Raw genomic sequence first — 131,033 nt, forward strand, 5'->3', positions numbered from 1 at the left:
CATTAAAACTGGTGAGGTTTCATACTTTTTATCTGCAATAACAAATGAGCAGGATTTCAATTTTTCCTCCAATTTGGAAGTAAGTAAATTTGTGATGGGATAGTGAAACACAGAAAATTGCTTTCTCATGACCTGCAGCACTAAAAAAGGGTGAAAGCATGGTGGTGTGCACCTGTAGTCCCACCTACTCGGGAGGCTGAGGCAGAAGAATCGCTTGAACCTGGGAGGCAGAGGTTGCAGTGAGCCAAGATCATGCTACTGCACTCCAGCCTGGGCAACAGAACAAGACTCTGTCTCAAAAAAAAAAAATCCGATCATGGTGGCTCACACCTGTAATCCCAGCACTTTGAGAGGCTGAGGCGGGCAGATCACCTGAGGTCAGGAGTTTGAGACCAGCCTGGCCAATATGGTAAAACCCTGTCTCTACTGAAAATACAAAAATTAGCCAGGCGTGGTGGCATACGCCTGTAGTCCTAGCTACTCAGGAGGCCGAGGCAGGAAAATTGCTTGAACCTGGGAGGCGGAAGTTTCAGTGGGCAGAGATCACGCCAGTGCACTCCAGCCTGGGCAACAGAGCGAGAGCCTGTCTCCAAAAAAAAAAAAGGTGACATTAGGAAAAGAATAAAAAATTCTGTTGGAAACCAAAAACCAATTTAAAAAAAAGTTCTGGGCTTCCTAATACAAGCTTAATTTGAACACGAGAGGAGAATTTATAGAAAAACCAGTAGTGAAGACCAAGAATCTGATCCATTAATAAAAGCCAGCATCTGATGTTGAAAGTCCCATGGCTAAGGTATTGCACTTGGTTGCTAGAGGGCCTTGGGATGGAGGCACTGCCTCAGCACATGACAGTATAACTGTGCAGAGTCAGTTATTCTCTCACTGCTATGGTTTACTGGTCTATAAATAGCATATGATGTCACTTAAAAAAATTAGATATAATTCATCTCTTTCATTTCTCTTATTCTTCCTTTTTAAGGCCAGATTTTTGCTACTGTTTAAGGCAAAAATGTCTTAATACAACCATTTACACAGCTACTAAATGAGAGTGTTTTAGCATTATCCTTTCTACAAACACAACCCCTCTTCATGATCCAATTTCAATCCAGAGCCTGAAAGAATGGTACTTCTAAACTTTTTGACCTATGTGAGTCTATTATGACAACAAAAACAGTGTAATTTGTTTCATTAGCTTCCATGGTGCAAGATTCCATCAACAGCAATTTTCACGACTTCTGAGTAAGCTGTGTGGTTTTTTTTCCAATGTAACATGCAGAAATAAACTATGGTAAGACATTCATGTGTGTATACTTCGTATTTATTTCAGAAAACACTGGAATTAGATTATTTTTTAAAGCATGTAACTTTGAAGTAGTATTGAGCTAAAGGAAACATATTTTCTTCTACTATTCATTTTCAGCAAAGAGTTAAGAGATTGACCTATGAGATTACCCATGAATTTCATGTTCTCTGTATATATGCAACCACATGTGTAAATGTGTATGTGTCAAAGAGATAACTTACTTATAGACATTATTTAGGGCCAAATACAAACCAAAATGTAACATTCTGTGGAGGAATATGAAGACAAATATTCTTTGGACATCATAAGGATGCTTCTTTCAAGATGGGGAACGAATCCAGACAGAGATTTACGTCACGCTAACAATGGCCAAGACACTCCCTTAAATACATTAAAACAAACAAAGTTTTCATGTCTTTAGATATATTAATAAAGTAACTTTCCAAACAGTATCTTGCAGGACTGTTTGACAGTTTCCAAATACCTGAAATAGGACTTTAAAAATATTTGGTAAGTACTATTTGTGGCCTGCTAACCCAGAATCAGGAGTGGACTCCTGATAATGGCTTTGACACTTAATAGTAACATCCCATTGATTGCGAATATCCCAAGTAACCCAATCATTAGAAATGTCCAGTATGCTTCATTGAGACAAAAGTACAATAGCTGAATAGCTTCACACTCAAAGAGGTTAAAACTATTCCCAGAAATGTTTCCCTAATACAAAAGAAAAAAAAACTTGCAGGCTTTTGAAGACTTAGCAGATTGTATTCAGTTCAGAATGGTTAAAGTAAATCCTCTAAACAATGTAAATCAATAAACTTTTTACAAAAAAAAAAAAAAAAGCAAATTGTGTCCACTCTCTCTGGTAATCTCAAGAACTCCATCCCCTGATCCCTCTGATTCAAGTCATTCATCTTCTCTTTTCTACATTTATGCATATCCCACCTTTCTAGTAAATCACATTTCCAAGACATTTCCATACATTTCCCAGAGTCTTTCAGATCAGGTTTTAAAATATGCTATGATACTAAAAAGGAGGAAGAAATTTCTCAGCTATGCAACACAAAAGCATCAGATTGGAAGTCACCTGCAAAGGAAATGATTAACACCAACCTATAATGTGGTCTTCCCTTCTCGATGATGCTGGCCAAATCAGAACTCTGGCAAATAGTAGCTGCTGAAATTTGCGGAATAGGAGATAAATGAGGGTCTTATACGAGTTGCTATATACTGCTTACTGAGCTAGTAATGTTTTTAGCAGGATGCATATGATCTATTTAGCCTGATTATTATATAAATAAACCTAGAATATACAGACTGCAGTCTGTATATTATAATATAAACAATAAAATTTAAGCCAGGCGTGGTGATGGTCACCTGTAGTCCCAGCTACTCTGGAGGCTGAGGTGGGAGGATCCTTTTTCAGCCCTGGAGTTTGAGGCTGCAGTGAGCTATAATCACGCCACTGGAATATGAAATCAACATCTCTGGAGGGTGAAATAAATTCATGAACTTAGATTTTAATTACTTGTTTTCCTTAGAGATTTATGTAAAGAAATTTCCTGGAGAGTTGCAGGGGAAATTTTGGATGACACATGGAGAACGCATACATCTTAAGGGCTCTGGCATTCAAAGTTCCTCCACTGCAATGTCTTTCTCTCCAAGTCATCTGGAGTCGTAGTTCTTCCAGAGCACCTTCTTAAGTGCTCCTTTCACATCCTTGTTCCTCAGTGTATATATGAGGGGGTTGATCATGGGTGTAATGATGGTGTAGAAGAGAGAGATGAACTTGCCCTGATCCTGAGAGTAGTTGTTGCCGGGCTGGAGGTAAGCATAGATAGCTGTGCCGTAGAACAGGGAAACCACTGTGAGGTGGGAGCCACATGTCCCAAACACTTTTCTCTGCCCTGTTGCTGACTTTATCCTCACGACTGCCCTGACAATCTGACTATAGGAGAATATGATTAATGCAACAGGTACAAGAAGAATAATGACACTGACAAAGAAGAGTTCAGATTCATTCATAGTAGTGTCAACACAGGCAAGCTTGAGCAATGGAGGAACCTCACAAAGAAAGTGTTCTAATTTATTTCTTCCACAAAGTGTTAAAAGCAAGATGAGCACCGTCTGCAATAGGGAGTTGGCAAAACCAATGACCCATGAAGTAGAAGCCATCAGCACATACAGACAAGGGTGCATGACTACTGTGTAGTGGAGGGGCCTGCAAACAGCTGCATAGCGGTCAAATGCCATCACTCCTAAGAGAACGCATTCTGTAGATCCCAAGCCTAGAGAGATGTACAGCTGAACTACACAACCACCATAGGAGATTGATTTGTCTGCTCCCCTGAGATTAACCAGGAGCTGTGGAACAATGCCGGTTGTGTAACACAGATCCAAAAAGCTTAGGTTGGAGAAGAAAAAATACATAGGATTGTGAAGATGTGGGTCCAAGTGAGATAATACAATGATGGTTTTGTTCCCCAGCAAAGTGAAGATATAGAAGATCAAAAAACCACAAAGAGGACTAGCTCCAGCTGAGGCCTGTCAGAGAAACCCAGTAGGATAAATCCAGTGAAAGAACTTCCATTTTTCTGATCCATTCTTTGTTAGCACATGTTTTCTGTCAAACCCAAGCATTTAGCAAATTTTAAAAGGTATCTTGTAAAACAAAAGAAAAGGTGAACTCTATCATTTGTACAAGACATGGCCATGGGATTTTATATGCAACTACTTTAATAAATGAGGTACTCATTGAGACCAACATATACCAATTTTGTTTACATTATTACAAAAAGTAACATAATTGCTATTTAACACAGGAAAATTAAATAAGGGACCTTGTGTGTGTACCAGTCATAGGCATAAAATGTCTGTTTCAGATTGAATTTAATACTATTTAAAGTATTACAAGAATATATGTGCATTTTAGAGAAAATGGAGATGAGGGAAAAATGGAGAGAGATCAGAAAGAATGAGAGGCGGAGACAGAGGAGAGAGGTTATTTTATATATATATAGTTATATATATAATTATATATGCTATATATAACTATATATATTAGTTACATATGACTAATATATGTTATGTCTAATATATCTAATATATATTATATATTAGTCATATATAACATATATAATATATATTATATATAAGTCATATATGACTTATATATAACATATATATTATATATTAGTCATATATGATATATGTAATATATAATATAGTAGATATAATATCTCTAATATATTAGATATAACATACATTAGTTATATATTATATATTAGTCATATATAACTTATATATAATATATATTATATATATATCAAAGTTATCAAAGAGATAACTTACTTATAGACATTATTTAGGGCCAAATACAAACCAAAATGTAACATTCTGTGGAGGAATATGAAGACAAATATTGTTACGTCACGCTAACAATGGCCAAGACACTCCCTTAAATACATTAAAACAAACAAAGTTTTCATGTCTTTAGATATATTAATAAAGTAACTTTCCAAACAGTATCTTGCAGGACTGTTTGACAGTTTCCAAATACCTGAAATAGGACTTTAAAAATATTTGGTAAGTACTATTTGTGGCCTGCTAACCCAGAATCAGGAGTGGACTCCTGATAATGGCTTTGACACTTAATAGTAACATCCCATTGATTGCGAATATCCCAAGTAACCCAATCATTAGAAATGTCCAGTATGCTTCACTGAGACAAAAGTACAATAGCTGAATATTGACTAATATATATGACTAATAAATATTGACTAATATATGACTAATATATAATATACATTATATATAAGTTATATATGACTAATATATAATATATATTATATATAAGTTATATATGACTAATATATAATATATAACTAATGTATGTTATATCTAATATATTAGATATATTATATCTACTATATTATATATTAGATATATTATTATACCTACTATATAATATATTATATCTAATATATTATATATTATATATTATATCTAATATATTATATATATAATATCGAATATATTATATATTATATATAATATCGAATATATTATATATTATATATATTATATCCAATATATTATATATTATATATATTATATCTAATATATTATATATTATATTAGATGTAACATATATTAGTCATATATAACTAATATATATTAATATAATATATATAATAGATAACATATATTAATATTAGTTATACATAACTAATATATACATAATAATTATAGTTATATATAATTATATTATCTATAGTTATATATAACTCTACACAACTGAAATTACATATACTTCACATGCTATAGAATATAATAAAAATATTCTCTAGAATGAATTCGCATATAGACATAGGACCTAGAATGTGCTTATACAAAGGATCAAATTGAATTCAAAATATCACCAGTAGAGCTACATATACACATTTTGGTAGAATTTCCTCTCTACCTAATATATTCATGAACAGTATCCTGATTTTTCTGTATTATAGCAAAATAATGAAATGCTCAATCAGACAGAGTCTGAAATTCATTGAATTTGCTATTCAATTACAGTGCTTATCTCTTGCCCCCAACATGCCAAAATTATCATACCAATTTAACAAGAATTCCAAAAATGTATTGCCTATGCACAGTCACCTGAAATTACTACTCTAATATCCAGCGGGCAACACTTTCCTTTTACCTCTATGGATTTCACTTTCACATATTACCAACAACCAGAATGACAGGAATTCCTAAAGGAGGTAGAATCATTCACTATCAACATTCTAATCAGGATGAGCATCTTAAAAAGTTATCAACTAAATACATAAATACATAGAGTTTAGGACAGGTGAATTGTCAAAGCAATGGCAGGTCAAAGACATATAAAACGAAAAGTAAGAAAATGTATTAAGAATAGTATATTGGGTTTATAAGAATCTAAAAACATCTGCCTACATTAGGTTAATTTTATATTTGCACCCTTCTGTGAGCTATCTTGAAGAATTTGTTATACTATACCAAACACATTGCCAGCTTCAAGGTCAGTTGATTATCATTTCCATACAGCTCCTTAGTAGCGTATGAGCATGTCCCACACCGATCTAAGCAGCATCAAAGATGAGGAATTCAGTTTCATTACATCAAATGGTTAGAAATACAATAAAACCTTAATTCTTCTAAGACTTTCTTTATATGAAACAGGTTTGTATGTAGAGCCATTAGAGTATGAAAGAAATTGATACAAAATAGGCATAAAATAAATGTTAATAAATCTGAATAAGAGAAAAGAAAATGTCAAATGGAAGAAGAGTTGGTGGTAGGGAGGCCACTGGGAAAAGTTCTCTATCACTGACATAAATGTCTTCCTCATTCCACAATTTATATGCAAAGAAAACAACAACAAAAAAAATCAGGTGTCTTAAAATGTACAAGTACACGTAATAGAAATTTAATACATCATATACAGGAAGCATTAGTTAAACTGATCTCACTGCACTCTCAATCCCAAAGCAACAATGTGTACAAGTACTTATTTGGCAAAATCCAACAATATTTAATTTTTTTAAACTTTCATATTTGAAGTTTGAAAAATGTAAAAAGTATCCAAAAGTTGAAGGCTAAACTGATATGCTACTTACAATTAATAATATTATCTGGTATTGCTGAGTGTTTTGTATGTTCTAAATCATTTACATGCATAATTTCAACTAATTTTTCTTATTACCATCTCTTTTTACATATAAGGATATGGATTGAAGCACTGAAGTAGCTCATCCAACATTACTAGACCCCTAAATGTTTGAAAACAAATCCAGATCCCTTTGATATCAAAGTCCATGCTTTTAATCACCACACTACTTTATCTTCAATCAAAAGTATATATTAAAATTCAGAGGAAGCGATCACACATAACATAGAGGAGTAACATTTCACCATATTTCACAATCCCCTTAATTTCTTATTAGGTTGTGATCAGTGATAGCCACAAAAAAACTATGCACAAAATTCTAATAAAAGAATTTGTTATAAAAACAATAGAAACTATATAGAAGTCCGCCCAATGAAAGGTTACATTGCCCTGATTACACCTGGTGAGGAGAGTGAATAAAAACAAACAATGCACACATACAGAAATATAATCCACTCATCTAAAATCAACTGCTGGCAAATTTTCAAAATGTATCTAATAAAAGGTGTTCATCAAAGTGAAGAAGGGCAAAAATAAAATGCTAACTAATCCAAGGAAAAACATCAAGATAATCATCACTATAATAAAATAATGGCCAGGCGCAGTGGCTCACACCTGTAATCCCAGCACTTTGGGAGGCTGAGTTGGGTGGATCACGAGGTCAGGAGATCGAGACCATCCTGGCTAACACAGTGAAACCCCATCTCTACTAAAAATACAAAAAATTAGCCGGGCGTGGTGGCGGGTGCCTGTAGTCCCAGCTACTCAGGAGGCTGAGGCAGGAGAATGGCATGAACCTGGGAGGCGGAGCTTGCAGTGAGCTGAGATCAGACCACTGCACTCCAGCCTGGGCAACAGAGTGAGACTCCGTCTCAAAACAAAATAAAATAAAATAAAAAGTAATAATAAATTTTAATGTTATAATATCAATAAGCACCAGGAAGACATATGATAAAAGATCACAACCTGGTGAGATGATGTCATACAAACCATTTGCTGTTTTACAGGATAATATACATTAATAAAAGAATGCTGAATGCTACTGATCTGACAAGTGTAAAAATTGATATGATTTTTACACTTGCAAAATTATACCAGGCAAAGAAGACACTCACTAGAACAGAACAAAAAATGTGATTCTTTCTGTATGTTACAATTGTTTCCAATGCCACTCCAGAGACTATGCTAGTGGGTAATAGGATACTAATGTCATATTCCATCTTCCAACTTTTAAAAAGTTTCCTCCTTACAAATAGGAAAATTGTTTTCCTTATTAGCACTGGATATGGGAAAGATGTAGCTGCAAGGAGTCTTTCATTGATTCCCAAGTGTATCCTGCTGATTTAAGTCAAAATGTTTCCTCCCTGCTTTCCTACTTGGCATCCAGCCCTCCAAAAGCAGTTTGCACCACAACAAAAGGAAATAATCCTCCAAGAAAAGAAATATATTTTTTAGCTAAGGTTAAATGAGACTTTCTTTTTTTTTTTTTTTTTTTTTTTTGATACGGGTTCTCACTCTGTTGCCCAGGCTGAGTGCAGTGGTGTGATCATAGCTCAGCACAGCCTCGACCTCCTAGGCTCAAGCGATCCCTCCACCTCAGTCTGCCTAGTAGCTGGGACCACAGGTGCGTACCACCACACCTGGCTAATTTTTGCATTTTTTTGTAGAGACAGGGTTTCACCATGTTGCCTAAGCTGGTCTCAAACTCCTAGGCTCAAAGTCCTCAGCCTCCCAAAGTGCTAGAATTACAGGTGTAAGCCACCAAGCCCAGCCTCATTTTATTTTATTTCTACTACACTGAAGGAATTGTGGAATTTGACAAGAAATCATCATCTAAGTTTAGATAAGGGCCAATTGACTTAATGCAGTAAGAATAATAGATTAGACAAACCATATGAATAATACAACGGGAAATTACAGACACATTCATCCTAGGTACAGAAACAAAGAATGGTGTTTTTAGTAACCATCACCTTATGACATGATAGGGAAGTCCTGTGATAAAAAAAAATTACACATAAATGATTATGTGAGATACAAAAAAAAAAAAATTGAAAATGCCACAAAGTGAAGATAATATATATGTAGAAAAAAAGTTTAAAATAGGTAAAATAAAAATAATTAAATTATATAAAACAAACCAACATGGCCTTCTATGTAAAAATTACCATAAAAAAGAATATAATGGGAAATGACATATCACAAGAATATAAATTTTACAATAATAATTAAAGAATAGGCATAAAATTAGAGAGGTTAAATGCTTAGGACTGACATGTCAGATAGTGAGATAGTAGTTTACAATGCACAATAACTATACAATACTGACATACAACTCTACACGTTAACGGAAGATAAATATTTCATTTTAACTAATATTCAGTATGCAAATTATGCATTTTAAAGGCAAAAGATCTCAAGATAATGTCTATATTTAAGATATTTTAAGTTATATAATATTCACTGATATATTCGACACACAAACTGCCTTGTCCAGTTCCTGAATAAATCCTGAAAAAGTGCTAGCAAAATTTTAGCCTCAGTACTGACTGAATCACTATTGCTTTAACAATGCTTCTGCCTCATAGGTCTGAGCTGATCTCAGATATGTTAGGACTGGCCTCTGATGGCAATGGAGTATGCATAAATGAAGGGAAAATGAATTTATTACTGTATTGGAAATGACAAGTTTAAGGAGAACATAGAAAATGAATATTAAGTAATTATAATGTTACATAATTATGTAAGAGAGACAAACAGAAAGAATGTAAGCATACAGTCTAATACTTTTACATATACACATACTATTATTCTATTACTGAAAGGCATATTTTATTACAGCTAAATATGATAGAATTTTAAGTTATTTTCCATATGTGCATACTGAGGTATAATGAATGTACTGCAATAAAATGAAATATCTAGGAATGAAGCCAATAGGCTTCTAAAATCAACAATTAAATTTAGGTCTTATATTTGGTGAATTTCTGTACTCTGTTACTTTTGTCAATCAACATATATGCTAACTGATTTAACTTTCCCTTTCAAGAACCACTGAATGTGAAAATAAGCTAACTCACCAATTCTTAAAGCAACCCATAGATGAGGTTCCATTTTACTCACCTTCACCAACTTTATCTATGGGTCCTAAGCTATTTCCCAGGACCTGTGGATCCTAAGCTCATTTCCAAGTTGTTCTCTTTAATACAGTGCTGAAGATTGGAACATAGATACCTAGAATAAGGAAGAAGGTTGTGTGCCATGAGTACAATAGATTGATGATGCCAGCATTGATTTACTCAGAAGTATGTCTTGAGCAAGAAGATGCTTTCTCATGATGACTTCACACATCTTCACCTGGTATTAGAGATCTGCATTCTGCCCACAGGAGGTAGGGAGATGAAGGAAGGCAATTTTGAGCTCTCATTATTATTTCCTGAATACAAGGACGTGGTTATGTGACAAAGAGATCCTTACGAGCAACAGGGAGAGGGTGGCATGAAGCTGCCCAGTGGCTGGGTTGGCACAGAGAGAAACAAGGCTGAAGTCTCTAGGGAACGTATGTCCTATGCTGTTAATTAGCTGATGTCACTGAGTTGTCCAGGGATGACAATCCTCAGGGAAAATGAAAATAGGGGAGAATGCCAGAGAATATCTAATCTGTCTTTTATATTATTTCATGTGTTTGACAGCGGACAGATAACTCCCTAGATCTCCCCAGCGATCTTAGCTGTTGTCGTTGAATGGCTTAGGTATTTTACAAAAAAAAAAAAAGCAAGATAAGATATTTTTTAAATAACAAGATTTTTTCCTCACAATTGCAAAAAATATATATATATTTAAAATAAGAATTAATTCAGTTACCTAGTATTCAGTATAAATATAGAAATGCATTTTTCACTTAATTTCATTCATAACCAATTTATAAGGAATCACAGAGTAATAATTTAGGCACATTCAAATCTTTAAGATCACTATAATTGAGGAAACCACCACATTTACTACTAAACTTCTAATGTGGCTACGAAGAAAAAAATCACAAATCCTCTATAACATTTTTCAGGTTATATCCAAATTCTTGATTTTAAAATGAAACTTACATGATTTGTTTGAATTGAACTAGGATAGCCTTTGCATTTAAGTTTCAGTTTCAAGTGATTCTGAGTTTATCAGGATAGTTTTAAATAATTCCTAAAGAAAAAGTAGAATGAAGTTGATGGGTATTTTGTCTGTTGAAGTCAAGTTTGAGGATCTATTAATCTTTTTTCTTTTCTTTCTTTTTTTTTTTTTTTGAGATGGAGTCTCGCTCTGCCGCCCAGGCTGGAGAGCAGTGGCGCGATCTTGGCTCACTGCAACCTCTGCTTCCCGATTTCAAGCAATCCTCTGCCTCAGCCTCCCGAGTAGCTGGGATTACAGGTGCCCATCATCATGCCTGGCTTTTTTTTTTTTTTTTTTTTTTTAAAGTAGAGACAGGGTTTCACCGTCTTGTCCAGGCTGGTCTTGAGCTCCTGACCTCGTGATCCACCCGCCTTGGCCTCCCAAAGTGCTGGGATTACAGGCGTGAGCCACCGTGCCCAGCCAATCTATTTTCAAAACAATTTATCTTTGTTCCACTAAACAGGCAAAAGGCAGACATAAATAACAATGTCTGACTTTGGAAAGGTTTGGCCTTAAATGTCAAGTGCAACTTCAATTTAAAAACTCCCTTTTTCCAGACTGAAACACATTTTGTTAAGAGCAATAGATGATTACTAACTAGCAACATAAGCTAGCTCAAAGAAAGACACTTAGGTTTGAAGCATCTTAGTTTTTATTAGTTAGTTGTACAAGCATAGAGAGCTTCTGTGATTAACTTTCATTCCACAGCCAGCTGCTTTCCAGATATTCATAAATTCCAGGTTTCTTTATAATAGCCTAGAGAGATAAATTATCTCCTGCTAAAAATAGTCTTAGATTAGAACTTTCTCAGTTATCTCCCTACTAATTAAATCCCATCATAATATTTAGAAGAAGGTCTTGTAAAGGCCAGTACTGCTTAGGGTGTCCAGAGGAGGGAGGGGATTTGACCGCTGTTAACTCTTTCCTTCACAATTCACCCTTGCTGCTGGAAGTATTTATTGGCACAATCATACTGGATAACAGTTTGGCATTATCTAGTAATGCTGACTAGCAATTACATTCCAAAGTTAAATATTCCCTAAAGTGATACTTGGTCATATGCCCCAGGAGACATGTACAAGAATGCTCATAGCAGCATTGTTTGTATTAGTGAAAAACTGGAAGCAATCCAAATGCCCATCAGTAGTAAAATGGGTAAATTGTGGCATATTCATATAACAGAGTACTATACAACAGTATTAGTAAACTACAGCTACACAAATTGAAACAGATGTCCTTCACACAAAAATGCTCAGCAAAAGGCGCAAGTCTCTTGATATAAGTTCAAAAATCGGTAAAACAATGTTTTTATAAATGCAAACATAGGTGAAAAATTTATATTCAAAAGCAAAAAGAAGGGCCAGGCTCACACCTGTAATCCCAACACTTTGAGAGGCAGAGGTGGACAGATCACTTCAGCTCAAGAGCTCCAGACCAGCCTGGGCAACATGGCAAAACCTTGTCTCTACAAAAGATACAAAGATTATCTGAGCCTGGTGGTACATACCTATAGTCCCAGCTGCACAGGAGGCTGAGGTGGGAGGATCACTTGAGCCTGGAAGGTGAAGGTTGCAGTGAGCCCGAGACCGCACCAATGCGCTCCAGCCTGGGGATTGAGCCAAACTTTGTCAAAAAGAAAGAAGGAAGGGGAGGGGAGGGGAGGGGAAGGGACTAAAGGGGAGGGGAGAAGGAAGGAAGCAGAGTTTTCACAGACTGGAGGTGGACACTCCTTGCCCTTGTGAGGGTCTTGAAAACTCCTTCCAAAACTATTTTGTCTCTGGAAATTTGCTGAAACCTAAAAATGATTACATATAGTCTCATGGAGTAACGACTGTGAACTCTAAAAGCCTAAAACATGTGAAAAGATCCCATAGACCACATGCTACATTTCTATCATCCCCGCCTAACACACAGGTTCAAATACTCATATGCACAAAACAAGTACTTAAGAAAGCTCCCGGGCCGGGCGCAGTGGCTCACGCCTGTAATCCCAATACTTTGGGAGGCCGAGGCGGGCTGATCACGAGGTCAGGAGATCAAGACCATCCTGGCTAACACAGGTGAAACCCCGTCTCTACTAAAAATACAAAAAAAATTAGCCGGGCGTGGTGGTGAGCGCCTGTAGTCCCAGCTACTCGGGAGGCTGAGGCAGGAGAATGGCGTGAACCTGGGAGGCGGAGCTTGTAGTGAGCCGAGACCACGCCACTGCACTCCAGACTGGGCGACAGAGCAACGTCTCAAAAAAAAAAAAAAAAAAGGGAAAGAAAGAAAGCTCCCAAAATTTGATTTACTATATGTTATTTGACCAATGAATGGCTGTGTTTAGGTTGCTGAATATACGAGAAACCTTAAAACAGTTAATTTTTTTTTTTTTCTGTTACCCAGGCTGGAATGCAGTGGTGCTATCTCAGCTCACTGCAATGGCCACCTCCTGGGCTCAAGCAATTCTCCCTCCTCAGCCTCCTGAGTAGCTGGGATTACAGGTGAACGCCACCACACATGGCTAATTTTTGTATTTTTGTAGAGACGGGGCTTCACCATGTTGGCCAGGCTGGTCTTGAACTCCTGACCTCAGGTGATCCATCTGCCTCAGCCTCCCAAAGGGCTGGGATTACAGGCGTGAGCCACCACACCCAGCCAGTTAGCTCATTTCTATTTTAACATATTAAAATTTTTACTGTTGGTCATTTTGAGACCAATGCTATAATTCTTATATAATTAAGTTATGATAATTAATGACATCTAAAATTAAAAATTGTAAACATGAAACTGACAATCACAATGAGAAACTCTTTAAATGGACAGCAAGCTGACTAAAACATTAAGAAAAGTTGATTGCCACATTTTGCTGATCATTAGTCTCTACCTAGTAAGTGAGAGTGGGGGCTTATTCAAAGGAATTGTAAAAGATATGCCATAGTTCTAAGGAAAGAGCTTAACATTGGAGTCTGCATATCTAGGTTCATATCTTGGCCCCATTGTTTAGAAGCTATGCCACTACAATAAATAATTTAACCTCCCTATTTCAGAGTATGCGAGTATGCACAATTGTAAAATAAGAATAATATTGTCCTTCAGTGTTGTGGTAAGATGAAGAATGTGGAAATGCACTATGAATTGTAAAGCATTATGTAAATGCAAAGAACTACGAGCATTTCTGGCTAAAGTCACACCTTTTCTTCATTTTCCTAGGTCACCGTCAATCATGGCATGCTATTAGCCACTCCCTCCTTCAAGGTGTCAGCAGGGCTATGCTTTCTGAAGGCTCTAGGGGAGAATCTGTTCTACACCTTTCTTTTAGCTTTTGGTGCTGCCAGAAATCTTTAGTATTCCTTGGCTTGTAGACACATTATTCTAATGTCTGCCTCTGTTGTCATATAGTGTTCTCCCTGTGTATCTGTGTCTGTCTCTGTTTTCTTGTCTGATCCTTTATAAAAAGTTGGGCTGGCCGGTGCAGTGGGTTACAACTGTAATCCCAGCACTTTGGGAGGCCAAGGTGGGCAGATGGCTTGAGCTCAGGAGTTAAAGACCAGCCTGGGCATTATGGTGAAAAGCCATCTCTACTAAAAATACAAAAATTAGCCAGGCATGGCGGTGCGTGCCTGTAGTCCCAGCTACTTGGGAGGCTGAGGTGGGAGGATCCCTTGAGCCCAGGAGGTTGAGGCTGCAGTGAGCTGAGATTATGCCACTGCACTCCAGCCTAGGTGACAGAGTGAGACCCTGTCTCAAAAAAAAAAAAAGTTGGGCTATAACTTCTTTGATCTTTCCCAATATAGCTCTTAAGCAACCACCCTACATGAATCCTCCTCCTCCAGTAAAGCATACTCTGTGCTTAGACTTTTTCTTTTTCTTGAAAAGCTCTCCCTACTCATCTCCATCTAGGCAAAGATTCACATTCTGCAATGTTCAGCTCAAGTTCTATTATTTGGAAGCTTACCAAACCAATCAATTTGTTCTCATGTTTCTCTGAGCTCAAACACAATAGCCTACCGCATTAATTTGGCAATTAATCATGCATCATCTTTTTTAGTTTCTTGTATTCTCATTTACAACTTATTTAACTTATTTGCTCTTTGTTTTTACTTGTCAATTCCATTGTAAATCTTCTTAGAGTGAGGTATATAGTGATTTATTTATATTTCCTGTAGCATTTAGCAGACACAGGTTCTTAAAAGTATTTATTTAATACTACGTGGTTTAACAATCTCTTTCAACAGGCATAACTGGATATAAAATTAGAAGCTATCTTTATTCTCAATTCTCATTCTACACAAAAAGGAAACCCTTGTCATCTGACATTCTTCACCTCCAACAATATAATACCAGCTTACAATCTTCTGTAGATTTAAATTAAACATCTCTTCTTGCATTATTGTGCTCATGGATCCTAAAAACTCAAATCTCTGACCACCCCCACAATTCCAAGCTCTCCCTTCCTGCCTGCTGTCTCAGCTCATCAAATTCTCTCTCATTCCACCAATGGACCAACCACCTTCTCCCTGTTCTCTGGAAGTAGTTCTCAAAACCAGCTCTGCAGTTCCCTTGTCAGGATGGTCAGCAATTGCTCCAACGTCAGAAGCTCAAAGCTCTGCTCCTGGTGTGCATATCAGACCATGGCCACCTACAAGAAAGCTTCCAGAGACCCTAGAAGAGGACTCATCAAATTGCCTAAAGCACCAGCACAAGATCTCTTGCCCAGAAAAGCTCCACTTCAAATTATATTAATATTCCCAGGTGTTCTCTTCCTTTATCTTTACTATTGGAAGTCTCTCTTATTTGAAAGAAAAGTGGAATCCAGGGTTTCTGTGCTCGTTGATTTTAATGCCATTTATAAAATGGCTCCTAGAATATGGAATCTAGATTTCTGGGAGATTCCTTCATGCACTATTGTTGAGGGACATTCCTAAGGCAAGAAATATCATTGTTAATATTGAAAAATCACAAAAATTCCTACTGAATTTAAAATAAAATTAAGGTAATTTACTGTAAATGAAATGTGGCTATAAAAATCAAAGAAGAGGTGAGATGACGGGGAAAATGAAGTTAGGGAAAAAAACAATCAACTCTCCCCCCGAAAAAAGAGCACTTGTTACCCAACTACAATTTTAAAAAAATGACTCTAGTTATCCAACTGTCAAAAAAGTAAAAAACACAGACTGACAGAATGAACTGGAGTCCTGAACAGACATAAGCCCAGCAAGGGTTTCAAAGAACAAGAAAGGAAAAAAGTACATAATTAATATTTGATTTTTTTTTTTTTTTTTAGACAGAGTCTCGCTCTGTCACCTAGGCTGGAGTGAAGTGGCACGATCTCGGCTCACTTCAACCTCCATCTCCTGGGTTGAAGTGATTATCTTGCCTCAGCCTCCTGAGTAGCTGGGACACAGCCATGCGCCACCACGCCAGGCTAACTTTTTGTATTTTTAGTAGAGACGGGGTTTGACCATGTTGTCCAGGCTGGTCTTGAACTCCTGAGCTCAGGCAATCCACCCGCCTTGGCCTCCCAAAGTGCTGGGATTACAGGTGTGAGCTACTGCACCCAGCCTAATATTTGATAATTAAATGAGAATCTAAGAGGGTCAAAACAATATTCTGGCAATAAGTGGTAGTTTCTAATAAACAGCAAGCACAACACAGCCTTACCAGAGTACAAATGTACAGAGAAAGAATGTGATGTATTAACTAGACCTGATTCCAGAACCTTGTTGACTTGATAAACCATGACCATTAAAAAAATGACAGAGCAGTGCCAGACTCAGGGAATACCTGCGTTAAGCAAGTGGAAGGAGATGGAAGGAAGTCGTTTTAATTGAAAGCATTTTGAAGATAGTGAATGAAGGTCTTTGGGGAAGATACTAATTTATCTAGTATTTGTGGTGCCAGGTTTCTCTACCCCCCAAAATAAACCTGAATAATTAATGGCAGCAGATTAAACTCAAGAAGCTCTGGATTTTACTGGGAGAAGGAAAGAGAGGTAAGACATCTTTGCCTTTATCTTTCCATAGCTTACTACAGTGCTGGCACATCATATATATTTCAATACATACAGGTATTCGATACACATTTCTTTAAGTAGTTAATTTATTACACAATAAAAGATCAAAAATTGATAGCTGGTTATCACAGCTAAAGAAGAAAGGTAATTTGAATACTATGAAGAAATGGAGATTTTCATCAGGGACAAAATAAATGTTTGTATATTATATGGTTTGGCTCTGTGTCCCTGCCCAACCCTCATCTCGAATTGTAATTCCCATGAGGGAGGGACCTGGTGGGAGATGGCCTTGCTAACACTTGGTTGCAAATATTAGATTATTCAATAAGAGAGCCTTTTAATTCATGTTAGGGATCATCTCCAAAAGTGCAAAATATGTGCTTTGAAAAAGTACAGCTAAAAATCTAGGAAATTGTATATAAAACAAACATAAGAATACTCTAAAAGATGGAGAAAAGAAGGCAGACTGGCTAGAGATATCAGGACCCAAGGAACAACATTGTGGTGATTTCCTTTTCTTTTTGTCTTTTACATGACTGGACTGAGTGCTGAAGAAGCCAGGATCCAGGAAATGTCAATGGCCACAGACCAAAGAAAGCACCAAGAAAGAAAGCACCAAGGATTCTCTTGACCAAGACTTTCTCTAGCCAAAGGACCAGGAAAGGAGTAGCCTAGAAAAACAGTCAACTTTTAGACAATCCTTCCTAGAACCTTCAGACCATTTAAATCCTTGAATCTCCCTGAGGAATTGTTTGCTAGGTACATTATGCTTACAGTCACAATTGGGGAAGCCACAAGGGAATGAAGTAATTTTTACTGGAGTTGAGGGAGCTTATCAAGATTGAGTTCCCAGGAGCTGCAAAGAAGCTATAAATTTTAATGTGAGGGAGTCCTTTGATCACTCTAGCTCTCACTGCACCAGATATACCCTGCCCAAGAATCATTCCATCCCTCACCCTTGTGCCTCCCAGGGGGAAGGGCAACATTCTCCCCTTTTTGTATTTTCCATTCCCTCTGAGTGAGACTTGGAAACTAACATGCCTGCCTGAGAGCACTGATATGAGCGTCTGGTAAGTACAATGGGAAGTGAGCAGGCTTGGAGAAACAAGGAGAAAGCATGTCTTAAACAAGTTTAGGCTTCACTCAAGGTCAACAGGCATTGCCTAAAATATAGTAGGTACCTAATAACTACTCATGGGATGAATGAATGAATTGATTAATAGCAGCCAACTCTGTGAAATGTGAAATCCTAGATGCTGTGGTAGCTTAGTGAAGAGTGGGCTAGATTTCAAATCAAGAAGGCTGAATTCAGATTCTGGCTTTACTAAAACTCTGTTTTAGCAAACTAATGAAGATATGTGATATATATATTAGAGTTGTGAGGATTAACAAACTGAAAATATTTATTTAGTGTGGCATAGAGTACTTGATAGTGGTAACTCTTGTCTTTACATTTTTTATATCTTTGTAAAAAATATACAGTCATAGAAATTATTCAGCTGATTTCGCGTACTTTAAATTGTTGTATCATGTTTCCAACAGGGAAAATATTTGCTTTATGGAAAACTGAGAAAGAGGGGTAATGTCTTCACTCTCATCACTACTGCCACTACCTTCCTGCACTAATGAGATCAATAAATACTCATGATCCTGCACCAAAAGTATTTCTATGTGTCTATACTCCTTTTTAATGTGCCCTATAAATTACTGAAAAGCCTTTTAATTTTTCCAGGATATTTGTTCTCCAGAGTAGCCTTTTATACATTCTCAATGTTTGATAAGTTCTGCAACCTAATCATACAAAGAGTTAGGATAAGAGATAATAATAGGCCTGGGTGAAAAAAGATAAAACCTGTAGTTGAAAAAGCTGAGTAAATGAAGCCTGAAATGCCAATGAGTATGAACTTGGCCCAAGGTCATGAACAAAAAGGAAGATACTTGTGTCTTCAGAACTGAGATTAGAAAGAATCCAATTTGGTAGAGAAGAAAGTCAAAGGTGCAAAGGTGGGAGGAAAAATAAATAAGTGAAAATCTCTTTAGATGGTCAAAGATATTAAGCAATGAGTCATAGTTGAAGCAGCATTCTGTGACTCTTTTCCCTTTTTCTATAAATCTACTTATTCTTCCCTCTCTGCAGGCAGGTTTCCTCTTTTATTCAGCCTATAGAGCACAAAGTGACCATAGCTCAAATCTTTAAATTTCATGCCTCCACTGTTCAAGAGATAACCCCATTTTACTTGGCTATTCCCCATCTCCCTCAAAGTCCCCTGAGTGAAAGGGCAGAGACTTTTATGAAAGTAGGGAGAAGATGACAGGAGCTGTTTTCTGTTGGAAATCTGTCTTTTAAGCAGAAGTGAAGGATCCACACACTAAAAGTGGTTACTGTCAAGGTAGAGAGGAATTCCACAACCTATATGCAAAATGGAAAAAGGTATTGGCACTTTGGGCTCCAGAGAACAAAGGGCTGCCTGTCAAAAGCAGCTCTGAGAGGATCAATGCCCTGACCTTAGCATCTCTTTCATTAAAATAGGCACTGGCAGAGCAGTAGTAATGAGCAGTCTAGATCAGAGGATCTCCATTCACCAGGGAGAGGGCAGAAAGTTCATTTGAAAACTTTCTGGGGACTCTAAATAGAAATTATGGAAAATGATAAAAACAGAGATTTCTGTGGTACCCAACATGAGATATAAAGGTACAGGAGGACACAGTGAGATAAAAACCTTCCAGAAAGAACTTTTAATATTTTAATTCCTTTGCTTCCTGCAAAACTCAGTTTGTCCTCCTCTTCATCTATGTCCCCTTGATATTCCATAGTGAAAACCCTGTCTCCTGCCATCTCCATAGTTGTTAAAGAACATTGATTAAACTAATGCTATGTGGCTGGAGTTGTGCCAAGTGGTATGATACAACTATAACTCGTGTTTCCTGAAACTAGTCAGCCTGAAGACCAGGTATAAACAGGAGGCTGTTATTTTATCTACCATGATACGTACTGCAGCCTATGAAAAACTGCTTTAATTATTTCTGGGAGTTCCCAGGAAATTCCCACATGAGCTCCACATTCACCAGAGTCTAAAATGCCAAAGCCTTCTTCCATTTTGCATAGAAGTGTATAGAATGCCTCTCTTTCATTCTTTTATTTTCACGCTTTATTATTCAATGGAAAAGTCATCCAACGGAGTCCTTCAGTTCTCACCACCAGACTCTCCAACCCTTTGGCTTAGACACATAACAGTGGGGCTGGATAGAGAACCAGTCATAGAGTTGCATGTAGTGGTGTCTCACATCCCTTGGCATGCAGCTCATTCCATCCAAAAAATCAGTCTGACTTCATAGGCAACTATAAATCATTGTTCATAAAACTGGGTTTTCCTACATAACTATGAATAAGATTCAATACATGTGCTTTCCAAAACACTACAAGAAAGAATCATGAAAAAAAGCCAAAACAACTATATACTATATGGCCTAGGATAAAAATTATTATAAAATGTACATTGAGAGTACATATTTCAGAAGACATTTTCTGAGTCTTTAATAAGTATATTCATTCATTCATTCAACAAACACATACCGAGTACTGCAACCTTGGCCTCCTGGGTTCAAGTGATTCTCCTGCCTCAGCCTCCCAAGTAGATGGGATTACAGGCACGTGCCACCACGCACAGCTAGTTTTTGTATTTTTAGTAGAGATGGGGTTTTGCCACTTTGGCCAGGCTGGTCTGGAACTCCTGGCCTCATGCGATTCTCCTGCCTCAGCCTCCCAAAGTGGTGGGATTCCAGGCATGAGCCACCTGCCCCTGGCTGTATGCCAGACATTCTACACATGTAGTAATTTTTTTAAAAGACAAATTTTCTGTTCTTATGAACTTTACATTTTACTGATTACAAGTTAAAAATTAAAAAAGATATTTGTGGGGGAAGACAAGAAAATTTCAGATAATGATTAGTGATATGAAGACAAAAACAGGGCAATCTTATAAAGAAAGTCTTGAGGGAAGCTTTAGATAGGGTGGTCAGAGAATTCCAAAATGAGAAAAAACATGTAGACATAAAATTTCAGTGTGTCAGAAAATTCTAAGGGTTACAAATTAATCATAGCAAGAGATGGCTAGAGAGGTAAGAAAGAGATCATGGGGCCAAGCACGGTGGCTCACGCTGTAATCCCAACACTTTGGGAGGCCAAGGCAGGTGGATCACCTGAGGTCAGGAGTTCGAGACCAGCCTGGCCAACATGGAGAAACCCTGTCTCTATTAAAAATATAAAAATTAGCCAGGCATGGTGGCATGCACCTGTAGCGGGAGGAATCATGAAAAACCTTGTATGCCATGATAAGGGATTTGGAATTTGGTTTGAAGGCAATTAAAAACTATTAGAATGTTTTAAGAAATAAAGTGGAGAAGTTTTTTTGTAGAAGGATAATTCTGGATTGTAAGGGAAAACTCTGTGGGAAGGAAAACCCATTAGAAATTCATTGCAATTTGTGGGGCACATGGCTCATGCCTGTAATCCCACCACTTTGGGAGGCTGAGGCAGGAGAATCACATGAGGCCAGGAGTTCCAGACCAGCCTGGCCAAAGTGGCAAAACCCCATCTCTACTAAAAATACAAAAATTAGCTGTGCGTGGTGGCACGTGTCTGTAATCCCATCTACTTGGGAGGCTGAGGCAGGAGAATTGCTTGAACCCAGGAGGCCAAGGTTGCAGTAAGCAGAGATCGCACCACTGCACTCCAGCTTGGGTGACAGAACAAGACTGTGTCTCAAAAAAAGAAAAAGAAAAAAAGAAAGAAATTCATTGCAATTATCTAGATAAGAGATGGTGGTGAGAGTCTGACTTGATCACTCAGCCCACAAGTGATGAGGTCTGGTTTCAATGTAGGCTAACTTCAGAGTTCACATTCTCCACCATTTTTTCTCCCTCTTACAGGGTCCTCCGTTCTTCTGAAACTATCCCCTTTGTGTACACGAATGTCTTCTTAATTATTTTCCATGATAATATTTTTCCTCTACAACCTGATTCCAAGATTCTCAGGTCAAGAACTCTGTCTTCTGTTACTTTGTGTTTTCTGCAACTCCCAGAAATGCAAGACTCAAAGTAATAATATACTTTATATACATGAACCCCTTCTTTGTAGTTATAGTTAAAATATTACAAAAATAGTAAGAGAATCTTTTAAATCTGCCTCCCTGTTTCACATAACTTTTTCTCTGTGTTCTTTAGTTTTATCTACATATATTATGTAACTTCGGATGTTACATAACTTTTTAACTTATTTGTAAATATTTTCCTATATTGTTCACAGTTCATGTAAACTACTTTTGGAGGCTTAACTTTTTATACTTGTCAAGAAAATTAACATATTTTTCTTTTGAATCTTGAATAAATAATATCATTTGTTTTCATTTTATTATTCCTAAATGGTAGGTGTCTGCCTGGTTTTCAAGCAGGGGGGTTCATATAGTGTTGGAAAAATATTTGGAAAAATTCTTCATTTAAATCTCATTTTATGACATAAAGTCATTTAGTATGTCACTCATTGATGCATTTCAACACACAGCAGTCAGTCATATACAAGGCAGAACACGCAAGAGTTGGTGACAACATCACAAGTAGGAAAAGAATTTCTGCTTTCTGAGGGGAGATATATACAGATCGCATGGACATCTTGGATAAGGTGACGTTCCAGTAAGAGAGGATATATGTAAAGACAACTGATGAGGTAGGACATACCTAAGGTTCAGTGAGGTTTGAGAGAGAGCATCAGAGAGAAGGTAGGATGGCCTAAAGAAAGAACATTTAGTAAGTGGTACTAGACTAGGTGAATATATAAAAAATAACAAGGGACATTTTTTTTACTGGCAAAAATATTTCATTCTCTGGGTCTTCATGCAGATATATTCAAGCAATGGAAGGGAAAAATCAAACCAATATCTCTGAATTTCTCCTCCTGGGCTTCTCAAGTTGGCAACAACAGCAGGTGCTACTCTTTGCACTTTTCCTGTGTCTCTATTTAACAGGGCTGTTTGGAAACTTACTCATCTTGCTGGCCATTGGCTCGGATCACTGCCTTCACACACCCATGTATTTCTTCCTTGCCAATCTGTCCTTGGTAGACCTCTGCCTTCCCTCAGCCACAGTCCCCAAGATGCTACTGAACATCCAAACCCAAACCCAAACCATCTCCTATCCCGGCTGCCTGGCTCAGATGTATTTCTGTATGATGTTTGCCAATATGGACAATTTTCTTCTCACAGTGATGGCATATGACCGTTACGTGGCCATCTGTCACCCTTTACATTACTCCACCATTATGGCCCTGCGCCTCTGTGCCTCTCTGGTAGCTGCACCTTGGGTCATTGCCATTTTGAACCCTCTCTTGCACACTCTTATGATGGCCCATCTGCACTTCTGCTCTGATAATGTTATCCACCATTTCTTCTGTGATATCAACTCTCTCCTCCCTCTGTCCTGTTCCGACACCAGTCTTAATCAGTTGAGTGTTCTGGCTACGGTGGGGCTGATCTTTGTGGTACCTTCAGTGTGTATCCTGGTATCCTATATCCTCATTGTTTCTGCTGTGATGAAAGTCCCTTCTGCCCAAGGAAAACTCAAGGCTTTCTCTACCTGTGGATCTCACCTTGCCTTGGTCATTCTTTTCTATGGAGCAATCACAGGGGTCTATATGAGCCCCTTATCCAATCACTCTACTGAAAAAGACTCAGCCGCATCAGTCATTTTTATGGTTGTAGCACCTGTGTTGAATCCATTCATTTACAGTTTAAGAAACAATGAACTGAAGGGGACTTTAAAAAAGACCCTAAGCCGACCGGGCGCGGTGGCTCACGCCTGTAATCCCAGCACTTTGGGAGGCCGAGGCGGGTGGATCATGAGGTCAGGAGATCGAGACCATCCTGGCTAACAAGGTGAAACCCCGTCTCTACTAAAAATACAAAAAATTAGCCGGGCGCGGTGGCGGGCGCCTGTAGTCCCAGCTACTCGGGAGGCTGAGGCAGGAGAATGGCGTGAACCCGGGAAGCGGAGCTTGCAGTGAGCCGAGATTGCGCCACTGCAGTCCGCAGTCCGGCCTGGGCGACAGAGTGAGACTCCGTCTCAAAAAAAAAAAAACAAAAAAAAAAACCCTAAGCCAAAGAAAAATCTTCTCCCACTGATTTATACAGGCTGCAGGGAGTTCAACAGGAGTCATATTTTAATATCATTTTCATTCTCATCATAATTGCAAAGCTGTTATTAAATATCTAATTAGACTTATTACTAACCTAAGTTTACTACAAACTCTAGGAGTAACATAATCTTATTATTAATTTGAGCTCCCTAAGATATTATTGATGTGGGCAACTATTTATATATAAAGTCCCTAAAAATCACAATAAAAATATGAAATAAACATTTGAATGTATCACTAAGACATCACATGCAGCTCAGATAAATATGTGAATATACCACACGGAGCACAAAATGGAGCATTTTCCCAGGACTGCTCTCCTCCCAGAGTGGACTTGAGTAGGTAGCCATGTTGTCGTGCATAAAAAACACTGTAGAATAAAATTACTATGTAATGAAAGATTCGAATCATAGCTGCAATGTGAAGTCAAAGAGAGAGGATATTGGTGAGGGCTTACAAGGTCAAATACAGCTTCAGGAAAAAGATGACAGTTAATCTGGGTCCTGAACATGGGTACGTTTTACATACGAATGATAACAATATTCAAAACACACAAGGAAGGTTTGTGGGTAAGAGGTAGCATGGTATGTTAGTATGAATAAACAATTGAAAAAATCAACCTGAATGTAGTAGAGTCTACATTAGAGACTGATGAGAGTGAGGGATAGAGTTATTTCTCATTCTGATGTTTTGCACCTATGCACATTTTATGATTATATTGTATATATTTCCTACAATTTGTCTGTATTCCCACGTGTAAAAAGTGAAATTTATGTCTACATCTATATCTATACAAATCTTCATGCTAGTCTTCCAAGAATTGTCTGGCGTACTATTAATGTCATTTTAATGCTTAAAATTCTGTATTTGTCATTTACTCTGGACTATGCATAAAGTTATCTATATGTAGACTATATCTGTAATGAAAGCTTATGCCTTTGTGGCTTTTGATTTGGAGCTCGTATCTGATTTAACTGGCTGTTTTGTGTGTCTACAATGTCTCCCAGAGCCCTGAAAAAGTGCATTTTTTCATATGCTGTATATCCCAATTTTAAGTCATACAATCCAAAATATCTCTTCAAACTTGGTAAAAAATATTTTCAACCATTTTATATGATATAATAATTTACAGGGAGAAGCAGAGATTTAAAAGATAGAGATAGAGTTGGGTAGTTGAAAAATTGCTGGAAGGGTTGGAGAACTAGACTGAGAGGCCCACAGCCAAAACAACATATAGAACCATCTCAGGGGCTGACCAACAAAGTTATTGTCACTGAACACTGGGTCTCACAGCTTGTGCCACTGACACTGCCTGCCCTGGATGTTGGATGCCTATGCTAGCTTGATGCCACTGCTGATACACAAATTGGACATTTTTGCCACTGCCACCACTACTAGAGAGATTTTCCACTGCTTCTAGTTCTTTGTACCACCTATCCTTGATTCAAATTGCAGGAAGGCTGTATTTGATTAGTCAAACAGAACACATGCCCTTGCCCTAAGTACAAGGAAGACCAAGAAAGAGAATATCTCCAATTTTCACCTCTACTGAACACCATGCTGTGCCTCCCAGATCCCCTTTCAGGACTGAAGAATGCATTTCTCCAGTTGCTGGGAGTGTTGTTGCTAGTAGCCTTTTCAGACAGTCCTCACTCTCAGCCCCTCTCCAGAAACTGCCCTCAGCTGGAAAGAACCACTTGGCCCAAGGTCATGACCCCACCATAGGATAAGCTTCAACCAGATACTGGTCTCTTGACCATAAAGCCTGGGCAGGGAACATTGAGATGGGAACTGGGGTGGAAAGTGCCACCAAACTGGATTGGTATCCTTATTCCCCTGAAGCAGGAGGCCACTATCTCTCTGGACCTGACCCTCACTTTCCTTTTCAATGAAGGGTCTGGGGAGGCACAATGGCAGTGGGCAGGCAGTGCCCCCATACCAATGGGAACCAAAGTGACACCAGTATGGTGTCATCCACCCCTATCACTGTAGAGTCTACGACTCCTCCCACACTGGGCAGAGGGTCTGGTACAGCTCTCCTGGAAGATTCCCAAGGAAACCAAAATTATTGTAGCAAGGCAGAGTTAATACCAGCTTTATTATGCCAGAGAGTGGGAGACGCCCTATGTGTTTCTAATAAGTTTTTGTCATTTCACTGTTAGCTTGAGTTGCCTTCTCCTTTTGCTGTTATATCATTCCCACTGGCACCTGGAAATCCTTCCAAAATGTTTTCCTGGCCTGGGGCCATCACACAGCCCATCTGCATGGCCAACCTAACTGCTGAGTGTTTGGTCTTATGCCCTTGAATAGCCATGTAGGAACTCCATGGTGGACTGAGCCACTACTGGGTAAAGACTGGATCTCTGTACAAACTTGGATGACCGGACAATGCATATAAATAGGTACCCTAGATTCCTCTAACACCACACATGCAAATGTGAGTGATTGAGATAGGACATTGAACAACTACAGACAAAATTTAAGTTTTTCCCTAAACATGTCCCATAGGAGGCAACCATCAAAGTGAAAACTGCCCTGAAGAGCACCAGGTTCTGGCAATGGAGATCATACTGGCAAATGTGGGATGGCTTTCTTTAGCTCATCCTTACAGCAAGGATGCTCTCGAGTTGCATAGATCTGTTGGGAACAACATAATCACTCTAAAGACATTCAGGTAATACCTAAGGTATTCTCCTAGTACCTAGATTTCCTCCCAATTGCCCAATGCCAACACACCATTATCCTTAAGGTCACAGATTGATTTGTCACAAACAGTCTTGTAGGCCAGGAATATACTGAATTGCCCCAGATGGCACCCAGTGGCTCTCTGCTACTAACCTCCAGCCCTGGCTTCCCCTGGGGTGGCTTGGATGACTCCAGAATCTCTGGCACCATTCCTGTATCCCTCAATGAGTCCATCTGGAGAGGTCAGTGGAGTAGACCTGTTTTTTCTTGGTGGGATTACTTATTGACTATATTTGTGCCTCCAGGAGGTTCTTCTGATACTGTGTAGAAGCTGGAAGCCCTTCAGAGATTTGTCTCCACAGCTTTGAACAACACCAAACATGGTATGGAGGCCTTGAACATTGAAACAGCTGCAGTGAAAAAAGTGGTCTACAAAACCAAATGGCCCTAGAGATGCTGACATCTGTGCAAGGGGGAACCTGTGCCCTTTACAAAAGTGAACATTGTGTGTATATTCTAGACAAAGAAGCTGAAGTTAATCAATCCGTCCTTCACTCACGAAAGCAATTACAGCTTACTGACCACATAGGGTATGCCTGGTGGTCTACACAAAGTCATGTTTTCCAGGATGGGGTCCTTGGTGGAAAGCTCTGCTAGGAAGCCTTTTGGAAAATGTGATTTTAGATTTTGTCAGGTGCACTTGTATTTACTGTTAGTGTAGGTTTTGTTTGCAGTGTTTCATAAAGCCAGGGGAAAGAAATTGCCGATGATCCCACCCTTTCTGACCAGCTCAGGGAACATATAGGAAGAGATGGGCATGTGAGATTGTAAGAGCCAGTCAGGAAAATGGATTGCAGGATCTCTGACTGGAAATCACAGAGCCTTGACTATTCTGTGACTGAAAATCAGAGTGCCTTGACCTCTCTGTGACCTAGCCAGCTGCAGATTTTTTCCCAGCATGCTTGAACCCAAACTTGGGTCTTGAACATTCCCAGGCACTGATAAAGGTATCTAAGTTGTCACTGAAAACAGTGAAAGAAACTAGCTCTGGCCCTGAGCCAAATTCTTTAAACCCTTATATAAACTCCATACCCTGACCCCCTCACTGCAGACATATCTAGGTAGAATGTCCCTTTTCTCTCACCACCCATGGGGAGGATTCCTGCAACACTATGTAAGTTCCCTTAATAAATGCTTTGGACAGATCACCTTGGCACATAGTGCTCCTTTCTTTGGAATCCCAACCAGCCCCAACTAGGACGGTTTTGGGCACTCCCTTGTGTGAACTCCCCTGCCACCACTTTTGGGGGACAAAACAGTACATATCTAATAGAATCATCTTGTTAAAAAGCAAGGGAACAACAAATACAAAATTTGTGATAGTGTTTCCTCGGATGAGAGGTAGTATAGAGAGGGACTAGAAAAAGAGTAGTATTAAATCTAAGTTGTTGTCAATCTACAGTTCTTATAGACTAGGTAATGGATTAAAAAATGTTCACACTTTAAGGCCATGCATGGACCAATGACAGCCAGTGGTTTTAATTAATACCATTTTGAATATCTGAGTTCCACTGGGGTAAGGGGATGAATCAAACAAGGCCTCAGAAGAAAAGTTGTCTGGGAATGCAGGAAGGTTTTGCAGAGGAGATGAAGTTTCAGTTGCAACCCTGCTGCGTGGGCTTCAATTTCACCACCTGAGATTTAAATAGAGGCAGGAGTCACTCAGGCTAGAATGCAGTGGTGCAATCACAGCTCACTATTGCAGCCACCACCTCCTGGGCTCAGGCGATCCTCCCACCTCAGCCTCCCGAGTAGCTGGGAGTACAAGTGCATTCCACAACCCCCGACTAATTTTTTTTTTTTTTAATTTTTGTAGAGACGAGGTCCCAACTATGTTGCCCAGGCTGGTCTCGAACTCCTGAGTTCAATTAATCCTCCTGCCTTTGCCTCCCAAAGCGGGGAATTAGAAAAGTGAGCCAACACGCCCGGCCCACTAGTGTTAAAAAATAAAAACAAAAGCAATAATCTGACAGATAGAGCCAGGGAGGGCTATGAAGAGACACTTCTCAGGCTTGTATGCCTCATAAGAAAACTATCACATATGACTGCAAAACCCATCTTACACCAAAAATACCTCTGCAAGGACATCCGCCCAGCAACTGTTTGTCTAACCTCAGACTGGTGTCATCCTCGTTACCGATCTTTGTAGTCAAGAATAATGATTTCAAAACAATTAAATAATCCTCCCCATTCTTCCTTTAAAAACCTTTGTCTTCCTTTACCTCCCTGAATAGAAACATAGTTTACTCTGGCACGTCTATTCTTATTGCAATTTCCTATTCCCGAATAAACTTTTTTTTTTTTTTTTGAGATGGATCCTTGCTCTGTCGCCCAGGCTGGAGTGCAGTGGCGTGATCTCAGCTCACTGCAACCTTCACCTCCTGGGTTCAAGCGATTCTTCTGTCTTAGCCTCCCAAGTAGCTGGGACTACAGGCGCCCACCACCACACCCAGCTAATTTTTATATTTTTAGTACAGACGGGGTTTCACCATGTTGGCCAGGCTGGCCTTGAACTCCTTGTTAAATACAGTGAGTTCTAAATTTCTCTTCAAAGAATCAGTATGTCAGTATGTTCAATTCTTTGTTCTCCATTTTAAACTTTAACTTCCTCATTTTCCTCGTCTCCTTGCCTCTAGTTTCAGTAAACAACCTTTTCCACCAGTTCTAATCAGTAGTTCACATCTGTTCCCCTGGTGACCTGCTCCGTCCTGAGTCACCCCTGGTCACCTGCTCTGACCTGAGTCACCTTTAGTCACCTGTTCCGTAACCGTCCTTCCCACTGAAACTGCTCACCCTACCACTCCGGCTCATACCCCTGCTCTCTTTAAAATAGCCAATCGGAATTAACTTAGACTGTGCGGTCCAACCCTAGCCAGTAGGGGAACGACACAGCACTAGGGACTACCTGCGTCAGGGATAAGAACCCCTTCCCCTCCCTTGTTCAGGTGTGCTCTCGCCATTGCTCCATCCGTGAGACGCACCCTTCTATAGAAGTAAATTGCTTTGCTGAGAAAATGTGTGCTCGAGTGTGTATCTTTTTCTTCTTCTTCTTTTTCTGAGACTGAGTCTCACTCTGTCACCCAAGCTGGAGTGCAGTGGCGCGGTCTCGGCTCACTGCAAGCTCCGCCTCCCGGGTTCAAGCGATTCTCCTGCCTCAGCCTCCCGAGCACCTGGAACTACAGGCGCGTGCCACCACGCCCGGCAATTTTTTTTTTTTTTTTTTTTTTTGTATTTTTAGTAGACACAGGGTGTCACCGCGTAAACCAGGATAGTCTCGATCTCCTGACCTCGTGATCCGCCCGTCTCGGCCTCCCAAAGTGCTGGGACTGCAGGCGTGAGCCACCGCGCCCGGCCAACGTCATTTTCTTTTCAGGAGTCCCTTCTGTTATTTAGCAAGACACACTACTACAATGGAGAAAAAAGATGCCCCCTCCTTCAAGCCCTGAGATCTTCAGGACTTTGGCGAAAAGTCTGCGCCCGAAGAGACCCAGGAAGGATTCTTGGAATTGTAGTCCAAAGGCATCCCGCCTTCTGCGCAGACTCACAAGTCCCTGTGGACGGAATTCTTGAAGTGTAGCGCCGCTCAGTCCTTCCACCGGAAGTGTCCGATCGGAATCAGCCCTGTCCGAGAGGTGAGTCCGGGTTTGGGGATCCAGATGTCCAGCCCCGTGTCCCCCTCCAAACATCCAGTCCCTCTCATATTGCCTTTGAAATTAGCAGCCTCTGGGTGACCAGACCTTGGCCCTCAGAGGAATCCCGGAGAAAGGTAGAACCAGCTTCGGCGTTGGGAACGCAGGCGCGCTTACGCATTTAGTGAGGGTTTGGCGGTCTCCATAGTTACCGCCGCCGCGCGTGACGTCATAGTGGAGCGCTGAGGGCTTGGTGGCGTGGGGTGGGGGCTGTCCTACTGATCCTGAATTTGGGGTCACTGGTAAGAGGAGTTGCCCATTCCAGCCAGGTGGAACGGGGAGGGGTGCCACATGTCTCAGATCTGCCATTGTCTGCGAAAAGAAACTGCTGCGAGGACCATCCCCAATCCCCTGCTTCCCTTGGGAAGAGTAACCGCCGTTTTGTAGGACACTTGGGGACAACCCCGCTTGTCCTGAAATTTATTGACACGGTAAATAGTATTTCCTGTGTGCCGAGGATGCAGTTAAACCAACACTGACCCCCTGCCCTTGAGAAACACAAGGTACTATGGGAGCCTTTACCAGCATGCCCCTTGAAGTCTCTGTTCTGCTTTGTGGTCTCTACCGGATTTCCCCTGACTGTCTCCCTCTCCACCAACAAAACTCTCACCCGTCTTCCCCTCCCGCAACATGCCCACCAAGACATGTTCATCCATCAGGAGCCCTGCTCTTTAACCTCCAACTTTCTCATCATAATTAATTACTCGTTCCTCTCTGTTCTCCTAGCGTTTCTTCACACATCTGCTTACCCATTTTTGTAAGTCCTCCTAACACAATATTATAAGGCACTAGATGCTCAATCAATATTTATTAGTTTAAAGCTACCAGCTTTAGGGGGACTCGGTTTTAAATAGATGAGAAGTGATAAAACACCTGGAGATAGTACTGTCAGCTGAGATAACATGTCATAGAACCAGCTGCTCAGCATAATTGAAATTTCATTCGGATTATATGGGCCTACTTTACACCCATCTTACTATGGTAAATGAGATCATGCTCATTAAGCATTAGGACACTACTTGGTTAGCGCATCTAGGAAACATAACCAGAAATATCAAAGAAATGGCCCAGTAAAATATAAGGGATTGAGACTCTCTGGTTAATATACCATGGAACTAACCCCCCTTTTTTTTCTTTATCATTGATAAATTTTGTTCTTACTTATACTCAAATTGTTTGTTTTCCAAGGTTCAGTCTGAACCTAGTGATATTTATTTCATACTCTTGGAGAATTAATACTGTTACATATCTTCAACTACCCTTTTCATGAATCTTGTCTGCCAAGACAAGCTCGGTCATGGAGACCCTAACCCAGTGGCGCTAGAGGAATTAAAGACACACACAGAAATATAGAGTGTGGAGTGGGAAATGAGGGGTCTCACAGCCTTCAGAGCTGAGAGCCTTGAACAGAGATTTACCCACTTATTTATTGACAGCAAGCCAGTGATAAGATTTACTGAAAGTATTCCTTACGGGAAATAAAGGGATGGGCCGAAATAAAGGGATGGGCTCTGGCTAGTTATCTGCAGCATGAACATGTCCTTAAGGCACAGATCGCTCATGCTATTGTTTTCTGCCCTGGGTGGGCCAGGTGTTCCTTGCCCTCATTCCAGTAAACTGACAACCTTCCAGCGTGGGCGTCAAGGCCATCATGAGCATGTCACAGTGCTGCAGAGATTTTGTTCATGGCCAGTTTTGGGGCCAGTTTATGGCCAGATTTGGGGGCCTGTTCCCAACACTTGTCAAAATCTGTCTTCCCATTCCAAATTCTTTTCCATTATTGAAATATCATTGTTTCTGTTGGAAATATTTTTCCAAGTAGATGTCTTATTATCATCTTAAATACAGATCATCCAAAACAGAAGTCATCTGAAACTTTCCTAATTTTTCCTTTCAATCATAAATATGAAGCCTTAAGAACAATTAATAATGCATGATCCTTAACCTCATGGAACATCAATCAGTTGATAAAAAAACAGCCAAACAACTAAAAATAATACAAGGACTTATATATTCATATGTGTATGTGTTAGGAATTGTAAGAACTCAGACTAGAGTTGAGCAATTTCTTAACAGAGGCAGTAGAATTCTTAGTCACTCCAGCCATCACACCCTGCAAGTTGATCTCACCATCAGTCTGCTGCTCATTCCTACTTCCTCTACTCTGTTCCTTTCCTTTCTGAATCTTTCTCATCCTTTATTGTCCAATTTAAGCCCCATGTTAAATACAGTGAGTTCTAAATTTCTCTTCAAAGAATCAGTATGTCAGTATGTTCAGTTCTTTGTTCTCCACTTTAAAGTTTAACCTCATCTCCTTGCCCCTAGTTTCAGTAAACAACCTTTTCCACCAGTTCCAATCAGTAGTTCACATCTATTCCCCTGGTCACCTGCTCTGTCCTGAGTCACCCCTGGTCATCTGCTCTGACCTGCATCACCTTTAATCGCCTGTTCTGTAACCGTCCTTCCCACTGAAACTGCTCACCCCGCCACTGTGGTTCATACCCCTGCTTTCTTTAAAACAGCCAGTTGGAATTAGCTTAGACTATGCAGTCCAACCCTAGCCAATAGGGGAACGACATAGCAGTAGGGACTACCTGCGTCAGAGATAAGAACCCCTTCCTCTCCCTTGATCAGGTATGCTCTCACCATTGCTCCATCTGCGAGACACACCTTTCTATAGAAGCAAAATTGCCTTGATGAGAAAATTCATGTTCGAGTGCTATTTCTTTTGCTGCACCGAAAATTTATTTCTAATACCCACCACCTCTAGGAAATACCTTCTACCATTCACAGTCTCTTCCCACCTCAGGACCGTTAGAACATTCAGTATCTCCACCATAAACTCATTTTATACTTCAACATTCAACATTTAACAAACATGTACAATGTATATGTCATGTGAAACGTTTTCTCATTTAAATCTTTTGTATCCATGTTTTATAATTTCTTCCCAACTAGTTCTTCCCACTGAATTTATTTCTTTCTCTCCCGCATCCTTGTCAAATCTTTTCTATTCTTCAAACTCAAAGACTTTTTGTTTAATCCATTAAGCTGTATATTAGAATACAGATTTTCCAGGCATATACTATACTGACCAAGTTACCATCTCTAGGAGCAGGCCCCTAGTCTGCATCTCCAGAGGTAGGGCCCAAGAACCTGTTTCTACCAAAGATCCCATATGATGATTAGGCAGCAAGCCCAGTGTCATATTCAGACTTTCTTGTAAACCATTGCTGTACAACTTCTAGCCCAATGCTTTGCTTGTGATAAGATTCTTAATAAAATGTGTGTTATTGCATCAGTCAGTAGTCAACTTAGTGAAATGTTTAGTAAAAGAACCTCAGGCCGGGCACGGTGGCTCACACCTGTAATCCCAGCAATTTGGGAGGCTGAGATGGGCAGTGGGCAGATCACAAGGTCAGGAGTTTGAGACCAGCTTGGCCAACATGGTGAAACCACATCTCTACTAAAAATACAAAAAATTAGCCAGGTGTGGCGGTGTGCATCTGAAATCCTAGCTACTCAGGAGGCTGAGGAAGGAGAATCACTTGAACCTGGGAGGCGGAGGTTGCAGTGAGCCGAGATCGCGCCATTGCACTCCAGCCTGGGTGATAGAGTAAGACTCCCTCTCAAAAAACAAAAAAAAGAACCTCATACTTGCATGAATACAGTGGCCTCTATCTTTTCATATTGCCACCCACCCTAGAAATGAAGAACATATTCATCTCCACAGTGTTTAGCAGGTCATTCTGCTCAGAAGAATTGACTCCTCTTCAGTGACTCCCCAGTGCCTAAAAGATAAACTCCAAATTCATGAACTTCACAGTTGATGTTTTCTACAATAACATCTCCAAGCTTTGCCTCTATAATTTTCTTATACAAACCTACTAAACGTTTTGCTTTCCCTCTTCTGTATTCCTACTCTTACCCAATTGTTCAGACTGTTTCTCTGTTCGTAATTTCCTATTTCTTTCCCTCCCACATCCTAGTCAAATCTTTTCTATTCTTCAGAATTTCATGTTTGCATTAAGCTTCCCTTGACCATTGCAACCATCTGTATTTTTCTCATCTCCTATTTTATGAAGCACTTCTATCATTTTTCTTTTTTATCCTTATTTTCTCTGTGACTTTTAAAATTTAATAACATGTACATTGTTAATATTTAGCATTACATTTAAGTTTATTGTTTCTAATTTATCTTATTTTTAAATTTAAAAATTAAGCTATCTTGAAGTAGAAATCATTAACAGTTGTATTCTAGAAACCAAGTATGTCAGTGCTTTTGCATATAGTAAATGCCCAGTAAATTTTTGTGTAATGGAGAATGACGATTTTTATTATGTGGTCTTTCATCTTCTTAGACAGTAATAGTAACTTTTGATCCCTCAGGAGGACTCTTGAAACTAAAGAAGACCCTTTCCAAAGCAGTTCTGATAATATATTCTATCCACAGATGGCTACAGAACCAAAGAAAGCTGCAGCCCAGAACTCTCCAGAGGATGAAGGACTTCTGATAGTGAAGATAGAAGAGGAAGAATTTATCCATGGGCAGGACACTTGCTTACAGAGAAGTGAACTCCTTAAGCAGGAGCTCTGCAGGCAGCTTTTTAGGCAGTTCTGCTACCAGGATTCTCCTGGACCTCGCGAGGCACTGAGCCGCCTCCGGGAGCTCTGCTGTCAGTGGCTGAAGCCAGAGATCCATACCAAGGAACAGATTCTGGAACTGCTGGTGCTAGAGCAGTTCCTGACCATCCTGCCAGGAGATTTGCAGGCCTGGGTACATGAACATTACCCAGAGAGTGGAGAGGAGGCAGTGACCATACTAGAAGATTTGGAGAGAGGCACTGATGAAGCAGTACTCCAGGTGCACAGGGGATGGGAGATCTAAGACCTCCATAATGGATAAAGTTCCACGGTGGGAGGAGAGGCCCGAGATTGCATATCTAGCTTGCAGGAGCTGTTGGTTCAGTGTGCATTTATGTCTCCTTTCCTGTCTGTTTGATTCCACACTACATTTTACAATTAAATCAGACTCGATTCTTCCTTCCCCAGTTTTGCATTTCTATGGGAGTTTCTCTTTGTTGTTAGAAGACGTTTAACACAGGGATTCTTTTATAAGCCCAAATGTACTTTATTTTTCTCAGGTTCAAGCCCATGAACATGGACAAGAAATATTCCAGAAAAAAGTGTCACCTCCTGGACCAGCACTTAATGTCAAGTTACAGCCAGTGGAGACCAAGGCCCATTTTGATTCATCAGAACCCCAGCTCCTATGGGACTGTGGTGAGGGGCAGAATGCCATATAGTGCACATCACTAAAGAAACAGGGGAATGAATCTCCCTCCACAAACTAGTCTTGGTAACTGTAGATGGTCCTTTCCTTTATTACCCAATGAAAAGAGAGAACTTGTGGCCAGGTGCGGTGGCTCACTCCTGTAATCCCAGCACTTTGGGAGGCCAAGGCAGGTGGATCACGAGGTCAGGAGATCAAGACCATCCTGGCTAACATGGTGAAACCCCATCTCTACTAAAAATACAAAAAATTAGCCGTAGCACCTGTAGTCCCAGCTACTCGGAAGGCTGAGGCAGGAGAATGGCGTGAACCTGGGAGGCGGAGCTTGCAGTGAGCTGAGACTGCGCCACTGCACTCCAGCCTGGGCGACAGAGCAAGACTCCATCTCATAAAGGAAAAAAAAAAGAGAGAGAGAACTTGTTTTCCTGTGAGTCTTTGGCCAATGGTAGGGGAAAAGATAATTTTGTTCCTTATCCAGAATATTTCCAAAACACAGAACATTTTTATGATATGACCAAATTAAAGGAAATAAAAGTGAATGAGTTGAGAAAATATCATGAAAAGAGAAAAGAAGGAAAAGAAAAAGAAATACATGGACAGAAGCAAAATATGTTCATAGAGAAGTACATATAATGATCAAGAGAAACAGATACATGATGATATACTGAGAAATAGTATATAATTCACAAGTAACATAGACCGTGATCCATATTTTTCCTGTTATGCTCTTGGTCTTATAAAGCTCTTTTACACTTTTATAGAAAGTTAGCTATAGTTCTAGAGACTACTTCCACAGAATACTCATCTCTGTTCTAAAACTCATCTATTTAAAAGATTCATAGATGCAGTATCACTTAAGGTGTGAATTGTCCCTATAGTAAACCCAAGAATAACTTACCGTTAATTTTTTGGTTTGTTTGTTTTGTTTTGTTTTGTTTTTCCTGACACAGAGTCTTGCTCTGTCACCTAGGCTGGAGTGCAGTGGCGTGATCTCAGCTCACTGCAACCTCCACCTCCTGGGTTCAAGCAATTATCCTGCCTCAGCCTCCCGAGTAGCTGAGATTACATGTGCCTGCCACCATGCCCGGCTAATTTTTGTATTTTTAGTAGAGACGGGGTTTCACCATGTTGGCCAGGCTGGTCTCAAACTCCTGACTTCGTGATCCGCCCGCCTTGGCCTCCCAGAGTGCTGGGATTACAGACATGAGCCACGGAGCCTGGCCACAATTAATTTTTAATAAATTTCTACATATTCTGCCTTCAGTTTTGTTCTGGAAACATCTCCATCTGTCGTATATAAAATTGTAAATTTCCCTCACCCCATGAACAGCACTCCCTAACCCTCTTTCCTGCCCTAGCGTATTGTAGACAAAGGACAGCTTATAATAAAGAAGGGCGGTTCAATTCCAGCACAGTATAGAGTGGGATTTGTGAAGACTGGATCATAAATGGATCTTGGAAACCAGGCTTGGGAATTTAGACTTGAACAAAAAAAGAGAGAGAGAGATTCAAGGTTTTTGAGTAGGGTATGAAAGGATGGCAGTGTTTAATGACCATTAGTCTAGTAAGGATCTTTAGGATAACTAGGAAGAAGAAAAGTGCAGAGTCAAAACAGCAAGGAGGCAGTTAAAGTCTAGATAGGAAATGGTAAGGTTCGAGACTATGGCGATGGTAGCAGAAATATAAAGGAAGGGATTTATACAAGGGACACTTAGTGGACAGTGATGACAGAATTTAGAAGACTGATTAACCATGGAATATGAGGAAGAAATAGACAATAGGTGGATGGAAGTTTTCTCACACATACTTCACAGTCACTTATAGCTTTACTTTTCTCTCTTGTGTTCTCATCTGCTTTCTTTGAGGTAGTGCCTCCATTTTCCCTCTAGAAATGTATCATAGACCCAAGGTTCCCAAGATCTGCTGCAGTCAACATTGTAGAGTTCCTTCTCCGTACTCTATCTCCCCCTATCTCTTGAGTTCTTGCTGATGACAATCCTCCCAATCTTTTCTAATATATATGCTTCACGTCTGATTCCTCTCTCTGCCAACCACTGCAGGCATTACTTGCTCTTACCAATGTTTCTTTCATTCCTATCATCCTCTTTCATTCTATCATTCCTCTCATGTGAAAGGTCATATATTAAAGTGGGCATATCAATATGTAACTATCTTGAGCATGCTATAAAATTTTCTTTTCGTGCAGCAAACAGGTAATATTTCCCTTTCTTTTTTATTTTAGATAATGAGAGTGAAAACAGTAGATCCATGCCAAAGCTGGAAATTTTTGAAAAAATTGAATCACAGAGAATTATATCTGGAAGAATCTCAGGATACATATCAGAAGCATCTGGTGAGTCTCAAGACATCTGTAAGTCTGCAGGCAGGGTAAAGAGACAATGGGAAAAAGAATCAGGGGAGTCTCAGAGACTCTCGTCTGCCCAGGATGAAGGTTTTGGTAAAATCCTCACCCACAAAAATACAGTCAGAGGTGAAATAATAAGCCACGATGGATGTGAGAGGAGATTAAATCTGAACTCAAATGAATTCACACACCAGAAATCTTGTAAACATGGTACCTGTGACCAGAGCTTCAAATGGAACTCAGATTTTATTAACCATCAAATAATTTATGCTGGAGAAAAAAATCACCAATATGGAAAATCTTTCAAGAGCCCAAAACTTGCTAAACATGCAGCAGTTTTCAGTGGAGATAAAACTCATCAGTGTAATGAATGTGGGAAAGCTTTCAGGCACAGCTCAAAACTTGCTAGGCATCAGAGAATCCACACTGGAGAGAGATGCTATGAATGTAATGAATGTGGGAAAAGCTTTGCAGAGAGCTCAGATCTTACTAGACATCGGCGAATTCACACTGGGGAAAGACCCTTTGGTTGCAAAGAATGTGGGAGAGCATTCAACCTGAACTCACATCTTATCAGGCATCAGAGAATTCACACCAGAGAGAAACCCTACGAGTGTAGTGAATGTGGGAAAACCTTCCGAGTGAGCTCACATCTTATTCGACACTTTAGAATTCACACTGGAGAAAAACCCTATGAATGCAGTGAGTGTGGAAGAGCCTTCAGTCAGAGCTCAAACCTTAGTCAACACCAGAGAATTCACATGAGGGAAAACCTATTAATGTAAGGAACTTAAATTTGTAAGTAAATGCTGAGGAAATGGCACAATATGAAAAATATTAAATAAAAAATAAATATTGGGCAAGATGGAAGACTGAAAGACCAGTTTCTGGTGTTCAATCTGTGTGTATGTGCTTTCTGTGAGACTGGGGATGTACCCCTTCTTTCATTGACTACTAAAGTCAAACCAAAAGAGCTACATTTAGGGGGGCTAATAGGGTAGTCTATGGCAGTGCAATGTAGAGAAATAGAGACTGTCTGGGGAAATAATCATGATTACAGTGTGGGAAGAAAAGGAAGATTTAGGTAAAGAGACTGATAATCAGTCCTAGTTTATTTTCCTAGTTAGTTTAGCACAAGAAGAGGTCAGCTAAACCCAGGAGTGAAATAGGTTGCACAGTGCACTGCAGAACAGTGTTTTCAGAGCATCCCTTTAAAAACTGAAGACCACAAAACTAAGATGCTCATGTTAAGTTAGAGAGTAATGTCAAATGAGGACATATGTAATGGTGGCATTCCTATATGAGGCCAAAATCTGTGTCCAGAGGTCATACCAGGAAGTAAAAAACCAGAAGAACACCCCAGGGAAGAGGCCAGAATCCAGACATTTAAGTAAGACAGTAAGAGAATAGAATTGAATTAAGGAAAAATTGGGTTAGGAGTGAGAAAAGGTGTTCAAATTGAACTAAACCTCAGAAGTTGGAGGATAGACACAGGATAACCAGGCTTTTACTGGTTTTTGGCACCTTTCTGGGGTAAGTTGATAGGGACTATAAGGAGTTCTCCTAACAGAAACTGACAGTAACAGAAACTGACAGGATTCTCCGGCCCGTGGCAATTGTGGAAGATTACTGAGGAAGTTAGTACTGGAAATAATGGTCCTGAAATGTTATTTCGTTGTTGCTGGCTGCTCTCTACAAAAAAGACTGAGAAGAGAGTATAGAGCGATAGTATATGAAAGAGGGTAGGGAGGAATGATTTAAGTCTTAAACATTCCACAGTATGTAAGGCTTTTACATTATAAAATGTAAACAGGACCTTGATGTTAGATGTATGATAATCTAATGTGAAATGTACAAAATCTCCCACTAAGAGGCTTTATAAGAAATAGCTTAGCATTTATTTTCAATGACTTTAAAAATGTCCTGACGGGATCTAAGTAACACAATATTTGGATTGTTTTTTAAGGTAATGTTGAGCCCACAGTTTTTTACAGGTAGTGTGCTAGTATGTCCTATCTCATTTTGTAACTATTATTTTTCACATTTTATAGATGAGAAAATTGAGCTGTAGTGAAGTTAACTATCTTGCTAAAGATCACATAGTAAGTGGTAGAACCAGGATTTTAACGCACATTTTATTCCAGGGCCCTAGTTCTTAATGCTTAAACTTGATTATGTCACTGAAAATATTCCTATGGGATATAACATCAGAAAAGATAGCGCTTGTACACCACAACTCTAAAGTTGGTGGCGGGGGAAACGGGGAGACCTAGCACCCTTCTAGAAGATTAATCCACCAACATTTCAAAATCTTGTAAGGAGCTGCGACCCGCTAGGACGGGAGCCTACTGCGCCCTCAAACCCCGCGGCGGCTCCCTCCCCGGAGGGGGCGCGTGAGGCCACCACCCAGAGCCTCTTCCTAGAGGAGCCGGAAGCATCGGGAGCCGCGGTACCCGCCCATCTTCCGGCCAGGATGTGTGGTCCTGGTGAGCGATTGTCCTGTGGCGTCCGGGACCGAGTTTGTGGCCCAGGGTTATGTGTGCACTTCACACCTCTGACTTTTTTCAGGGTTCCTATTGATGGTTAGGAGCAGGATTTCGGGGATGAAGGCGGCAGCAGCAAGAGGAGGCTGCGACTGCGGACCCCAGATTCGTCCCCCTCCACCACACACAACGCCAAGACGGGCCCCAGGAGGGCGTGAAGAGAAGACTTCCTTTCCTCTCCTCTCGCCTCCTGGCGCTGGCCGTATGAAGGTGTCTCCCAGAAGCATTAGCAGAGGAGCCCTGTGGGAGAAATGAGGTGTATAGTCACACTTAAATCTGTTTATGCTGTCATTGAACCTCTAAACACAATTGGATCATTTTCTAATGATCAGAAGTGTTATCTGTAGATGTATTTGTAGTGAGACACATTAGCATGCTTGCTTTGGTGTCTTAATTTTATAATATTTGTAGTCAAGCGTCACATTGTTTCTATTGTTAAACTTAAAAAAAGTTTACTCGCAAATGAGAAATGAAGATTATAACCTAGAATGCACAGAATGGCAAGCTACTAACGCATTCAACGAGGGAAGGGTAAAGGCAAGTTTTTATTAACAAAAAGAGAGGTTCACATAAGCTGCTTAGAGACCGTGTTCATTGGTTTCAGAGGCTCAAAGCTGGAGTTGTCAGTTCATTGGTGGAGATGCCATAATTATGCAAGTGTTCTTTCCAGAACATCGTGTCTGAATTACAGCAGTGCTATAAAGAATGTCTACTGATAAACCTTGTCAAAGCAGGAGATGCATGGAGGAAATGAAATGGTTTCTTATGCGGTGTTTAGAAAGTCCTTGGAAACAGTTCTTATCTCAAACATGTAAGCATGAACCTCCTCTCCTTCATGCCATCCCCGCCGTATTTTATCTGGGTCTGACAAAAGTGATTTCATCCTCGTATCTGAAATTTTCAAATCATATTATAAATTGTATGTCTGTCTTACCTAGTTTGTGCTTTCTGTCGCACATGATAAAATTCACCCGAATTGTTCATTTTCCTTTTGAATTGGTGGTTTGAATCAATGAATTTCAAGATAACTAGACGTCTTTAATCTTAAAAAAAAAAGTTCTTAGCAACCTTTTCATTTCTGCGAGTTAGTAATGATTTATTTTGCCTTAGGAGTGACCCAAAAGAAACTTGCTCAAGGACAGCCTCCTTAAAGCAGACTTCCATATACCCCAACCTGCAAAAGAAGACTTTACGTGAAATGTTACAGCCCATAACAGCTGCAGCCTTGACTATTAAATCTCAAAGGGAATAAAAAAGTCGCCTGACAGTTAAAGCAGAGGACTACACTTGGGGCCAAGAATATGGGCTACTTCATATGGAAGAACTCCAGCAACCGGGAGGTAGCTCATCAGAACGTTAGGCATTTCTGCTACCAGGAGACACCTGGACCCTGTAAGGCTGTGAGCTGATTCTGGGAACTTTGCCATCAGTGGCTGAGGCCAGAGACCCACACCAAAGAACAGATCCTGGAATTGCTGGTGCTGGAGCAGTTCTTGACTATCCTGCCAGAGGAGCTCCAAGCCCGGATGTTAGAGCATCAGCCGGAGAACAGAGAGGAAATGGTGATCATATCGGAGGATTTGGAAAGAGAGCTTGATGAAACAGAATATCGGGTGTGATTAAAAGGCACATGAACACCCTAGCCAGAGAAAGAAGCAGCCATACATCCAGGGAAGCAAGGTTGCAGAGCTCAATCTCCACTCCCTCCCGCTTGATATGTAAGTCTCTATGTTTCGTACTCTCATCCTTTCTGGTTAGCTCCTTACTTCTTAAGGGTGGAAGAAGACTGTGTCAGCATTCTTTCTCTATTCTATGCCCTGAGATGTGTTCTCTAAGATGTCTTTTAAAGATAGTAACTGTGGTTCCATCATTGAGTCTTTCACAAGCCCAGCCATATCTAATTGTTCCCAAGTTGCAGCCAGTGCATATGGAATGGGACTGCACTCAGAATATCATCATCAAGCAGCACAGGAGCCACCAACTATTCCTTTCCAGCCAATGAAAAGACAGCTTAAATGGGAATATCCAGAATTCCAGGCCATTCATGAGCAAGGTGAGCATCACAGTCCATCTCGAGAGAAAGGGAGTGGTTGAAAGCTCTGCCAGCTACCCAGGCTGAACAGCATCAGGAGCATCTCAGACATAATCCACCATGCTGAATCAGATGGAAGGTCCATCTCCTGAAGTACTACATTCCAGCTTATGTGGCACCAACAAGACCTGATGCAGAATGGCGTAATGCTGTCCTCCCTCATATCAGCCTCAGCAGGAAGTTGTACACCAGCTTCCGTAATTTCCTTTAAAAAGCTATTCTAGGCCACTGTCATTAAAAAAATACCTTTACTTTTTTGTAATATTTTCATAATATATAATTTCATAGCCCAACCTCTACTACACACTTAGTGCTTTCTCTGTAAAGTAGAATTTACTTTTTTGTCTTAAAATTACCTTTTCTGAATCCCCTGGATCACCTAAATCCATTTTGTACCCTCTTTTCTGTTCCCTTTTAATAGAAGCTACATCATTGACCTGATGTTTTAGACTCATCTAAACATTTTTATTCTTTAGTCCCTGTTGTCTTTAATTCAAACATTACACATAATTCTAAAATATCCCTTAGGTCAGTCATCTTCAGTATTACTTCCTCATTGGACCCATTACTTCCAGCTTCAGTATGCTTGAATTTGTCCTGACTCTCAATAGAAACAAATTATTTTTCTCTTACCTGTCACTTTCCGCATGCTATCTTCAGACCTTCCACTCACTTTCATCCTCCTCTACTTTTAACACTCATTTTTACTCCCATTGCTCAACACAACTCTCTTCTTGATTGTTCCTTTATTCTGTCTCTTCCTTTGCTCAGTGGTATGGACTGAATGTTTGTGGTCCCACCAACAACCCCTAAACAATTTATACATTGAAGCCCTAACCTCCCATGAGTTGGTATTATAGATGGGGCCTTTGAGAGGTAATTAGTTCTTGAGGGCAGGGCCCTGTATGATAGGATTAATGCCCTTTTAAAAGCAGTCACCAGAGAGCTTGATATTTCTCCTATGTGCCCGTGAAGGTAAGGTCTTGTGAGCACAACAGCAAAAAGGTGATCATCTGAAAGCCAGAAGGAGAGCCCTCACCAGAAACCAACCATGTTAGTACCCTGATCTCAACCTCCAGAACTGTGAGAAAATAAATTTCTCTTATTTAAACCACCAGTATAGTATTTTGTTATGGCAGCCCAACTTAACACCACTTCATGTCCCAATTCTGTGGCAATAATGTGCATGAGAGGTCTCCTTCCATTTACCAGCTATCTTATTCCTTGCCTACAAGGAATATATTCTTACAGATATCACAAACAGGGAAGACAGTTATCTGCATGGGACATAGCTTGCTTGCTTAAAGAAAAGGACAGAAGTTTAGTACTAGTGAAGAACCATTTACATTTTCTAAGGGCCATTTTTTCACAGAAAACCATTGTGGGCTCCCAAAAGTACAAGTAACCCAATTTAGTATTTTATTCAAAGTGAAACATACACTTAGGAATAGAATTCATGAAAAATTTTACAAATATAAGATGCATACTCCATTCACAGTGGCTATATCCTAGAAAATCCCTAAGTATTACTCTGTACTATATTTTTTTCCTTAATTTGGGGAAACTTTAGTTACTGAGATTATACCCTTGAGATACGGAGATCTTTATGATTCAAGACGCAGACTTAACTAGCCTAGTTTTCCTTTTCTTTATTCTGGCTCCGCATCTTCCAAATGAGTCTAGTTGGAAACTCTTACCCCTTAGTTTCCTCCCAGTCAGCACCAGTTTAGGGGAGTTAAGGAATTATTTTTCATTTCCAGCTCTGGCTCTAAATAATGTGTCTCCAGCAGTGAAATGTAGGCCAAGATAGCTCTCTGATATGTAGCTCCTATAAAGGAACCCACTTCTCAGAAGCATTGGAAAAGGCAAATTATGAAGGTTCATAATACAATATAATAAAAATTCTTTAGTCATCCACTATTACAGATACTAAGCCAAATTTTAAATTCATACTGTATAACAAATTTGAATTTAGAAATAATTCCTCTTTATTCTTTTCATTTCAACCCAAGGTTACTTACTGATATAGTTCAGATATGTGTCTCCACTCAAATCTCATGTTGAATTGTAATCCCCAATATTGGAGATAGGGCCTGGTGGGAGGTGACTGGATCATGGAAGTGGATCCTTCATGAATGGTTTAGCACCACCTTCTTGGTACTGTTCTCCTGATACTGAATTCTTGTGTGATCTCGTTGTTTACAAGTGTGTGGCATCTCTCCCTTCTCTCTCTTGCTCTTGCTCCTGCCATGTAAGAATCCTGCTCTCCCTCTGCCTTCTGCCATAATTGTAAGTTTTCTGAGGCCTCCTCAGAAGCCAAGCAGATACCAGCATCATGCTTCCTGTACAGCCTACAGAACCATGAGCCAAGTAAACCTCTTTTCTTTATAAATTACCCAGTCTCAAGTATTTCTTTATAGAAATGTGAGAATGAACTAATACACTAACTCTCAAACATAACTTTTTATGTATCCACATCATTTCCTAAAATTTTGTAGAAATCTTAAAATATTATATTTTAATCCCATCTTTCCCATCTGAAAGCACTGACATTCCACATTTTTTCAAGAAAAAATATTTGGTTAGAAACACCGTCAAGTTTGTCTTCTGAGTGTGTACATTTTATAAAGAAAATAAAAAACCTTTTATAATATAAACCCTGGGAAAAGATTTTGGTCCATAGCCTAGAAACACATTTGTAATATGTTGCTTAAGTGAAATTCATGACATTTTAGCATGTATTTTATTCTTGTTTACTTCTTTACTGATATGTCATACACTCTTTTTGTTCTAACATTTTGATTTGGCAGAGCCAATACCCACCTATACTACAACTTTCTTATGCCAGCACAAGAATGCTATATTCAAAATGCTTTCCATGTATTACCTTCTTTTATCCTCAGATATCCTTGGCAGATAGTAGGGCAGATATTACCCTCATCTTATTGAAGAATATTCTGGGTATAAGGAAGTCAAATAACTTGTCAACAGTTACAAGGTTATGAGGTAAAGAAGCAATAATCTCCAAAGCTACAGCTATTCATACAAAGACAATACATAAACCCTTACATTATAAGTGTCTAGTGCACTGCAAAGAAGACTTATGAGTGTTTAGCTAGAAGACTGAAGGAATTCAGGAAATGCCACTCCAAAATATGCCAATTTGGTATATGGGTTAATTCTAGCCAAAGGCACTTGAAAAACAACAAATGTAAGGAGAAGCTTTCTCTGAACTCCCCCTATCTGCCTAAAGACAGATCCTCTAAAAGGAGCTCAGTTGTCATCAATCCCCTCCCTGGGAATTTCATCAACCGGGGAAGATTAACTCTATCACAGGAGAAGAGGCTAGAAGTTGACACCACACCTAGACAAACTTCTTCAAAAACTATTATCTCTTCTTCTGAGGACCCAATAATCTTTCCCAAAAATTATTTCTCCCCTAAATTGCCTATATCTCACCTCCTCTCCCCTGTGAAGTAGAGATGTAAACTCCTGAATCTCACTGGTTGTTTAGGTGTATGCTTTCTTTTCTGTACTGCCCTCATGCACATAATAAAATTGTATATCTTTTCTCATGTTAATCTGCCTGTTGTCAGCTTCTGTCATAGACTCAGTTATCAAATCCTCAGAGGGTAGAGGGAAAGTCTTTTCACCTTACAAGATATTTTGAAGGATCACCTCCATATGAGGACCATCAAGTCAGGAAGAATGTGCCATGTAAGAAGGAAATGACCTTGGAGCTTTCTTTGTGCTCCTTCTGATAGCATCCTTTCCCAAAATGCATTATCCATTGAGAAAGGCCTGAATTCTTAGCAAAATTGGCCCCTATATTTATTCCATTATTAGGGTTTCTTATCTACATGGAAGTTTGATGCCTTATCAGAGCTGAGCTCACCTGAAAACTTCTCTTACATTCATTGCATTCATAGTTTCTCGACTGTGTGAAGTCTCTGGTACTGAATAAGCCCGGCACTTTCATTTAAAGCTTTCCCACATTAAGCTTTCCCACATTCTTTACATTTATAGGACCTCACTTCGACGTAGATTTTCAGGATGAGAGTGTTGAGTAATTACACTTACTAGAATGATAAAGTTTCTCCCAAGAATGAGTTATCTGATACCCAGTTAAGTTGGAAACACTAAATAAAGATTTTCCCATTCACTATAATTATAAGATTTTCCCACTCACTATAATTATAAGTTCCAGGCAAAATTATCCCCACAATTACCACTCGTATGTTTAAAGGCTTCTCTGCAATTGTCCTCCTTGTCAGGTTCCCCATTGAGTCTGCTAGATCTGCACGCCTGGCCTCAAAGATGTGTGACCTATGCAGTCACACAGGCCACAGGGCCCAGTATTCACAAGGGTACTATGTTTAGAGGGCCCTGAGCACAGTTTAGTGCTATGTTGTCACAGTCTTGAAACTCTTAATTTTACCTTTGAACTTGTGTTTTGTAAGTGAGGTAAGCAGAAAAATAGAGCATGCACATGAGCAGAGGCTCTCCATGCAATACGTGTTATCTGTGGTTTCTTGCTGCTCCATTCATGTATGACATTTGTGATCCTCCATGAGCATGGAATTCTGGTGGGTCAACAATGCATCGCAGTTCAGCGAGACTGAAAATGAGTACGAGGAAAGTATTTGAGTAAGCTGGGACACTGACACCCTGGAGAGATCATGCTTTCTGCTGGAACCAGAACTTGCTTTTAAGTCAGAAATCTGTCAATGGCAGGGTCTGAAAAACTGGAGTAGGCCGGGTGTGGTGGCTCACGCCTGTAATCCCAGCATTTTGGGAGGCCGACGGGGCAGATCACGAGGTCAGGAGATCGAGACCATCCTGGCTAACACGGTGAAACCCCATCTCTACTAAAAATACAAACAAATTAGCGGGGTGTGGTGGCGGGCGCCTGTAGTCCCAGCTACGCAGGAGGCTGAGGCAGGAGAATGGTGTGAACCCAGGAGGCGGAGCTTGCAGTGAGCTGAGATCGCGCCACTGCACTCCAGCCTGGGCAACAGAGGGAGACTCCATCTCAAAAAAACAAAAAACATAAAAATAAAATAATAATTTTTTAAAAAGCTATAAAAGTCTTTGTCTCTATTTTTATGTATTCCTGTATACCTATCTGTTTGTATATTATCTACATGGTACCAACTTGACTTATAAATAACTGAGCACTCATAAATTAATAAGCCCAAATTTTTTCAGGTTCATGGGACTTTAGTAACCTTCAGTAAATAAAACTAGTTTTAACGTTGTTGGTAAATTTTCTTTTGTGCTGGTATCTCTAGGAAAAACATTGTTGGTAAAGTAAAAATGTCTTCAGAATTATCAGTATTAAATATAATTCAGACGTTTTGCTTGGGTCTGCTGGTCAGACAGGTTTAGGCTTATCTCTACTAGATGTTTTAAGTCATAAAACTGTTCATTCTGTGATATTCTTCAATACTTGCTCAATTTGTCTGTGAGCATCTGTCTTAGAGCCATTAAATTCTGGGATCTAGACAGGTGGCCATGATAAGGCCTGGGAATATATGTATGATGACAGCACTTGGGCCAATAGCTGCAGGGAAGTGCCAAACAAATATATTCTCCCTGGCCCAGCTGTATCTCCTGGACATGCTAGGAAGGGTTAGTTTCACCAGACAGTATCTTCACAAATCTATCTTTTGTCTTGGACTCTGCATCTGGTACATAACAATGAAAATTGCTTAAATTGCTTACTCGGGATCAGCACAATGGCTTACACCTGTAATCCCGGCACTTTGGGAGGCCAAGACAATAGGATCACTTGCTGGCCTGAGCCCCTACGGGGAGGGGTGGCTGAAGTCTCCACAGACCAGAAGATGTAGACTTTCCTCCTGCTAGTTCTGAAGAATCCAGGCAGACCAAACAAGTGGGCTTCCCCACAGAGAAGCTCACCCCCTCCACCAAGAGACAGTCAAAGTGCTTCGTTTAATGGGTCCTGTTCCCTGTGCCACCCAACTGGGTAAGACCCTGCAAGAGGGGTAGTCAGACACCCTATACAGGAGTGTTCCTATTGGTATCAGTTCGGTGCTCCTTGAGGTCAGAGATCCCAGAGGAAGGAGCAGACACCTATCTTGTGCTCTCCAGCCTCCTTGAGTAACATCTCACCCTCTGTGGGCTGCACCCACTGTCTAACCAGACCCAATGAGATGAACCAGGTACCTCAGTTGGAAAGGCAGAAATCACTCACCTTCTCTGTTGGTCTCACTGTGAGCTGCAGTGAACCAGGCGAATAGGGCCTGAAGTGAACCCCCAGCAAACTGCAGCAGCCCTACAGAACAGGGACCTGACCATTGCAAGAAAAACAAATAGAAAGCAACAACAACAGCATCAACAACAAAAAGAAAACTCCCCACAAAATCCCATCCAAGGGTCAGCAGCCTCAAAGGTCGATACTAGACAAATTCATGAGGATGAGAAAGAATCAATGAAAAAATGCTGAAAACCCAAAAGGCCAGAGTGCCTCTTCTCTTCCAAATGATTGCAGTGCCTCTCCAGTAAGGGCACAGAACTGGACAGAGGATGAGATGGACAAATTGACAGAAGTTGGCTTCAGAAGGTGGCTAATAACAAACTCTGCTGAGCTAAAGGAGCATGTTCTAACCCAATGCAAAGAAGGTAAGAACATGATAAAAATATACAGGTGCTGCTAACTGGAATAACCAATTTAGACGGAAACATAAATGACCTGACGGAGCTCACAGCATGAGAAGTTTGTGAAGCATACGCAAGTATCAATAGCCAAATCAACAAGCAGAAGAAAGGATATCAAAGTTTGAAGACTCTCTTGCTGAAATAAGGCATGCAGACAAGATTAGAGAAAAATAATGAAAAGGAATGAACAAAACCTCCGAGAAATATGGGACTATGTAAAAAGATCAAACCTACGATTGATTGGAGTATCTGAAAATGATAGGAAGATTGGAACCAAGTTGGAAAACACACTTCAGGATATCATCCAGGAGAACTTCCCCAACCTAGCAAGACAGGCCAACATTCAAATTCAGGAAATACAGAGGACACCACTAAGATACCTGACGAGAAGATCAACCCCAAGACACAAAATCATCAGATTCTCCAAGGTAGAAATAAAGGAAAAAAATGTTAAGGGCAGCCAGAGAGAAAGGCCAGGTCATCTACAAAGGGAAGCTCATCACACTAACAGCAGACCTCATTCAGGAGAAAGTTGTTCAATTTCCATGAGTTGTGTGGTTTTGAGTGGGTTTCTTAATCCTGAGTTCTAATTTGATTGCACTGTGGTCTGAGAGACTGTTATTATTTCAGTTCTTTTGCATTTGCTAAAGAGTGTTTTTCTTCCAATTATGTGGTCGATTTTAGAATAAGTGCCATGTGGCACTAAGAAGAATGTATATTCTGTCAATTTGGGGTAGAGAGTTCTGTAGATGTCTCTTAGGTCCACTTGATCCAGAGCTGAGTTCAAGTCCCAAACATCCCTAATTAACATCGATGCAAAAGTCCTCAATAAAATACTGGCAAGCCAGATCCAACAGCACATCAAAAAGGTTATCCACTCTGATCAAGTTGGCTTCATCTCTAGGATGCAAGGCTGGTTCAACATATGTAAATCAATAAACATAATCCTTCACATAAACAGAACCAATGACAAAAAGCACATGATCATCTCAATAGATGCAGAAAAGTCCTTTGATAAAATTCATCTCTTCATGTTAAAAACTCTCAATAAACTAGGTATTGATGGAATATATCGCAAATAATAAGAGCTATTTATGACAAACTCACAGCCAATATCATACTAAATGGTCAAAATCTGGAAGCATTCACTTTGAAAACTGGCACAAAACAAAGATGCCCTCTCCCACCACTCCTATTCAACATAGTATTGGAAGTTCTGACCAGAGCAATCAGGCAAGAGAAAGAAATAAATGGTATTCAAATAAAAAGAGAGGAAGTCAAATTGCCTCTGTTTGCAGATTGACATGATTGTATATTTAGAAAACCCCATCATCTCAGCCCCAAAACTCCTTAAGCAGATAAGCAACTTCAGCAAAGTCTCAAGACACAAAATCAATGTGCAAAAATCACAAGCATTCCTATACACCAATAATAGACAGAGAGCCAAATCATGAATGAATTCCCATTCACAATTGCTAAAAGTAGAATAAAATACCTAGGAAAACAGCTGACAAGGGATGTGAAGGACCTCTTCAAGGAGAACTATAAACCACTGCTCAAGAAAATAAGAGAGGACACAAAGAAATGAAAAAAAAAATTTCCTCCTCATAGATAGAAAGAATCAATATGTGAAAATGGCCATACTGCCCAAAGTGATTTATAGATTCAATGATATTCCCATCAAACTACCACTGACATTCTTCACAGAATTAGAAAAAACTACTTTAAATTTAATATGGAAACACAAAAGAGCCCATATAACCAAGAAAATCCTAAGCAAAAAGAACAAAGCTGGAGGTATCATGCCTACCTGACTTCAAACTATATACTACAAGGCTACAGTAACCAAAACAACATGGTACTGGTACCAAAACAGACATATAGACCAATGGAACAACACAGAGACCTCAGAAACAACACCACACATCTACAGCCATCTGATCTTTGACAAACCTGACAAAAACAAGCAATGGGGAAAGGATTCCCTATTCAATAAATGGTGCTGGGAAAACTGGCTAGCCATATGCAGAAAACTGAAACTGGGCCCCTTCCTTACACCTTGTACAAAAATTAACTCAAGATGGATTAAAGACTTAAGTGTAAAACCCAAAACCATAAAAACACTAGAAGAAAACCTAGGCAATACCATTCAGGACATAGGCATGAGCAAAGACTTCATGATGAAAACTCCAAAAGCAATTGCAACGAAAGCCAAAATTGACAAATGGGATCTAATTAAACTAAAGAGCTTCTGCACAGCAAAAGAAACTATCATCAGCGTGAACAGGCAACGTACAGAATGGGAGAAAATGTCTGCAATCTACCCATCTGACAGAGGTCTAATATCCAGAATCTACAAGGAAGTTAAACAAATGTACAAGGAAAAAACAACCCCATCAAAAAGTGGGCGAAGGATATGAACAGACACTTCTCAAAAGAAGACATTTATGTGGCCAACAAACATAAGACAAAAAGGTTCAACATCACTAATCATTAGAGAAATGCAAATCAAAACCACAATGAGATAGCATTTCATGCCAGTCAAAATGGCGATTATTAAAAAGTCAAGAAACAACAGATGCTGGCGAGGCTGTAGAGAAATAGGAACGCTTTTTACACGTGGGAAGGTAAATTAGTTCAACTGCTGTGGAAGACAGTGTGGTGATTCTTCAAATATCCAGAACCAGAAATACTTATTGACCCAGCAATCCCATTACTGGGTATATACCCAAAGGAATATAAATCATTCTACTATAAGGACACATGCACACATCTGTCTATTGCAACACTATTTACAATAGCAAAGACATGGAACCAACCCAAATGCTCATCAATGATAGACTGGATAAAGAAAATGTGGCACATAGATACAGTGGAATACTATGCAGCCATGAAAAGAAATGAGATCATGTCCTTTATGCAGGGACATGGATGAAGCTGGAAGCCATCATCTTCAGCAAACTAACACAGGAACAGAAAAACAAATACTGCATGTTCTCACTCAGAAGTGGGAGTTGAACAATGAGAACACATGGACACAGAGGAGAGCATTACACATGGGGGCTTGTCAGGGGATGGGGGCAAGGGGAGGGATAGCATTTGGACAAATAGCTAATGCATGCGGGCCTAAAACCTAGATGACGAGTTGATAGGTGCCGCAAACCACCGTGACACACACACATCTTTGTAACAAACCTACATGTTCTGCACTTGTATCCCGGAATTTAAAGTAAAATTTTTTAAAAAATGGTTGCTTTAAAGTGAAAGGATTAAAAAGAATAATAAACTGAGTGGATGCAGGAATTTGGGGAAAGAGAATAGGAAAAATTGTAAAAGGTTATACAAAGTTTGTGGAAATCTTATCTTGCATGGTCAAAGCTGATGAGAATAGATGGATCTGTTTATAAGGTATTATTAAAATTAGGTTTAATATTAACAATGCACTGATACAAAGTAGAATTTTATTTTCTTGCTTGAACAATATAGTATTAATAAGAGATATAAGACTAGTGTTCATCTTTTGAATAAACTGTTAAAAATTTAAAAAGGAGAGAGAGAGACAGATTCTTGTTTGAAAAACTGAATCTCCTCTCTTTCAAAGAGTAAAGGTTTACGCTTTTTGAAATATTTCAATTATCACTTTGGCTAAATAAATGATTATTATGACCTGTGATCTTAGTTTTGATATCAAAGGTTTTAAGACTTTGATATTTGACATAATTCCCAAAATCAAATTTCAAATTCTAAAATTAAGTATTTTCTATAAGGAATGCCTGATAGTCCAAGAGAGACATATTAGGCTTATTTGGTTAAAATCACACAGGAAACACTGTCAAATAAGAAATGGCATTTAACTTTTGTTGATTAGAAGATGTGGGAAAAGGCAAAAAAAAAAAAAACCCAAAACTTTCAGTCACATTTGTATAAATGTGTTATTAACATGTGTTCCGAAATTGTATATTCCTAAATTCTGATGTGTCTTGGTATATGTTATCAGTCATAATTATGATTATGGCAAATTTTGTAGGCTACAGAAATAACCAGATTTTCTTGTTAATTGTGTGTTTAACCATGGCTACTCTAAGCCTTTTGCCATCCACAGACAATTATTGTCTTACTTTACTTCTCAAAAAGTGATTTACAATTCGCTACAGTCTAAAATTTTATTTTCCTTAAAGGAAATTCATGGAAAGGACACTGCCAAGTACTCTTGAATGCAGGTTTCTGATAACTTTGGAAATCACACCACTGGACTAGCTAAAAACTTCCAGAACTCTTAAAAAAAAAAAAACTGATGGATTCATGAAGATTACTAACCCAACATCAAGCAGAACAAGAATTAATAACATGGGCCTAACCTAATAGAGGACTGCATTTATCTTTTATGACTTTTTGTTTGAAACAATTCTGATTCTTTCTACATTTGTTTTCCAGAGTCAAGAAAAAATTCATTTTTATTTTGAGCCATTTATGGTTACAGTGATTGGGAAAAGTGTACTTTTGTGAGAAAACTGAAACTCCAGGTCGGTGGACAGAAATGAAGTCTGGGGAGGTTCCCGCCTGCCGACCTGAGCGGGGAGGACTGACGGACTCAACGCTGCGAAGCTGGAACTCAAACCCTTTCTTTCGGATGAGACAAGTTGTGAAACAAAACCCCATGCCCAAGTGACCCCATTTGGAGACTCCGCGGCGCGCACTGGGGACCCCACACGCTGCACACCTCTCTGAAGCCGCTGGAAGCTGGGGCGCAAGGCCGGAAGGGGTTCGCAGACGCACTTCCGCCAGCGGCCAGGCAGGGCGCAGAGGAGCTAGTTAGAGCTGGGCTGGAGCTGCCACCCAGCCCAGGTAGTAAGACTGGCAGGAAGAGAGCAGGACGCCGCCGCCCGAGTCCCCCAGCTCAGCCAGGTGCGGGCGGGAGGAGCCCCGTCCTTGCTTAGCCCCGCGCTGGAAGCGCCGTCCGAGACACTGCACGGGGCAGACTGGTGGGTGTCCCGGCCCTGGCACCGCGGGGTTGCCCTAGCCAACCGGAGCCCAGCTCCCCCACGCGGGCCGGACGTTTCCCCAGACGTTGCGAAGTCCGACTCTGGTTCACAGATGCCGACCTGGTCGGTCTATGCGGACCACCCTTTTCTCCAACGTGACCGCCGACTATTGGAAGTTTTTTGTGATCTGTCAGGCCCTGATGGCTTAAGGAACATAGCCAGATCTTCCCGAGTCCGAGGCTCGTTATGGTTGTCCACTGATGATCTGCCATTTCGTTTATGTTACAGAATAAACAGGGAAAGTGTTTGTAGTCTGGTTGGTTAACACTGTATTTTGCCTTATTCTTTCAAAGATCTAAACTAGTGGAAGGCAACCTGTAGAACCCGCTTCCATGTCCTTTATCTTGAATGATTCCTGAAACAGCCTTTCTCCAAACCTGCTCCAGAAGTCCCTGAATTAATCCTTAGAGCCCAGGAAGTGAAGATGTCTTTCAAAGATGCCGATTGGGTAACAGAAGCTAAGCACAGAGAAGGCAGTAGAGGGCCTTATTGCGTGGTCCTAAGTTGTGTGCCAAAAAACAGAGAAGTGTCCCTGAGCACCAGGTGTGGTCTCCCCTGCCAGCCCCTCGATGACCAGGTCATAAAGATAACTGCAATCCTTTACTGAGGTCTTACTAAGTGCTAGGCACTGAGTCTAATGCTTTCCAGGCACTGCATCTAATGCTTTTTGTAATTTTTCTTAAAAAAAAAACCCTATATTATCAGGTCTGTGGTTTAATCACATTGTACCAATACTATTTTTTGGCCTTGCAATTGTGCTATGGTTATGTAAGATTTTAATATAATAGGAAGCTGGGTGAAGGATATAGGGACTGTTCTATACCTTTTTGGAAATTTTCTGTAAGTTTAAAATTAGTTCAAAATAAAAAGTTACAAACAAAATTAGAAGCTTGTTTTTAACGGCAGAAAAGGAATAAAAATTTAGAGATTAAGCCACTACACATAAGAGAATGTGACAACATTCGAGCCCAGGGCTTTTGGAATCCTCAGCCCATGCCCTTCACCACTGCCCACCATGTTAATCCTGGGTAACAGATAGGCCCTGCCTAAATCAGTTACGCACACAGCCCCCTACCTATGTTAACATAATTTTACTATTCAACTGTCTTTGCTAATGTGATACTACTATTCCACTGTCTTTATCAACATGACTTTACTATTCCAGGACATTATTGCTGTAGGAGATAAAAATTGCAAATAATTATTTTTGTTTCAAGAACTTCCCCCTCAAAAAATCTATTTAAATGAACATCAAATTCTTCAACTTTCAATAATTAGTATCCAGACTTTTTGAAACCCTCACCTCAAAACCTTCATCTTAATGAATGTGTCCATCAATCTTAAATTATTGTATCACCATCCTTGCCCAGTCCTAATTCTGCTTTGAAAGATCAGCATCACACCATCACTGGCCATCAGAGAAATGCAAATCAAAACCACAATGAGATACCATCTCACACCAGTTAGAATGGCAATCATTAAAAAGTCAGGAAACAACAGGTGCTGGAGAGGATGTGGAGAAATAGGAACACTTTTACACTGTTGGTGGGACTGTAAACTAGTTCAACCATTGTGGAAGTCAGTGTGGCGATTCCTCAGGGATCTAGAACTAGAAATACCATTTGACCCAGTGATCCCATTACTGGGTATATACCCAAAGGACTATAAATCATGCTGCTGTAAAGACACATGCACACATATGTTTATTGCGGCATTATTCACAATAGCAAAGACTTGGAACCAACCCAAATGTCCAACAATGATAGACTGGATTAAGAAAATGTGGCACATATACACCATGGAATACTATGCAGCTATAAAAATGATGAGTTCATGTCCTTTGTAGGGACATGGATGAAATTGGAAATCATCATTTTCAGTAAACTATCGCAAGAACAAAAAACCAAACACTGCATGTTCTCACTCATAGGTGGGAATTGAACAATGAGAACACATGGACACAGGAAGGGGAACATCACACTCTGGGGACTGTTGTGGGGTGGGGGGAGGGGGAAGGGACAACATTGGGAGCTATACCTAATGCTAGATGACAAGTTAGTGGGTGCAGCGCACCAGCATCGCACATGTATACATATGTAACTACCCTGCACATTGTGCACATGTACCCTAAAACTTAAAGTATAATAATAATAAATTAAATAAAAAATAAAAAAAAGAAAGATCAGCATCAAACCTTTCAAATCTTGTAAATATCCTGACTTTGCCTTCCTCCCTCAGAGATGCTACTAGGACTCTGTCAAGGTAGTGCTTTTTATCACCCACAAGAATAAACTTCATTTTGCCTTACCAACATTGTTTTGTTGTTATTTTTGGGAAAAAGCATCCAACAATTTTCTCAGGACTGTCAAAACTGCTGTTTCTTGACAAACATTCCTTCTATTTGAGAAAAGGTTTGAACTGTTTTATACTTTTATTTTTTGAACTATAGTTTCTGTTACCTTAGGAGTGTGCTTTAACATAACACTTACAGCAGCAATCCTCTTAGCCCATTGGAGCTAGAATGCCCACTGTGTCCCTTCCATGGGCTCCTGAAGAGACAAAGCAGCTCTTTGAAACAAACAACAAATAAAGCCTTGCCATGAAGCAGGGATCCAGCCCAAAAAGGAGTAGCCCAAACAAACAGTAGTTATTCGGCCAGCGTTTCTGACAGTTCTGATACAAGGAGACTCCTGGGCCCTGTGAGGCCTTGAGCCAGCTCTGGAAGCTCTGCTGTGAGTGGTTAAGGCCTGAGATTCACACCAAGGAGCAGATGTTAGACTTGCTGTTGCTTGAGCTGTTCCTGGCCATTCTGCCCGAGGAGCTCCTGGCCTGGATGCATGAGTATCATCCAAAGAATGGAGAGGAGGCAGTGGTTTTGCTGGAGGTAAGAAAGGGTCCTATACACTTGGGTAGAACAGCCTGGAGAGGGTGTCCAAGCTGGTCCTTTGTGGGATCTCTGGGGATCATGTACACTGTCGCCCCTTCAGATGCCCAAATGAGCCTGCTTGTCCTCAGGTTTCAGCCCAGGCCCATGTGCAGGAAGTGCTTTCTTTTTTTTCTTTTTTTTTGAGACAGAGTCTCACTTTGTCGCCCAGGCTGGAGTGCGGTGGTGCGATCTTGGCTCACTGCAACCTCCGCCTCCCAGGTTCAAGCAATTCTCCTGCCTCAGCCTCCCAAGTAGCTGGGACTACAGGCGTATGCCACCATGCCCAGCTAATTTTTTTGTACTTTTAGTAGAGAGGGGGTTTCGCCATGTTGGTCAGTATGGTCTCGAACTCCTGACCTCAAATGATCCACCTGCCTCGGCCTCCCAAAGTGCTGGGATTACAGGCGTGAGCCACTGCGCCTGGCCAGGAAGTGCTTTCTGAGACTTCAGTGCCTCTCAATCCTTCTGTGGAGACTCAGCTTAAAAGTGACTCTCAGGACTCTCAACAGCAAAAGGATTGTGATTAGTGTTGACACTTGTGTCATATGGCTCCCTTGGAGACCTTAGAATCATCCATCATTTGGCAAATATATATTACTTTTTATGTGCTAGGTACTGTTCAAGGCTCTAGGAATAGTGAACAAAGCAGAAATGATCTTTGCTTTCATGGAGACAATCTTATGACAGAGGTACTAAACACGCAAATAAATATACTGTGACAGATTGTATATGGAGAGAGAGTGTAGTCAGGAAGGTCTCTTTGAGGAAGTAATATGGGAGCTGAATCTTAAAAGTGATGTAGAAATTAGCTAAGTGAATAATAGAGAGGAAAGCATTCCAGACCACAACAGCATGTGCAAAAACTGGAGTGGGAAAGAAATTGGTGGGTTTGAGGAATTGAAAGAAAACCAGTGTGACTGGAGCGTGGACACAGAGACCTAGAGAAGAGGTGGTCAGGGGCCTGGACATGAGAGCTTTGTGGCTCCTGTTAAGAAGTCAGAAAATGTCAGCTACTCAGGAGGCTGAGGCAGGAAGATCGCTTGAGTCCAAGTGTCTGAGACCAACCTGGGCAACATAGCGAGACTCCAGTCCCCCCACCAATACGTCAGTAAATATTTAGCTTTCACAGTGTGTAAAACCTAGCTTTGGTGTCTATGAGGGTCCCTGCCCTAAAGGAGTTGGGTACCAATAAAAAGATTGCCTCATTTGAGGCAGTGAACGATTGCCAAATCAGAGATAACAGTTCTGAGAAGGGAGAAATCTGTCTTTTCAGGCCCTCATGGTGGTGTTAGTGGAATGATTGGAATTTGAACTGGATCATAAAGAACTGGTAACATTTCACTGGGCAGACAGCATCAGGAATGATGTACCTCATACTTACCCCTCTTCTAGCTCTCTGTCCCTCTATTATCTTCTTCCATCACATTAAGACTTGTAGTCATTCATCCCTTTTTTCCTCTCAATGTTTCTTTCCTTCCCTGCCCCATCAGACCCATGGTACATTTCAGTTTTTTGCAAATATGGCCAACATTTTTCCACCCCGCTGCCACATACTCACATGAACACACACACCTCCACCTTGTTGAACTAGTATTGTAAAATACCACCTCTGACCAAACCTTCTCCCTTGTTCTGCCAACCCAATTCATAGCTATTCTTCAAGATTCAACTCAGCTGTCACCTTCTTTAGGAAGCCTTTCTTGATACCCTCCCACATGTTTGAGTTATATGATGCACCTTGTGCATATTTCTGTCATAGCATTAGCATACTATATTACTGCTTCACTTGTCTGAAGTTCCTGTTTATCCCCCACAACTGATATGTAGAAAATGCTCAGTAAAGGTGAATGATGAGGTCTGAGCAGAGGAATAATGTGGAAAAGTACAAATAATGATAAGAGGATGGGAGTGTATCAGCTTGGCTGAGACTGAGTAGCCAATAGAGGAAGAATGCTAACAAGGTGGTCTGGAACAAAACTGTAGAGAGCCTATTTTTATTTTCTTCTTTTCTTGAGATGGGGGTTTGGTTTGGCTGTGCGTCCCCACCCAAATCTCATCTCGAATTGTAATCCCGTGTGTCCAGGGAGAAACCTGGTGGGAGATGACTGGATCATGGGGGCAGTTTCCCCCATGCTGTTCTCGTGATAGTGAGGGAGTTCTCATGAGATCTGATGGTTTTAAAAAAGTAGCAGTTTTCCTTGCGCACTTTCTCTTTCCTGCCACCTTGTGAAGAAGGTACTTGCTTCTCCTTAACCTTCCACCATGATTGTAAGTTTCCTGAGGCATTCCCAGGCATGCAGAACTGGGTCAATTAAGCCTCTTTTGTTTGTAAATTACCCAGTCTCAGGATCTTTATAGCAGTGTGAAGATGGACTATATATACAAGCAGGAACTAACACGTGCCCTGTAAACTAGATATAAGCTGGATTGCAGAGGGAGGAGAAAAAGGACCACTTTGAAGACTATTGCTATAGTTCCAACTCAACATTATGAGGGCCAACAGTAGGGCAGTTTCAGGAGGTGGATGGAGAGGGAGAGAGAGATGTAGCTAGATCGCTTGTCCTAAAGCTCCAGAGGGTACTGGAAAGAGGACAGAATGGCTCTTTTTAACACATCTCCTGGCTTCAGTAAGGATCCAGGGTATCAGGGTTGGAATCTTCCTAAGTCTGATGGGTGGAAATGATGCTCACTTTCCCAAAAGAAAATGAAAAACATCATTTTTGGAAATAGTGTCATCTAAAAAATATGAGCTATGTTTTCTTCATTATGGTCTTCTTTGTTATACCTAGGGAGGACTTTTAATGACTATAGGATACGTCTTACCTATAGGGGTATGTTTGTTCATTCATTTTGAAATGCATGTTTTCCAAATTTTCTAGTAATAGCATTATTAGAAAATAAGGTGTTCCGCATGCTAGGGTTTCCCTAAATAGCTGAGGCTTGCCATTTGTTGGTCAAACTTTATTATTTAATGGGCAACTTACTGAGATGTATAACATATTCTTGGAGTAGGGTGAACACAAATGATCCTTTTCATGAAGATTTAAATTAATTATAATTAATTTAATTAATAAAACTATTGTTCATAATTTAGAAATTAATATTTATAAATTATGGACACTAGTGCTCACTCTGGCCTGCAAATCACTGCTGCCCTTAGAGGCTCTAGGTAGGTAGGTCTATCAGATTTATCCTAAAATGGTAGCAGACTGCCATATTAATAGATAGCAGGTGTAGAATTTAAATAGTCTGTCTCCAGAGCCCATGTTCTTAACTCCATAGTAGAGATGGAATGTAAAAATGTGAGAGAGGTGAAGAGTTAGGAAAATGAAATTGGAAAGGTAAGCAGGGGCAGTCTCACATCAGAGTGATGTGATTGTGCATCTGGATGACTTTAAAAATTTATCAGTGGCGGGCCTCACCCTCAGAAACTGGATTTTCTTTAGACAAGAGTGGGGCCCAGGCATGGGCTTGCTTTTTTTTCTTAACTCTCCAGGTGTAGCTAGGGTCGAGAATCCCAGTTCTAGGATCATGAAGGGCTTGTATGCTCAACAGATGAGTTCTTTAATAGTAAATTAAATTGTTTTGATAATTTTTATCAATTTCTGAGGTCACCATTCTTGTATACTAACACCTTTCCTCTGGGTTCACTCTTGTTGAAGTCTATCCTTTAAAACTTACTTTAGTGAGGTTCTTTGGGTGGTGGACTGAGCTTTTGCCATGTTTGAAAGTTCTCTTATTTTGCCCTTCCTTTGAAATAATGACTTAGCTGGGATAAAATTCTAAATTGACTTTTTTTCCCTTAGCCTTTTGAAGATACTATTAATACTTCACTGTCTTCTAGCTTCTATTGTTTGCTGGCAAAAAGCTACTGGCAGTCTAAATGCCTTTAAAAAAAGATTCAATTTTTTCTCTTTAGTAGCTTTTTAAATTTACTCTTAACTTTTATGCTCTGAGTTTCACTAAGTATGTCCAATACGTTTTATTTTTGTTCATCTCGCTTGGCCTATAAATGCACTTTTGCTCTAATACCCATGTTTTTCTTCAATCTGGGGAATTCTCAGCTATGAGTTCCTTAAATAAGCATCTTTTTAATTCCTTATATTATTGTCTGCTGGAGCTTCCAACATGTACTCATTAGAACCACTTATCAATCATCCATTCTACTTAACTGCTTTTTCATATGTTTTATGTCTTTGTCTCTCTACGGTACATCCTAGTGGATTCTTCTTCTACTATCTTCCAGTTTATTCTCCCTTTCGCTGTCTTCAGCTTATCCATTTCATTGAAGATTTTATTTCAAAAATGATTATTTCTAAAATTTCTATTTAGTTTTCATAGCAATTATCCTTGTTCTGCTTGTTTCATAATTGTATGTTTATTTGCCATGGATGGTATGTTATCATTTGTCTTCTTTTCCCATATCTTTAATCTATTAATTTCATCAGGCTGTTTGATGAAAGTAATTTCATGTGGATTGAATTCATGTTCCAGTTGGTCATTTTGTAACCATCTTTCTTAGCATTCAATTCATTTGTTTTGAAATTTCTATTTCTAGGTTCATTTTGAGTTCTGGTCTATTTACCTTCTACTCTTCTTTGTTTACCAATTCTGTTGTACCTTTACCTGCACCTCCTCCCCCAGAACCAGGTTTTATACAGTGATATTTTAGGACTACTGTTCCATGTGATATCACAAATATCATCAATGTAGTCACAGGTTTACAGATGGCTTCACATGGTTCTTGGTCACAGGGTTCTATCTTGCTCTGTGCATTTTAAGGTACTTGTGTATGTGGGTGCCTGTGTGTTCCACCTAGCCTTTGGCACCAGGCAGTATGATGGTGCCAGTCCCCCCTCTCATGGAGCACTTGTAGTTCTCCAGGTTCCCCTGGTGACAAGACTTCAGTCACTGTGTAAGACCAGGAGCCCAGCAGGCCCAGAGCTTCAGCTATAGCCACCATTCTGTGTTTTTGCTTCCTTTCTGGTCCACAGAAATGTTTATCTTGTTGGGTTTTTTCTTTTTCTTTTTTTTTTTTTTTTTAAGCACAGATGTGTTTACAGATTTTTATCTATTACTTTTTGTATTTGGAGATGAAGTATGAACTCACTGTGCCATCTTGACTGGAAATACACCATTTTCCTCAACCTCTTTTATTCAGTTACAAATTGAGTTTCTATGTTGTGCTTCTTTTTTATAATAATCCATATATTTTCTTCTGATGCTAATATGGATTTTAGTTATTATATCTGTAGTAGTCTTTTGGATGCCATCTATGATAGCCACTTTTTTTATCTGCTAATGGTTCTAAAAGACTATGTTCTTTTATAAATGTGTATCTGTGCAATTTGCTTTCAGATTCTGCACACAGATATAGTTCAGGTAGCTCTACGGTTTGAACCTGTCCCCCAGAGTTCACATGCTGGAAACTCAATCCCCAGTGCAACAGTGTTGAGAAGTGGGATATTTAAGAGGTGACTAGGTTATGAGGGCTCTGCCCTCATGAAAAGATTAATGTCTTTATTGTGGGAGTGGGTTAGTTATCATGGGAGTAGGTTCCTAATAAAAGGATGAGTTTGGTGCGTTTTTCCCCCCGACCCCTTTCCCCTTTTCTTTCTCTCTCTTCCCCTCCACCTTCTGCCATAGAATGACATTGCAGGAAGGCCCTCACCAGATGTCAGCAACTTGATCTTGGACCTTCAAGCCTCCAGAAGTCAGGAAATAAATTTCTGTTCTTTATAAATTACCTCGTCTATGTATACTGTTATAGCAGCACAAAATGGACCAAGACAGGTAGCTGTAACATAAAGTTTTAAAGCACCCAAAGACTTTAAGATAACCTTAAATAACCACTAACAGTGAGAGGGTTTTAAGCAGTGTGACAAGCTGGTATGGTGAGATTATTGCAGGCTCTGGTGTAAAACAAGTCCCCAAGAGAAGGTTGATCTCACTCTTGGCAATGTGCTTTCTCAGTTCTGCCTCATCCCTGTGTTCCTGCCCTTCACAGAAGTTCCAAGACCCAGATGAGAGTCATTTTTCTCAAGACAGGTTGCTTAGTGAACTTTATTCCTCATCCACATTCTCGAAGATTTGAATTCACTGTCTCACCGTGGCTCCTTTTCTTCTTCGTCCGAGTCTCTTTAGTCAACACATTTTAGCACAATGAATCCCTTTGCCTCTGCCTAGAGTTAGCTGTGACTTGTCCGTGTCCTAGTGCTTCAACTGTCTTCATGATTTGTCTTTTTTTTTTTCCATTTAATGTTCCTTATCCACTCAAAACACTGCTTTTCTCTGTGTTCTTCCTATGTAGTTACAAATTCTCCCCTTTACTCTGGGTCCTAAAAATGGGATTAAGTTCAGGCAAATATGCCTTGGGTATGAAAATCTCATGTTTTCAAAAACTATAGATTACTGAGGATATGGCCACATCTCCTGCCCTGGAGAAATGACGGTATTGAGATCCTGCTCAGAGGAACCTCTCCAGGAAAGACAGGCAGAGGAATTATAGGAACATGGATCCCCTGGGTAAAGACAGATGCAAGTTGAGGGTCTGTTAAAGAACCTCCTCTCTCTTAGTGACTGTTAGCCTGGGAAGTCTGAAATGACCCACAGAATGCAGCTTGAAGCTTGACAGATCCCCAGTGTTCTCTACAAAAACAGTAGTGAGGTCTTTAGGGACCAAAGCAATTTCTGTTCTATCCCCGTGATAACATCTTGTTTTGTCTAAGGTGTCTAATCTCTTTGTTCTGCACATGGGAAATGGGATACTTCCCTGTGCTCTGATTCCCTGATTTTTTCGGTATTCCCAGAGGCCTTCAGGGCAACCTGCACAGAACAATTTCATGGCACTCATGGGGTACCTGCCACCGTTGACTTCCTTTCTCTCTTTTTATTTTTCTCTACTCAACTTTGGGCCTTTCCTGGTGAACATATTCTTATCTTAGATCTCTTCTGTTGTTTACTTTGCTTCCTCATTGGATCATGATTATCATTCCTCCCTATTTTTCTCCATTCTTTTCTTCAATCATGCCTTCGAAGTTCAGTCCATCCTGTCTTCCATTACCATCCCTCAATTTCCTCCTCAAATGTTTTAAAACCATTTTGTTGGTATGTTTGAGCCATCTACTTCTAGTATATGTATTTTAGTTCCTGTATACCCCAGTGACATTTGAATGCTCTACTTTTTATTTCAGATTATGTTATCAGAATCAATAAAATAGAACTGATTCAAGGGCAGGAACTTACTGTAGATATGGAATCCCAAGAAAAGTTACCTGGAAAATCAATGAAAGGCTTCTGAATGAGAAGAAACCCAAGAACATGAAAGATGGACAGAAATATATCAGAGAGCCGAGTGCAGTGGCTCACACTTAGAATCCCACCACTCCAGGTGGAGATGGGCGGATCACCTGAGGTCAGGAGTTTGAGACCAGACTAGCCAACATGGTGAAACCCCGTCTCTACTAAAAATACAAAAATTAGCCAGGTGTGGTGGTGTAAGCCTGTAATCCCAGCTACTTGGGAGGCTGAGAGGAGAATCCCTTGAACCTGGGAGCCTCAGGTTGCACTGAGCCAAGATCACGTCACTGCACTCCAGCCTGGGCGACAGAGCGAGACTCCGTCTTATACAAACAAACAAACAAAAAACAAAGAAATATATCAGAGAAACACAATCAACTGAGAGAAAATATATGTGTGATGAATGTGGGAAAACATTCACTCAAAACTCAAGCCCCATTAGACATAAAATAATCTGTACTGGTAACACACCCTCTTCATGTAATGTATGTAGCAAAACTTTTACTCAGAGCTCACAACTTACTGACCATCAGAGAATACATAGCCATATAAAACCCTATCAGTGTGATGAGTGTGAAAAAGTCTTTTATTACAGTTCATATCTTATTCAGCATTGAAGGACCCACACAGGAGAAACCTTTCCAATGTAGTGAGTGTGGGAAAGTCTTTCATCACAGCTCAGATGTTATTTGACACCAGAGAACTCACACGGAAAAGAAACCATACCAGTGTAATGATTGTGGGAAATCCTCTCTGAGTTCATATCTGAGACAACATCAGAGTTCATACTGAAGAGAAGCCATAGCAGTGTAGTGAGTGAGGGAAAAGCTTTAGCTAGTGCTTGGGCCTCTTCTGTCACCAGAAAATCCACAGTGGAAAGAAACTATATGAATGTGACAAGCGTGGAAAGGCCTTCAGATACAGTTCAGCTCTTGTTGGACACCAGCGAATCCACGGTAGAGAGAAGCCCTATGAGTGTGATGTGTGTGGGAAAGCTTTCAGTAACAGCTCACATCTTTTGAGACACCAAAGAACCCACACTGGAGAAAAGCCCTGCAAATGTGATGCATATGGAAAAGCTTTCAGGCAGAGCTCACACCTCATTTTACATGAGCAAATCCACACTGGAAAGAAGCCCCGGTGATGTCAAGCGTGATGCAACATTGTTCATCTATGCTCATTCCTGTGGAACATCAAAAAAGCACAACTAGTAAAAGATGCCACCAATACAGTGATGCAGGGAACTCTGCAATCACTATTGCAATTTCAGCAGTCATTTAAAAATACAGCCAGGCATGGTGGCTCATGCCTGTAATCCCAGCAGTTTTGGAGGTGAAGGTGGGGGATCACTTGAGACCAGGAGTTCAAGACCAGCCTGGGCAACATAGAAAAATTACATATAACAAAAAATTACATACAACATACAAAAAATTTAAAAATTAGCTGGACATAGTGGTGCATGCCTGTAGTTCCAGCTACTCAGGAGTCTAAGGCAGGAGGATTGCTTGAGCTCAGGAGTTCAAGGTCACAATGAGCTATAATTACACCACCATACTCCAGCATGAACAATAGAGCAAGACTCTGTCCCAGAAAAAAGGAAAGAAAATACATGTGAAGGCTAAAATGGGCAAGCACCCGCAGGCTTGCTAAACAAGGCTTTCTGATTCTCTGCCATTAGGCACATCACCTGATAAACTGGGACTCTGAAGGAGCTTATTCCATACTCTCAAACTTTTCTCTAAAGCAAGTGGCTCAGGAAATCTAAAAATTCTATTAGATATGTATTGGAGGTTTTAGCAATTACTACTGTTCTCTTTCCCCTTCCCTTTTTCTCCTCTTCTATTTGTTTCTTTGAAGTTGGAGTAATAAACTTCTCTAAAGTGTGAAATTAGAATTAACATCTGATCTACATAAAAAAGCCTTGTATTTTTTTAACTTGATAAAATACTATAGCTTTTTACTTACTTACCCTAAAAGCACTGTGAAATACAAAAGCCATTTTGTAATATTAGAATGAATTATTATTTACACAGGTAGGATAGTTCAGTGAAGGTAAAATAAGATTCATCACGCAAATTCCCAGTAACCTTTCACATCTTAAAGATGGCAAACAGTCCGAACGGGCTGTATTTGGCCTGCACAGGCATTTCCCCCCCAATGCAGTATTTTAAAAAATATTTAAAACTATTGCCATTATTTAAGAATCTGGAGATTTCATATAAAATCTAACTTTCCAGATACTCTTACAAAAATGCATGACGTGACTACACTAGACACCACATTCCCACATGGCAACAGTTGATGAGCTGATTCATTCTACTCTCATCTAGAACATAAAGTACTAAAAATACTGCATTGGGGGAGAAATGCCTGTGCAGGCCAAATACAGCCCATTTGGCCTGTTTGCCATCTTTAAGATGTGAAAGGTTACTGGGAATTTGGGTGATGAATCTTGTTTTACCCTCACTGAACCATCCTACCTATGTAAATAATAATTCATTCTAATAATTCATTCAAATTCATTCTACTCTCCAGTTGGACATGGTCCTCCCTGTCACACAGCTTCTGTTGCCTTATACTGCCCCCTTCATTCAACCATTTAAACTGTGTGCCCTAAGGATTTCTTAGTGAGGCTTCAAGGACTCTAGATGCTTTACCACCCAAACAGCTTCACTTTCATTAGTTTTATATATTGGCCTTCCAATTAAATTTTTCCATGAAGAACAGGTTTTCTGCTAACAAATCTGAAGATTTAGATTAAAAATTTTAAATATATTCTTTGATCACCTGAAGTTAGAGGAAAGCCACTTCGAAATTTTATTTGGATAGAATTTGTAGGTAATCTACTGAAAGTCAACTATAATAGCTTCTAGCAGACTCCATAGAGACTACTTCTTTGGGTAAGATACAAAACACATGAAGTGGGTCAACATTAAGTGTAATAGTGAAAAAACACTGGGCCAAACGCAGGTATTAAACTGAGGAGAGAATCATTTACATTTGAAGCATTTAGTAATAGGAGCAGTTGTGGAAAAATGGTAGGATGGGGCCAAAATGGGAAAGTGGAGAGGTAGGGGGAAAAAAGCAGCTAAGAATAAGGGAAGGATGGGAATAAACTCTATGAGCAAAGGAAAGTGAAGAGAAATTGGGGGTAAAGGGAAAAAGTGGTTAAAAAGGACAAGGACATGACAAAAACAAACTGCAAAGAGGAAATGGAAGCCAAACTAGTGAAAGTATAGTAAGGGAGAAAGCAGCAAACTTTAGAGAAATGTGAGATGGAAGCTGAAGGTCTCTGGAGGTTGGAGTACTTTATGTTCTTTTTATCACTGTCTTCAGAGTAATAATCAACTTTTTATTTCCATGCCACGTAGGCCAAATGCCTTATATGAAGGATCCTAACCCAAATCTAAGTTTACTACTATTCCTTGAGGAACACTCAGGATCCTTGTCCTGTGTTAGTCTCTGAGTGTTGACATAGGATACCTCTCTTCTCTACCACTCTAGGCCCCAATTTGTTGAATCCTGCTCAGCCTAGATGTCACTTCAGCAAAAAGATTCTCCTGAGTAGCAAAAATATATGCTTGGCTTCTCCAAGAGGCATCCAGAGTGCTCCTTTGTGGGAAGAAGTTTGTCTATTCCCCCTCTCCATTCTGCAATAGTATTTTCTGAGATAATAATACCCATTCTAAGTTAAATAAATGATACATGCAAAAGGAAAAGCCCTTATAAACTATAGCAATAATAGCTGCCATTTGTTGAGCACTTACTGTGGTTCAGACATTGTACCAAGCACCTTATATATTTAATGTAAACTTTCCAATTCTTCTTTTAGGTTCTGTATATTTTCTTAAACAATGTATAGATATAAATTATTCTTATGAAAAGTTTATAATAAAATGACAAGTTTTTATTACATTAAAATGTCAAGTAGTGGGCTGGGCGTGGTATCTCACATCTGTAATCCCAGCACTTTGGGAGGCTGAGGCAGGTGGATCATGATGTCAAGAGATTGATACCATCCTGGCCAACACGGTGAAACCCTGTCTGTACTAAAAATTCAAAAATTAGCTGGGCATGGTGGTGTGCGCCTGTAGTCCCAGCTACTCAGGAGGCTGAGGCAGGAGAATCGCTTGAGCCTGAGAGGAAGAGGCTGCAGAGAGCCGAGATAGCGCCACCGCACTCCAGCCTGGTGAAAGAGCGAGACTCCGTCTCAAAAAAAAAAAAAAAAAAGTCAAGTAGCATTGCTGTGCTTGTGTTCATCAATGAATATATTACATAATATAATCACTGAATATATTACATAATATAATCATAATAAAATATTTAAAATATTAAAAATTGAAAGAAAATGACAACAAACTCAACTGTATTTAGGTGATGAAAATAGAGTGATTTCCCCCTTTTTCTTCCAATTTCTGTATATTCCAAATGGAAAAGTTAGAAAGAATTCATCATACACATGTAAATGCTTTTGAAAAATTAAAATGCTACAGAATTATCTGAGTCTAGAGATTACTCTTTCATAACTTCTTCAATTATTGTCTTTAGGGTAGGGTTGGTTTATTTAGATTTTTCTACTTCTTAAATGAATTTTGGAACTAATATTTTTTCCCAGAAAATCACTAATCTCATTGAGATTTTCAAAAATGTTAGCAGGCTACTTTCCTCTTCATCTGCTATTTGTGATTTATAATGTTTAAATGTTTTCTCTCAATTGGATTTACCATAGGCTTGTTGCTTTTATGGGCTTGTTAACAAACATTTTTGTATTTATTTATTAATGTCACTATTTTTCTATTTTCTAATCCATTTTATTCTGCTTTTACTTTTATTTTTTTCCAACTTTTTCCTTGGGGGCAGAGGAGGCTTTCTCCTTTTTGTAATTCCTTGAGTTGGATGTTTAGTTCATTTATTTTCTTTCTTTTTTCTATAATGAAAGCAAGTGAGAATATATATCTACCAAGTACTGTTATTTTTTAAACAGTCCACTGTGGGGATTTGTGTGAGGCAGGGGTGAGAAGGTTGGGGGCTTTCTGTTTTTGTAGTTTGGGAAGATACAGGGGGAGGAGAGGAAGGTCCTGCTTGTCATATACCATACTGTATACTTAGGCCTTAATGAAGAGGTCAGAGAGGCTTTATCCTAGTACAAGAAGAATACACCTAAGCTGAGGATAGAGCCAGGATTTTAACAAGATCTGCAACAGTGATTGGGAGCCTCCTTTTGTCTGGTGTTCAGCCACTCACGTTACCACAGCAGGTGCTCCAAGGTGCTAGCCAGTTGATTCTCTGAAGTTGGATGATGAGCCAGGGGCATGCTTGAAGAATATTCTGGGCTATTTAGGAAATTCAGGAAGGATGACCTGTGGCAGGTGTCATCCAGAAAGCAGGCTGGGCTTGTGCTTAAAAACCTGATGAGATAATTTAATTCAGCAAGATATTAAATAAAGAGGGCAAAACATACTGATAATACACTGTGCACTAAAGGGGAAGCAGGAAATTACTAAGCATCGTCTGGATTTTTTATCTGTTCAGTTGCCTATGAGGGACATGTTATGTCACAGTCAAGGGAAAAAGGGACTTTGTCTTTTGATCATGTACTTCTAATGGAAAGAAATGCAGGGGTTATCCTTTTTCTAAAATTTTCTTCCCAGAGTGGGAGAGTGTTCTAAAGCATATTTGAAAATTATTTATATCTACACTTTCTAAATAATCCACACAAATTTATTTGCTCACTTATATTTGCCCTTAAAAAGCACACAGAAGTTGAATCTGATTTTCATATTAAAGGAATTATACCCTTTTACAAGGCATAATTCCTTTAAGATGAAAGGTATGTATCTACAAAAGGTATATATATCTATGGAAGGATATACATTTCACAAAAAAATATTGTCAAACTAGATGCTGGGGACATTTATTCTTTCTAATAAATTTATGTGAATGCATTACTTATCTTTGACTTGTCAGGCAAAGAATTTCAGAGGAGGAAAATAGATATTGATGAAATTCTCCAAACAGGAAAATTTTTTTATAGGTTGTGGAGAATAAATAGGGTTTTAAGAACAATTATCTTTTCCCATTTATACCAGTAGCAAATCTTCATAAGAAATTGAAATGTTCCAGAAATATATAATGTATAAAATGCAGGTTCTCCTTAAGTTTACCCCCAACTGATACTCATAGTGAATTTTTTTTTTTTTTTTAAGACAGAGTCTCACTCTGTCGCCAGGCTGGAGTGCAGTGGCATGATCTCGGCTCACTGCAACTTCTACCTCCTGGGTTCAAGTGATTCTCCTGCCTCAGCCTCCTAAGTAGCTGGGACTAACAGGCACATGCCACCATGCCCAGCTAATTTTTGTATTTTTAGTACAGATGGGCTTTCACCGTGTTGGCCAGGATGGTCTCGATCTCTTGACCTCGTGATCCGCCTGCCTCGGCCTCCCAAAGTGCTAGGATTACAGGTGTGAGCCACCTTGCCCGGCCAACATTTTTAAGATAATAATTTTCACAAAAACAATCATACCATATCTTTTGTAACTTTTTATTTTACTCAATATACCTTTAGCATCTCTTAGTTTCTAAAAACTGGGTGGTATTTTAATGAATAGACATATAAAAATTTAAATTCCAAATGTTAGGCATTCAAGTTTCCCAATTTAAATAAATAGTGCTTCTTTGTACATACGTTCAAACATTTATGTAAGCATTTCTATATGGATAATTCCAAGAAGCTAAGTTGTTGAATCAAGGGGTATGGACAACTTCTTACCTTCTAAATAAGTCTTACCTTCTAAAAATGTAAAACTAAGTATGCCTGTATATCCACACACCTCCTAACACTGAATATTATAAATCGTTTGTCTTTAGCAATCTTAAAAATCTTTCTTGTTTTGTTTAAATTCTTATTAGTGAACCTTTTCATATTCACTATTCTTAATTTTGTGTTCTATAAATGTCAAGTGAGTCTGTGTGAAGAGAGTCCACCAACAGGCTTTGTGTGAGCAACAAGGCTGTTTATTTCACTTGGGTGCAAGTGGGCTGAGTCCAAAAAGAGAGTCAGCAAAGGGAGATAGGGGTGGGGCAGTTTTATAGGATTTGGGTAGGTAGTGGAAAATTACAGTTAAAGGTGGTTATCTCTTGTGGGCAGGGGCGGGGGTCACAAGGTGCCAAGGTGCTGGGTGGGGAGATCATGAGACTCACTGTCGGGGGCAGGGGGAATGTCACAAGGTCGATTGATTAGTTGGGGTGGGGCAGGAACAAATCTCAATGGTGGAATGCCATCTTTTGTGGTTCTTCAGTTGCTCCAGGTCATCTGGATGTATACGTGGCGGTCACAGGGGCTATGATGGCTTAGTATCATATTGTCAGAGGCCTGACAATAAATGCATGCAGGTTAAGTACTTTGTCTATTTTTCTATTGGCTTGTTCATATTTTTATTTTTTGGTAAGATAAAAGGTCTTTGTATATCAGGAAAATCAGCTGTGTCTTTTAGATGTGTGGCATATTTTACTTTTAGTTTATATTTTATTTTTACTTTTTTCATTCAAATATTTCAATTTTACAAGGCCAGTTTCATTTATCTTTTCCTCCATGGCCTTTTCAGTTTTATGTCTTTAGGGGTTTGTGTTATTCTTAAAAAGGCCCTTCCCACTCCAACTTTCCAACCTGTCTCCCTGCTTCTGCCCTTGCCCAACCCCTTCACATTCAAGTCTACTGTTAACATAGCAGCCAAAATAATAATCTCAATACCCAAGTTTAATCATGTTACTTCTCTACTCAGAAATCTCAAATGAGCCATGCTGGGTAGCTCACACCTGTAGCTCCAGCTACTCAGGAGGCTGAGGCGAGAAGATCACTTGAGCCCAGGAGTTTCAGGCTGCAGTAAGCTATGATCGCACCACTCACTGCACTCCAGTCTGGGTGACAGAGTGAGACCCATCTCCTAAAACAAAGGAAAAGGAAAGAAAAGAGAAAAGAAAATAAACTGAGTAGCTTATCATTTTATCATTTTAGAGTAAAAATACCCTTGCACTCACCCAAGGCTCTCACTATCTCTCCACCCAACGCTCTTTTGCTCACTCAGCTCCAGAAAAACAAGCACCCTTCCTTTGCCCAAAATACTTAAAACACACTCCACTCCAGGCTTTTGCATTTGTTATCCCTCTCCCTGAAACATCTTTATCCCTGATGGCCCATTCCCTCAGCTCCCTCAATCTTTGCTCAAATGTCAATTTCCTAGTCAGGTCCTCCATGAATATCCTATTTAAATTGCATCACTTCATTCTCACCCCAAATTCCCTATTTCCTTTATTTTCTCCTTAGAACTGATATCCACTCTCTATACACTATGTATATTTTTTGGTTTATTGCCTGCCTCCCCAGCACACACACACACACACACACACATACACACACACACAAGATTATAAATTCCATGAAAGGAAGGGCATTGTTTTGCTCAAAATTAGTTCCAGCTTCCACAATAGTGCCTGGCATAGTAGATAAATCAATATTTGTGTAAGAAAGGAGAAGAGGGAGTAAAAAACTAAGAGCATTTTTCACCCATCAATTTGGCAAAGATCAAAATATTTTATAACACTGTGTTGACAAGTATAGGTAAATAAGAATACTGCTAGTAGATCCTATGATTGGTGATTTGGCATTAACAAAAGTACAAATTTCCCTATTCTATGCTGTAGTAATTCCCTTTCTAGACATACAGACTATGGATATATCCTTACACATGAAAAATGATGTGAGTTCACAGTAAGTTATTGCAGCAATGTTTGAAAAAGAAGAATTGGAAACAACCTCATGACCACCAATGGGGTACTTATTAACAAATTATAGAACATAATACACAGTTGAATACCGTGCAGTTGTTTAAAAAAGAGCAAGATCAAGGAAACACTTATGTACAGCCTTTACCAAGACCACCTGGTAAAAAGAAAAATAAGAAAGGTACAGAAGTGCTACTATTTGTGCAGAGGGGAAAAAGCGCGGACAATCTATAACGGTGTAATATATCTACGGAAGGATATACAAGTCACGAAAAATATTGTCAAACTAGACGCTGGGGGACATTTACTCTTTTTAATAAATGTATGTGAATGCATTACTTATCCATATTACTCAATAATTAAACCGAAAAACGTTTTAAAGAAGTACAAATAAGACTTGCTCGCAGATCCCGCAATCCCATCAATACGAGGCGTAAAAGCCGGGTCCTCCACTGGCTAGGGCCGAGGAGGCAAGCACTCAAGCTGCCACAGAGGCGAAGCTTCCTAGAGCGGCCCGGAAGTGCCCGGCTGAAGCGGCCGGGCGCCGATTGGTGTCTTTGAGTCTAGTCTTTGTTCGGGGCTGTCCAAAGGACGCTAGCTGTTGCACCTGTTCCTCCCTGCGCGTAAGGTGAGTGTCTCCCGGCTCCCAGGTGGAGAAAAGGGGACAAGACGCAGCTGTGGTCAGCAGCAACACCCTCCCCACACCTCCCTGTCGCGGGCAGAGTGTAACACTCCTGTCCCTCCCTCCGCCCCCCAACAGATCTACAGGAGAGGATTTGGCCCAGCCTTCCGGGAGAGGATGGGTGGAAGGGGGACACTGGTTGCGGGTTCCTCTGCAGAGGCATCTGTCTGATCCCCTTCCAGGGTTGGCACACATATCCTATAACCAGTGAATCCTGGGGGCACAAGCTGGCCCGTGCATCTCATGGTAACAGAATGAAGAGCCTTTTAACAAAGCCGTTAATAATACTTGGCGTTTATTTAGTGCTTACTAGTGCCCGCTGCCATGCCAGGGACGTTGCATACGTTCTCATGTAATCTGTATATCAACCCTGTAACACACATGAGAATTGTACCTGAGGATCTGTAGTTCTAGTCCAGATAAATAACTTCCTCTAAGTTACACAATAGAGCACAGATTCAAATCATATCCCTGCGTCACTGTTTTTTGTTTTGTTTTGTTTTGTTTTGTTTCAGCTTCCTATAAGACTGTTTTCTCTGATTGACTTCTGGTGGCTTGGCTTCATTATGATGTGTTTATGTTCACAGAAATTTTTGTAATTTCTCTATGGTAACAACTTTTTATGCCTTAGGAGTGTCTCTGAGGCAGGATTCTAAGAGATTCTCTTTGACTCAATCCCAGATAGAGGATAAATCTCCTGGCAAAGCCCAGAATGACCACAGCCCTGGAACCTGAGGACCAAAAAGGACTTCTGATAATTAAGGCAGAGGACCATTACTGGGGACAGGATTCCAGCTCACAAAAGTGCAGTCCTCACAGGAGGGAACTCTATAGACAACACTTCAGGAAGCTCTGCTATCAGGATGCACCTGGACCCCGTGAAGCTCTTACCCAGCTGTGGGAGCTCTGCCGTCAGTGGCTGAGGCCAGAATGCCACACCAAGGAGCAGATTTTAGACCTGCTGGTGCTAGAACAGTTCCTGAGCATTCTTCCTAAAGACCTGCAAGCATGGGTGCGTGCACACCATCCAGAGACTGGAGAGGAGGCAGTGACGGTACTGGAGGATCTGGAGAGAGAGCTTGATGAACCTGGAAAGCAGGTGTGAAGGGGCAGTCATCTGGCTGTGAGTGATCAGGGGATATGGATGGAGCCAAAGCAAAAGGCATATGAAAGAACATCTGAAAATATTTATCCTCTAAAGAACAAGGCATAGGAAGGGACCTGACTACCTATGTCAAATAATTAAAGTGTGGCTGGGTAAAGAGAGGAGAGTCACTAGACTGATTCTATGCCTGTTTGGAAGGCTAGGATCAGTGGGAAGTTACCAAAAGGCAATCAGGTATCAGAGGAAAAGAAATAATTTTCTGCCATTCATAGATACCCATAAATAAAATAGGCTACCCCATAAGAAACTCCCTTTCCATATAGGTATTCAAGCGGAGATTCAAGTAGATGTCAAGGATATTGCAGAATAGGACTGTCCAACAGAAATATAATGCAAGCTGTATATGTATTTAAATTTTCTAGTAGCCACATTAAAAAAAAAGGTGAAATATATATTTTATTTAGCCCACAATATTTAATCATGTAATCAATATTTTTAATGAGGTATTTTAGATATCTGTGCTTTAAATTTTCAAAATTTGGTATGTATCTTACATTTAGCTTATCTCATTTGTACTAGCCATATTTTAAGTACTCAGTAACCACATTTTGCTAGTGACTACCATATCGGATAGCATGGTTATAGAAGAAATGCTCCCATTTGCTGGAAGTTGGGCTAGATGATTTTTAAGCTACCTTCCAAATCCCAGTGCTCTGATCCTGGACTTCTGCAGATCAATGAAAGAAGAGACGTTGAATTTTACTCTCTAGTGTCCTGAATTGTAGAGATTAGCCTCTGTTCCTTCTCCTAGCCATTATTGCCATTTACAATGAAATGAGAATTTGTCCCCCCTTTCTATGTCCCTGGAAGATGTTTCATTTGATTGTTTTATCTGAAGTTACTTAAGTTTCCATAAAATTCACCTTACACACCTCATTTTCCCTAGGTCCCAGGCAATTCAGAAAGACGGGACATACTCATGGACAAGTTGGCCCCCTTGGGAAGGCCATATGAATCACTGACTGTCCAGCTCCATCCCAAAAAGACCCAGCTGGAGCAGGAAGCTGGGAAACCACAAAGGAATGGTAAGCAGGAACAGTTCTGAGTGTATGAGGGTAGAGGTACTTCCTTAGGTTAGAGGAAAACTTTCTCACTTTCATCTTCTCCTTTTAAAGATTTCCTGCTTGTCCTCCACCTCACTATGGACAATTTTATCCTCCTCTTACCCTTGCTCCATGATGGAGTTATATTTTAGTTTCTCACTAGACAAAAAAGCTGCTATTTGGCCCAAGGGATGAGGATGGAGTTTATTTAATATCCTTATAATTCTGTTGTTATCTAATGATTCTTGTTCCAAATCCCCCTAAATTTCCATTTTGAGACAGGAGAACTTATGGCACTCTGTATTAGTCAGCGAGGCCTGTCATACAGAATACCATGGACTTATGGGTGGCTTAACAGAAATTTATTTTCTCACAGTTCTGGAGGCTGGAAGTCCAAGATGAATATGCTTACAGGGTTAGTTACTAGTAAGGCTACTCTCCTTGGCTTGCAGACCTCTTGCTGTGTCTTCACATGGCCTTTCTCTGTACACACACACTCCTGGTGTCTCTTCCTCTTGTAAGGACACTAGTACTATTGGATTAGGGTCCTACCCTTATGACCTTATTCAACCTTAATTACTTCATTAAAGCCCTATCGTCATATACAGTAATGTTTGAAAGGGGTTAGGGCTTCAATGTATGAATTTGTGGAGGAAGACAAGTCAATCTATAACACATTCCCATGATGAAAGAAGTAGGGAAGAGAGACAATGATCAGTCAATACAGCAAAGTTTCTTGTTTTTATCTGCATGTCAAATTAATTGGGTTTTATCCCCCATCCCAGCTCCCTAATTACAAACTAGGGTGTCTAGTGTATCCCCAGGCTACATTAAAAAGCTGGTGAATTTTAAATTCCAGTTTATCCAAACCCTACCTTTTTCAGTGCTCACCACCCTTTCTCTAGAGGCTCCCATGTCTAATAATGCCTCTCCGGGTAGTTCCTTATACTCTAGCCTATTTTGTATTCTTACTACTTAAGTTTTACCAATATCCCATCCTGTAGGATCCCTACCAGATGATTTGTCTAATCTGAAAAATTATTTTGAGCTAAGATGTTCCTAGCTGCTATCTGGAAAGGATGACATTTAATTATATGTAATGTAAAGAAGCCTTTCAGTGCTTTAACTCTAGGAGTGGAGTGCTGGTTACTGTTTGGCTTTAGAAGTGACGTTAAGAACCTCCTATCTGTTCTTTTTTATTTTTATTTTATTTTATTTTTTTTAGAGGAGAGGTCTCACTATGTTTCCCAGGCTTGTCTCAAACTCCTGGGCTCAAGTGATCTTTCCACCTTAGCTTCCCAAAGTGCTAGGATTATAAGCATGAGCCACTGTGCCTGGCTCAACCTGTCTTTTGATTCATTCATCTTTCACTGAGTATTTACTAAATAGCAGCTATATGCCAGACACTATACTAAATGTAAGGAATCCAAAGGTTAGACACTTACATTACTTCTCTTCAAGAAGCAGGAGAGTGAGCACTTACAATAGTGTAATAATTACCATACTAGAGATACACCGTGAACTACAAAGAGGATAGCTATCCCTGAGGTGCACCTGCAAAAATATCACAGAGTAGGCTTGCTTGAGCTGAGAAGGTCAGGTGGGAGCTGAAAGGGGGTGACATTTTAGGCAAAGAAACGGTGAAAAAAAATAGCATCAGAGAATAACATTCTAAGAATAGCAACTGCTCTGAGTTTGATTCTGATAAGGAGTCGTCTGTAGGAGGGAAAATCAGCAATGTGTGTTTTAATAAACGATCCAGCTGATTCTGATGCACAATAAGGTTAGAAACCACCGAGCTAGGATTTAGACAGGAGGTGATGACAGCAAGGACATCAGTTTCAGGAAAAAATATTTTACCCAGCATATACACTGACTATCCATTGTCATTTCCTATTCCTTTTCATTCCTCTATTTACTCTGACCTGCATGTTGTCATGCTTCCTGCTTCCAGCTAATTATTATCCTTCAAACACACTCCCCTCCTTGGATGGTTCCTATTCACTATATTCCTCTCAGACCCCAAATCCTATTATCCTCTCCATTCACTTTTACTTGATTTTACTTGCCACCTATGTTTCAGGCCCCTGCATGTTTCTCCCAAACTTTTACCTCCCTCCCCATCTCTGTTCTCCAGTCTCTCTAATTATCCTTGGCATATCTATAGTCCCCTCATTTATCCGTCTTCCCTTACATAGTATTGCTAACTTATCTCTTGAGCTCTATTTTTGCCTTTTCTTCTCTTAATCTACTCTCAAACAACTTGTTCTGCTGATATCTTCCTTAATTCTTAATTTCTTCCTTACATTGTGACTCTGTGCTATGATGATACCAAAAATAAGATGGTACCAAATATTTGATATGTGTGTTGTATGTGACTTCTCATTATTTTATAACACATTTATAACATTTACATGTTCTTTCTTCCATAGGCTGTTTGCTTCTCAAACATAGAATAGGACCCGTTTGTGTACTGTTTGTTTGTTACAGGTGATAAAACTAGGACTAAGAATGAAGAGTTGTTCCAGAAGGAAGATATGCCCAAAGACAAGGAATTCCTTGGGGAGATAAATGACAGACTGAACAAAGATACTCCTCAGCATCCTAAGTCCAAAGATATTATTGAAAATGAGGGCAGATCAGAATGGCAACAGAGGGAAAGAAGACGATATAAATGTGATGAATGTGGGAAAAGTTTCAGTCATAGCTCAGACCTTAGTAAACACAGGAGAACTCACACGGGAGAGAAGCCCTATAAATGTGATGAGTGTGGAAAAGCCTTCATTCAGCGCTCACATCTCATTGGACATCATAGAGTACACACGGGAGTAAAACCCTATAAATGTAAAGAATGTGGGAAAGACTTCAGTGGGCGCACAGGTCTTATTCAGCATCAGAGAATCCACACAGGTGAAAAACCCTATGAATGTGATGAGTGTGGAAGGCCTTTCCGAGTAAGTTCAGCTCTTATTAGACATCAAAGAATTCATACCGCAAATAAACTCTACTAATATAGCAGTAATATCAAAAGTTCTTTGGACACTCAGGCCTAACTAGTTATCAAAGAATCTATTTTAGAAACCTTGAGTTTCCTCAATGTGGTCAAAGCTTCAGTCATCATTAAACTTCTCTGGACCAAAGAATCTACCTGAGTAAAATATCCTTTTATTTCAAATTAGTTCAGTTTTGAGGGGGAATCAAGAATTCTTTCAGAAAGCCTTGTCCACTGACAACACTGCTCACCTGCAGCCCAAGATCAATGGTTCCTGGATGAAAGACAGTGAATTAATTCTGTCTCTGCTCCAGGTCCTTTTTAGTTGACCATTCAGTGTCTGACTTTAGGCAAGACAAGACATACACATTTTTCTCTGCCTTCATTTCCCCTTCTGTAAAGTACAGATGATAATAGAGGCTTACCAGGTATGTTTCGACAAGTTAAAACTGATGAAAACTACTTTTGAGATTAAGATATAAAACAATGCTAATTATTTGTTTTCCACCATTACTCATATAATAGCCTCAACATCCCTTTTTTATCTTAAAATGGGGAGTATGATTATTTTTTGGAAATTTTTGTTTGCCAATGATAAAGAATAAGCCATCAGAAGACAGGAGGCCAGCCTGGTCAACACAGCGAGACACCACCTCTACAGAAACTTAAGAAAAATTAGCTAGGCATGGTGGCACACACCTGTAGTTCCACCCAACTATTTAGGAGGCTGAGGTGGGAAGATCACTTGAACCCAGGAGTTCAAGGCTATCGTGAGATGTGATCGCACCACTGCACCCCAGCCTAGGCAAGAGCAAGACCTTATCTCAAAAAGAAGAAAAAAAGGCTGAGGAAAACAAAATGGAGGAGGAGGCAGTCTGTGATCATTAGGAGCTGCTGGGGAGAGGAAGGAATCTATAACTAGATATAACTTCTTTTCTGGATTTCAGGTTATTTTAAACTGAGGGAGATAGGAAGGGGTTGGTCTAACTTGGTCCAGTTTGTCCAGATTGGTGGCCAGTACCCACATTAACTCAAATAAAATGGAAAATTCAGTTCCTCACATTTCAAGTGCTCATAGCTACATGTTAGTGGCCACTATATTGGACAGCACAGATACACACCTTTTTTTTTTTTTTTCTTTTTTTTGCCCAGGCTGGAGTGATCCTCTGTTCACTGCAACCTCCACCTCCCGGGTTCAAGCGATTCTCCTGCCTCAGCCTCCTGAGTAGCTGAGATTACAGGCATGCATCACCATGCCTGGCTAATTTTTGTACTTTTATCAGGATTTTGCCATGTCAGCCAGGCTGGTCTCAAACTCAAGTGATCCGCCCGCCTCATCCTCTCAAAGTGCTGGGATTAAAGGTGTGAGCCACCACACCTGGCCACATCTCTAATTTGAGAATCTTATAGCATGATAGGAATTGTGGCCATAGGCCTTGCACATTCAAATTCACACCACCAATCAAACTGCCAAGAGCAGAGCTCTGGTTCTTTACTTAGTTCTAGGAATAAGGATCACCAAAACAATCAGGAAAGAAGTGATCTAATCTCTTCAAATCTCTTGTTTTCAATTAAGATATTTCAATTGAAGATATTTATTAAGAACAACTGCTTTATCATTGTGTTTAAGATCAGGAAAACTATAAGAATCATTTTTATGTCTATAACTGTAGGAAGATGAATCTTTTAAAAATAATAATAAAGAAAGAAAGAGTCTTGCTCCATTGTCCAGGCCGGAGTACAGTGGCACAATCATACCTCACTGCAGCCTTGAACTCCTGGCTGCAGCCTTGAACTCCTGGGCTCCAGCAATCCTCCCACCTCAGCCTTCCAAATAGCTGGGACTACAAGTGCACACCACCATATCTGGATTTTTTTTTTTTTTTTTGAGATAGGGTCTGACTATGTTACTCAGGCTAGTATCGAATTCCTGGCCTCAAACAATCCTCCCATCCTCCTCCCAAAGTGCTGGGATTACAGGCATGAGCCACCATGCCCAGCCAAGAAAATGAATCTTAAGGTATTTCTCATAATGCCCTAAAGATAAACTGAGCTTTTATGTCCCTTTAACATAATGGTCCTTTAAAAAAATGTATATTTACTTTGAGTATCTTACATCAACACATCTTTTAAATGTCAGGTTTCACACGAATACTTGTTTTATAACTTACTATATTTACCTGAGTAATATTTCAAAGTATTTGAAACACTCAAAGAAAGGATTTTCTTTAATGGTCATGAAGAGAAAAGTAAAGTAAGAAATATTTAGTATTAGTATTAGAAACATCCTTATTTTAAAAATAAAGTTAGGTGCTTTCTGAATAATGGCTTTTCCCCTTTTACCTTTAGTCTTTCTGAGAAACACTACAATGCTTAGAAACTGCTCAGAGTCTTTAAAGGGGAAACTCATGTTTCTGATCCTTGAATTTAGGGAGGCTTCTGCAATGGTAAGAAAGATGATTTTGGCTATCCTAAGATTAGGTTTCCTAAAATTGGTAAACACATGACAGACTGATTTTCCTTTATCCTCTGTATGAGCAGTCCCCAACCTTTCTGGAACCAGGGACTGGTCTCGTGAAAGACAATTTTTCCAAGGATAGGGAAGGGGGTATTGTTTCATTTATCATTAGATTCTCATAAGGAAAGCGCAACCTAGATCCCTCGCATGTGCAGTTCACGATAGGGTTTGCGATCCTGTGAGAATCTAATCCCACTGCTCATCTGACAGGAGGTAGAGCTCAGCTTTGCTTGCTCACTGGCCCCTCACCTCCTGCTTTCCTGGCCACGGTAGGGACTTGGGGACTCCTGCTATATATGACAGAACATTCCGTTCAGCTAGTAGTTTTGAATACCTATTATGTACAAAGAACTGTTCTAGTCTTAGAGTCCTGCACCCTTAAAGGCTGAGTGAAGAGTAGTCTGGAGCACTATAACCATTGTACCCTTTTTAGGTTTTATGTTGATTCCAAATTGCCACCACAGTGCCCACCACAGGTTTGGTCTAATGTTAACCAGAAGGGTAATGGTAAGAGTCAGGGAGGGACATAAAGACATGGGGCCAGAGACAGCCTAGAATGATGTAGGTAAGAGAAGAACAGTCAGTGGGATCTAGGATAACTGCAGGCAAAAGGCAAAAGAGGCATGAGGTCAAAGAAAATCTAAGTAGTTGCTGGTACTCTGGAGATGCAGGCAATGTCTTAGTAAGCATGTAGAAACCCACAGAAGAAACTGGTGGGAGTGCAACTAGTTGGAAAGAACACAGCTCAATCACAGCCACACTTCTTGGAAGAGGAGGTGTAATATGTTGGACACTATCAGTTCTAGCAGAGAGCTATCCTGAATGGACAGCACCTGGTCTGAAAAAAAAAAATACAAAACAAAACAAAAAAAAAACCTGAACATGGAAAGCAGTTCCTCAGAGAGTTGTGTCAAAAGCAAATGTGTTATTGTTCTTCATATCTTTTTGGAGGGTTTTTTTTTTCTGAGGGAGGAGGCAAGAATTTATATTTTGTAGTTTCGTGGACTAACAAGACAGTAATTACAACAGACAGCTATAGGGAATATGGGGGACAGCTCTCTCAGACACAGATGGGTTGGTAGTGAACTGGCAATTCTAAGTAAGGGTGTCAACAGGTATGAATGGAAGAAATAGATGAGTGTTGAGGGAGGGTCTATAGGAGGTATCAGTGGGTATTGATGAAGAGGGGGAAAATGAGAAAGGGATGAAAAGATAATAATTTGATGAAAAGAAAAGGATGAAAAGAGGAACAACTATAAAACAAGGGATGGAGATAGGAAAGATAGACAAGTGATTCTAATATATTGGCATCAATTGTTGGAGACAGTGGATCATATGATACAAGCCATATAAAGGTAAAAAGACCAGCTCCTGATCCCAAGGTGCTTTGAGTCTTACGTGTACAGCACACACTATATTATCTTTATTAAATGGTCTACATTCTCATCTTGAGCATGAAATTATTCTATTTTAGTCTGATCACAAAATCCATCAACAGTGGAAACAAATGGAAACTGAAATGCTTCAAAACAACCTGTTTTTCCCATGGTAATATCACAAGGGAGTTAGGCTGAGGTTTTAAAAGAGTGGGTATGTCAGTCTTTCTTATTCAGATCCTCTAGAGCAAGGTTTCTCAACCTTGAGAAACTATTTCTATTGACATTCTGGGCCAGACAATTCTTTGATGTAGGGGCTGTCCTCTGCACTGTAGGATGTTTAGCAGTATCCCTGGCGTCTACCCACTAGATGTCACTAGCACTTCCCACTTGTGATATCCAAAAATGTCTCCAGGCAATTTGGTGGGCAGGCTGAGTGAGGCAAATGTCCCCTGAGAGGCAAAATCACCCCCAGTTGAGAACCCCTGCTCTATAGGAAAATAATCAGATTTCTACGACTCTTCCACATCATACACAATAAAATTCTACTTAGAAATGCTACATGTGGCCGGGCACAGTGGCTCAAGCCTGTAATCCCAGCACTTTGGGAGGCCGAGGTGGGTGGATCATCTGAGGTCGGGAGTTCCAGACCATCCCGACCATCATGGTCAGGGTCTCTACTAACAATACAAAATTAGCCAGGCCTGGTGGTGCATGCCTGTAATCCCAGCTACTCAGGAAGCTGAGGCAGGAAAATTGCTTGAACCCAGGAGGCGGAGGTTGCGGTGAGCCGAGATCATCGTGCCATTATACTCCAGCCTGGGCAACAAGAGCAGAAACTCCATCTCAAAAAAAAAAAAAAAAAAAAGAAAGAAAGAAATGCTACATGTGACCAGCACTACTGGACCCTTTTCCTACCCCAGAAAATTATTCCCAACATACCTAAAATCTATGCAGCCTTGATGCTAAAAAGTAGTCTACTTTAGAAAGCCTTACCTCATTTACTAGTGAGGACTAGTAATGTGACTTAAATGTGACTTGCATAAACAGCTTACACTGCATTTTTGCAGACCTTCCCCTTCCCTCCTTGCCACACTTCTGGTGCAATTTTCTTCTTTGCCCCTTGACCCAATCATGAATATAGACATTTTATCCTTGATCTAAATCTGTGCTGTCCAGTGTAGTAGCCACGAGGTACATTTGGCTCTGCAACTGAGGAACTAAATTTTTAATTTTAATTAAACTTTAAAACTCATAATTCACTAGATAACTTTTAAGTATGTTTGAAATAATTTGGATATGTGAATCTATTTTTTTATTTTAAATTTTATGTAATCTCAATATAGATTATTTATGAAAATATGTGAATTGAGATGTCCAATAAGTATAAATACACTGGCTTTCAAAAAATGGAATATAGGATATTTCATTAATAATTTTTATATTGATTAGATGTTGATATAGTAATATTTTGGATATGATGGTTTAAACTAAAGATAATTTCACCTGTCTTTTTACATTTTTAATATGGCTATTAATAAGAATGTTTTAAATTACATAGGTGAATCCCATTATATTCCTATTTATTAGATAGAACTGACCTTCAGTTCTGCAGAAAACCATTCCACACGAAAGGGAGAGGTAATGCAAAGTCTCTGAATAGGGATGAATTTGGTGTGTTACAGGAACTGAAAAAGGCCACGTGTTGAAAGCACTGGATTAAGGGGAAGGTGACACAAGATTAGGTTAGAGAGGTGAACAGGGGCCAGGATGTGTATTCTAAACGTGATGGGGAACTACTAGAAGGGAGGAACATAATCCAATGTTTGTTTAGAAAAGATCATTCTGGCTCCTTAAAGAGGCAAGAATGAGAAAAGAGCAGAAGTAAGGAAATCAGTCCAGAGGCTACTGTAGTAACCCAAGTGAAAGAAGGTAGTGGCATGGACCATGGGTTCACAGTGGATATAAAGAGAAACAAACAGACTTAACGTACATTTTGGAGATGAAAATATAATCTTGCTCATTGTTGTAGATTCCTAAATTCTGCTTGAAAAGATGTTTCTGTATTAGGTTAAACAAATGAAATCCCTGTTTTTGTGGGTCAAAATGGTTAAATACCAGAAATGTAAAATGATTTAACCTAATAGAAACAAATAACGACAGAGAAGAATCAGAGGAATGATACAGGAGAAGGGACGTTGAAATGGGGCTTATTTATTAAAATGAAAATTTTTATTGTTCTCCTTAAATCTCTGTGGAAGCCACCCTTATCAAAAAAAAAAAAAAAAACCCTTTGTTGAAAGGCAAATTGCCAACAAACCCGATGAGATTCAGAACACTGCTGCAATAACATATCTCTGTAGAAACTTATACTTCCATCTGGATAGCAAATTTCCTAAGCTGATAAAACCAGGTTATCAATGAAAGGCCAGAGTACAGAATTTAAAGGAAGAATGCCTGGGTATGAATCTTTGTTCTGCCAGTTACTAGTTATATGACCTTGGCTAATACATTTTTCTCTCTGTGCCTCAGGTTCCCCATCTGTAAAACAGTATTATAATGATATCTACCTCATAAAGTAGGAATTAAATGAGTGACCAAATGTGAAGGGTTTAGAACAGTGGCTGGCCCATAATGTTAAAGTCTTAGCCCCTAACAGCGCACTTAGATCTTTTTGTTAGCATTAAATTCAGCATTTTCTTCCTATCAAAGCTGCTTAAATCAGTTAACTGGCATTTGATCTTCGTGGGCTCATTGTATTGTTGCTGTTGTGTATCTTTTTAAATAATACTCGTAATCTTAACAATTAGCATAATTTTGAACCGCTCCCTAATACCTAACCCCAATCCCAAACCGGACGGTCGAGCCTATCCACCGGCAGAGAACACCACCCAATCTCGCCCTCACTCTGACACTCACCGGCCAGACCTTTTCTTCCGTCCGTTTTCTGCCTCTGGCCCAGGGCCCAGCTCACGTAGCGTTTTCGGGGGCTGTTTGGGAACCGTTAGCAACCGGAAGTGGCTAGAGGTCGCGAGAGAACTGAAAAAGGGGACCGGCCTTTCCCGGCTGCCTAAGCACTTGGGTTCCGGCCTGGAAGGAGGCCCAGGGCTCCCACAAAGAGAAATAAGGGACCTATTTGGATGGATCCCAAGAAACACTGTCTGGCATCTGATTTGAACGAGGCTCGGCGCAGCCGGGCCCTTTTCGCAAAGTAGGCCCACTGCAGACCTGTGGGAACCTCCGGGATGCCTGGGGACCCGCATCTGCCGCTACCCGCAATTTCCTATCCCGACCCTCTCTGCAGTTGTCGACCCCGGCCGGCGGCTTTGAGCGTGGGGTCCCGCAGACCCTGGCACCTAGGGGGCCGAAGCCGAGGGATCTTGGGGTAGAAGAGCGGTCCTACAGAGCTGCCGCTTCGAAAGAGCCCCCAATCGACCGCTGATGGGGAATGGAGGATTTTGCTGTTTTATTGCAGCCCGCCCCCGGAGAAAGGCGGGCTCGGACGTTCTTGACTTTAGGATAGACTGGGGAGGGGTGCCGAGGAGCGTTCTTCCCTTTACGTCTCGCGGTCGCAGACTGTATTTGCTGGTGCCCTGCTCACTGTGATCTCGCAGGACCTTGCGGACTTACGGAGACGAAAAGTGGCCTACTTTGAGCTTCTCTGATCCTTAGGGGAAATGAGTGTCCAAAGAGAAATAGGTGCAGAGTGCCGGCACTAGAATTCTTTAAACCTGGATTCAAATTCTGACTCCACCACTCTCCAGTTAGGACTGAGGGCAATTTATTTTTAACTTCTCCAAGCCTCTGTTTACTCGTTTATGTAACTCAGGCTAATAACGTAGTGTCTATTTCATAGGGTGGCTTTGACTATTAAGTGTGAGAGTGCATGTAAGAACAGTCTAAGGGAATTTCCCTGCCTTTCCCCTTGTCTGCTGTCACTCTCATCCGTGTTAGACAAATGGAATTAATTAACCAACTTCCGCTTTTCTGAAGCACGGGTAAAGAGTGAAGTGCAGGACTTGGGTAAAGGAAAAACCAAGAAGGATGCAAAAGATGGATGGTCATTGTGAGATCCACAGAGGTGCTCATCCCAGCACTTTCACCTCACTTGGCATCTGTCACATGGTGGGTGCTTGATAAGTACATGGGTGAATGAGGACCTACCTAAGCAGAAGGAATTATTGAATAAGACTAGAATTGCAGGGAGAGGATGAATCAGATTGATTAGCTACTTGACAAAAAAAGGCAAACCACTCTTCCTGTCAGAAATGTATGGCACATCTGCATATTTCAAGGGCTGCCACTTACTGCAACTGGGAAGGAGATCTCAGAACCGACACCTCAACTATGGAAGCTTTAATCTATTGACAGCAAATGCAACATAGCAAGTAATATAAGACAGAATGTGATCAGTGCAAAATCGAATAATAAAGTCTTGAGAGGGGGTTATTAGAATAATAGACGAGTGTTTAGATTGAGTAGTGAGCAATGAGATAAGTCCTTTGACTTGGGGGTACAGGGGAATTATGACCAGGGGTATGGGATAGGGAGAAGGTCATTCTGGAAGGCAATAAAAGGCAGACAGGACGCTAGTGGTAGAAAAAAAGGAAAACACTTGTTTATCAATGTAAATCAATGGCGGAAGAATTACATATGACATATGCTATTGAGGAATACCTTTCAACCGTTCAAATGACAAAAGGAGTGTCAGAACAATATATATTCCATTTTTGTTGAAAAAATTTGTTTATATAGATATAATTTGTGGGGTATTTGTACAAGAAAAGGATGCACTCCAAACTTAACAGTGATTACCCCATATTGAAAATTGTGAAACTTTTACCCTACTTGCAAGCTAACAATTTAACTTGCCACAGTTTTATGGATACTAACAGAAGACACTGGACTCCTGCGTCAGAGACAGAAGACTTTATTACTTAATAACACAGGCATCATAAGCTTTATATTCCCTTGTTCCCAAAGCTTATGTTCCCAAAGCCCACAGAGGGGCCTAAGCTTGGCATTCCCCTGCTAGGATGGAACAGTGGGTTTGCAACCTAGCAGAGGAATGCCAAGCTTAGGAAGCCCAACCTTTGCTCAGCCTTGCCCCAGAATGAGCCATTATCTTTATTATCCTGGTCAGGAAACAACTGTGATCTAGAAGGAGATACAAACATCCTTGAAAACCTAACCTCAAAGAAAAATCTACCATAAGACTAGGAGTAATTTGAGAAGCCATTAAAGAATTATCTCCCAACATTCTAGGTAAATACTATTTGAGGGTGGAGATGTCAGCTTTTAAGAATTTTATATAATATTAATCTTTATCATGTTTCATTTATTTTTAAAAATACAAAAAATAAAAGGCAAGCATAGAAGTTTAAATTTTACTTAGAGATAAGGAACCACTCAGGGTCAGTGATTGGAAGAATGATAATGATATTTAAGGACCACGTCTTGTATAGTTAGGAAGGCTATCTCAAGGCTGTTGCAGTCACATAGGTGTGAAGTAATTAGAACTGAGGATGGTGGTTATATTAATGGAGAAAAGTAACACTTCAAAGGAGAAATCTGGCTCTGATAATTTCTCCTTTATCTCCATGTTTCATTGAGTAAACTAAGGAAGCCTCTCAAGCCTGAATAACTTAGAAATTGGCGATATTATCAACCATTCTAACGGATATGTGGTGGTAACTCATTGAGGTTTTAACTTTGCATTTCCCTGATGAATAATGGTTACTTTTTAGTGTGCATACTGGCCATTCTTTTATCTTTTGTAAAGAAAGTGTTTAAATCTTTTGCCTATTGGTGTTGAATTATCTTATTCATTAAATTGTGAGAGTTCTTTATATATTCTGGATAGTTCTTTGTCAGATAGATGTATTACAAATATTTTTCAGTGTGTAGCTTTTTCTTCACTTTCTTAATGGTGCTTTTTTTGAGAAGATTTAAATTTTGATGAGAATTTAAGTTTAAAATTTTGAAGTCAAATTTATCAGTTTTATCTATTACAATCAGTGTCTGTGTGTCCAGTTTGAGAAAACTACCTATGGCATGACGCTATTTTACTTCCTATGTGTACACAACTTTGTACATAGTATGTGCAGTCATAGTTGTGTGCACATTGAATTTGTACAACTACATATGTGCACAACTTCAGACTTAAAAAAAATTTATTTGTTTATTTATGTTGAGACAGGGTCTTGCTCTATTGCCCAGGCTGGAGTGCAATGGCAGGATCTCAGCTCACTGCAGCTTCTGCCTCCCAGGCTCATGCGATTCTCCCGCCTCAGCCTCTGGAGTAGCTGGGACTACAGGAGCCCACTACCATGCCTGGCTAATTTTTGTATTTTTTGCAGAGATGGGTTTTTGCCATGTTGGCCAGGCTGGTCTCAAACTCCTGAGCTCAGGTGATCCTCCCGCGGCTTCACAAAGTGCTGGGATTACAGGCATGAGCCACCGCGCTCAGCCAAAAAAGTTACTTTTAAAATGTGAAAAAAGAAACTGAAAGTAGAGTTCTAGTCTGTCACCAGTTACTTCCAGTTACCATCCCAGGTGGAAAGCAACAGCTGTGAAATAAAAAGCAAAAATAATTACTTTGAAGGAGTCCAGAAGCACTGTAGCTTCCCAGTGTTTACTATTATTTACTTGTTTTCATGTGATAATTAGATGACAAAACCCTTAAATCAAAACGACTTTGTCAGTACGCAAAATATTGGGGAGTTAGTAATTGGGAAGGGATAGAAATGTTGGTGGTGGCTACCAGCAGGAGCAGATAAAGAGGGAAATTAAGGTGAAAATTGGAGGAGCCCTGAGAACTCAATAATAGGTGGTTGGGAAAGGTGCTGAAGGAAATAAATACATGAGACTTAAACAACAAAAAATAACACTTGCCACAACCTCCACCCCTGAAATCCTATTAGTCTCAAAAGTTAAAAAGCTCTAATGCAACAGGTCTGTAAAGAATGAACACAGGGCCAGGGTGGTGTCTCATGCCTGTAATCCGAGGACTTTGGGAGACTGAGGCAGGAGGATCACTTGAGCCCAGGAGTTCAAGACCAGCCTGGGCAACATAGTGAGACCCCCGCCCCGCCCCGCCACCCCGTTTCTACAAATTTTCTTTTTTAAGCTGAGGGTGGTGCACACCTGTAGTCCCAGCTACTTGGGGGGCTAAGGTGGGAAGACTGCTTGAGCCCAGAAGGTTGAGTCTGCCGTGAGCTATGATCACACCACTACACTCTGCAATAGAGACCCTGTCTCAAAAAAAAAAAAAAAAGGCAAAAAAAGAAAAAAAGACTAACAAAGAAAGAATGAACATAGATTTGTTCCCCATATCTTGTGGTATTAAACCTAGGGTCTACTCTTCAAGCTTACATCATAGGTTTAGCATTAAAACAGCTAAGCAGCAAAGCAGATGCTGTAAGCGATAGAAATTCATTAAGATAGGAAAGAGTGGGAAATATGTAAAGATCCAAAAAGAATATATATTTAATTACGATTTTTTTGAATACTTAATAAAATATGCTATTCCTAAGTGCCATGCCATAGGGATTTCACAAAACTATGAACTGTGATTAGCAGGAATTCCTCATGAAGTTTGTACTCTATGTGAGAGGTCTGGATATGTTTATGAATCGAGAACAGTAAAGTACAGGGTATGTAACGGAGCCAAACGCGAATCCAGTTGGAATCCTAAGGATCCATGAAGTGCTCCCTCCTCCAACACTTTCCCAGCCTCCTATTCACAGCTCCAGCCTCCCCACGTCCGATATCTACCCCCAGGGGACCGTTACTATTGACAGCGAGCGCGCGGAGCTGCATGGGCACACAAGGCGGAGGGGACACCAAGGTCCGTTATTCCCCAGCACGTTCACTGCCCCAGCGACAGCGCAAGCCTGAGGCACGCAGACGCGGGAGGAACCCGAGGCACAGCACACAGCAGGTGAGGGGCGTGGTACTCCGGTACCCTCAGTCGGCCGACCATAGAGCTTGTAGACCTCCAGGACTCCTAGAGAGCTTCCGGAAGTGCCTTTGGGGCAAGATGCGTGCTGGCCGGTGTTGTGCCTCCGCAGATTTAGAAGTTAGTGGCCGGAGGGGCCTGGTCCGAGTACAGCTTTCATCGCCTTTACTCCCCGACCTTCCTTCGAGTCTGTTTATCCGTTGCAGCCTCCCTTCCCCACGACGGGGCGCCTCTGCAACTCACAGTGAGTACGGTCGGGCTCTGGGCCGGAGGAAAGTGGGTGCTTTGTGGCTGGTCCAGGCCGCAGCTGAGGACTGGCCTGAGGGGTCCGGAGAGGGGCCTGTGCGGTGTTCGGCGCCGCGGACCGATTCTGACGCCTTAGTTGCTGTTGCAGGCAGAGTACGTCCCCACGAATTGCCCTTGAACTTTTTGCGAGGGAACCTTTTATGAAGCTTTCTTCATAGATAATCGTGTTGTGGTATGTTTTTGTAGTCGATCTTGTTTATCTTAAAATGGGGAACGCCCCCCCCATGTTATTTTTTATCCAACTATTTCCAGAGTCTGAATTGTTTTCACTTAGCGCTCTTTTGCGTTTAGGTCACAACAAAATTCTCAGTTTTTAAAAAAGACATATTTTGCTTTTGGAAGCCCCGTTTATCCATGGAAACCAATTTTTGCTGTTACTCTTCTTTCTTTAGTGTATTCAGAAACTGGTGGTGTGTTGACTAGATAATTGTACGAAAGTTTTTTTTTTTTTTTAATTTCAGGGTAATTCAGAATTCAACATTATCAGAATGCCTATTTCATTTGTTAAAGCAAACTGAAGTTAGCCAACGAGGAACTCTGGGAGGGCCCCATTTCCAAAACTCTGGTTAGTCATGAGTAATTTTTGTCAGGCTACTTTGACTGCCACCACCACCTTTAAAAACATATTTCTGTTGTTTGTTAGTTCCGTTGAGTATATTTACGTAGCAATCATTGTTTTAGCAAATACATACATGTTTTGAATTTCTGTTGTTTAAATGTAAAATGTGATAGATGTTAATTAAAACTTTCAGCTAATGCAATTTGAGATAACAAAGCATAGTATTGGCTTCACCTACTTTTTCTTGGATTTTAAATCCTGGAAAATGTCTTTTTTGTTTTGTTTTCAGTTCCCAAACATTTCTCAAATTAGACATAGTCTGAAGGAAGAATACATTCCTTCCACAACTATTGAAAAAATAATACTGTTAAAATTGAGTTGTGCCTTCAGCATCTCACAGGATTACAGTATTTAAAATCCAGAGGAAGCTTTAAAGATTGCCTTTTAAACTCATGTAAACTTGACTAGGTGTTCTTTAAGGAGACTATGTAAAAATCAGTCTGTATCCACAAAGTGCTCACCAACTTAATACAGACATGTACGCACAAAACTGAGAGGAAGGTACATACTGGAGTAATTTTGCACTCAGTTATTTATAGGTTGTAATTCTCAAAAACCAGCTGATCAGAGAGGGAAGAGACTTAAAAAAATGGAAAATTAGCCACTAAATAGAATAATCAAGATGAGCAATGGGCAAGACCTGTTGGCTGATTTGGTATAAAAAATGAACAAACCTGATAATTAGCTGGTTTTCATCAGTGTTGTTATTGAGACTTTTTAATACCACATCAACAATATAAAGTTCTTGAATGCTGCGCACTTCACATTAAAATATTTTATAGCCTCCTGTACTGGTAAGTAGTGGGATTGCACCTGTGAATAGACTCTGCACTCAAGCCTGAGCAACATAGTGAGACCCTGTCCCTAAATAATAATAATAATATTTTATAGCCATTATGGATGAGGATTGCTCAGTAATAGATGGCCAGTTGTTCAGTAGTTAAAAATGAACCTTGGCTTTAAGGAAATTTATAAGAAAACATGGTAAGACTACCACTATATAACATCACATTCTAAACAGAATTTATGTCCCATGTATTGACCTTTAAGTTTTTAACATTAAACCATAAGTAGCTATTTTAAGAAAATTTAAGAGTTTGTTTTGATTTGAAAAATTAAATTATTTTAAAATTAGCTAAGACCATTTTAAAATAAATTATCTTAAAATTATAGATAATTTATTCAAACAAAAACAAATTGTCAAAACCAAATTGATTACCCTTTCTCAACAAAATCTCAGCATCTTCCTCAAATTCACTCTTCCCCCAAATCTCACTATTCTAGCAAATTCCTCCACTTTCCTGTAAAGTCATAATCAATGAACTATACCCCCAATGTTAATTGATATATTTAACCATATCTTTTGCTCCTTGGTTCTTCTGATCTGTAGTTTACTCTCCACCCTGTTGTTCCCGGCCTTGTCTAACTTGAAAAATAATTTTCAAATTCCCTTTCTTTTCTGTACACACTCTCTATGTAGGATTTGTTTGTATGTTTGTTTGTTTTTAACCTTCCTGGCATTCTTGGATGGCCTTTGAGTCTGTGAACTCTGCCGAAATTGAGTATACAATTTTGTATCTGTGGACATTTTGCTGGAAAGAAGTTCTGTGTTTTCTTTAGGTTGAAGAGTCTATAAACCAACCCCCCTCGCCCCGTGCCACAACTCCAAAAACTGAAAAGATAAGCACTGCCTTGATGATCCGTATGGGGAACTGTATGTACAGTAATCTGATTTTTTTCCTAAGTACCTATCTCTTCTTTGTGGACTATAGGTCTCTGGTTTTATCTTGATGTTAGCATCTCATGACAACTGGTTTAGGGTATGCTACCTTTACTTACACTCTTCTTCATTCTCTACAGTATCTTTGAAATACAAAGATAATGGTCACCTCTGTCAACAAACATTTGCAATAAGGCCATGGCCACATTCTCACAATGTGATAAGTCCTATATTTGGACCATGTTAAAAATGCTTTGGTAGGAATGACAAATGGCAGGGGGATGACAGAGAAGAACTCATGAAAAAGGTAATAGATAAATTAGAGTTAAGAGTTGAATGATTTTAGGCCGGGCACAGTGGCTTACGCCTGTAATCCCAGCACTTTGGGAGGCCGAGGCGGGCAGATCACGAGGTCAGGAGATCGAGACCATCCTGGCTAACACAGTGAAACCCCATCTCTACTAAAAATACAAAAAATTAGCCGGGTGTGGTGGAGGGCGCCTGTAGTCCCAGCTACTCGGGAGGCCGAGGCAGGAGAATGGCGTGAACCCGGGAGGCGGAGGTTGCAGTGAGCCGAGTTCGCGCCACTGCACTCCAGCCTGGGCGACAGAGCAAGACTCCATCTCAAACAAAAAAAAAAAGAGTTGAATGGTTTTAGCTGGACCAAGATTTATCAACCTTGGCATTGACACTTTGGGCCAAATAATTCTTTGTGGTGGGGGCTGTGTTGAGCATTGTAGGATCCCTGGCCTCTATGTACAAGATAATAGTAGCACCCCTTACCCCCAAGTTGTGACAACAAAAATATTTACAGACATTATGAAAGGTCCCTGGGATGGGGGTAAGGACAATATTGCCATCAGTTTTGAACCACTGAGCTAGAGTAAAGAACTCTGTAGTAGAATGGAAGTATGAGAAAGCCACAGCCCAGAAAGGCTTTATGTAAGTGAGTTTAAAGTAGATATAGCCAGCCAGGTTTACATTCATAAAGGGCCTTGCATACCATGCTAAAAAATTTGGTCCCTATTGAAATATTTTCAGGAGGTGAGTCATGTTAGTCATATTACATATTTTTAAAAAATCTCTGGCAGTACAGGGCTACTGTAAAAAAAAAAAGTATCATAAACCTGGTAGTTTAATAGAATAGACACTTACTGTCTCATAATTAGGAAGGCTAGATGTCCAAAATCAGAGTGTCGCCAGACCCATGCTCTTCTAGCTTCTTGTTTTTACTGACAAACTTTGGCATTCCTTGGCTTGCAGCTGCACAACTCCATCTCTGCTTCTGTAGTCACTTAGCTCTCATTCATCTGTGTGTGTGTGTCTTCACATGACCTTCTCCTTTCTCAGAGTCTGTCTCTGTGTCTTTTTTCCTTTTAAAAGTGTGCCAGTCATATTGGTTTAATGGCCTACCCATTCCAGTATAACTTCATCTTAACTTGATTACATCTGCAAAGCCCCATTTCCAAATAAGGTCACATCCACAGGTACTAGAGGTTAGAATGTCCGCATATCTTTTTGAGGGACACATTTCAACACACAGTAGGCAATATTGTGGAACATGAATGGGAAAAAAGCATAACCAAAGTTACCATTGCAGTTCTAGGCAAGAGATGATGTCTATACCAAGGATGGAAACCATAGACATATATTTCACAAAGAAATAGGATCATGAAATTGAACTTTTTTCGGACATCAGGTCTTGTTTCTAAATCTCACTCTTACAAGAAATATAAACATGTTCTGTGTTTGCAATTGTAAATATGGCTAATGTTCTTCGATTCTATCAATAAGATAAAAGATATGGACCTTTGCCCATGGGGAAAATACAATTAAGTTTTGAAGTCAGAATTCCTTTGGAACTAATAAATATACAGTTATGGGAAAAGTAACATTAAAGCAATACACATTTAAGTAACAGAGGTATAGAATGAGAGGAAAATAATTTCCAATTGGAGTCACCAGGAAAGGATTTTTAAAGGCAACAGTATTTTATCTTGTCCTTTAAGAAAGTAGTGTCGGTACTGATGAAAGAAGTCAAAGAAGACTTCAACGGAGAGACACATTGTGTTCACGGAATGGAAAACTCACTGTTGTTGAGATATCAGTTGTCCCTAAAATGAGCTATGGATTCAATACAAATCCAATTCAATAATTTTTTGTAGAAATTAATACACTGATTCTAAAATGTGTATCAAAAGACAACAGAACTAGGAAAGTGAAAATAATTTTGAAAACGAACAACAAAGTTGCAAGACCCACCTACTTGATTTCAAGATTTTAAAAGTTACACAATCAAGACTATTCTGTATTGGTGAAAGAATAGATGTATAGGTCAATAAACAGAACAGAGATTCCAGAAATAGACCCTTACATATACATACATATAGTGAACTGATATTTGACAAATATACAAAGACAGTTAAGTAGATAAAGGAGAATCCTTAAAATGAACCTCCATCCATACCTCAAATTCTATATAAAAATTAACTCAAAATGGATCATAGGCCTAAATGTAAAACCTAAAACTATAAAACTTTTAGTAAAAAACAGGAGAAAATATTTGTAACCTTGGATTAAGCAAAGATTTCTTAGATATGACATCAAAAGCACAGTCAATTAAAAAAATGAACTTTTTTTCTTCAAAAGGCCCTATGAAAAGGATGAAAAAGAGGGAATACTTGCAAATTACATATCTCATAAAGGACTTGTGTCCAGAGGATGTAAGAAACTCAAAACTTAATTTTAAAATAACTAAATTTAAAAATGGGCAGAAGTTTTGAACAAATACTTCACTAAAGAAGATATATAGATGTTAAATAAGCACATAAAAAGATGCTCAACATTATTAGTCAGTAGAGAAATGCATACTAAAGCCATATGAGATATTAAAACCATAATGAGTTGCCACTACACATACACCTATTAGAATATCTAAAATTAAAAACAAAAACAATATCAAGTGCTAGTCAGATTGGAAAACAGTTTTGCAGTTTCTTATAAAGTTATACATATATGTATTTTATGACACAGCAATTTTACCTCTGAATATTTGCCCAAATAAAATGAAAACTATATTCACACCAAAACTCATGCAGATGTTCATAGTGGCTTTATTCATAGTGATTAAAAAACAAAAACAACTCAGATATTGTTCAACTGGGAAATGGATAAACATTTAAACATTCCCACTCCAGAATCTCACATAAATAAAATCATATAGTATGTAGCCTTTTGAGTGTGGGAGTAGACTTTTGGGTTGTAGTTGTCAATAGGGCATCCAGGTTCCTTGGAGTGCTCCATAGAGAGTTTCTGAGTTGGAGGTCACGTCCATAGTAGAGGAAGTTAACCTTGAGATAGGAGGAAAGATGAGGGGCACAGGTAGGATAAGGAATGTTAGGTGGAGAAGAGCAAAGTGTTAGGAAAGTTTTTGACAATACCTTGAATTAGATTATGTAGAAATTAGTCTCATCTGTTAAGAGTAAGGGAAAGGTTGAGAGCTGAAGCGTGTAGAACCAGATTAGTACAGCTGGTGTATCAAAGACTAAAAGGGGTTAAATGAGCAGCCCTGAAGGCCAGCTGAGATTAAACACAAAATTTCAACTAGACCCAGTCTACATGGTTTCCTGACTTTGCTTAGCCATGTTCCACATCCCCAAACAGGGTGATGAAAGCAGAAGGAAGGGGTTTTTCTATGGATGGGTTTGGCATGGCTGGCATGACAGAAAGTTAAGGAAGTAAGAAGTTATTTCTGGAACAGTGGGGAGGATCATTTAATTGGCCGAGCCATGAAGTCCGTGTCATACTAAGGAACTTGTTAAGATACCATAGTTAGTTACAATGACTTTTGACTTGCCTTAACACTATCATATTTTCTTCATGAAGAAGTACCCTTAGAAAGAGGCCCTCAGAAGAGTCTTCTCTTAAGAAGATAAAGAAGGTAGTGGAAACGAACTTCCTGAGCTTTTCAGGCTCTAATGGCTGAAGAATCAAGAAAGCCTTCAGCCCCATCCCCACCAGACCAGACTCCTGAAGAGGATCTTGTAATCGTCAAGGTAGAGGAGGATCATGGTTGGGACCAGGAATCTAGTCTGCATGAAAGTAACCCTCTTGGCCAAGAAGTGTTCCGCCTGCGCTTCAGGCAGTTACGCTACCAGGAGACACTAGGACCCCGAGAAGCTCTGATCCAACTACGGGCCCTTTGCCATCAGTGGCTGAGGCCAGATTTGAACACCAAGGAACAGATCCTGGAGCTGCTGGTGCTGGAGCAGTTCTTGACCATCCTACCTGAGGAGCTCCAGACACTGGTTAAGGAACATCAGCTAGAGAACGGAGAGGAGGTGGTGACCCTATTAGAGGATTTGGAAAGGCAGATTGATATACTAGGACGACCAGTAAGTAGAAGGAGGTATGCGTGCTATGACTGTGGGAGTCCTGGAAGCTTGGTAGAGGGACATAGGCATCACAGTGGGAGAGCAGATGCTTAGCATCAGTTTCTGTTGGATAAGGATGACAATAGTTTTAGTGTAGTATGACTTGTAGAGTTCTTTTTACTTTTGTAAAGGATATAAATCCATTTTGTTTTTGTCGTCATAACATCCCTACGACTGTATTGTTCTTGTTTGCCAGATGGGAACTTGATGCATAGGAAGCTTAAGTTAATTTTTCAGGGGTATCCAAATAATTAAAGGTAAATTTGAGACCAGAAATCAGGCTTTCTAGTTCCTTATTAAAAGATTTTTCTACTGCATAGCACTGCTTTAAGTTTGTTGTTTTCCTCCTTCCTCTGCCTTAGGAGTACAAAATATTGGTGTTCTGTGTAACAGGGAAGGCATCAGCAGAAATCTTTTCCTTTAGTACTAAGCAAAAATGATGCCTTTCTTTCTGTGCTCATTACGTATTCGTGTTCCTTACTGTCCCTAAGAAGTGAGGAAGATTCTGCTGCTTCCTTCCCCAAGCATATATCCCTGTAGATGTGTTCGTGGTCCTCTTTCATTGTTCATTACATTTCGCAAAGGGATTCCTTATTATCCAACTGTCTGTTGTTTCCAGGTCTCAGCTCGCGTACATGGACATAGGGTACTCTGGGAGGAGGTAGTACATTCAGCATCTGCACCAGAGCCTCCAAATACTCAGCTCCAATCTGAGGCAACCCAACATAAATCTCCAGTGCCCCAAGAGTCACAAGAGAGAGGTGAGTAGCCAGATTTCATTGATGATAAGGGGGGGAAGTACAAATAAAAGTCCATTTGGGATACCTATCTAGTTCCTGAAGAACCAGGAACTAAAATCCTGTTTACAGACCAGTCCCAAAGTCTGTGTTTAAATGTTTAGGCTTCAAATATAGATTATTCTTTCTAGTGGTAAACTCATGAACAAATTAAATAATTTGACTTTTTTTTTTTTAATTTTTTTTCCTTTTATTATTATACTTTAAGTTTTAGGGTACATGTGCACATTGTGCAGGTTAGTTACATATGTATACATGTGCCATATTTCTGTTACCACAGTACATTTACAACATACATTTTTGAGGTTATGCTGGTATTGTCATGCCACTTTATTTGGAAATATTTCAGTATGTATTTCCTCAGACGAGCATTTCTTAGGTAACTTAAATAAATAAATTCCTAAATTTATCACAATTAAGAAATGTAGTATTGCTACAATACTAACCTAGGCCATAGTTCATATTTTGACAGTTGCCCCAATTATGTTCTTTCTGGTTCAGAGTCTAGTCTGGCGTCACACTTTGTGGTTAGTTGTCATGGCTGTTTAGTCTCCTTTACTTTGGAATAGTTCCTCAACCTTTCTTTTTTTTTGAAGAGTACAGGTGTGTTATTTTGTAGAATGGCTGCAGTTTGGATTTGCGTGATGTTTGATCATGTTTACATTGAGGTCATATATATTTGGCAGGAACACCTCACCCTGCCAAGGATACATGACCTAAATCTTAACAAGAGATGTTGTACTCCTTCTTAGGGGTACAACAGGAATTTGTCCTATTATTGGTGGTGTTATCTTTGATGACTTGGTTAAGGTTATTCTTGCAGGGTTAATCATTGTATAGTTACTATTTTTCCCTTTGTAACTAATAAGTAATTTGTGGAAGATACTCTTGAGTGTATTTAAATATCTTAGTCCTCATTAAACTTTGTTGCTAAAACACTAGTTTTAGTGTTCATTGGTACTTCTTGACTGACTTAGTGATTACTAGAATGGTTATGAAATAGTGATTTTCTAACTCTGTCATTCCTTCTACATTTCTTTATTGTAAAGGAGAGTGCTCCCTTCTCCCAATTTTATTATTTTTTATTTATCAGTATGGACTCAAATTCGTATTTATTCCATAAATATTCTGTTACTGTCTTTATTTTGTTTTTGTTTTGTCTTTGAGACAGAGTCTCACTCTGTCATCCAGGCTGGAGTACAGTGGCACGATCTCAGCTCACTGCAGCTTCTGCCTCCCGGGTTCCAGCGATTCTTAATCCTCAGCTTCCCCAGTAGCTGGGATTACAGGTGCACGCCACCATGCCTGGCTAATTTTTGTATTTTTGTAGAGACGAGGTTTCACTGTGTTGGCCAGGCTGGTCTCGAACTCCTAGCCTCAAGCGATCTGCCCACTTCAGCCTCCCAAAGTGCTGGGATTACAGCCATGAGCCACTGTGCTCGGCCACTGTCTTTATTTTGCTAAATCATCTCAGATTTGGCCATAGAAGGCCCCTTCAGTCTGGCTCTTGTATCCTCTTGACATTTTCCCATTGTTTTTTTGAGAATTTTTTTACTTTATTGCAGAATGAGGTGTTCCAGTCTCATCTTCCCCTGCATTTCATATTTTTTCATTAATGTGATTTAGAGTAGTTTATAAATATGAATTTTTAATATTTCTAAAGAAGCATTAAAACACTTAATACTTCTTGTCTAAAGTCCTAAAGCTTGTTACCTGAGATACAGTAATCTATATTTTAATAATAAGCCGTTTAATATCTATAGAAAGCAAATACTGGGAGCCATAGTAGACATTTCAGAAAGGTAATTAATTAATAGAGACTGGTTGATTCTGATACTTGGTTTGCCAAGAGATTAGGACCTAAGGAAATACTGTATACAGCCACAAAGACAGAAGTAGTTTTGATGGTAGAGAAGAAATTGAAAAGCGATTCCTGTTAGGAAACCAGTATACTTTCTATTTTTGAGTGTAACTTCAGTCTGACTTCAGGGACATCGGGGTGCGTATGTTTTGTGGGGCAGCCATAGATATGGCCCCAGAATCCAAGATATCAGCACTTCATGTGCAAAATCTTTGGCATACATGTATATCTGCTGAAATAAAAATAATTTGGAATGGGTGAGTGCCAGCTCCCACAACCACAGGACAGGACTGGTCTCATTCATAGCTCCTTTCTCCTCTCAGCCATGTCTACTTCCCAGAGTCCTACTCGTTCCCAGAAAGGAAGTTCTGGAGACCAGGAAATGACAGCTACACTTCTCACAGCAGGGTTCCAGGTGAGTTGTGCTCCTTCTCACTGAAACGCCATAGCTGTGCTTGTCAGTGTTTGTGGCATCTGCCCTATATCTTGACTGTCTAGTTTGTAGCAGTACCTACCCAAAAAGTTGTCCCAAAAATTCTTTTGCCTAGGGACAGATTGATCCTGAATTTCCCCCAGTAAATCTCATGCATTTTCCTCTTCTTCCTAGCTATTCAGATCCCTTTACATAGTACATTCCCAAGTTGTAATTCTCTCCCAATACTGGTGGATCTCTCAAGCTCTATAGGTTTGAGCTGTGGAACAGTCCCAGTCCCCAAATGGGGATCTTGTTTTGTTTCAGACTTTGGAGAAGATTGAAGACATGGCTGTGTCCCTTATTCGAGAGGAGTGGCTTCTTGATCCATCACAGAAGGATCTGTGTAGAGATAACAGGCCAGAAAATTTCAGAAACATGTTCTCCCTGGGTAAGGAGAGGTGTGGTTATTATTGTCATTTTAGATTTTTTGTTTGTTTGTTGTTTATGTGTATAGTAGCTACAGCCTTTCTGAAAGACATAGTTAAGTTTAACTCAGGATCCAGCAGAGGGATATGATGTTGAGATTTCTTGAAATCTTACGTGAAACTTTTGTTCTCCTGTCCAGAACTTCCTTACATTTTGTACCAGGGTACTGGCGTTTTTGCCAGTTGGAAATTGACATCTCAGAGGTGCTCTCTGAGTTCATATATTTCTTCTCCAAGTTGTCATGGGATTCCTACATATATTTTTCTCACATAAATTAATTGTATCTCCTCCCTTTTGATGACTGGGCATTTTCCCATTTCTGTCCTGCTCATTAGTTCTTTTAGTAGTTCCATATTCCTCTCCCCAACTTTCACCTCACTTCAGTTCATCCTTTCCTGACTTTAGTTCCCCTTCCAATTAACTCTCTTTTTTTAATGGTACCTCTTTCCCAGTTGACTAGCTCATATTAAGCAAGGTCACTATTAAGAAGCTATTTTGGAGACAGAAGTTTTGTGTTTACTTATAGCTGTTCATGTGTACTTTCCTTTTCCCCTATCTTCAGTTCCTTTCTCCTAGCATAAAGAATAGGTTGTGACATTGGCTTGATGTTTGTTTATTACATTTTTATTTCAGGTGGTGAGACCAGGAGTGAGAACAGGGAATTAGCTTCAAAACAGGTAATATCTACTGGAATCCAGCCACATGGAGAGACAGCTGCCAAATGCAACGGGGATGTTATCAGGGGTCTTGAGCATGAAGAAGCCCGAGACCTTCTGGGCAGATTAGAGAGGCAGCGGGGAAATCCCACACAAGAGAGACGACATAAATGTGATGAATGTGGGAAAAGCTTTGCTCAGAGCTCAGGCCTTGTTCGCCACTGGAGAATCCACACTGGGGAGAAACCCTATCAGTGTAATGTGTGTGGTAAAGCCTTCAGTTACAGGTCAGCCCTTCTTTCACATCAGGATATCCACAACAAAGTAAAACGCTATCACTGTAAGGAGTGTGGCAAAGCCTTCAGTCAGAACACAGGCCTGATTCTGCACCAGAGAATCCACACTGGGGAGAAGCCATATCAGTGCAATCAGTGTGGGAAGGCTTTCAGTCAGAGTGCGGGCCTTATTCTGCACCAGAGAATCCACAGTGGAGAGAGACCCTATGAATGTAATGAGTGTGGGAAAGCTTTCAGTCATAGCTCACACCTCATTGGACATCAGAGAATCCACACTGGGGAGAAGCCCTATGAGTGTGATGAGTGTGGGAAAACCTTCAGGCGGAGCTCACATCTTATTGGTCATCAGAGGAGCCACACTGGGGAGAAACCCTACAAATGCAATGAGTGTGGGAGGGCCTTCAGTCAGAAGTCAGGCCTTATTGAACATCAGAGAATCCACACTGGAGAAAGACCCTATAAATGTAAAGAATGTGGGAAAGCTTTCAATGGGAACACTGGTCTCATTCAACACCTGAGAATTCACACAGGGGAGAAGCCCTACCAATGTAATGAGTGTGGGAAAGCCTTTATTCAGAGGTCAAGTCTCATTCGACATCAGAGAATCCACAGTGGTGAAAAATCTGAATCCATAAGCGTTTAGGAACAACATCAGTTAGAGTTTGAGCATTATTCAGCATTAGGGAAACCACACACTGGTGAGAGGTCTTTCAGTGTACTAAAAGGCAGAAAGGTCATCACAACTTTAGTGTCAGAATCTATAGTGGTGGCAAAGTTAGGATAGCTCTTTAGTAATTTGGGCCCAGTGCCTTGGTGAAGGTTGATTAGCTTGACTGTCTTTGAAAGTATCTGATGGAGCTCCTGATGACCTAATGTATCCTTTAGAAATTTAAAATAGCATTAGAGCAAGTTGCTTGTCATGGCTTGAAGAGCTTAACTTTGTCTTTTGGGTGAGTAGCTATAGGTTTGAGAGAGGCTGGCTACTCCTAGTTCCTGTGCTTCTTCCCATCTCCTGTGATCCCCCTCTCCCATTTATTCCCTTGAAGGTGCCCTTGTATTCCTAATCTGATCTAAGAAGCTGCTGTAGAGTCAGAAGTAGCTTCTGTGTGAAACTTATATTTGTATGTAGCTTTCTAGGAAAATTTTACAGACACTTAAAGTATTTATGCTTAAGTGTGCATTTTTTTATTCTAATATTCCTTCTAGTCAGTGGAAATTTGTATTCCCATACAAACTCAGAATGCTATATTTTTAACAGCACTCCAGCATTTTTCTTCATGTATCACCTTCACTGACTCCATTGAGTCATTGAGCATCTGTACATATCCTTCACCACCCCCAGTCCCAGCACCTGTGTCAGTAAAGAAAGTGGACACATTAGTAATGGTTATGGGAGTAATACAGAGAAAGAGGTGAGTGGAGACTCAGCCCAGCTGCTCTTGAGCTTGGATAGTTATACATTTTGGTGACTTCTGACTCTCCTTCCACCTCCCCACTGTACACTGTGGTACAGATAGTTGGCACTATCCTAGTTATGGCATCAGGTAGGAGAAGGAGACGAAGATGCTTTAGGAAGATAAAAACCTTACAAAGAATGTATACTCATCTTTTTTGGCCCATTACAATACTGCTTTCTCAGGTTCTTAACAGCCTGTGCAAACTCCCTGACTAGATGGTCTGTCACTCCTATCATTACCTTGCACCCATCTCTTTAGATGGCCTCAGCACCTCACTCGTTATTCTCCATCTGTTTCTTGCCATTAGTTTATATGACTTTAATATCCACAGTGGTAATCTAATACCTTACCTCACAGGTTTTCATTCTTTTGAACTCTGGTGCACTCCATCTGTAATCCATGTCTATAATCTACCAACAAAGATGTACTCTTAAACTCAGTATCACCAGGCACTATATTTCATCTTTGAGGCTTTTGTTATACCAAGGAATACTATATAAAGTAATGAGACTGGTTTAAAGTAACATGCCAGAACTTACGCATCCAATGTGGGTTGTCACTTGTTATTCCCAAGTACTATTATTCCATACTACTATATTCTTCCAAATATTTGGAACACTCTTAGAATTCCCATTTAATAAACCATATGAGAAAACCCTCTATTACTCTTACACTTTAGTTTTACCATTTGAGTAGCCACTTATTCACCAGAGTTGGAATTGAGAAATTTTGGGCTTTCCAAAATTAACCTTTAAACTTAAAATTGATTACATTGAGCCTATTCAGAAAAAAAATTATATAGGTTCTGATGAAAGCTTCATAATTTCACCCTGTGACTATCCTGAAAAGAAATAATAATCATTTTATGATTGATGGGCCAAAAAAAGCAATCAAAGTCTTACGTCATAGAGGACCACCTTTTGGATCATAAATTCTTTCCCTATAACATTCCTTCTCTGCCTCTCTATGGCCCACTTTGACCACTAACAACATCAGAATTATCTACATCAATTTCATTGAGCCATTGGTGAATGAAGACACCCATCACTTGTCATGTTGGTTTCCAACAGTCCTTTCGATTATCCTTTATTTTCTTATCCTCCCTTCTCTTGTTTCTTTTATTTATAAGTTACCATTCCTAGTTTCTTTGTACTTGAAATTTTAAGAAACCAGAAACAAGTAAATCTGGTTGTATCTAGATCTTTGCTCTGTGTTTCAGTTGTGCCTTACCCTCTGTAAGATACTGATTCTTCCTGGGGCCAGTATTACCTTGTATGCAAATATTACATATGATGGGTGCATTGTCAGAGGGAAAATATATGTGTATGTACACATGTGTATGTACACACACACACACACCTGCCATACACTTTAGAAGAACGCTTCTCTTCTATTCCAATAAAAAGTCCTTTTAGCAATGCAACATATTAACAAAATTGGGTGCATTCAGGGTGGTATGGCCATAGACCAGAGCAACACATTGAAATGTATACAGATGTACTAGCTAAAGTCTCTTTATGTGTCAGTATTAAGAGTAATATGTAGCCAGATTACTTAAATCTCAGAATTACTAAGCATGTGGCATAAATTTGGAGAAAATAATATGACTAGAAAAATTAGTGTTATATTGGGTGTGAGAAAAGACTGTGTCTTGAAAGAATTATCAAAGCTGATACAGCACATATACAGAATTAGCCAAATGGTATAAGACAATAGAAAAAGGCTGTGGATTCTTTGAGGACATCACTAGAAATCATTCTTTGTCTCAAGTTCACACTCTTAGCATAGAATATTATTGACTAGGCTGTATGACATTTTGAGCTCTTAACTGTGAATGGCATTCATTAAGCTCCTTTATCCTATAGATTCTATCTTTATGTTCATCTGAAATGAACTATTCATCAGTACTTTCTCCTCCCATCCTAAGCTTCTCATTTTAGGAACTGACATGATAAGGTGGTTCTTTCATAACTCTAATGCCATCCAACATAGCCCTGGGAGAGGCATGTTAGGTTTCAGAGATTTTCTCCATGGAGCAAGGTGCAGTGCTAGAATATGGTGGTTGATTCCCAAACAGAGCAGTTAACTTTACTCTTGGTTCTGAGTCTCCAAATAATAATAGCCGACGTTTATTGAGCACTTACTATGTGCCCAACCCTGTTATGCCTTTCTCAGGCTCATGATAAATGTATTAGTCTGTTCTCATGCTGCTATTAAAGACATACCTGACACTGGGTAATTTATAAAGGAAAGAGGTTTAATGGACTCAGTTCCACATGGCTGGGGACGCCTCACAATCATGGTGGAAGGCAAGGAGGAGCAAATCATGTCTTATACATGGATGGCAGCAGGCAAAGAGAGAACTTGTGCAGGGGAACTCTTTATAAAACCGTCCGATCTTGTGAGACTTATTCACTATCACAAGAACAGCACAGGAAAGTTCTGCCCCCGTGATTCAATTACCTCCCACTTGGTCCCACCCACGACACGTGGGAATTGTGGGAGCTACAATTCAAGATGAGATTTGGATGGGACACAGCCAAACCATATCAATAGGTATTATTTTATCCCCCATTTTATAAATGAGGAAACGGAGGCTTAGTTGAGTGAGCTGACCAATATCACCCAGCCAGTATGTGATAAAACTGATTCTGACCCACACAGTTTGATTCTAGAGCCTGTTCTGACTACTGTGCTAAGGTGTGTATAATGAACATGGTAATTCTAACCAGCTTTTTAAAAATATGTAGCGCTTGTCATGAGAGGTACTGGGGAAAAGAATGTGCAGTAGAGTGCAAATACATTACAATTACTGGAAAATTGGTGGAAAATGCTTTTTGGGGTTACAATTATATCATTTTTAAGTGTTGATGCTTTGTAGTACTACAAAGCTAAATTGTGCAAACAAAACATATTTAACAGAGTAATTGGGAGGATAAAGCAATAATAAATTCAAATATATTTTTCTCCAAACTGCCAAAGGGAAAGTAGAATTGTGGAGGGAAATGAAATATCCATGTACCAGGCCAGGCAGATGGTCAGTTAGGATGACAATAGTAAGTTCATCTACAGCATAAAATGTGAAATGCTTTCATCCTCATTGCCCATTTCCAACTACCATTCTGTTTCTCCTCTATTGTTCATGGTTTTTCAAACATATCTTTGATTTTTCAACCCCCCTTTTTCATTAATCTGTTCTTAAAACTTCTTTTTACTGGCTTTCATACTTAGCATTCCAGTGAAATGTTCTTAGACTCACCAGTGGACAAATAATAAGGCCTTTTTTTATTATTATTTCTTGTCTTTTTTGATCTAATTTATATTTTATATTGTTGAATTCTCCCTCCTTTGGCTTGTGGGATCCTTTTTCTCTAATATCTGTCTTTCTTTTTTTAGTTGATCTTTCCACCCACTCCCCTTTCTCCTCTTCTCCACTGAGAATAATCTCCCTGTCTTTTATTCACTTCATTTTCTATACTCCTATTTATCCATTTTGATTGTTTATACCTACTATTTGTATTCGAATGACTTCATTTTTCCCACCCTGTGGGTCAGTTTGTGACTTTTGGAATTTTCCACAGGTACCTGTACAACTTGATATTTGAAAACAGGATTCATCACCATATATCCCCAGCCCCCGTTTTCTTTTTAAACAGGCCTCATTGCGTAATTCCTTTGCCCTGAAAAGTGTCACCACCTTTATATTTTTACCCCAGCCTTGGAGTTATCTTTTTCTGCTCTCCATTCTCCATGTCCAAAAACTTGCTGTCAGTCCAGTTTTTAATCAGTTTTCTCCTTGAGGCTTGATCTCCCATTTCTCTCATCCCATTATAGCTTTTCATGTAGATCTGAGGCCCAGGTTACTGTAATTCTTTTTTTTCCAATTTCCTTGCTCCCAGGATCCCCATCTTGTATAAAGTTTCTAAGGTGCTCCTCCTCAAACTCCATTTTTACAATATCCGTATTGTAAAATTTTCATTTTCAGTAACACCCAGTAGATAATTTTTCAAAGACGATCCTCCTCAAACACCCATTTTTACAATATCTCTATTGTAAAATTTCATTTTCACTAAGTAACACCCAGTAGATAATTCCTATGGAGCAGTGGTGTTCCAAATTCTCCATTACCTCTATGCCTAATATTCATCAGCCTTCATTACTCTCTAGCATATTCACCTTGATTCAACAGATTCAAACTTCCTACAGCCTTCTACTGATGTCTTACAAGCTCTTGCCTCTGTGCCTTTCTCATGCTATTCTTTTTGCTTAGATTGCTCTTTGGTCCCAGCTCATGTTCATCACTCCCTTCAAAGCCTTTCTTCCTTTATATCTTCTGACTGAGCTCTCCCTGATTGACATCACCTCATGCGATGACCTCCCTCATTCTGTGCTGCCTCAGCACTTATCTTTTGAGTTTGTACTGTGGTCCATGTACTTACTAATATGTTGCTTTGTAATTATTTTCTAGCACTCTGTGTTACAGTTTCATATTTGTATTTATTTCCAAAATTAAATTGTAAGCTCCTTGAGGGCAGGAATAATAACTTTTACATTTGTATCTCTGCACCCCCGAGTGCCTAGTATAGTGCTGAGCACATAGTAGGCGTTTAATAAATGCTTGTTGAAGTATTGTGTGGATTATTTGTGGTGGTATCTACAGAAATTTTTAAGCTGTTTTCAAGAATGTCTCTTACCACTTTGGGTGCTCAAAAATGTACAGACCTATTTTCGTATGCTAGCATAGTATATCAGGATCTGCCTCTACCTAAGAGTAAGGCCAAAAAAAATTCATCTTTAGGAAATTATGTGTGAAAAGCTGAAGCTCTCCATTTGGTCAGCCTTATTGGTCCAGAAAGAAAATAAGCACTAAAGACTATTGTGTGAAGGTTATAATTCCAAAAGTGCTTGAGAATAGGCTTTTGTATATGAGATTAGTGGTTCTCTTTGGGAGAAATTTGGCAATGTTTGGGGACATTTTTGGTCATACCATTGGTGGGCAGCTGGGATGCTATTGGCATCTAGTAGGTAGAGGCTGGGGATGCTGCTAAGCATCATGTTTGCACAGGACAGCACCTCACCCCCCCGCATCGCCCCGCCCCTGCCCCTGTCCCCGCCCCACAACAAAGAATGATCTGGCCCAAAATCCTTAATGCTGAGGTTGTGAGACTTGATATATTTAAGGTAAATAGGAGAAAGAGATACGAAGTACTGGCAATACAATTAGAAAAATTAGCTATGCCAAGCCTTAAGAGAATCCTGTGTGTGTGCATATTTTGTGGTTTTTAAGACTATAAAAGAAAAAGAAGACTTAATGTTTGGCATTCACAGCAACATATGTCAGGGTGTTGATAAACAATAAAGTTGATGATGTTTTAAGGTTGCTTTCAGCATCAGATCTGCCATCATCCCTATGCCAAGTGTTTCAGCATACAAGTGTTACAGAAGTACAAGTCTAGTTTTAGTCTTCCATATCTTGGTTCATTATAGCATCAAAGGTAAAATACTGGGGGCTGTCTCTTTAACAGAGGGGCTATAACATCAAAGATTTAGCCTTAAGGACAACATATGACCCTCAGTCCCTTGGACAGCCTCTAGGCAGGAATTACCAGCATGCCAAGGAAACCACAAGCCAGAATATTGTCAGAGTTTGTCAAGTAAAACCATTCCAGTTTTATTTGTTTTTAACGTAGTTTTTAACATACTGTGTTAATCCTATTTAGGAAGGCAAATATGTAGGAGGAAATGTGATTTCCTAAATTAAATCGTTAAAAAGCAGGCCTTTAGAAGCACTAGCTTGCTTTTGCAGCAGGGGTACTTAATTCAGCAGGTTTAGAAAGGTTCAACCCCTGGGTGCAGTGGCTTATGCTTATAATCCCAGCACTTTGGTAGGCCAAGGCAGAAGGATTGCTTAAGGCCAGGAGTTCAAGAGCAGCCTGAGCAACAGCAAGACTGTCTCTACAAAAAAAACTTAAAAAATAAAAAAGTTAATCGGGTGTGGTGGGATGCATCTGTAGTCCCAGCTACTCAAAAGGATATGGTGGGAGGATCCCTTGAGCCCTTGCAGTGAGCTATGATTATGCCACTGGGCGACAGAGGTCTCAAAAGTTCAACCCAAGTTAGAAAATCAGTTTAAATGTGTAATATACCAAAGAAATAACTGCTTGCTCTGTCATATTTAAATATTCATAGTTTAGAATGCTAGGTTTAGTGTTCCAATCCATTATTCTGTAAATGGAGGCTCAAAGAGGCCACTTGGTTAGGTTTCCTGGGGCTTTGCCCATTTCTTTTCTCCCCTAGTTATGCCCTCAGGTGTGACCCTTGTATATTCTTAATTCATGCTCTGCCATAAGATGGATTCAAACTTTGTGCCTCCACCTGTAATGATTCATTTTAGGAATTACTCCTTTTATCATCTTTATATCCAAACCAGTATATTTACTGACTACAGTGCTTTGAGTTAAGTTCTTTCATAAATAATTGAATAGCCGGAGAAATTTTGCAGTATCGCAGTCATGTTTTGAAAATATTGTTCTTGGTTCTTGTCTCTAATCTTTGAGAAAGCACACAGGATATAGTGTGTTGGCTTTCAGATCACTAATAATTAAGACCAGAGTTCTGTGGCCCCGTGTGTCGCTTTAAGGGATCCTGTAGGGCCCACACGAGAAATTTCACCAACTGCACTATCTTTAAATTCCAACATACACGGGTGGTCCTGCCCTGGATAAAACTCAGGAAGCAAAATCAACCTTCGAGAGAGGTGAGGTAGGAAGTCTGAGCATTGCCGACGGGCCGGAGCAAATCGCTCCCGGGCTAGACCCTGCCTACACCGCGGCGGGGACAGGTGGAGGTTTCAACCCCTGTTTGGCAACCTCGGGCGCAGCCAGGCCCCGCCCAGAAATTTCCGGGACACGCCCCGGAAGTACTGAGAGGGACTTCCGCCCCGAGGCGAGGCCTCGGAGCTGGTTGCTGCTCACAGGCAGAGAAACGCTGGTATGCATTTGGGTGTCGCTTGGGTGGATGTTGCACAGCTGCAACCCCTCAGACCTCGTCTCTCCGCGCCTGCCTGGGTGGAATGTGTGCAGGAACTCCAGGAGAGGCAACCCATCCTGGGACGGTGGGGATTGTATCCAAATGCAGTCTTCCAGGAAAGGGTTTTTCCTCGAGATTTAGTGCCGCAGGTGCCCAGAGTTGGGACTACTTCCCTTTCAGTTACAACCCTGGTTTTTACTGCCGTCTTCAGAGCTTCATTGAGTGCCAACTACAAGTGTGCTTCTGGTACCAATTGGTATCACTGCCCACCAGATCTTCAGCTCTCTTTTTCAAACAAAAGGGGGAAAATGCAAATAATTGGAAATAAATGTTCGGTGCTCTAAATTCAGGAGAGGCTTCTTCCACCACTTAATTGTGCCCGTGACATTTCATTTCGAATGCAGAATTTATTTTCTCTCTACTTCAGCTTGGCAATAAATGGCTACCCTTCCCTTTAGCAGTCACTTCCATCCACGCCAGGACCACCTTACAGCAACCTTAATGCTGTTCTCTCATGAGCCCTTCCACTATCCCAAGCAGTGCTTAAAGGCAACGGGGAAGATTACCACTGCAGACCTGCTGCCCCAGCATGTGATCTGAGAGCCCTTTGCAAATTAGCTCCTTATTTAACATTGCACTTCTTTCCCCCCATAACCCTTAGTAGTATAACACCTATGGCAATCTTTGCTTTTTCTTTGAGTAAAATGTTTCTTTTACAGAAGTGTTCCTGAAAACTCGTCAATTACAGGAAAAGCTGCATGACTGCATCTTTAGAGGAGATGGTTTCGCTGGTTCCAAGGATTCTGTTAATGAGAAAACTCCACAGGCCAGCATTCTGTAAGCTGGCTCCAGCAGCCCAGTTGACAGTGGCTGAGGCCAGTTCCTGATCATCCTGAGGAACACCAGGTCTGGGAGAGGGAACAGCACTGGCCAGGGGAGGGAGGATTTTCCTTGGGCAAGTGGCTAAGCTGGATGATTTCAAGGAATTGAGTGAATCCAGACAGCAGGTGGGGAGAGAGATTACCATCTTACAACTTTTGATCTCTTAGGGATTCTTCCCTTTTTTTCCCCTACTTTTTAAGCACGTAAGTCAGAAGCCACACTACCTGTGATTTTGGCCAAGTCATTTTATCTTTCTGTGCCTATATGTCATCTGTCAATGGGGATAATAAAAGCACCTGTCTAGAGTTGTTATGAGGATTACATGAACAGTACCTGCTACATAGGAAGTGCTATCCAGGTATTTGTTGTAATTATTTCTTACTTTGCTTACCTCCCTGGAATTAGCCTGTTCTGCTGATTTATTCATTTCCACAGCGATTCTTTGATAAATTCATGTGTTTAATTTTTTTCTGGCCCCAGCTGTTGGATACAGTCAGGAAATAGGCAAGAAATGCCAGCTCCGGAAGCAGAGGGAGAATAAGATAGTTATTCTCTAGTGCCACCCAGGAATATGCCACTGAAGTGTTAATGACAGACTCTTCCCTCTACAGGAGAGTTGTGCTAAACTTTGATGTTTTGTGGTCTTCTGGGGATTCTGGAAGTAAGGGACCTGAGGTGACTTAACAACAACTGCTGTATGACAGGATCAGGATAAGTGAGTTGTGAATGCTTAGCAGAGTCTGATTAAGTTCAGAGTGAAGCTGGAGCAGGAGAGAATCCAGCTCTGACCTGCCGTTTACACTTTTTTTTATCGTTCAGGAACTTCATCTTGGCTGCCAGTTTTCAGAAATAGAAATTGTAAATATATTTCCATTTTTTTGTCTTTGACTGCTTAAAGTGCTTTTGTTTGTTTGTTTTACCTCACAGGAGTTTTTATTCTATGTGGGTCAAGTTTACCAATCTTTTCATTAATGATCTCTGGATATTGGCTTATAAGGAGGAGGACTTTTCTTTTTTGAGATGGAGTCTCGCTCTGTCACCCAGGCTGGAGTGCAGTGGTGCGATCTCTGCTCACTGCAACCTCCGCCTCCCGGGTTCAAGCGATTCTCCTGCCTCAGCCTTCTGAGTAGCTGGGATTACAGGCACGCACCACCACACCTGGCTAATTTTTGTATTTTTGGTAGAGACGGGGTTTCACCATGTTGGTCAGGCTGGTCTCAAACTCCTGACCTCATGATCCACCCACCTTGGCCTCCCAAAGTTCTGGGATTACAGCCGTGAGCGACCGCGCCCGGCCAGGAGGAGGGCCTTTCTATTCTGAGGTTATAAAGGACTCACCTCATGTTTTCCTCTGGTACTTTTATGGTTTTATTTATAACATGTAAAACTGGTTTATTTGGAATATATCCTAGTTTATAGAGTAAGGTAGAAATCTAATTTACCATCTTTCCAGATGGTTATCCAGTTCTCACCATGCATTTGAAGAGTTCACTTTTTTTTTTTTTTTTAACTCATTTGCTACCTTTATCATATGCTAAATTTATGTGTCTATTTCTGGGCCTTCTGTTCTGTACCATTATCATGAGTACTACACACTTTAAGTATTAAGGCTTTATAATAAGTAAGTTCTTTAGGACAAGTGCCCTTCTTCCTCAGTTTCCCCAGGTAGTCCTGCATGTTTAGTCTTCTAGGTGAACATTAAAATCTTCTAAAAAGTTTCTATTTTCATGAGAATAGTGTTGAATTTACAAATTAATTTGGAGATTACTGGCTGAATACTACCCTGAGAAGCTGTAAAGTGGCTTAATCTGGGAAGCAAGCCCTAGATTGAAATTTCATCTTGGCTGTTTTAACAGGTGCCTGACCTCGGAAAATTTATTTGCTTCTCAGTTTTTATATATATGAGAGGAGGACTTTAACGTCTGCCCTGTAGGATTAAATGAGATAAAAAGCATAAAATGCCTTCTTGGGAGTAAGCAATCCTTTCTTCACATGGTCCATTCTAGTCAACTCACAAATCCCTGAGAGGGAAGCCTCCAGGATCCTAGAGTAGATGACCAGATGCCCAGGCGCAGGATCCACGGAAGTCAAAGTCAAGCTTTCTAGGCCGACAGCTGTCCTCAGTCGCTTGGTCAGATAGTCTAATCTCAGTTTTTCAGGTGAGTTCCCTCTTGACTTTCTTCTAGAGTTTTGCGTGTGCCCTGGAGTGGACACCCTCGGAGGATGGGAGAAACTGTGTACTGCGCCAGGTCGCCTCAGGCCTGCCTTTTCCCTCCATCCTTTCCCACCCCTCCCCTCTTCCACCCACTTTCTCACACTCCTCCTCTTTTCTCTTTCCTCCCTTTTCCTCCCTCTTCATCATCCTCCCTCTTATTTTTCTTTCCCTTCACTACCCCATCTCCTGCCTGGCCCTTCTGCACTGGCAGAGTAGACCCTCAGAAACCCTGGGAGGGAGGATGGCTGGGACAGGCTGATGTCTTGAGTCCTGTCCTTGGCTGTCTCTGAGGCTCTTAAGACTCCTAATTACAGGAGTGACTCCGACTTGCTTTTCTGACAGGGCTAAATTTCCGAGAGTGGGGTGCAGGAATGGAGACCTTATTTTCTCTTGGTCCTGGATCCTCAGTTCTGCTTTGTGTTGGTTTTTGTTGTTGATATTGTTGTTTGTTCATTTTGTAGAATATCGTTCAATTGGGATTTAACTGTTTTTGTCATTATTATACTGAGGTTATATGTTCTGGGGAGGAAGACCACAGAGGTGAAGTGCCATTCTCATTATATCAAGGGTACACACTGTTAACTTATAACTGTCAAGACATAAAACAATTTGTAAGGTGGAAAAAGGCAGAGAGGGGTAATTAGTGTAATTTGAGTTGGGAGCAAAAATTTTATCAAGTTTAGACACAAAACTGGGTTTGTTCCCAAGAAAGTAGCAGCCATCCCTTTTCTTAGGAGAGGTGAGGGGTTTATTCTGTCACAGTTCCAGCAGAGACAAAGGATCCTTGTTGCTGAGATACTGTTTATCATAGCAACAACAGCTGCAGAAATAGTAGTGGCATAGCAATGAACAGAGCTTTTTTGGTCCCCGTGTCTCTCTTCCATCTCAAATAGTATGGACTTCTGTGGGCAGTAAAACATACCTGTTAATGGTGTTATTGTCATTTTTCCAAACTTCTTATCAGTTGAATTTGTTTCTGTTGCCATTTCTATTCCCATACTCCTTCATCTGCTCTATCTGCAAATCTCTTGCGTTTCTGTCTTGTTTTCCAATTTAATTAAATATGATTCGCATTTAAAAGTAGGAACTATATATTATTTTTATATTCATTTATATTCCGGATTGTATATGTATGTTTTAGATGACTTTATAGAGGATATTTTATTTATTCATTTATATTTTTTGAGACAGGATCTTGCTCTGTTGCCCAGGTTGGAGTGCAGTGGCATGATCATAGCTCACTGCAGCTTCAATCTCCCAGACTCAAGTGATCCTTCTGCCTTTGCCTCCCAAGTAGCTGGGATGATAGGCGTGTGCCATGAAGATATATTTAAATAGCCGTTTGAGTCAGATATTCATTCCAACAGTTATTTGATGTTATTGAGACATGATACAGGCTGAGTGAAAACATTTTATGTGAGTGCCATATGATTGGTTTGTCCTGGGATTACTGAATGTGTTTGAGAGCTCTAGTCTGTATCATATTATATTGCTTTAGCAACAGGGAATAAAGCACATTTCAAAGATCTGTTTATTATTTTAGGAATCAAGGCCAGAGGTGTGAACAAGGTGTCAGCTCTGAAGGGAAGGTTTTTCTAAGGATGGACCCACACCAGAAGGTCCCTAGCATATATAATGGGGATACTTTACAAACTCCTGAGTATGAAAAAGTCTCTCAGTATGAGGACCAGTTAGAAAGGCATGAGGGTAGGCACATGGAAGAAAGACGGTATAAATGCAATGAATGTGGAAAGAAGTTTGCCCAGAGCTCAGGCCTTGTTCGACATCAGAGAATCCACACTGGAGAGAAACCCTATGAGTGTGATCACTATGGAAAAGCCTTTAGCGTGCGCTCAACCCTCACTGTGCATGAAAGAATCCACACTGGTGAGAAGCCTTATACTTGTAATGAGTGTAAGAAAGCCTTCAGTGTAAGGGCACACCTGATTATACATCAGAGAATCCACAATGGAGAGAAACCCTATGAATGTAATGAGTGTGGCAAAGCATTTAGTGTGAGCTCAGACCTTATCAAACATCAGAGAATCCATACTGGTGAGAAACCTTATGAGTGTGATGAGTGTGGAAAAGCTTTCAGTGTGAGCTCAGCCCTCATCAAGCATCAGAGAATCCATACAGGAGAAAAGCCGTATGAGTATAAGGAATGTGGGAAGGCCTTCTATGTGAACTCAGCACTTATTAATCACCAGAGGATTCACTCTGGAGAAAAGCCCTATGAGTGTGGAGAGTGTGGAAAAGCATTCAGCCAGATCTCAACGCTTATTCATCACCAGAGAATCCATACTGGAGAGAAACCGTATGAGTGTGAAGAGTGTGGGAAAGCTTTCCATGGGAGTTCTAACCTTACTAAACACCAGAAAACACATGCCAAAGGAAAGTGTCATCAGTGATTTATGTGGCAAATATATTCCAAAGGGCTTTTGTTACATCGGAAGATACCATTGAAAGAAGAGTATGGTTAAAGTTAATGCCTTAATTGACACTTCACCCTTGAAATACTGAAGTGAGAAGTCACTCAAAAGTAACTCCATCAGCATTGTTTCTAAGGCTCTAAAATCACATCTACTTCTGAGAAGGTAATTTTGCAACTCATAAGGTAAAGCCATTTAAAAACCATATAGTATATAATGTAGTTTGTGTTGGCTTAGAGCAAACTAGCAATTCAAACATTTTCCTCTTATGAGCAAGACTTTTGTTGTTGTTTTCTTGCTGTTGGTGTTATAGATAAAACATTAGATTTGAAATTGGAAGCAATTGGTGAGAGAGGAAGGACATATCCTTAGTTGAATCTGGAAAATACCAACCCTTTTATCTTTCTTTGCCTTTGATGTACTGCTATGCTCTTAGGATGATTAGATGTGTGTGCGACTTCTTGGCAGAAGTTAGAGCATATCTTTAGGTAGGAATCCCAATAGATAATTTTTCAGGGTGATTCTTGCATAGTCAAAAAGCCTTAAACCTTTTGACTTACTGACTCAATAAGCCTTTGAGTTTGACTGAGGTTCCTCAACCAATGCAAACAAAACAAAGACAAAAACTTCCCAAGGAGATTTAAGTGTTTCTGACTTCTGATCCTTGCTCATAGCTGCATAGGTCACTGCTGTGTGTGGTGTCATATATGCAAAAGCTCAGAGATATAATAATGGGACACTTGGGGAATTTTCGAGGTCAGTGTTGGTTTTAGGATGACTATGTGAAGCTTGATACCTAATGTCAACCAAGAGTGCTCAGATTTGAGAGGTGAGTTTGATTTTGAAAATGTTTTTGCTGTGTCTATGGGACTCCCACTAGAGCTGTCCACCAGACCATAATCTAACTTCCTAACACTAATCCCCAAAGCCTGTATTTGCACATGTGAAACTCAGGAGAGAAATCTGGACTTTAAAATTACTTTGTTACTATTTTTCTTTTCCTCTTTTTTTCCTTTTGAAACAGGGTCTTGCTCTATCACCCAGGCTGAAGTGCAGTAGTGTGATCCCACCTCACTGCTGCCTCAGCTTCCTGGGCTCAAGTGATCCTCCCATCTCAGCCTCCCAAATAGCTGGTTTTACAGGTGTGCACCACTATGCCTGCTAATTTCTTATTTTTTGTAGAGACAAGGTCTTACTATGTTATCCAGGCTGGTCTCCATTTCCCCTGCTCAAGCGATCCTCCCGCCTTATCCTACCTAAGTGCTGGAATTATAGGCATGAGCCACCGGGTTAGGCTATTTTTCTATTTTAACAATGATTTCTCCCTCCTGAGTAATAGTCCTGAAATTTTTTATTCCTGAAATTTAATTCATGTTAGGTTCAAGATGTGCCAAATCGATAGAAATTGCAGATAGCTTTGGTGGTTCACATTTGGAATAGATTATAGAGAACACTCTCTGGGAAGGTGAAATGGTGTTCACTTCTCAGAAAGAGGCTCTGTGTTGCAAAGGGATGCACAGTTTCCGTGAATTATCCTAATCAGCACTTCAGGCAAGTCAGCTGTAAAACACACTGGACTTCATGAAGCTCTGAGCCAACTTGTGGCCAGTAGGCACTAAGGTCAGAGACACATATGGAAAAGCACATGATGAAGCCTCTGGTATTGGAGTAGTGCCTACAGCCCTGCCCAAGGCCTGGATATGGGGATTGAAGGCAAAGAAGATCATGGTTCTGGAGCTCACGTTGAGGAAATGGACCTCACTCAGGGAATGGGGCACATTAGAGAAGGTAAAACACATACTGTACTTACAGCAGAAGTGAAGGGCTTCAGGAAGTTCTCTTTGCTTTGCTGAGTTCATTTGTGAATTCTTTTGCACTGCTTCTTCCTGTCTTTGGCAATTGAAGGAGACTAGGTTTTCCTTGATTTGACCTGTCACCCCATTTCTGTGCTGTTACCTTCAATGTTTTTAGTGTTTACCTTTCTAACCCCAGCTATCTTGGTTTGTTTCTAGAATGGAGATTTACAGACAGTCATCTGGGTGGAGGACACCCTTTTGGGATCAGCACTGAAAGTGACGCCATATCCCACTCCAAACCAGCACAACTATAAATACTAAGCAGTGAGTGGTATTCTGAAGACTTTGAAGGAGGAGCTATTTCTGAAAATAAATTTATTTTGTTGAAGAATTTAACCATTAAGCGATCAGGATATGTGTACTGTGGTTATTACTTTTGAGCTCAAAGTAAGGTATTAGTGATTATTTGTTTTAGGTTGGGTCTTGTGCCGGGTGCTAGGAATACAAAAATAAGTGAAAAAAGCACCCTAATCTCGAGGCTCGCAGACTATTTGGTGACAGGGAGAAGAGAGTAGATAGAAAACAACAAATACTGTGATAAAGCCGCTGGATTTGTAGAGTACTTTGCATTGAAGAGGGTTTAACAATGACTCACGAAAACAATTGAAAAGGCTTTGGAGGAGGACGAAAGCTTGGAGGAAAAGAATGAGTTCTTGAGCCACATGATACAGAAGAATGAGGGAAGGTACAGTGAGAATAGCATGTGAAAAAGCACAGTGCATCTGGGGGTAAAGAAGGAAGTTTTCACGGACCTTGATTATATTTCAAGAATCATAGAATATGCATGTGAAAGTAGTATATTATGACCAGACCAGACATTCTTTGTTCTACTAAGAAGTATGAAACATATTCTTTAGGCCAGTGTTTCTTCAAACATTTTGTGCAGTAAGAAACCCATTTTATGTTGTAACTCGGTGTACCATTTTTGGGAGAGACCATCCTCCTTGGCCTTGCACTCCTACATGTCTTGCTGGGTGTGCCAACATTGCAAGGGCATGGCAGCTCTTACTCAGGCCACTTTTTATTGTCATGGAGCTAGTAACCTTGAAAGATGAGGTGACATCTCTTGGACTAAGAGTAGGTTAGCTTGCTTGCTTACTTATTACTGTTTGGTATTCTTTTGGAAAGTTCCTGTTCAATTTTTTTACATGTTTATAGGAATTATTTACATATTCTGGATATGAGCTCTTTTCATAGAGGATGCAAATATTATCTCCATCTTTATAGCTTGCCTTTTATTCTCTTAATGATGTCTTTTGATGAATATACATTTTTAATTTTAATATAGTCCTATTTATCAATCTTTTTCTTTCATGTGTTTCTTGTTTTGTGTCTTTTGAATAATTCTTTCTCTCCCTTAAGATCATGAAGATAATCTCTACCATTTTAAAAAGTTTTCTAATTTGCTTTATCATTTATATCTGTAATCCATTTGAAATTTATTTTTCTGCCTGAGTGAGGTAAAGTCTAATTTCATTCTTTTCCATATGGATATTCTTTTCATCCTTCATCACTTATGGGAATGCCTGTCATTTCCCACTGTTCTACAGTGCCAATTTGTCATTAATTAATTTTCCAAAAATGCATGGATCTGTTTCTAGTTTCTCTGTTATGTTCCATTGCTTTATTTGGCTCTCCCTTCATCAATACCAGATTTTCCTAATTATCGTAGCTTTACATTGTTCTGGTATCCAGTGGAGCAAATCATCCTACTTGAAGAGTCAGACTCCATGCCAAATTTCTATGTGTCATTTTTCAGGCCCAACCATAGGCAGTTACAAAGGCCGTACACCTCATGAAGGAAAGCTACCCTCCCCATGCCAGACTTGGGGCACAGCCAATGCATTGCAGTCTCTGAAGAAAGTTGCAGTCAAGGACCCAGACCCCCGGCCCAGCCATGCTCTTAGGCATATCTGCATTCCTAGTCCAAGCACCTCTGTTTAGAGGTCTCTTTATTGGTGGCCTCCTCTAAACAATTCTGAGACCATTTTACTGGGATCAGGAACCTTGATGCCACTTGTCTTCACTTTCAGTATTTAGTACTTTTCCACTCCTAGCACTTTTCCCTCTTTCCCCTCCCAGCCCTTAGGCCCATAAAATGGCTGGAGCCTTTTATTTAGGTTTCTCATAGTAGCGAGATGATCCCCATATCTTTGCTGATTGTTTTGACACTTGTTTGACTCTGTTCCATGGGTAAGAATGTAACACTGCAGGAGCCAGCAGTTTTTCCTGCTGAGCCTCTTGCTAATGCTACTGCTGATCTAAGGCTTGACTGATACCTTATCATTTTGGCATGTTTTAACTGACCACCACGACACCTGGCAGCTCAGTTCTTTCTGCATCAGCTTAGTTCTTAACACCACCTTCTTCTCCTACTTCATAAGTGTCTTGGCTGTTCCTGGTTCTTTGCATTTACATATAAATTTTAGGATCAGCTGTCAAATTTGACCCACTCCCTTCTAAAAAATTATTGGGATTTTGATTGAGAGTGTATTGAATCTATAGATTATTGGGGAGAATCAACATTCTTACATGAATTTTCTAATTCATGAACATGGTATAGCATTCCATTTCTTTAGGGTCTTAATTTTTCCCAATAATATTTTATGGTTTTCTGTGTCGGTCTTGATCATCTTTATTAGATTTATTTCTAGACATCTGACATTTCTTCCATGTAATTGTTAGTAGTGTCATTTTTAAAAATTTACTTTCTGTTTACAGAGACTTAGCATTGATTTTTATATATTGACTTTGTAGCCAGCATTCTAATAACATATAGATATTTTAGGTCTTTACATATACCATTCGCAAATGATGACAGTTGTATTTCTTCCTTTCAAATCTTTATACTTTTTTTCCCTCTTATTACATTAGTATGACATCTACTACCATGATAAAAAGAAGTGGTAATAGCTGGCATCTTTGTCTGGAAGGCCTGCTGTGACCTTAACTGTAGGTTCCTTTCTCCAGTGACTCATCTTGAGATTACCCTTCTCTCATACCTCCAACATTTTTGAGACTTGGATATTCCAAGCCTGTGCTAACCATTCACTTCTTTGGCTACACTCAGCAGAAGAGAAATAGAAAGCTGCCAACCTCTTAGACTCAAACGAAATCATTTTCCCATTTGTTACCCTCAGAAATTGGCTCTTTCCATCCACAGGTTCCACATCCATGGATTCAACCAACTGTGTATTGTCAGTATTCAAAAAAATAATAAAGTAAAAATAAACAAACAAATAAATAAATAAAAGTTATCTTGATCCTGATCTTCAGAACCTGCCTTGCCTGAAAATTTAACATTTTTCACACTACCTATGTGCGAGCCAACCAGCACTAGCTGAGAAGGGTTTCACATTTTCTTGACTCTGTTTAACTTGCATAAAAACAAGACTTTAGAACAAGTCTTACTTGGTGGTTGCACAGTTCATTAATACATTTTAGGTTGAACTCCATTGATAGCTGATTTCTAAAATAATAGAACATTTTTAAAATACAGTATAACAACTATTTGCATAGCATTTTCATTAAATTAGGTATGATCAGTAAGCTTGAGATGATTTAAAAGTATATAGGAGGATGTGTGTAGTTATATGCAAATACCATGCTGTTTTATGTAAGGGACCTGTGCATGCTGAGGTGTCCTGGAACCAGTCCCCAACAGATACCGAGGAACAACTATATACAGTCAGTTTGCATTACTTATAGTTAGTTGGGTCCTATAATGTTGCCGCAAACACTGAATTAGTGAATACTGAACTGTTGTTCCTAGAGTTAATGGGGGGGTTAAATTCCTGTGAGCCTGTAGTCATAATATTTTCATCAATCCATATGTCATTTGCATTGTAAACATTCGTTCGCCAGCATCCTAGTAAAACAAGCCAGTCCCATCAGGGTTTGAAAGCAGCTCTTCCTTGGCTGAGCAGGTGGCTCACACCTGTAATCCCAGCACATTGGGAGGACAGGGCAGGAGGATCACAAGCCCAGAAGTTTCAGACCACCCTAGGCAACATAACAAGACCCTATCTCTAAAAATAAAAAATAAAAATAAATAAGGAAAGCAGCTCTTCCACATAACCCTTTTCTGTATAATACTACACAGATGTTTTAAGAATATTCCATAGCCTTCTAATCTTTAGAACCTGTCTTGCCTGAAACTTTAACATTTTCCACACTATCAACGTGGGAGCCAGCCAGCACTAACTTAGAAGGGTTTCACATGTTCTTGGGTTTTTTTCTTTAATTAGTTGTCATCTCATGAATACTCAATTTTTTTTTTTTTTTTTTTTTTTGAGATGGAGTTTCACTCTTGTTGCCCAGGCTAGAGTGCAATGGCGCAATATTGGCTCACTGCAACCTCTGCCTCCCTGGTTCAAGCGATTCTCCTGCCTCAGCCTCCCAAGTAGCTGGGATTACAGGCATGCACCACCATGCCCGGCTTTTTCTTAGCTTCATCCCACACTGTAGATGTTGCTTTTTAGCACTTTCCCTAGTGACCTCATGTACAGATGACCAAATTTTCTCTTCCTTTTTCTGGATGTACCGAATTGTTGAATCATTAACATTGTATTTATAGCCAACAGCACTATCACTCATGCATGAATTAAGCTTATCTAACACACCTATTTTCTCTGTAAGGCACATGACAGTCTTCTTGCACTTAGGAACACTAGAAGCACTTCACCACTATATTTGGGTACCATTTTAAACAGAAAAATTACCCCCAAAAAGCACACAAAAAGGGGCACTAGTGATGCCCCTAAAGGAAACTTGTTGATGATAGCTAAAACAAGAAGGCAGAGTGTCCCCTTGTTTGAACTCTTCAGATGGTATTAGTTTCATAGGGTTGCCATAATAGATTACCACAAACTTGGTGGCATGAAACAACGGAAATTTATTTTCACACTGCTCTGGAGTCCAAATTCAGTTGTTGGCAGGGCTGCACTCCATCTGAAAGCTCTAGGGTACTTCCTGGCCTCTTCCAGATTCTAGGAATCCTAGGCTTGTAGCCACATCACTCAAATCTCAGCCTTTGTATTCACACCAGCTTTTGTCTCCTCTCTGTCTTCTCCTTTCCTATCTCTTATAGGGATCCTTGTCACAGGATTTAGGGCCCACCTGGATATTCCAGGCTGATCTCATCTTGAGATCATAAACTTAGTAATTACCTGCCAAGACCCTTTTTTCAAATAAGGTAACATTCACAGATTCCAGGGGTTAGGACATAGACATAACTTTTTGGGGGCCACCACCCAACCTACTGCAGATGATAAATTTTTCTCAGAAATAATTGATTAATACACTTGAGCACTGAAGTTGAAGTTTTCTGGCAATTAGCAAAAGGGAAAATATGTTGTTTTATATTGTTTTTTATTTGCCTAACAAAAGAAAGCAACTATCTTTGACTGCAGAGGTGAACTTTTTCCTGGAACTAAATTCAAGTAAACATATTGCTTGAATCCCTATGTAAAATATATTAAATAATAGATATTGTCTTCAACTATAGTTTTAAAAAGAGAAAAAATGGGTCATAGTGAACCCTAAAACAATCCCACAAAATCTTGTGTTCTATTAAATTACAACACACCTACAATATACAAATCATAAGCATATAATTTTATCACTTAAACTAAGTGAACACACTTGTGTAGCCCACACCCAGGTCAAGAAATAATATTTTCAGCCTTCCAGAAGCCTTTATCCCCATGATTCCTTGTAACACCATGATGAGTTACGCGTGTTTTTGAACTTTGTGTATACCATGTAACTCTTTTGTGGCTGGCTTGTTTCTTTTGACATTGTGAGGTGGATCCATGCTATTGAATATAGTTTTAGTTCATTCTCCCATGAAAATTTTAACTTATTGAAGCATTTCTACATGATGCTAAGAGAGTATGTTCAGGGATTTGCTTTATATAATCTTGCTTTTGATAATCAAAAGGGTTCGACTTCAAGAATCTAAATGGATGGAAAGTTAAATGATTATTGAGTAGTGTCTCTCAGATTTCACATACATTAAGCAAGTATTGGCTTAAGATTCATGATTGAATTCTGTGACAAGTATCTGTGATCACATAGTCTTTATAGCTACCTCAGATTCTTTTTGTGATGGTTTAGGGGATGGATGTGTGAATAGATAGCTAAACTTTATTCTTGCCCAGCTATAAAGCCAACCCACTTCAGCATGAGCATGAGTAGTAGAGGAATTTCTGAGTAAAGACAATTTGTTCTTCAGGAAAAAACTCTGGATCTTCTACATCACAGTTTGGGTGCTTAGTTGGGATTCCAGACTTCTTTATCAAAAAGTAGGAAAGCTTCAGCCTGGAAGATGTTTAGAACAAGTTGCACAGTTCATTAAAACGTTTTAGGTTGAGCTCTATTGATGTCTGATTTCTAAACAAACATATTTCCATTTCTGTAACTACTCCCAATCTTCCCCTTCTTTCACCTCCCATAGCACATTGTTTCTTTCTTGGAACATTCATCTTCTCTTTTGCTTTGTTTGTTTTTTTATTTTGAGCCAGTTTCTCACTCTGTTGCTTAGTCTGGGATGCAGTGGCACAATGTCAACTCAAGGCAACTTCCAGTTCCCAGTTTCAAGAAATTCTCATGCTTTAGCCTCCTAAGTAGCTGGGACTATAGGCATGCGCCACCATGCCCAGCTCATTTTTGTACTTTTAGTAGAGATGAGGTTTCACCATGTTGCCCGGGCTGGTCTCAAACTCCCGAGCTCAGCTAATCCACCTTCCATGGCCTGCCAAAGTGCTAGGATTACAGGCGTGAGCCACTGCACCCGGCCCTGTTTTACTTTGTATCTGTCTCTCTTGTCCTGCTCCTTTGATTGTGAGTTTTTTGACTGCAGGGATTATTATTATTCTTTGTGGATTCTTTGCAGCCCTGAGTATGGCTTGAGATTGTACAAGTCATCTTGGGCTAATTAGCAAAGCCTCAAAGTGCTGTGACAGCCTTATTAAACATCAGAGAATCTGCACTGGAGAAAAACCCTGTTGGTCTGAAGAAGATAGTAAAAGGTTCATTATGGTTCAGCTCTGGTCACCCACCAGAGAATCCACACTGGAGAGCAGCACCATTATGAACGTAGTGTGTGAGGGAAGGCCTTTATTTGGAAGCTAGCACTTACCAATCATCAGAATACCCATGCTGGAGAGAAAATTTATAAATGTAAAAATGTAAAAAAGCTCAATCTTATACATCAGAAAATCCACACTGGAACAAAACTGTATGCATATGACCATAGGGAAGCTAACAGTGTTAGCTCATTGCTTAAAGGGCATCAAGATTCCCGCATGGGGAAAAGCTCTTTGTAAATTATGTGGGAAAACCTTCAGTCAAAGTTCAGATCTTATCCAGCATCAGAGTCCACACTAGATAGAAGCTTTATGACTTGGACAAATGTAAGAAAACATTTTGATGAACTCATCCTTTACTAAGCAACAAAGGATACACAACAAAAATGAACCTCAATAATCAAATATGTGGTAGAGAGATAGTAGAGGAATTTTTCAATGTCATCTGTCATGATTAAGGAAAAGACCATTAAATAGAAGAGGTGACAGTAAAAAAAAAAAAAAAAAAAAAAAAAAAAGACCAAGTGCATATAATCACTTTAACTGACATTATTTTATGGAATTAAAGACAAGTGTTATTAGAAAAAGATTAGCATGTCACTTCATGGGCAGAGTTGAGGAATTAATCTTCTGTGACCAATCTCTACGGATATTTAACTGTCTTTGATACGATTAACTTTTTATTTTCTGTAGTAGAGGTAGAGAGTAGAGGTAAGTCTTTATAATCACGTAACTATAAACTGGATAATCCAAACATTATTGACTATATTGTTATTTGTTTGGAATTCATAATGCTCATTAAAATTTTTCTAAGAATGATTTTGACATTTATTCCTGGGACCCAATAAGTGTATCACTTCTTCCAGACTTACTCCCTTTTATTTTTTATGATGCTAGTCTCAGAAATGCTGCAAATAAATATGTGTGTTTTGGCAAATCATTTCCCAAAATTTCCTGTCCCTTTGTTAAAAAAAAAAAGATGTAGAAATGTGCATAGACTGTATGAACCTGCAATATGATGAACAGACCTTATTGCCTTGTTCATCTTTGTGTCTCTAATATACAGAATAATGACTGATACAGAAAAGGCCCTCAAAACATGCTTGTTGAATGACTACTCCCAGGGTTCTGTTTATGGGTTGGTCTCAATCCGGCCTACAGAGGGGCCTCTAATTAAGTTTGCCATAGGATTCTGCCCTCTTCCCAGACCTGATCAATGAATAACTTCGGGTACTCGGTGTGGACTGATTATGAACTCACTTCATGGCACATCAGAGTCATTGGTCTGTGTGAGGCCTTGCTTTCATTCTTACACACTTTTTCTCCTTTACTTTTATCCCAATCCTGTTTCTCCCATCCTTAAATACTTGATTTACAAAACTGGTCTTGTGTTAATATGACTCATTTTATACCATTCTGCTTTTTGAGTTTTATTCATATTAATATATGAAAGTCTAGTTCACCCCTTTAACTGCTGTACAATGCTTAGTCATTGATTCATTCCTCAAATGAAGGTCATTTTAAACAACTCTTTATAATAAACAGTCTTGCTGTGAACACTTTTGGGAGTGTTTTTCTGGAGAACATACCCAGGAGTCAATTGCTGGGTCACAAGTATGCACAGTGTCAATATCACTAGCAAGTAATGGTTTCTGTTCTTTGTGAACTGAGAGACCTCTCTGGCATCTTAGCCTGATCATGATAGCCCCTTTTCTGCATGAATTTCTGAAAGCAACTGACAACTAAACCAGACAGGCACATTCTCATCTGCTGGCAGTCTGGAGTGAGGTGAATCTCCAACATAAGAATGAGAAAACCTTAACCTCAGAAATAATGCCTGACTTTTCAGGGTCTGGTGATGCAAATTGATTATACTACTTAAACTACAATGTAACCTAAGAAGGCACATATCAGACTATGCTATGAGCGAAGGGAAAATTAAATATTTTTGCTTTTTACCTAAGAACATCATCTCAAAAAGGGAGTACAGCCATTGCAAAGGTGCTGACATTGGAGAAACAGCAAGGCCAGTGAGACAGTAGTAGGAAATGAGGTCAGAGAGACAGGGGAGAGGGCCTGTAGAAACAGACTTGTAAGCAGGCCGGGCGTGGTGGCTCACGCTTGTAATCTCAGCACTTTGGGAGGCCGAGGCGAGCAGATCACTAGAGGTCAGGAGTTTGAGATCAGCTGGCCAACATGGCAAAACCCTGTCTCTACTAAAAATACAAAAATAAGCCAGGTATGGTGGTGCATGTCTGTAGTCCCAGCTACTCAGGAGGCTGAGGCAAGAGAATCACTTGAACCAGGAGGTGGAGGTTGCAATGAGACGAGATAATGCCATTGCACTCCAGCCTGGGTGACAGAGTGAGACTCTGCCTGAAAAAAAAAGAAAAAGAAAAAAGAAAAGAAACAGACTTGTAAGCCAGTTTATGGACTTTTGAGTTTTATCCAGAGTGAAATTGAAAGTTATTACAGGATTTTAAGGAAAGATATGACATGTCAGTTTTTAAAAAGTCAAAACTTACAATAGACTATACGGGGCCAGGGTAAGAGCTGGAGAACAGTTAGGAGCTATTTAGGCTTTCTTTAGTTTTTATTTGCATTAATGAATTAAAGCTAATCCAGACAGGAAATGAGAATGGCTTAGATAAAGGTAGCAGAGGTGGTAAGATGTGATCAGATTCTAGATATGCATTGAAGGCAGTGCCAAGATTTTGCTTATGGATTAGATGTAGAGCTACAGAGAACGAGAAGAGGCAAAAATGTCTCTTAAGGCCCAGCATGGTAGCTCATGCCTGTAATCCCAGCACCTTTGAAGGCTGAGGCAGGCAGATAGCTTGAGCTCCGGAGTTCAAGACCAGCCTGGGCAACATGGTGAAACCCCGTCTCTACAAAGAACAACAACAACAAAAAAAATTAGGTGTGGTGGCATGCACCTATAGTCCCAGCTCCTCACAAGGCTGAGAGGAGAGGATCACCTGAGCCCAGGGAGGTCAAGGCTACAGCAAGCCGTGATCTGGTGACTGTACTCCAGCCTGGGTGACAGAGCAAGACTCTGTCTCAAAATTATTTTATTTTGACTCATTTTATTTTTATTTAGACTCAATGTTTTGGCACTAAGCAACTGAAAGAATGAAAGAATGGAGTTACTTTAACAGTGATGGGAGAATGCAATTGGAGCAGGGATTTTTTGTTTTTGTTTTTTATTTTTATTGAACATGTAAAGTCTGGGATACCTGTTAGTACCTCACACAAAGTTTGGCATTTAAGAAAGAGGAAGGGGCATTCTTGAGACAGCTTCTGCCCCTCAGTCCAGAAGCATTCCCCAGCCACACCTGTCAGTCTCAGTGAAAGTTTTAATTATAGGCAATCCCCTTTTCTCTTAACCCCAGACACTGCTAAAAACCAAGAGTTTAAGAAAGCAGTATTTTCTCAACTGGATTTTTATTTTTTATTTTTTTAAAGACAAGGTCTCTCTCACCTAGGCTGTAGTGCAGTGATGCGATCTCAGCTCATTGCAGCCTTGACCTCCCAACTCAAACCATCCTCCAGCCTCAGCCTTCTGAATAGGACAACAGGCGCACACCACCATGCCTGGCTAATTTTTGTATTTTTTGTAGAGACGGGGTTTTGCCATGTTGCCCAGACTGGTCTCGGACTCCTGAGCTCAAGCTGTCCTCCCACCTTGGCCTCCCAAGGTGATTACAGGCAATTGCAGGCTGGGATTATAGGCATGAGCCACCGTACCTGGCCCTCACTTGGACTTTTTAAAGGATTTAGGCTTAAAAAGCTGAAGGACATCCTGAAATTATCTGGTCTAAAATTAGAGAATTTTTTCAATTACTCCAGGTCCCTCAGAAAGTTATGGAATGTTAATTCTAGCCTCTAAATCTATAGTTTCTCAGGAAGAATTGCTGATAGTGTATTCTTTTTTAAAGAACTTTTAATCAAATGAGTTAAGTGTAAATGTTTCCTTAAGTTAGAATATCAAAATAATTCATAGGAATTGGAGCTGAAATCACTTTTCTAATTATATCTACCCTGCAAAAACATATGACCAGAATTCTGATTCTGATAATAGCAGACAAGGTACTATGAACGAACTCTTCTACTGAGGAGAAGTGGAAAAGCTGGGAAGAATGCTTTAAAAAAATATATACTTAATGGCATTAGAGAACTAATTAGAGTCAAAGATCTAGATTAGAAGAGCATGGAGATAGACAGAGATGAGCCCTGTCTTTGGGGCCATTGTCTTCTAGGTATCTTCTGATTCTAGGAGGGGCACCTGAGAAAGTGAGTCAAATATTTGATAAGTTCACAAAAGAAAAATACACCAAAGTTGGATTCTGGGAACTTCCAAGTTGGGGCTTGGGGAAGGATGGGACTGATTAATTTCCTCACTGATGATGTGTGACCCCAAAGGATTGCACTCTATGAGTAAGGGTGAACCAGACAGGCAGGGCTTCCCAGGACTGTAGCTCAGCTTTGAATATTCTTTTGTGGTTGGATTTAAGTGATTCCATAATGCTATAGCTTTCTGGAAATCCTCTCTATGAGGGAATAGTATCATAGCTCTCAAATTATTTCTCAAACAATTTTGCAAAAAATTTTAAAAGCTAGGCATATGAGAAGACAAAATGGCACAAAGGAAAACCCAACAGAAGCAACAAATAATAGAAATACATTGAAGAGGAATACAGAATTGGAGTTATCATACAAGATTTTTAAATAACTGTGTATACAGTGTTCAAATATAAGTGACAGGATTAAGAAGTTTAACAGGCCGGGCGTGGTGGCTCACACCAGTAATTCCAGCACTTTGGGAGGCCAAGGTGGGCGGATCACGAGGTCAGGAGATTGAGACCATCCTGACCAACATGGTGAAACCTTGTCTCTACTAAAATACAAAAAATCAGCGGGGCATGGTGGCGTGCACCTGTAGTCCCAGCTACTCGG

At 39.9% G+C, this 131,033-nt stretch overlaps 3 protein-coding genes, 1 long non-coding RNA gene and 7 pseudogenes across 27 annotated transcripts, besides 9 other annotated features; 8 read left to right on the forward strand and 3 right to left on the reverse strand.

The window, feature by feature from the left end:
• Nucleotides 1-2,971: 2,971 nt before the first annotated feature.
• Nucleotides 2,972-3,946, reverse strand: OR2B8 (olfactory receptor family 2 subfamily B member 8 (gene/pseudogene); annotated as a pseudogene). Its single transcript, NR_174096.1, has one exon. The product of NR_174096.1 is annotated as an olfactory receptor family 2 subfamily B member 8 (gene/pseudogene) (transcript).
• On the forward strand, nucleotides 23,060-23,980 carry OR1F12P (olfactory receptor family 1 subfamily F member 12, pseudogene; annotated as a pseudogene).
• Nucleotides 29,768-29,837: an enhancer, noted in NCBI's record as "active region_24341". NCBI's record gives its function as "activates an Ori minimal core promoter by ATAC-STARR-seq in GM12878 lymphoblastoid cells {active_cell/tissue: GM12878}" and the evidence as "EXISTENCE:reporter gene assay evidence [ECO:0000049][PMID:35858748]".
• On the forward strand, nucleotides 30,026-39,307 carry ZNF165 (zinc finger protein 165). 6 transcript variants are annotated; one of them, NM_003447.4, is made up of 4 exons: nucleotides 30,312-31,274; nucleotides 35,225-35,635; nucleotides 35,916-36,054; nucleotides 38,307-39,307. In NM_003447.4, exons 2-4 carry the CDS (start codon nucleotides 35,225-35,227, stop codon nucleotides 39,212-39,214), a joined length of 1,458 nt encoding a protein of 485 aa, NP_003438.1. In that variant the 5' UTR covers nucleotides 30,312-31,274; the 3' UTR covers nucleotides 39,215-39,307. The 6 variants fall into 6 exon arrangements, with proteins under 6 accessions (NP_001363423.1, NP_003438.1, NP_001363422.1 ...); NM_001376493.1 differs by having other exon boundaries at nucleotides 30,312-31,202; NM_001376492.1 differs by having other exon boundaries at nucleotides 30,312-31,013.
• Nucleotides 30,638-30,757: an enhancer, noted in NCBI's record as "active region_24342". NCBI's record gives its function as "activates an Ori minimal core promoter by ATAC-STARR-seq in GM12878 lymphoblastoid cells {active_cell/tissue: GM12878}" and the evidence as "EXISTENCE:reporter gene assay evidence [ECO:0000049][PMID:35858748]".
• Nucleotides 39,308-40,550: 1,243 nt separating the features above from the next.
• On the forward strand, nucleotides 40,551-45,459 carry ZSCAN12P1 (zinc finger and SCAN domain containing 12 pseudogene 1; annotated as a pseudogene). The gene is made up of 2 exons (NR_024063.2): nucleotides 40,551-41,228; nucleotides 42,083-45,459. The product of NR_024063.2 is annotated as a zinc finger and SCAN domain containing 12 pseudogene 1 (transcript).
• On the reverse strand, nucleotides 46,855-47,113 carry ZNF601P (zinc finger protein 601, pseudogene; annotated as a pseudogene).
• Nucleotides 55,323-55,462: an enhancer, noted in NCBI's record as "active region_24343". NCBI's record gives its function as "activates an Ori minimal core promoter by ATAC-STARR-seq in GM12878 lymphoblastoid cells {active_cell/tissue: GM12878}" and the evidence as "EXISTENCE:reporter gene assay evidence [ECO:0000049][PMID:35858748]".
• Nucleotides 58,921-59,121: a silencer, noted in NCBI's record as "peak5744 fragment used in MPRA reporter construct". NCBI's record gives its function as "represses an SCP1 promoter by STARR-seq MPRAs in K562 erythroleukemia cells {active_cell/tissue: K562}" and the evidence as "EXISTENCE:reporter gene assay evidence [ECO:0000049][PMID:32103011]".
• Nucleotides 65,393-65,964, forward strand: ZNF602P (zinc finger protein 602, pseudogene; annotated as a pseudogene).
• On the reverse strand, nucleotides 71,539-87,060 carry ZSCAN16-AS1 (ZSCAN16 antisense RNA 1). 2 transcript variants are annotated; one of them, NR_103455.1, is made up of 3 exons: nucleotides 86,489-87,060; nucleotides 75,367-75,563; nucleotides 71,539-72,955 (listed from the first exon to the last, which is right to left on the reverse strand). It is a non-coding gene; the product is annotated as a ZSCAN16 antisense RNA 1 (long non-coding RNA). The 2 variants fall into 2 exon arrangements; NR_103456.1 differs by lacking the exon at nucleotides 75,367-75,563.
• Nucleotides 73,997-74,498: an enhancer, noted in NCBI's record as "H3K27ac hESC enhancer chr6:28092031-28092532 (GRCh37/hg19 assembly coordinates)". NCBI's record gives its function as "activates a minimal SCP1, AML or CMV promoter by ChIP-STARR-seq in primed H9 embryonic stem cells {active_cell/tissue: H9 hESC(primed)}" and the evidence as "EXISTENCE:reporter gene assay evidence [ECO:0000049][PMID:30033119]".
• On the forward strand, nucleotides 74,353-79,826 carry ZSCAN16 (zinc finger and SCAN domain containing 16). Of its 8 annotated transcripts, none has more exons than XM_047419378.1 (4): nucleotides 74,353-74,421; nucleotides 74,991-75,574; nucleotides 76,527-76,665; nucleotides 79,116-79,826. In XM_047419378.1, the coding sequence occupies exons 2-4, from the start codon at nucleotides 75,188-75,190 to the stop codon at nucleotides 79,175-79,177; spliced, it is 588 nt and encodes a 195-aa protein (XP_047275334.1). In that variant the 5' UTR covers nucleotides 74,353-74,421; nucleotides 74,991-75,187; the 3' UTR covers nucleotides 79,178-79,826. The 8 variants fall into 8 exon arrangements, with proteins under 8 accessions (XP_047275334.1, XP_016866813.1, XP_047275335.1 ...); XM_017011324.2 differs by having other exon boundaries at nucleotides 79,174-79,826; XM_047419379.1 differs by having other exon boundaries at nucleotides 75,107-75,574.
• Nucleotides 87,231-87,420: an enhancer, noted in NCBI's record as "active region_24344". NCBI's record gives its function as "activates an Ori minimal core promoter by ATAC-STARR-seq in GM12878 lymphoblastoid cells {active_cell/tissue: GM12878}" and the evidence as "EXISTENCE:reporter gene assay evidence [ECO:0000049][PMID:35858748]".
• On the forward strand, nucleotides 91,379-109,204 carry ZKSCAN8 (zinc finger with KRAB and SCAN domains 8). 8 transcript variants are annotated; one of them, NM_001278119.2, is made up of 7 exons: nucleotides 91,627-91,773; nucleotides 94,075-94,168; nucleotides 98,060-98,568; nucleotides 99,227-99,368; nucleotides 101,589-101,680; nucleotides 102,005-102,128; nucleotides 102,800-109,204. In NM_001278119.2, the coding sequence occupies exons 3-7, from the start codon at nucleotides 98,152-98,154 to the stop codon at nucleotides 103,759-103,761; spliced, it is 1,737 nt and encodes a 578-aa protein (NP_001265048.1). In that variant the 5' UTR covers nucleotides 91,627-91,773; nucleotides 94,075-94,168; nucleotides 98,060-98,151; the 3' UTR covers nucleotides 103,762-109,204. The 8 variants fall into 8 exon arrangements, with proteins under 8 accessions (XP_016866755.1, NP_001265048.1, XP_047275271.1 ...); XM_047419315.1 differs by having other exon boundaries at nucleotides 98,063-98,568; NM_001278121.2 differs by lacking the exon at nucleotides 91,627-91,773 and adding an exon at nucleotides 91,955-92,007 and having other exon boundaries at nucleotides 98,060-98,582.
• Nucleotides 91,639-91,758: an enhancer, noted in NCBI's record as "active region_24345". NCBI's record gives its function as "activates an Ori minimal core promoter by ATAC-STARR-seq in GM12878 lymphoblastoid cells {active_cell/tissue: GM12878}" and the evidence as "EXISTENCE:reporter gene assay evidence [ECO:0000049][PMID:35858748]".
• Nucleotides 91,769-91,888: an enhancer, noted in NCBI's record as "active region_24346". NCBI's record gives its function as "activates an Ori minimal core promoter by ATAC-STARR-seq in GM12878 lymphoblastoid cells {active_cell/tissue: GM12878}" and the evidence as "EXISTENCE:reporter gene assay evidence [ECO:0000049][PMID:35858748]".
• Nucleotides 111,505-119,339, forward strand: ZKSCAN8P1 (ZKSCAN8 pseudogene 1; annotated as a pseudogene). The gene is made up of 5 exons (NR_103448.1): nucleotides 111,505-111,565; nucleotides 112,324-112,510; nucleotides 114,493-114,645; nucleotides 116,245-117,298; nucleotides 119,146-119,339. The product of NR_103448.1 is annotated as a ZKSCAN8 pseudogene 1 (transcript).
• Nucleotides 111,548-111,597: an enhancer, noted in NCBI's record as "active region_24347". NCBI's record gives its function as "activates an Ori minimal core promoter by ATAC-STARR-seq in GM12878 lymphoblastoid cells {active_cell/tissue: GM12878}" and the evidence as "EXISTENCE:reporter gene assay evidence [ECO:0000049][PMID:35858748]".
• Nucleotides 125,932-126,418, forward strand: ZNF603P (zinc finger protein 603, pseudogene; annotated as a pseudogene).

This window comes from Homo sapiens, chromosome 6, assembly GCF_000001405.40.
Source record: "Homo sapiens chromosome 6, GRCh38.p14 Primary Assembly".
NCBI classification, from domain to species: Eukaryota; Metazoa; Chordata; class Mammalia; order Primates; family Hominidae; genus Homo; species Homo sapiens.

Coding starts and splice junctions, on each gene's coding strand:
- ZSCAN16 (XM_017011324.2), top strand. CDS start 75,188: ATGACCACAGCCCTGGAACCTGAGGACCAAAAAGGACTTCTGATAATT. Junction 75,575..76,526: donor TTGATGAACCTGGAAAGCAG/GTGTGAAGGGGC, acceptor CATTTTCCCTAG/GTCCCAGGCAATTCAGAAAG. Junction 76,666..79,173: donor TGGGAAACCACAAAGGAATG/GTAAGCAGGAAC, acceptor TGTTTGTTACAG/GTGATAAAACTAGGACTAAG.
- ZKSCAN8 (XM_017011266.3), top strand. CDS start 98,152: ATGGCTGAAGAATCAAGAAAGCCTTCAGCCCCATCCCCACCAGACCAG. Junction 101,681..102,004: donor TTCTCACAGCAGGGTTCCAG/GTGAGTTGTGCT, acceptor GTTTTGTTTCAG/ACTTTGGAGAAGATTGAAGA. Junction 102,129..102,799: donor CAGAAACATGTTCTCCCTGG/GTAAGGAGAGGT, acceptor TTTTTATTTCAG/GTGGTGAGACCAGGAGTGAG.
- ZNF165 (NM_003447.4), top strand. CDS start 35,225: ATGGCTACAGAACCAAAGAAAGCTGCAGCCCAGAACTCTCCAGAGGAT. Junction 35,636..35,915: donor CTGATGAAGCAGTACTCCAG/GTGCACAGGGGA, acceptor TATTTTTCTCAG/GTTCAAGCCCATGAACATGG. Junction 36,055..38,306: donor CCAGCTCCTATGGGACTGTG/GTGAGGGGCAGA, acceptor TTTTTATTTTAG/ATAATGAGAGTGAAAACAGT.